Raw genomic sequence first — 114,750 nt, 5'->3', positions numbered from 1 at the left:
CCCACGAAGTGACCCACGTAACTTTTGCGGGCCGCTCCGGACCTCCTGGCACAGCCGGTAACTTTATGGTAAGTGCCTCCTCGGCTACGCTCTGCCTCGGGCGTCCTCTTCCCAGGCTGGATGTCACCAGCGCGCCCGCTGCAGCTCGCTTCTTCGTCTGCATCTCCATTTTACTTAGTGCCAGCTGCTGAGTTGGCGTCTCCTGTACAGGCACCGGGGAAGGTGGAGGCGGGCCTTCCTTTCCCGCTCTTGTATACACTCCACCCCTAGCCTCACTCACCAGGTCGACCCAGCATAGGCGACGCCTCTTTTTTTCTGTAACGCCGCCCACGTCTCTAGTCTTCAGCAGCATCTTGGGGCCAGTACCTCCCCTCTTTGGGCGGCGCACTCTGCACTTCTTTTTCTTCGCCGGCCAGCTCAGGGTTTTTCGTTTGGCGCCAATTTTCCGCGCGCTCACTGTGTTCGTGAAGACGGCGGCCATCTTAGCGCCGTCTTGAGACTGGTCCAACGCCTTAGGCACCACTTGATCTTCACATTCTTGGATCGGGACCCTCCGCAGATAGTCCAGATCCTGCCGACTACGCCACTTGTAACGGGGTGCCGGGGGTGCCTCGGGAGTCGCTGTGATGGCCGCTTCATGTATCAGGCTAACCCCCGGCCCAGCCGTCACTATTGGGACAGGGGAATGTTTTGTGGGGCAGAGTGTGGATGGCAGGAGCACGCTGACAGACTCAGGAAAACTCCGCAGGCAGGCATCAGCTGAACCAAAAGGCATTTTATTACACATAATCTTCAAAGAAACAGTCTCGGTACACAAATCTTGCAGGCTCACACTCCGGCTACATGCAGACTTGACCCACAAACTTCTGCTTCGCCGGCTAGGTCTCTTCGGGTCCCACCTTTACACTGCTGGTTCCCGATCAGGACACTTTCCTTTTCCTCTCTCTGGCTATTTGCCACAGTCGCTCCCACACTCTGCCCCCATTGCTCCTTCTCCCCCGTCCCAGCAGAAAACTAAACTCCTTTCTTCCGATTTTTCTACAGCAACCTCCCACCCTCCCCCTAGACTGTTCGGCTCCTCCTCTCTCCTGTACTGTTCCTATGGGGACAGCCGTCCCACCCTGACATCTAGGGGGGGAAACCCGTTAATACTGTAAAACACAATTAACATTAACATCTTTAGCTACCCCAGCGTGGGGTATCTTCAGGGGGAAAACTGCGCCTCCGTGCAAGGGGTCCGTCCACCCCTTACAAGAGCAGATCAGGGGGCTCTGGATTTCAGTCTGGGGAAGTAGTGTGTGCAAGCCAGGCTGGTTACTGCTGTGGCTACTGGACCAAAGCTCTCCTGGAGTGGAGAGACAGACAGGAGTCTGCAGAGTGTCTCTGGGTTCTTGGAAGGAGCCACAGCAAGTGTTGTTCGCTGGCAGGGGCCAGTGTGTACAGGCACCACACTTCCAATAGAGACTGTATTGGACTGGAAGCCCACGGTATGTGATTGTGCTATGTTTTTGCCTTAAAGGGAACCTGTCATCAGAAATTTAGCTATCCACCTAAAAGTTTCCCCCTCTGCAGCTCCTGGGCTGCATTCTAGGAAGGTTCCTGTAGTTTTTCTTGCCCCTTTTAGCCCAAAATAAACACTTTATAAAGTAGTACCTGCTCGTATGTAAATTTTCTCATTTTTCCATGTGGGCGGTCTGTCTGGTGTCTGTGCCTGTCCTCCTACCGATTTACGCCCCCCCCCAGAACGCAGAATTTCAAACCTCAAGACGCCGGCCCTGGGCGCCTGAGGTCCTGCGCATGCGCTCTGCTACCGTAGCGGGACAGTGCACAGCGTGCACGTGTGACCGCTGGTGACGGTATGCGCAGGCACGATGTTATGGGCGGCGCTGTGAGTGTCCTCAGCAAGTGCCGCCCATAACCTCGTGACCGCACTTTCCTCTCTTCCTCCATCGTTCTGCGCCAGCGCTCGCTGGCGCGGTGACCCGACGTCACCTCCTCCCATCTATTTCCTGCTGCAGGGCAAGATGGGAGGAGGTGACGTCGGGTCACCGCGCCAGTGAGCGCTGGCGCAGAACGATGGAGGAAGAGAGGAAAGTGCGGTCACGAGGTTATGGGCGGCACTTGCTGAGGACACTCACAGCGCCGCCCATAACATCGTGCCTGCGCATACCGTCACCAGCGGTCACACGTGCACGCTGTGCACTGTCCCGCTACGGTAGCAGAGCGCATGCGCAGGACCTCAGGCGCCCAGGGCCGGCGTCTTGAGGTTTGAAATTCTGCGTTCTGGGGGGGGCGTAAATCGGTAGGAGGACAGGCACATACACCAGACAGACCGCCCACATGGAAAAATGAGAAAATTTACATACGAGCAGGTACTACTTTATAAAGTGTTTATTTTGGGCTAAAAGGGGCAAGAAAAACTACAGGAACCTTCCTAGAATGCAGCCCAGGAGCTGCAGAGGGGGAAACTTTTAGGTGGATAGCTAAATTTCTGATGACAGGTTCCCTTTAAGCCAGGAGAGGCCTGTTTATGTTTAATGTTTGCCGTTTTATATATATATATATATATATATATATATATAATATATGGTAGTCCAAACGTAGGTGGACAGTATGTGTAATACTAGGGTTATCAAACATGGTGTAAAGTGAAACTGACTCAGTTGCCCATAGCAACCAATCAGATTCCACTTTTCATTCTTCACAGACTCTTTGGAAAATGAAAGATGGAATCTGATTGGTTGCTAAGGGCAACTGAGTCAGTTTCACTTTACACCATGTTCTTATTTTCTGTCCACCTACTTTTGGACACCCTGTGTATGTGTGTGTGTGTGTGTGTGTGTGTGTGTGTGTGTGTGTGTGTGTGTGTGTGTATATATATATATATATATATATATATATATATATATATATATATATATATATATATATATATATATATATATATATACATATATATAATATATATAATCTCAATAGGTAGCATGTCAATTCTCTCATGTCTTTGTCCAAAAGCGAAAACAAAAAAGCACCTAGACAAACGAGAGAGATCAAAGCTGGCATATTTCCTAGAAAAACACAAAAAATGTAGTTACTCCTCCCAGCTGGGAGTCACGTGATTGTGGAGCCTTTTCTGTACACAGATCCTCCATACTGTCTGAGCTAACGGGGAGGAAATCTCAGGGTAAGTCTTCAGATCACAAGATCTTCAGACTGATACATTGTGCGATGCTTTACTGTCAGGACAGGAGAGAGTTAATGCTGCTGTGATTAGATCACTAAACTGATACATTGTACCGATTGCTCAGCTGTATATGGTCTGAACAACCAGAAGGTTATCATCCACTGACAGCAGAGACCTAGGAAATAGGGAGAAACTAAATCCTACAGATCGGCTCCGTAATCACCGGCCACTTTATAGTAATGTAATTCATGCTTTGGCTAATATGGACCTTTTTTTTTTTTCTCACTTTATTGATTGCGACAGCCGATCAGTCACTAGATTTCACAATACAAATTGCAGCGTTGATAAACATTTTGCTACTATGGGCAGTTTTAGGCTATGTGCCCACGCTGCGGATTTTGCGCGGATTTTTCGCGGATTTCCCGAAAATCTGCAGCAGCGGCACTTCCAAGCCATTTCAATGGCATTTTGGAAATGCTGTGTCCATGCTGCGGATTTTTCCGCTGCGGATTTGCCGCGGATTTTGATCCGGAAAAATCTGCAGCATGTCAATTGTTTGGTGCAGATTTGGTGCGGATTTTTGGTTTTGAATGGGGGAAAAAAAAAAAAAAAAAATCCGCATCAAAATCCGCGGGTGCGGATTTGCCGCGAAAGTCGCGGATTTTCAGGCAGAAAAATCCACAGGTACATTCTACCGTGGACACATAGCCTTAGTGCTAGACTTTTTTTTTTTTTGTTTATTCTTTTGCTTTTTTTGCATTTGAAATGCGTAGGTTTTTCTTCTCTATGATATTTTATGCATTATAAATAGTGATGATCGAGCGTGCTTGTCTACAACTCTCCTCTGCGTCACCGGGTGTCAAGTTGAGTCGGCGGCTCTAATAAAAGTCGTTGTCACTACCCAATGCGTGTGAAAAGCTGTACTTTAAAGCTGTACTGACCGGAGTTGCATTTGGGGAACGTGGACTACAACGGAGGACCTTGATGAGAACATTTTTGATACATTTGTGAAAGAGGGATAGTGCAAGGGAGGCTTTATTCAAATAAACTATTTTTTTCTGTGTGTGGGTTTTTTATTGGATTACAGGGTTATTAATGCGGGTGTCTGATAAATCCCTCTACATTACTAACCCCTTGGCTTGATGCCAGCTGACATTACACAGCTGACATCAACCCCCAAAATATTACCCCGACTGCCACCGCACCAAGAGAATCGTGAAAAGCTGAGGCAAAGTGCGAGAATTGGAACATCTAATGTGATGTACCAATTCTGGGACAGCTGCGGGCTGCTATTTTTAGGCTGAAGGGGATGGACTTTCCCAGCCTGATGATATCAGCCCCCAGCTGTCTGCTTTACCTTGGCTGGTTAAAAATAGGGAGAATCCCACAATGTTTCTTTTAAATTATTTATTTATTTTTGTTCCCAGCAGCGACTTGGGAGTCAGAGATGTGTCCAGACGTCTTCCCCATGCTGTTCCCAGTTCATTTGAGCGCTGTTACCATCTATTTCAGTGATTTTCCTGTCTCCCCAGCCCTTCTGTTAGGCTATGTGCGCACGTTGCGTAAATACATGCAGTTACGCTGCGCTTTGTAGCGCAGCGTAATTGCATGCGTCCTGCGTCCCCTGCACAGTCTATGGAGATTGTGCAGGGGCCGTGCGCACGTGGCGTTTTAGAGTGCAGCGCTTCGGCTACTGCCGAAGCGCTGCGTAAAAAGAAGTGACATGTCACTTCTTCCGTGCGCTTTGCCTGCAGCTCCTGCTCTATCTATGGCAGGAGCTGCAGGCAGAGCGAATGGAATCGGCTTCACTACGGACATTTCTGCAGCGATTTAAAGCGCACATGTGCTCTTCAGATCGCTGCAGAAATATCTGCAGGGCTAGTACGCAACGTGCGCACATAGCCTTAGGGTCTTCTGGAAAAATGCTTGAGTTCTCCATTGACTTCCATTATACCCGTTATTGGAGTCGAGCCCGTCCAAGCGTCAGACCTGCTTGACTCAAGCACTGAGCCGTCAGGCATGGTAGTGGTCACTCATCAGTGTCATCACTAATTATAAAGTTTTAAAATCCCAATAAATGTTCTATGTTTTTATCTTCATAGAGCTGGAATATTTTGCACTTATCGGGACACCTGGTAAGGTGGAATCCTTGCATCGAGGAAACAACATTACTTTACTGGAGGTGAGCTGCTTGTCTCCTTTTCCTTCTTTCGTAGTGTCTAGGCCTAAGACACACGACGAGTAAAATCAGACAAGTCGAATGCGATAAAAAAAATCGCATTCCACTCGGACCAATGTTACTCTATGGGGTCATTACGATCTTCAATTTTTTTCTAAGTCAGAATCGGACCAAGAATACAATCCAGTGTCAGCGAGAGACGTATCACTTGCACCCATACAAGTCTATGGGTGCGAGTGAAACATTTGACTGCATTCGGATGACTTCCAAGTGCAGTACTATATATGCACAGGCTGACAATGGAGGAGGTGGAGAGATCACTCCGTCCCTCTCCTCCACAGCTGTGATCCGATTGAAAGATAGGATCACAGTTGCATGACAGTCGGCTCACGCTCGTGGTGGCCAATGGGGGTGATGTGATGGAATTCCTCTAATTAACCACTTACATGCCACGGAAACTACGTGGTTAAACCTGCATGGTGGTTTAAACCCTAAGGGCTCATTCCCACCTTTAGTGATTTTTCTTGTCCACAAAAAATGATCAAACTTTCATCCGTCTTTTATTTTGTTATCATATTTTCATCAGAGTTTGTTCAGTGTCAGTTTTTATCATCAGAGTTTCATCAGTTTTTGTTGGCAAGAAAAAATAAACCAATCGAGATTCCTCCAGCTTCTCCTATCAAACAGTCATGAAAAAAAGAGAGGACACGAGTGGCATCTGAGTGATGTGTGAGGATTTTTTTTCCAGAGACCCATAGACTTGGATGAAAATTATACGTCTTTGTGATTTTGTTTGGACCACTTGACCTGCAAAAATACACGGACCTGCTAACAGCTCCATAGACTATCATAGGCAGAAATTTTATATATGAAAAACACAGAACTTGTATGAGATAAAATGATATCTGAATGTGCCCTAATAGGCAAGATGTTCCCTTATTCTTTGCTGTCATGTTAGCAGTATGGTTTAAAAAGAGCACTTTGCTCCATGTTTTCTGGTTCTGCAGCCTTGTAATTCACTTTTGAAGGAAAATGTCCAGACTGTCATGATCCAGGACCGGTATTCTCCGCTCCAGAGTTTCACAGACCCGGCCTGGGCATGTCACTGGTTAACTCCCATCAGCCTCATTCTGGTTTCAGGAGACACTATATATGGTCTCTGAACCTGCATTGCAGTGCTGGTTCTAGTTTTGCTCTGCAGCCTGTGACTGGCTCTGGTGAGATTTCCTGTTTGATCTGACTCCTTGTTACCATGCCCTGACCGGTACCCTCCCCAGTTCGTCTCTGTTGTTTGTGTTTCCCTCTGCATACCTGATCTCTTGGCTTACGACTCAGTTCTGTTTTCTGGGTTGATTTTTTTTCCTCCCTTTGATGTGACTTGACTCTCCTGGCTAGACCCTGTTTGACTACTCTATTGCCTCCTGGTGGTTCGCCTGTTAACTGCCTGCTGAAGTTACTCTGCTGTACTTCAGCTGCCTTTCTGTTACAGTGTTACTTTGACTCTCCTTCACTACTCTGCTGCCACCTAGTGGGGAATACACTGTACTACGTCTAACTTGCCCTTTGTACAGCGTGACAGACTATCCAGTGTCAACTATAAGCCATGACCTTCGATATGTCTCAGGACTCTTCTTTTTCAATCACACCACATCCCACCACCACTGCATTATAGTAAGAACTCTCAGACATCCTAAAAATAATACATTTTAATATTAAGAATATTTCTACACAGTTTCATTGTCTTTTTTATTTAACTTTCCACAGACAGGTGTAAACAAAAGTTAGTTCTTAGCAATGCTTTTCTATTTAAGTCTGTGGCACATACTAGAGTTGGGGACCATGCTGATTGGGTACAACTTTTCACGGTGAGATGGCTTTTTGTCACGGATGGTGTGGGTCCTGTGGCGTACCGCTGTGGAAGGTCACAGCGTTTGGCTATACAAAATTCTCCTTGACATTCTATTCTTCCTTCTGTGGTGTAAATGGAATCCTATATATCTTCTCTGTTTGGTGTTAATTTGCTTCTTTTTAGGACCCTGCAGATATTTTCACTTCAAAGCTGTTTATCCTGATCACTACCCCAGATGTCCTTAAATACCTGTATTTCCCCTTGGTGTTTGCTGGTGATAGAGTTATATTTCTTAACAGTCTTGAGTGCAAGCACTCGGCTTGTATTCATCTGGAGAAACGTTGTATGTTTCGGTACCTCTCCCTGAGTCATCTTGGAGATAAGCTGTTTGCTTACTTTCCCGTTTGTGTTCCCTGTGTGTTCTTTAGAATTCAGTGGGGTTGACTTGGTACTCCTCCTAGCCGTTCCTTACCTAAGGCTCAATTCCGGGTCAGCGAGTTCCAGGTATCCTGCATAGGTGCACAACCTATCTAGGGTGGTCAGGGGAGCCAGGGGCCAGCAGTAGGTTTGATCAGGGGTCACCATCTCCCCCTTCCCTAGACACAGGGTTTCCCACTTCCCTCCCCTCCCTTTTTCCCGTTCGCTTGGTATTTCCTCATACCTAGAGTGATGACCATGGTAGCACGGTATTAACCCCTTTATTCTTCCATCAACGATTCTTCCCGTACCTAGAGTGACACTTTTACGCTGTTTTTATCAAAATAATGTCATCTACAAATCCTATGTTATTTATATTTCCTATTTCTATTTACTTACTGCAGGGTACTTGCTTGTTGATTTTATTCTGGGTTTTGACACTTTTAATCTTTGTCTCTTTGATACATTAGTATAAAACATGTTATTTTGTACTTTTATTGTTTTGTTGTTGTTGTTGTTCTTTGATAACATTACCATTTTAATTAATAAAACATAAGAGACTTTACATACAAACAACAAGAAATACATTTTTATGTGATAAAAAAAAAAAACAATGTAATTCATGTGTTAATTTTTTAATAGACATGTCTACAGTGGTACCAGATGCGGGCGGTGTCGTGGTGATCTCTCAATTGAGACCACGAATTGGTCAAGGAAATGAGCCTGAAGAAGAGATCTGCGCTGCTCCGGCCAGAATGCCCAAAGAAGTTGTTACATTTTACAAAGGAGAACCTGAAGTTCTGGGGGTAAGTCCACATCATAAAGATGTTACAGATGAACGGGTCATGGGGTTTCTACCTTACCCAAAGGAGAATTTGTCTTTTATAAGACACCTAAATAAATAATAGAGGACATTGGATACGTCACAGGATTCTTTCCAAAAATAGCAAAATCCTCAAGATGGCAAAGGGAGACCAAAAATCAAAGAAAATGAAAAGAGAGAGTATTATTATTATTATTATTATTATTATCATTTATTTATAGAGCACCATTGATTCCATGGTGCTGTACATGAGAAGGGGGTTACATACAGAACACATATACAAGTTACAGTAGACAGACTAGTACAGAGGGAAGAGGACCCTGCCCTTGCGGGCTTACATTCTATAGGATTTTGGGGAGGAGACAGCAGGTGGGGTGTAGATCGGGCGGCAGCACCGCACGGCTGTCGGGTGGCAGCACCGCGCGGCGGTCGGGCGGCAGCTCCGCACGGCGGTCGGGCGGCAGCTCCGCACGGCGGTCGGGCGGCAGCTCCACACGGCGGTCGGGCGGCAGCTCCGCACGGTGGTGAAGCAGTGAGGTCATTGTAGATTATAGGCATTTCTAGTATGTGGACAGTCAAGAAAAACTATATTTTTCAACAAAGAATATGTCACATAATTATTTGTAGGATGACAATTAGGTAAGCATATACCGAAAGAATCCACAAGATGGAGAAAAATGAAGACTGAAAAAAATTAAATAAAGAGTAGTAGTAGCTGTATGAGATGATGAAATATGTCCCTACAATTCAAAAGTGCCAAATGACCTCAGTAACATTAGAAGAGCAGGTAAGTATGACAGAAAAGGTTCATATACATAAAGACCGGCAATGGATACACAATAATATTGTCATGGGTGTGTCTCGTGTGAGAGTCATTTGGTTTCTGGCCATAGAAGGTCACAGTGTTTGGCTGCGCAGAATACTCTCTGACTTTCCATTGTTCCTGCTGTCAGTATTCATTGGTATAGGTAGCTTACCTGCTGGATTCATCTCTCTCCTTTTGGACCCAGCAGGAGCTCTCCTTCCACCCAGCTGCTGATCATTAGTATTCCCTTGGTGTTTCAATGCACATGAATATGTATGAAGGGTAAAAAAAAAATCTGGCGGGACAAGAGGCACCCCAATGCGCGTTTCATGTAATGCTTCTTCCTAGGGGAATAGAAGCATGGAATCAAAGGTGCAAATAGGGTCTTATCCGGTAAACTAGTGTGGGGTAAATGCTGGAAAGCCACTCACCTTGTCAGCTTGTGCCAGTCACAACCCCTTGGTAAACATAGAAGTAACGCGGAAGGCAGCGGTCCCGCGGTGATGAGATGAATGTGAATATAGAAGAAAACGGATATAAATACCACGCCAAAACCACAGGAATGTGAAGAGTAAAAGTAAATCCCTTTTATTTCCACAGGTCTAAGCGTTTCAGGAACATATCCGTCCCCTTCTTCAGCACAATGTACAGGAAATATTATTATATTTCCTGTACATTGTCCTGAAGAAGGGGATGGATATGTCCCTGAAACGTTATTCCTAGGGGAAGTATAGTTACATAGTAAGGTTGAAAAACAGACATTTATCCATAAAGTTTAACCTTAAAGTTTAACCAAGGGTTTGGGAGAAGATGTTGAATGAAGGGCAAGGGTATAAGTACAATAAAAATAAACCAATCTGCTCAAAAAGAGCAAATTTTTTTTTCTGATCCCGAGTGTCAATAAGACTTGATCAACCTGTTCAACAGAGATTTTATACATTTACATAAATATTTATGTTTTATTATTCTGACAAACCATCTAGCCATTTTTGCAAACATTGACGATTACCACTGTAACCAACTCCTGAAGTCGGCTGTTCCACTAGTTCTTCTGAAATATAAAAAAAAAATTCTCCATATGGAGGAAATGTCATCTTTACATGAAATAATAATTGTCCATACTTCTTATATGGGTGATTTTTGTATTTTGTTATGTTCTCCTTTTATTTGTCTCTTCTCAAGACTAAATAAATGTAATTATTTTAAGCTTTCCTCATAACTATAGGTTTCCTCATAAGTATACACACTGTTTGCTACATTGACTTTTGTAAATTGAGCACAGATCTCCCTATCCACAGTCCTTCCATTCATATACTAACCTCTAACCTCTCTCTAAACTATCTACTTCTTTATTTTCTATCTTGTCCTCCCACCATCATCCCTAATTTAAATATTCCACTTCCCCTGTTAATTATTTCCCGCAGACTCCTAAACATTCTGGTGCAATCTTTCAGAAAAATACAGATTGTACCATAGACAGTATTCTCAGGAATATTGCCTGTGCCACGTTCAACTCTCAGCTTTAATTTGGAGACATTAACTTCCTAATTGGAGAAAGGATTTAGGAATTACAGCTCGTTAATCTGTAGCTGCCTCTTTTCCAAGGAACCAAAACTAATTGAACAATTATCCCACAAGGTCTTTAATAGGCTATATGGCCTGTTGGCTGGTTAATCTATCATCAATTAAGCAGGTAAAAGGTCTGGAGCTGATTCCAGGTTTGGCATTTGCTTTCGGAAGCTGTTGCTGTAAACTCACAACATGCAGTCAAAGGAGCTCTCAATCATAAAGATAGAAAAAACGTTAGGATGAGCCAAATCAGCAGTTCCGTACATTCTTTAAAAAAAAAAAAAAGAGCTGACTGATGAGCTTGGGAACTCAAAAAGGCCTGGACGTCCAAGGAAGACAACAATGGTGGATGATATCAAAATTCTTTCCTTGGTGAAGAAAAACCCCTTCCCAACATCCAAGCAAGTGAAGAACACTCTCCAGGACATTGGTGTTTCAGTTCAAGTCCACCATAAAGAGAAAACTTCATGAGAGCAAATCTAGAGGGGTCACCACAAGGTGCAAACCAGTAATCAACCTTAAAAAAAGAAAGGTCAGATTAGACTTTGCCAAAAATCAAAGAAGCTGCTCAGTTATGGAAAAGTATTGTATGGACAAATGAAACTAACATAAACCTGTACCAGAATGATGGAAAGAAGGAAGTCTGGAGAAGGCTTGGAACGATTCCTGATCCAGAGCACAGCACATCCTCTGTAACACATGACGGAGGCGGTGCGATGGCTGGACATGCAGGGCGTCCAATGGTCCTGGTGGCACTAGAGTTTATTGATGAAGCTATGAATCCAACACTTTATTTTCAACTTAATTTTTCTCCAAAACATCTTCACTTAAAAAATAAGCAACTTTATTTACAGTACAGACCAAAAGTTTGGACACACCTTCTCAAAGAGTTTTCTTTTTTTCATGACTCTAAAAATTGTAGATTCACATTGAAGACATCAAAACTATGAATGAAAACATGTGGAATGAAATACTTAAAAAAGTGTGAAACACCTGAAAATATGTCTTATATTCTAGGTTCTTCAAAGTAGCCACCTTTTGCTTTGATTACTGCTTTGCAAACTCTTGGCATTCTCTTGATGAGCTTCAAGAGGTAGTCACCGGAAATGGTCTTCCAACAGTCTTGAAGGAGTTCCCAGAGATGCTTAGCACTTGTTGGCCCTTTTGCCTTCACGCTGCGGTCCAGCTCACCCCAAACCATGTCGATTGGGTTCAGGTCTGGTGACTGTGGAGGCCAGGTCATCTGGCATAGCATCCCATCACTCTCCTTCTTAGTCAAATAGCCCTTACACAGCCTGGAGGTATGTTTGGGGTCATTGTCCTGTTGAAAAATAAATGATGGTCCAACAAAACGCAAACCGGATGGAATAGCATGCCGCTGCAAGATGCTGCGGTAGCCATGCTGGTTCTGTATGCCTTCAATTTTGAATAATTCCCCAACAGTGTCACCAGCAAAGCACCCCCACACCATCACACCTCCTCCTCCATGCTTCACGGTGGGAACCAGCCATGTAGAGTCCATCCGTTCACCTTTTCTACAAAGACATGGTGGTTGGATCCAAAGATCTCAAATTTGGACTCCTCAGACAAACCACAGATTTCCACTGGTCTAATGTCCATTCCTTGCGTTCTTTAGTCCAAACAAGCCTCTTCTGCTTGTTGCCTGTCCTTAGCAGTGGTTTCCTAGCAGCTATTTTACCATGAAGGCCTGCTGCACAAAGTCTCCTCTTAATAGTTGTTCTAGAGATGAGAAGGTGTGTCCAAACTTTTGGTCTGTACTGTAAATTAGTTTGAAAAATATTCTATCATTTTTTTTACTAAGTTTCTATACACCGTGTGCAGAATTATTAGGCAAGTTGTTATTTAGAGGGGTGTTTTTTTATTATTGATCAACAACTATGTTCTCAATCAACCCAAAAGACTCATAAATATCAAAGCTAAATATTTTTGGAAGTTTGAGTGGTTTTTTTTTTAGTTTTGGCTATCTTAGGAGGATATCTGTTTGTGCAGGTAATTATTACTGTACAGAATTATTAGGCAACTTAATAAAAACCAAATATATTCCCATCTCACTTGTTTATTTTCACCAGGTAACCCAATATAACTGCAGAAAATTTAGAAATAAACATTTCTGACATGCAAAAACAAAAAAATTAGTGACCAATATAGCCACCTTTCTTTATGATGACACTCAGCAGCCGACCATCCATAGATTCTGTCAGTTGCTTGATCTGTTTACGATCAACATTGCGTGCAGCAGCCACCACAGCCTCCAGACACTGTTCCGAGAGGTGTACTGTTTTCCCTCCCTGTAGATCTTACATTTTATGAGGAACCACAGGTTCTCTATGGGGTTTAGATCAGGTGAACAAGGGTGCCATGTCATTATTTTTTCATCTTTTAGACCTTTACTGGCCAGCCACGCTGTGGAGTAGTTGGCTGCATGTGATAGAGCATTGTCCTGCATGACAATCATGGTTTTCTTGAACGATACCGACTTCTTCCTGTACCACTGCTTGAAGAAGTTGTCTTCCAGAAACTGGCAGTAAGTCTGGGAGTTGAGCTTTACTCCATCCTCAACTCGAAAAGGTCTCACAAGTTCATCTTTGATACCAGCCCATACCAGTACCCCACCTCGACCTTGCTGGCGTCTGAGTCAGAGTGGAGCTCTCTGCCCTTTACTGATCCAGCCTCTGGCCCATCCATCTGGCCCTTCAAGAGTCACTCTCATTTCATCAGTCCATAAAACCTTTGAAAAATCAGTCTGAAGATATTTCTTGATCCAGTCTTGACGTTTAATCTTGTGTTTCTTGTTCAAAGGTGGTGGTTTTTCAGCCTTCCTTACCTTGGCCATGTCCCTGAGTATGGCACACCTTGTGCTTTTTGATACTCCAGTAACGTTGCAGCTCTGAAATATGGCCAAACTGGTAGCAAATGGCATCTTGGCAACTTCACGCTTGCTTTTCCTCAATTCATGGGCAGTTATTTTGTGCCTTTTTTGCCCAACACGCTTCTTGCGACCCTGTTGGCTATTTGCCATGAAACGCTCGATTGTTCGGTGATAACGCTTCAAAGGTTTGGCAATTTCAAGACTGCTGCATCCCTCTGCAAGACATCTCACAATTTTGGATTGTTCAGAGCCTGTCAATTCTCTCTTCTGACCCATTTTGCCAAAGGAACGGAAGTTGCCTAATAATTAAGCACCCCTTATATAGGGTGTTGATGTCATTACACCGCACCCCTCCTCATTACAGAGATGCACATCACCTGATTTACTTCATTGGTAGTTGGCTCTCAGCCTATACAGCTTGGAGTAGGACAACATGTATAAAAAGTATCATGTGATCAAAATACTCATTTGCCTGATAATTCTGCACACAGTGTAAGTCTCCATGATGCCAGAAGAGAAACAATTATTCCATAATCTGATCCTAGTCATATTCCCTTCTGGCTTCTTTTTCCTACGCTATGTTGTTGTAGGTATATAATAATATTTTTTAGCATCAGTTATGTTCTGCTATAGTTATACTTCTAATGTGTACAATGTTTTTCTCTTACCTTGCAGACAACACAGATTTTTACAGGAATTGTCCTTATATCCTTTGACATTATGGTGATGACCTCTGGTTATCTTGGGATGATAGCCTATAGTGGTGTCCCCATATGGGCTGGAATATTGGTAAGATATATACACTTATACCAGCAGTATGCTATTTATTACTTTGGTTCTTGCTATTTTTTTTAGCTTAGACACAAGAGCTGTGATCAGTGACTATGGCATAAATCCGGTGTCTGCCAAGAGTCCGCGGTGGTCTGAGCTCCTGTCTCAGCATTGGCTCTGGTTGCTTTTCTCTCCCTCCGCAGTGAAGCTCTGGAAGTTTTGTATTAACCTCTTGCTGACCAAGCAATTTTTAATTTTTTTGCATTTTGGTCCACCCCTTGTAGTGTCGGCATCCCTGAAGGGATGCAGACTTACTCACTGCCCCAACCTGGTCATATCCTTCCCCGCACTCCCTTGGCCATGTAAGCTTGCTGCTGCTTCCTTCCCCTCCTGGGGCCTGTGGACGCAGCCCAGGTCTCCCAGGAGAGTGCTTGGGGCAAACGCGCACACCGGCCCTCCTCTTAAAGGGCCGTCACGCTATTTGAAGGAAATGCCTCTCAGCCTGAGTGACTGAGCTGTGGGCAGAGTTTCACCATACATCACAGCCCAGCATCGCTTGTGCTTGTGGCGCTCTGTGGTTAAGAAGAGAGCGTGCAAAATGATGGGCTGTGACGTGGATGAAACTCCGCCCACAGCCCAGTCACTCAGGGAGACTGGGTCATGCCTTGGTGATGCCAAGTAAACTTCCAATTCCGGAAGTTGACGTGACATCACCAGACATCAGGTGTCACTGCAGCCCGGGTCACATGGTAGGGGATGAGTGGACAGCGATAGCGCCACTCACACACAGAATGGTCAACAGAAGGCATTTAGAAAATGCCTTCTGTCACAGTTTTACACCGATGTGACCACTATGCTTTGTAGTGGACCATCTCTTTAAATGCCATAGTTAGAGATTGACAGAAGCATTTAAAGAGTTAACAGCAATGAGCGTAGCTCTGCTAGCAACTGTTGGAGGGAAATGATGGCTGTGTAAACATAATCATCATCAACCAGGAATGATTCAGGCTAAGCTCCTGAGTCTTCATCAAAGATGTGGACCCGAAATCGGACATATTGCTTGGTATATCCAATGTCGGGAACGGGAAATTGGTTTAACCAATCCAGCCACAAGCTCATTAAGAAGTCAGTTTTCACTTATGTGATGCCTTCTTTGCAATATACCATTGGTGTTGTCACTGCAGTTGGGGAGGCAACTCAAGGCTGTTTGCCTGCTATATTGGTACGCCTATTAAAGAGGACCGACCACCGGGATTTTTATATATAAATTAAAGCCAGTGCTATACTGGTGCTATCATGCTGATTCTATACATACCTGTAGTTCTGAGATCGGATGTATACTTTCTGAAATACAGGCAAGTAAAGTTTGTGAAATGCACTTAGTTGATTGATAGCAGCTACAGAATATCCAATAGATAGGGTTGGGAATAAATAGCAAAACCAGACCTGTCTGCCTCCCTCCCTCCTCCCCTTGTAATAACAGAGACAGAGGGACAACCTATTAGATATTCGGTAGCTGCTATCAATCAAATAACAGTGCATTTCACAAACTTTACTTGCCTGTATTTCAGAAAGTATACATCCGATCTCACAACTAAAGGTATGTATAGAATCAGCATGATAGTGCCAGTATAGCACTGGCTTTAGTTTATATATGAAAATCCCGATGGTTGATCCTCTTTAAACCTAGCTTGTGGCTATATTGCAGTGTACTGTAATAAAGTTATAACACAGTGTGTTGTACAAATTTTCCATTTTCCAGGTTCAAATACCACATGGAGACTAATAAAATATTTTTAAAATAGTTACAAATTCATAGGTGCTGATCTGTAGTACCCGGTTGATGGAGCTGTGCTGTTTGGCTCTGCAATGGTTTACATCTGGCCTGATCTGAGAACAGCTGATCAGTGGGGGTGCACGCTGTCAGCCCATCACACATCTGATATTGGTGACTTATTCTGGGAATACTTTATACATTTCATCTCAGTCAAACCACCACATTATAAAAAAGCAACATTAAAGGGAACCAATCATCAGGATTTTCCTATATAAGCTAAAGCTAGTGTTATACTGGAACTATCAGGCTGATTCTATACATACCTTTAGTGGGCAGCTCGGATGTTTAGGTTTTGAAATTCACACCCAGGTCCTGCTAGGTTAATTGTATCATACTTATTCTAATTCTAACAGGGGGAGGGGATAACTATGAATACCTCCACAGATATTATCTGATCCTCAGCTGCTGTCACTCAACAAGGAGCTAATTTTATAAACTTTACTTTATTGTATTTCAAAACCTAAAAATCCGAGCTGACCACTACAGGTATATATAGAATAAGCCTGATAGTGCCAGTATAGCACTGGCTTTAGGTTATATACGAAACTCATGGTGATTGGTTCCCTTTAAATATTCAATACCAAAAAATCCCATGGAGAGTAGTGTTATGTGATAGTCAATGTTAAGAGCGCATGTTGGGGGAGACCTCTAGGGGGTCTCTCAGGGTCTCGAAGGAGGATTCCAGATTAGAACTGCGCAGATGTATATGGATCAGGAAAAATGACCAAACAGAGACGTATCTCTATCCGGGAGAAGCTCAATGCTATTCTAACCCGTATATTGTAAAACAATCACAGTTATGCATTTCATTCACTACATTCGGATTGCTGTTGACCAATTATCTAACTTGATTTCACTTACTACCTTATTTGGCTAGAGTTTCTTACAAGACTATACTGTCCTTGAAATTGTCTCTCCAGGAAATGAGACAAACTCTAGCGCCACCTATTGGAAGTAGCGATCCTAAAATTCAAAATTGGCCTTTTAACAAGCCTTTTCATATGAGCTAGGATATATGCCAGATCAGATTCCCAATTTGCAGACACAGTGTTTCGGGGTGATTGCCCCTCGTCAGTGCAAAGTATGGGTATCTGAGCTGGCTTATGAAAAGCTATGTGGGGACCACGGGGGAAGACTATTCTCCTTATGGAGACCTGACAAACCAGTCTGACTTTCAGTGGTAAGGGGACTTATAGCTGTAATGCCCCTCTGGGAATTATTCAAATTGTCTCTGCAGGAAAGGAGACAAACTCGATACTGTCCTTGATAAGGCACCTGGAGATAAGCAAAAGTCTATGCTCAGGACATCAGCAGCTTGTTACTGACACTCAAGGGACCAGTTTGAGGTGGTCTCCTGAATGCCTGCATTGTTCAGCTTAACATAATTAGTTTCAATAATACATTCCAGAAGGTGCATCCTAGTATACATGATAGCATTTAAGCAATGGTTATACAAAGACAGATTATCTTATTATTTTGGACAATTGATTCATAGCCTGCACCTTTACACGCACATATGACTTTGTGCTAAATGTCTCATTAGTACTTCTATCTTATTCATTTTAGAACTATTTCTCTTTTCTAACAAAAGATTTTGGAAAACTTGATTGAGGGTGAAGCCGGATTAAGGGGTACTTTGCACGCTGCGACATCGCTAGCCGATGCTAGCGATGCCGAGCGCGATAGTACCCGCCCCCCGTTGCACATGCGATATCTTATGATAGCTGCCATAGCGAAAATTATCGCTACGGCAGCTTCACACGCACTTACCTGCCCTGCGACGTCGCTCTGGCCGACGACCCGCCTCCTTCCTAAGAGGGCGGGTCGTATGGCGTCACAGCGACATGACACGGCAGGTGGCCAATAGAAGCGGAGGGGAGGAGATGAGCGGGACGTAAACATCCCGCCCACCTCCTTCCTTCCGCATAGCCGGTGGAGGCAGGTAAGGAGATGTTCCTCGCTCCTGCGGCTTCACACACAGCGATATGTGCTGCCACAGGAACGAGGAACAATATCGTATCTCCTATTGGTGCGACATTATGAAAATGTCCGACACTACACAGATCACCGATTTATGACGCTTTTGCGATCGTTTATCGGCGCATCTAGACTTTACACGATGCGATGTCGTTACCGGCGCCGGATGTGCGTCACTTTCGATTTGACCCCGACAATATCGCAGTATGTCACAATGTGCAAAGTACCCCTAAGTATCCACATATCACATATAGAATTCTATTCTATTTACTTACGTTACATTTATATTACTTTCATTTTTCTAGTTTATTATTTCTGGATCTCTCTCCGTGAACGCTTCAGTAAAACCAACGGTTGGAAAGGTAAGTAAGACCCCGTAACTCCCATATCCCCGATCCCCTCCCGTCACACTTATTTCTTTTGCTTTGAAAACAGTAACTGTATTTTGGTCCTGCCAATAAAGCCAATTTGAATTTGACCATGAACTGTAAATAAACGCTTTTTTGGGGGACAAACAAAACTGCTAATTTTTCTAGAGTTAAACAATAGTATGGAAATTATGTCAAAGAGAGAATTAAGACAAAAAGTATGTATTACATCATTCAGTCCCTGGTACCATCCAGCTATGCCCAATCACACCACTTACAGCTTATTCTGTACTAGGAAAAAGTAGATCTGACTTAAAGGGAACCTGTCACCAGGATTCAGCACTATAAAGTAAATACATGGCTATAATGGTGCTGTGATGCTGATTAAATGGATACCTGCGGTGAAGGAATCCAATCTGTGGTTGTTGAATTATCGTCCTCTAAAGTTTTCATGATGCTGTCATCCATGCGTCGCTTGTGCATCGGGGTAGGACTTGGAGGTTGGATCTTCTTCTACTCTGCCTGCCTCTTCTGTTTTTTCTGCAGGTCACTGATTATTTATTATTTACTGTATAGTGCTGAATCTTACTGGGAACCTGTCTCCAGATTTGGCCCTGTAAGCTGCGGCCACCACCAGTGGGCTCTTATATACAGCATTCGAACATGCTGTACATAAGAGCCCAGGCTGTTGTGTAAAACGTAAAAATTACTTTATAATACTCACCTAACAGACGGTGCAGTACCAATTGGTCGGAAGGGTGTCTCCAAGTCTTGTGCCTCCTCCATCGGCCATATTTGTCCTTCTTATGAAGCCTGGGTGTATGACGCGTCCTACGTCATGCACACTCGCCGGCATTGAGGTTCTATGCAGGCGCACTTTGATCTACCCTGAGCAAGGTAGATCAAAGTACTGTAGTGAACCTGTGCAGCACCTCAATTGTGGCTAGTGTGGATGACGTAGGACGCGTCATGCTGCCAGGCTTCAGAAGAAGGAAGCCAAAGATGGCCGAAATGGGAAGTGCCGGACCCGGAGAACAGAGACACCTATCCGACCAGTCTGAATCGCACCGTCCCTTAGGTGAGTATTATAAAGTGAATTTTACGTTCTGCACAGCGACCTGGGCTGTTATACACAGCATGTTAGCATACTGTATATAAGAACCCACTGGTGGTGGCCGCAGCTTATAGGACCCAAATCTGGTGACAAGTTCCTGTTAAACAAAAATAATTGTATTTACTGTATAAGTTCATATTCTTTTATTGAGAATTTTTAGTTTTAATTATGAGGGTGTTGGGTGGGGAGATAAGAAAGGGGGGAAGATTGTGGAAGGAAAGGGAGAGAAAACTATGGTAAAATAATAAGGATAGGTCATCAATGTAAAAGTAGGGGACAACTCCTTTAACTGAGAGCCCATCATGACAGTATATTAGAGACTTAGTAGCTCTTATCTGATTCCTAACTCCGACCACATCAAAGTTACAAAAGTCTAAGCGGTAACTTCTCTCCTTTTGGACATGTCTGATATGCCAGTGTAAGGAGACTTATAGGCCATGTAATGCTCCTCCTCTGGGACATTAAAATATGTAAATTGCGTATTCAGAGGAAGGGGACTAGAATACCTATTCGAAATAGCAATCCTAAAACTCAATATGGACCCTATAACCAGCCTTACCATATGACTAGGATAAAAACCAAACCAGAATCTCAATTTGAAGACACAATGTTTCGGGGTCTTGCCCCTCCTCAGTGCAAAGTATGGGTTCTGATTTGGCTGTATTAGAGGCTTATGACGTCATTGAGAAGTGCAGAAGACCAGTGTTAGATACCTCAGAGAGCAGCGGTAGGTGACTATATAAACACACACTATATTACATGTGTAATACCCACGGGGAACTAAGGGGGATAAGTCCGCACCTTGTACTCGTCGCCAGGCCTGTGATGCAGGTCTCTGCCGTGTCATGGGTGGCCTGGTCCGGTTCTGTGGCCCCCGAGGTGTAAAATAAATGGGGAATGGAAGGTAAATGAAGGGGGTGGGTTGTGGGTTTGGAGGAGGTAGTGGGAGAAGTAGAAGGGATTGTCTTCTGTGACGCCACCTGTGGATTGCGGCCAGGAGTGGGCTGCCGCTGCGTGTCTCTATCCACTGGGGCTGGTGGTGTTTGCAGCCAGAATCGTGTGGCTCCCACAAGCGGAGCGGGCCCCAGGGAGATGGCAAGCTGGTGTTCGCCATAGGCGCTGGGGCGTGGGAGGGCGGCTCGAAGCTCCAAGTCTCCAGGCCCCATGAAGAAAAGAGAGCCCCCCAGTTCTGGGCACTCAGAGAGTATCCACAAGCAAAGTGTCCTGCCCAAAGTGTCCTGCGCAGCGCTGACAGATTGGCTGCCTGGCAGCATCATACCGGTCAGGGACTGGAGGCAGAGGGCTTCTTGCTCGGCGACGCCAGGGGAGGTCACCAGCATTTGAGGTGAGCTTGATGATGGCGGGTTGCTGGATTCTTGGTTTAACTTGTACCGCTTTGGTCAGGATCGCCATGCCTTTGATGAGCTCCAGGAGGTGGAGTCGCAACTCGTCGATGGTATCTTTGCTCACCGCTTGCTCCTTGGCTCGAAGCCTCAAAGTTTACCAGTTACGTCTGGTGGTGGGACTCTGCTTCGTACCTTTTCTAGGTACCGCCCACGCTTTTCGTGCTCTCTTCTTGGCTCCACCCACAACGCGCTGGCTTTTTTCCTGCTCTCTGCAGCCATTGGCGCCCGTTGTTTTTGGTCAGCGCCAATCACAAAGTCTTTGGAAAACTCAATTTTGCTCAGCTCAATCTGTTAAAGCGCACAGTACCAGTTTGTTGCGGACACGGGATCCTGTTCATGACACCAAAATGTAACACCCACGGGGCACTAAGGGGGATAAGTCCGCACCTTGTACTCGTCGCCAGGCCGGTGATGCAGGTCTCTACTGTGTCATGGGTGGTCTGGTCCGGTCCCGTGGCCCCGAGGTGTACAAGAAACAGGGAATTGAAGGTGAATGAAGGCAGTGGGTTTGGAGGAGGTAGTGGGAGAAGTAGAAGGGATTGTCTTCTGTAACGCCACCTGTGGATTGCGGCCAAGAGTGAGCTGCTGCTGCTGGGGCTGGTGGTGTTCGCAGCCGGGTTGTTGTGGCTCCCCACAGGCGAAGCAGGCCCCAGGGAGATGGCCGGGGCGCGGTGCCGGTAAATGAAGGAGTCAAGACAGGGATTCTGGTTCAGGTCTTTTACTCACTGGTTGGAGTTTTTGTCCGAAAATGTCGGTTTCGCTGCTGGTAAGTCTCTGGTTATCCAGTGCAAGTTCAAGGCAATTATCGGTGTCCGTGTAAAGTGTCCTTTTGTAGAACGCTCTCCACTGGTGCAGAAAGGAACCCGGGCTGAGCTCGAGGCTCCAAGCCTCCAGGCCCCACAAAGGAAAGAGAAAGTTGAAGTAGGTGTTGATAGAACCGGTGTCCTGACTCAACTGCGTATATGACTGACTTGCTCCTATTTCTACCCCAAGTGGCACCGACCCCCCCAGTGGTTGTCCTGGTGACCGGAAAGTCCCACTCTTCATGATGACTAACCCCCCTGCCTACCCCAGTCCAACCCCTAGTGGGAAGGCACCTGTTTGTGAAATAAGAACACCGGCAATTAACCCTGCACTTACTCCAGATAGGCACTGCACCTTAAAAACAATTGCAGTACCCTGTGGCGACCAGAGCCCCAGGGGTGTCACACGTGCACATACACACACACTGAATCAATGCAAAAGTTAATGTGAGTGTTTCAGTTTTTTACAGTCCCATTTTTTACAGGGATATTCCCGTCAACAATAGATGGGAATATCCTTTTAAGTAATGAATGTTATTTTGTCTTTTAGGTAAAGGCAAGCTTGTTTATGAACATTGTCACTACTCTATCAGCAGGTTGTGGAATGATAATTGGTCTAATTGAGTTTTTCGTGGTACCACTTTTAATCGAATATGAACTGAACTTGACATATTGTGCATATTATAAAAGCGATAAACAATGTTTAGGAGAATTTTCTGGTTTGGTAAGAATCATTTTTATGTTATTCTGTTAATATGCTGCTTATTACAACCTCTCTCTATAGGTACAATGATTAACCCTACATATAGGGAAGGTATGAGTTTAGAAAACTTGGTTGCTATAAGTATCATGTAATGAGTTTCTTATGGAATTAAAGACATATTTTTCCTAATTCAACAAGTTTTCTATCCTGTTTAGAATTTCAAAAAACCTATTAAATGTTTAATTTTGGTTTCTCTTGATATTTAGCGCTATATAATGCCATCTTTCCAGCTCTAGTTTAGATAATTCACTCCAGATGTATATTCTTGCTAAGTTCATTATTAGTCTCCAGTCTCGTGGCACCAAACCACTTGATAAAGTCCTCTGTAGATGTATGGCAGTTCCAGTAGGGCCCATACTAGGATCTCAAAGGGGGCTGAAAGAGAGAACCACATGACTAAGATGCCTGCCAGGCCCTAGTTTTGGTTATGAGGGGTGGTAAAATGGGTGTTTAGGGAAATAAAATGGCATTCTGAAGGCTTAGGGGGGTTTGGGTCTGTTCAAATGTAATTGAGGGATCAGCTGAGGGTCCTCCTTAGAAGTCTTACCTGATTAGTAGCGGGGGCAGGGTATATAGAGTACGCAGGGAAGGGCTAGAGCAGTCCATTGGTAGATCAACGTGTGGATCATCACCGTGACTATGGAGGCCCTTATGTAACAGTGCAAGTCCCTGGCATCAGAAAAAAAGACCAGCCTGGCTGCAGGAGTAGTTGATGGTATTGAGCAGCGAGGATAGCAAGGCGGCTGCCGAACCAGTGCCTCCAAAATGCACCAGAAGGCGCGACCCCCAGAGAGGGGTACTATTAGATAGGTACTCTTCGAGTGCAGTGGTGCAGTCACTGAAGGGCATACCTCTCAACTTTTAAAGACAGGAAGAAGGACATGTGTTTCAGCACTCTGACAGTTATTTTGCCCCTATTGAAGATCCTTAATGTTCTTACTCACTATGATACCCCTTCCAACATAGAGAATTATACCCCCGAAAGCCTCAGTACAGTTTGATGACCCAACAGCGCCCCCAACACAGAATGATGTCTCCACATTCCTCCACTCAAAAAACATGATGCCCAAACACAGTGTAATGGTCACAATAGTCCTTCATACAGTATGATGGCTCCCACATCCTCTGTATAGTATGATAGTCACCACAGCCCTCCACACAATATGGTCACCACAGCTCCCCATACAGTATGATGGCCCCCACAATCCCTGTATGGTACGATAATCACCACAGCCCTCCACACAGTATGGTCACCACAGCTCCCCATACAGTATGGCCCCCACAATCCCTGTATGGTACGATAATCACCACAGCCCTCCACACAATATGGTCACCACAGCTCCCCATACAGTATGATGGCCCCGACAATCCCTGTATGGTACGATAATCACCACAGCCCTCCACACAGTATGGTCACCACAGCTCCCCATACAGTATGATGGCCCCCACAATCCCTGTATGGTACGATAATCACCACAGCCCTCCACACAATATGGTCACCACAGCTCCCCATACAGTATGATGGCCCCCACAATCCCTGTATGGTACGATAATCACCACAGCCCTCCACACAGTATGGTCACCACAGCTCCCCATACAGTATGATGGCCCCCACAATCCCTGTATGGTACGATAATCACCATAGCCCTCCACACAGTATGATCAACACAGCTCCCCATACAGTATGATGGCCCTCACAACCCCTGTATAATATGATAGTCACCACAGTCATTCACACATTATAGTCACCACAGCTCCCCATACAGTATGATGGCCCCCACAACCCCTGTATAGTATGATAGTCACCACAGCCCTCCACACAGTATGATCACCACAGCTCCCCATGCAGTATGATGCTTCCCATAAACTCACAAACAGAATGATATCCCCACAGAGTATGCCCCCCCCCCAAAAAACATACAGTATGATCCTCCTCCGAAATTCCAGGCTCAATAATATAATGGAATGAAGAAAGCTTACACTCACCTAATCCTGGTTTCTTATACACTGTAGGTAGCCGCTGCCTTCTCTTTTAGCTTGTATAACAGCAGGCTGGCGCAGGCGCACAATGCAGTGATGTCATTGCGCCACCCAACGTCCCCTACGTAGCACCAGCCTCCAACAAGCAGCAGGCTGGAAGTAATTGGCAGTCTACTGGAAAAAGAAGTGGAGCAAAGAGCCCACATCTTATTGCTCCTCCACAGGTGTTAACAGTATTGGGTCTGATGTTTGTTTTTTGCTTCTGGTTTCTTCTAAAATTGAAAAACAAACTTTTTTTTTTATTTTTTTAGGTTGTCTATTATGGTATTATATCACTAAATGTACTCCTTTTCGTGCTGATGTTTTGCATTTCCATATCTACAAGTGTGTTTGCCTGCAGAACTGTCTGCCGATCGTCTTTTGAAGAAATAGTAAGTTGTTAATGCTACAGTCTATTTTAGCTTTGGGCAAAAAGATTGGCAAGACCGTAGTCCAACGTCCACACTGGCAATCTGTGGCAGCTGGAACAGGACAGTGTGAACTTCCTTGGCTAGGTCTTGTGAATATTTTTTGCTAAACTCAGGTCTAGTTCAGTCACCAAAAGCACTTGGCGCAACTTCCAACAATGTTATGTGCAAAGTTAGGTCTCGTGCTTACGAGTGACCACCACCTTACACGTCCCTCACATGAGTGACAACCTCTCTGATACTATGGATCAGGAGGGGGGGGTAAAGATTTGTCTCCACTATGGCAGGACCACAAGCTGTGAGCAAACAGGAGGAAAGAGAGCCATCTGGGAGTTTAAAATTCTCATCCTGTTTTGACACACAGACTAGTCATAATTTGACCCCTTGTCTTGGTTCATGCATCCTCTCCCGGGGTTTTAGGTCTCATGGGAGGGGCTTGTTCCATCCTGCCTCATTCTAGGAGGCTGTGCTGCCATATCTTGGTGCTGCTATCTCCAGGATGCCGCCAGTAATAGTTCCTGCTCTGCAGCGTGCACAACTGGTTCCCATGTGTCTGACTCTGGTCCGTGCCGTCTCCCAGCTACCTCTTCCTGACCTGTGTTCTCTCTGTACCAATGGTTCTTCCCGTCCTGCTGATCCAGTTCTGTCCTGTGTCTCCTTAGTCCTGACTGTATGATCCCCGGTCCCGTCCGGTCTCTCCACCTCCTCTTTACATACTTTGATCTCCCAGCAACTGACCTTGGTTTCTTTCCCCACCTTCGGCTTTGTTTTGCCCTTCTGCCTCTGATGTTACTTCCTGGCCTCCGACACCCTTGCTTCCACCTGTTAACGGCTTGCTTTCTCCCCGGTACTGATGAGATATCCTGGCATTAGACTGGCTAGCTGACGAACTTGCTTCGGTTTTCCCCACAAGCAGAACATGAAATCGCTTAGGGCCGTTTCACACATCCGGCATTTCGCCGGATCCGGCACGCATGCAGTACAGTAGATTCATATATAGTGGAAGCACGACACCATGTGGACAAATGTGGTTGTGCATGAAGCACACAACCGCATGGTGTCGCGCTTCCACTGTAAATGAATCTACTGCACTACATGCGTGCTGGATCCGGCAAAATGCCGGATGTGTGAAACGGCCCTTATGCACTCCAAATGTTAAAAAAACAAGACCATAATATATGGCCATTAACAAAAGCTAATATACTGGATATTGTTTCTAATTGTTAACACAATTTTTTACAATGTAAACTCAACATTTAAAGGGTAGCCTAACTTTTTAAAATGTATCAGTCCTTCCAAAGTTATCAATCTTTGTAATATACTCCATCACCTTATCTTGCTTCAATTGCTCTGAAACTCCATGCTGAAAAGGCTGTTTTATCTGCCTTGTTCATGCACTGAGAACAGCTGTTTTGAACTGCAGGTTTTGCAAATCTCTGTATATCTGTGTGACCATCTCTTTTCCCCTTCCCCATGCGCAGATTCTCGGGGAGAATCTTTGAATATACTGTAGTCCAAGCATAAGAGGGGGAACAGGGAAGAAGCTCACAGTAGTGTTCAGATATTTACTCGTCCTACAGTCCAAACCAACTACTCTCAGTGCATGAACAAGACAGTTCAAGCAGCCCTTTCAGTGTGGAGCAGGGTAGGGGCATTTAATTGTTCTGTGGGACCACATGAGAGACCGTGACCGGCGTGGAGAGCCGAAAGAATAGGCTGAAATTAATTCTGCTCAAAATTAATATTCACATGTGAATTCTAATTATTATTTTATATTAATATTGGCTCACTTAATATTGAGCAGAATTAAGTATACTGACATCCCCTTTTATACAGTATGAGCCCACACAATGCCCCCTCTATATATAGCATGAGCAGTCACATAGCTCTCCCTACAGGATGAGCCCTCACATAGCCCCCTATCTATTGTATGAGCCCAAACACAGAACACGTATATACAGTATCAGCCCACATACGCCTACGCCCCCCTACATACAGTATGAGCCTCGATACAGCACCTAACATACAGTATAAGCCCCCACATAGCCTCAAATCTACAGTATGAACCCCTACATAACCTCCTTATATACATTATGAGCCCCACATAGCCTCCTATATACACTATGAGCTACACATAGCCTCCTATATACAGCATGAGCCCCCATATAGCCTCCTATATACATTATGAGCCCCCTCATAGCCTCCTATATACATTATGAGCCCCACATAGCCTCCTATATACAGTATGAGCCCCATATAGCCATCAATATACAACATGAGCCCCCATAGTGTCTTATATAAAGTATGAGCCCCCACATAGCCTCCCATATACATTATGAGCCCCACTCAGCCTCCTATATACATTTTTGAGCCCTACATAGCCACCTCTATACAGTATGAGCCCCATATAGCCTCCTATATACATCATGAGCCCCATATAGCCCCTATAAGCAGTATGAGCTTCACATAGCCTCCTATATACAGTATGAGCCCCCACATAGCCTCCCATATACATTATGAGCCCCACATAGCCACCTATATACATCATGAGCCCCACATAGCCCAGATAAGCAGTATGAGCTTCACATAGCCTCCTATATACAGCATGAGCCCCCACATAGCCTCCCATATACATTATGAGCCCCAGTTAGCCTCCTATATACATTTGTGAGCCCCACATAGCCACCTATATACAGTATGAGCCCCATATATCCTCCTATATGCAGTATTAGCTTCACATAGCCTCCTATATACAGCATGAGCCCCCACATAGCCTCCCATATACATTATGAGGTCCACATAGCGTCCTCTATACAGCATGAGCCCCCACATAGCCTCCCATATACAGCATGAGCCCCCACATAGCCTCCCATATACATTATGAGCTCCACATAGCCTCCCATATACAGCATGAGCCCCCACATAGCCTCCCATATACAGCATGAGCCCCCACATAGCCTCCCATATACATTATGAGCTCCACATAGCCTCCCATATACATTTCTGAGCCCCTATATGGCTACCGATACCTAGACCTCTATATACAAATTTAAAAAAAAAAAAATCACCACATATTCATCTTGCTCTCATTTCCCCGCGGCCTCTGTTGCACTGACGCTCCGCACAGCACCCACAACGATGTGATATTATTGCATCTGCTGTGCCTCATGTTGGTTGATGGAATATGGAGACAGCAGCCCCTCCTCCCCCAATTTGTTCACCACTATCCTGTGGATGCAAATTGCGGTGATATTGGGTAGGTGGGCAGTGGAGGAGGTCACGGTGCAGCCCGCGGGCCACTGTTTTTAGCCCTTCAGCTATTTTGGTCCGTGGGACTGACAGGCACAGTCAGAGGCACGGATGTGGCCCGCATACCGCACTTTGCCCAGCCATGGTGTGGAGTTTGAGAGAAAAGGAAGCAAAATAAGGTTATGTCATACATTACTTTAAAATGTTTCAGAACTTTGAAAAGACTGATCAATAATTTTAAAAAAACATCTTTCATGTTTTGTTAAAGAATATTAAAGATGACTCTACTACAGAAATACAAAAATGTACGGTATTTTATTTCAGAATGTGGTCATCTATCAAACCACGACCTTAAATGTACTGGACGCCACCAGAGATGTCCCTCCTGACTCCTCCGCAGACGTCTCATCCGCCCTAAAGACACAGACATGAAGTCATTGGTCGTTGCGATCCACAAATGTCAAGAAGAAGAATGCAAGCCAAATTCACCGGCACCGTCCTTACAAACAACCTGTGACTTTATAAGATTTCTAGGAACTGTACAATGTATAACTTCCCAAAAGTGTAATTAACAAGTCACGGTACGGTTTATATTGAATCGAATCACCAATGACCGTATATACGACCAACAGGAATTGTGTTTTGTACAATATAAACATTATAAACATTGAGGTGTAAGAAATAATGAACTGTATAGAGTAGATCTCCTGGCTGATCCCTTTTTTGTCTTATTTTATGGACAGCAGTTGTCTGGTTATTATTCATTTTCCAAGCAACAATTCCCTATTCAGCATGTACAGCCAATCTGAAGGACTAGAACTGCAGTGTAAAGCATGGGGGAGAGATAAAGCTGGATACATTGCATTTAGGCTGATGTTTTTGTCCAAAAAATAAAAAAGCACCTAAACAAAAAGGACTAATTTGCTAAGTTCACTAGGAAAAAAAGCACATTTCCTGGAAACACAAAAAAACGTAGATACTCCTCCCTGCAAGGAGTCACGTGACTGTTCGGCCTTCTCTGTGCATAGATACTCTATACTCTCTGAACCATCAGGGAGGAAATCTCAGGGTAAGGGTCCTCGTGTAACAAAACCGGTACCATTCTCATCCAGAAAAGTGTTGTAAGAGTGTGACCTACAGTCGTGTACCCCCCTGAAGACACCCTGGGTTTCATGACTAATTTGTGACATCTGCTGGTTTGCAGAGTTAGGCCTTGTGCGCACGCTGCGTTTTTTTTTACCTCGTTTTGCCGCGGTTTTTTGGGTGCAGTTTGTTGCCCAAAGCTGCATGTCTTTCCTTATCCCAGCAAAGTCTATGAGAATTCAGAAATGCTGTGCGCACGTTGCTTCATTTTTACTCGCAGTTTTTGGTGCAAATATTGAAGCAGCATGTCAGCTCTTTGTGTGTTTTTGTTGTGTTTTTAAAGCCCGTCCAGCCATTGAATACACTAAAAAAAAAAAATACAAGGCACAAAAACACACTAAAAAACCCCCACCAAAAACGCACCAAAACATACGCAAAAAAACATTAAAAACTGTTACGAGGGGGACCCGGGGAAGCGTGCCAAGATGGGAAATGGACTGCTTCCGCCGGTCAAGGTCCACTGTGCGGTGTAAGGGACCGCCGCTATGGTGGGTGAAGAGTGAGCGGGTTGCTGCTAGCGATCGTCTGGAATGTCACAGACGATCTATGTACACCGATCTGCCCTAACCCCTGAGGGTTGTATGGCACAGATCTCACGGCTCGGTGTACCTGTTGCACGGGGAAGCACAGAGGTGCCCACGCACGTGTGCCAGTGGAAGTCACGAGAATATGGCACGAGGGTAGCACAGAGGTGCCCACGCACGTGTGCTTTCAATAACCAGGTGAGTCCAATGGAGACTTGAGGAGCTCACCTGGGACAGGAACACGGCCTGTTGACGGGGGTACTGCCGGAGCAGCAAGGCAGGAACACGGCCTGCAAACGAGGTACTGCCGGAGCAGCAAGGGCCAAGCCCGCAAGAGACAGTAATGCCTGAGCAGTGGCGTGGCAGCACGCTGCCAGACATCCAAACATAGAAGGACGGTCGCGCGCCGCCATGATGGCAGGGGGAGCTTTTAAGGAGGTGCAGCTCCACCCGAGGGCGGGCGCGAGGCGGAGATGACGGACTTGACCCAATCAGGGTCCACGACGTCCCAGCCTGGCCAGTCAGGATTCACCACGTCACCAGCCTTGTCATCAAGCCGTGTGACGTCAGTGAGCGAATCAGGACCCACCACGCATTGCACATGCTCACCCTCCTGCCTCTGGGAAATAGAGGCGGGATCCTCGGTCTCACAATGTGCAGAGATAACGGGAATCTCACTGCTTCCCTGAGCAGTAAACCTCTGCACATTGCGCAGCCTCGCAGACCTTCGGGGCCGCTGAGCAGGAGAGTCTGCGGCAGGCCAGGAATGGGAGACCGCTTCACTCCTTGTAACAGGAGAACCACTAGGTGTCACCCTTCTGCTGCCTCTCTGAGAAGGTATCTCCTGCACACTGCGCAGTCTGGCAGACCTTCGGCGCTGCTGAGCAGGAGTGCTTGTGGCAGGCAAGGAATGGGAGACTGCCTCAGTCCTTGCCTCAGGAGAGCCACGAGATGTAACAAAAAACACTCCAAACAACACGCCAAAAAGACATCGAAACACACCAAAAACACACCAAAATGTACCAAAAAACACACCAAAACATACACAAAAAAACATTAAAAATACACCAAAAAGGCATCAAAACACACCAAAAAACACACCAAAAATACACTAAAAACATACCAAAAACGCCAAAAAGGCACCAAAACACACCAAGAAACACCAAAATGTCCCAAAACACCCCAACAAAACACTCAAAAAATGCACCAAAATGCACCAAAAAACACACCTAAAGCAACAACAAAAACACAAGAAACACACCAAAAACGCTCCAAAAATGCACCAAAAAAATGTGTTTTTTGCTACATTTTTCAGCAACAAAATGTGTTTTTCTGACACAAGCTGTGGTTTTTGGATGCAGAATAGCCTGAATAGACTAATTTATATTTTGATAGAACAGATGTTTAGAAATGCAGAGATACCAAATGTGTGTATTTTTTTTATATCTATATTTTTAATGGGGCAAAAGGAGGGTGTTTGAACTTTTGTTTTTTCTTTATATTTTTTCATATATTTAAAAACGTTTCTTTGTTCATTTTTTACTGTATGTGTTAGTCCCCTTAGAGGATTTATTTTCTGCACTTGTCTGTGCTATACATAGAAGTGCTGCAGCACTGCTATGTATAGCAAAAATCACAATCTACTATGAACGCCAGCCACAGGCTGGCTTTAACAGGAACATCATAATGACAAACACAAGGGTCATCAGCTGACCCCTGACTTTCATGGCAACCCATCGGCGCCCTGTGATCACTTCGCGAGTGCTTGATCAGCATGTAAGGAGGTGTTCCAGCTGTCATAGGCCCCCCTGAAGACATCATTGGTTTGAATGCAAATGTTATATAATGTTAATAATACTGGCCACAAGAGGTCATTGCCTCCCAGTTGATATGTTTAGATTTCCTTATGGGCTGCAGCATCCTATATATGGCTATGAGAGGGCTAACGTTAGGGATGGCCACTGTGGGGTGGGGGGGGAAAGCACAAGATGAAAGGAAGTTTCAGTGAAGGAAGGAGTTGTTCTAGTGAAGCTGGTGTAGTGTGAAGCATCTAGCAGAGAACAGCAAGATCCATAAAGGGTATTTGTTGGAGTGACAGTGGTCATATTGGCAAGCAAGGGCAAGCTAGAGGAGAACTGTGAGAAAGAAACCAAGAACAAAGAGTTCAGTGTTGGCCAACTTTCGGAGACCCGGTAAAGTGAGGGTGCTGCCCAGCTGAGAACATAAGGAAGAGTGGTGAGGATCTAACACCAGCCCTCATAAGGGATCACTGATGGTGGCTGTGGATGCAGGATACTCAGTGAAACACATTGATCCGTGGGTTCCTGTCTGTCCTCTTTATCTGGAAGTCCCATGGACCTTGTGAGGAGTGTAACAGGACCGGCCTGAAGATTTTCAGGTTATGAGTGTGACGCCCTGGACTAGCCAGGTAGTCACAGATAGGACCCCGCATTATACCAGTCCCTAACTAGGTAAAACCAGCCAACCACATTAAACCCTAGTCACCTCCCTCAGGGCTTGATGGACACACCAGGGGGGCAGAGCCAAGCGGTTGGCCACGCCCACCGAGGAGTTCAGAGAGCCTGAGGCGGGAAAAACGTCAGATTAGTTTTGGAGGTGAAGTAGAGAGGAGTTCAGGCCTGTAGGACAGGCCTGTGACAGACTGACAGGTGCCAGGGTTGGAGCCCGGGCACCTTTGGCTAGGAGGCATACGGAGGCCTCTGCCTGCAGGAGCCGGGAAGGCTGCTCGGTGGAACCGTGGTGGACCGGGACAGGGTAGTGGCCCGCCGGTACCGACCCGGGGAACCGACTCGGAAACCGGAGCACAAGAGGGGGTGCTCAGACCCTGAAACGAGGTCTAGAAACTACTGAGTTAATTAACTGATTGCAGTCTGGACTTTTGGTCCTTTCCCACCCAAAGTCCCTCATAGTAGACAACAGCCCAATGAGGGGAATAGCCACCGCCAAGGCTCAGAGATCCCACGGGCCAGCGTCTGCGGGCAAACGGGCTCTTCCGACATCCACAAGCCGGGGAGCGGACTCCTGATGCTGCAAGCGCAGGCAGCCCAACAGTTCAAACAGGTGCAGAGGAAATGCAGAGACCACCGACCGGGTAGGGGATCCCGACTGCAGCCGGCTGCGGGCACCGACCACCATCATTTTGGTTTACCAGAGACTCGAGTGTTTCATTCTAATAGTGAGTACACCAGTGCCCTCCGGCCGCCCATCTCCCTGCACCGCCAAAGCACCCCCAACGGGTCCCGGGGCCACCATCCCTGCCCACGGAGGGGTTAACAACTTGCTGCATACCATCTCCCCCGGATGCCCCGTAACTGCAGCGGTGGTGTCCACCTTCACCACATCCCGTGGGTGGCGTCACGAACTTAAAACACGACTCCGGCCATACACCTACGTCCCCAAACCACAATCCCCCTTTCAGTTGAAGTGACCGCGAGACCCCCGGGTCTGGAGACCCTCGAGCCACCCTCAGAAGGTCCGGACATAAGCATTAGCAATCACACATCCAGGACTCTCATTGTGGCATGCCGAGGTGCTGAAGTTTCCACATTCGCCCATCTATGGCTTCCGCCTTGGGCACCACTACAAGCATGTGGAATGACGCATCCCCCAGATGGTGCGTATTAAATGCCACAGTCAGAGATTGACACTGATATTTGACAGGTTAACAGCCACGGACAAAAATGCACTCAACCCACAATTGTTATAGGTGGATGTTGGCCGAAAAACTCAGCCATCATCTGCTTTGGAAAATGCAGTCTTGGAGTGCGAGACTTCATCAAAGTCAGGGACGTGACATATAATTAACATGTACATTATATGTCATGAAGGGGTTAAAGGAGTTGTCTGAAGTCCCTCTATGGATCACTCTTTGTGGCTGCAGACTTGTGAATCCTGACATTGTACATACTGTGCAATCCGAGGATTCTTCGGTGTCAGAGTCGGAAATGGCAGTCATGTGGCCGCAGATATGCAATATACAGATTCTGGCCAGAATCCGAGTAATGGGCCGCAGCCTCGCTCAATTCAAGTGTATTGTGCAAGGCCGGAAACAGTCAGATTCTAGCAGGAAGTCTGCATATCGTATATTTGTAGCCACATGACTGACGTTTCCAGCTCTGACACCACAGAATCTTTAAAAACGACAGTGTGTGTGTGTGTGATGTGCGGATTCACAAGTCTGTTGTTATATAGTGACAGAGTGATTGCACAGTTGTCGATAACCCCTTTAAGGCAAGTAGGAGACAGCCAGTGTCTTATATGCACCTGTGACGCCCTGGATTAGCCAGGTAGTCACAGACATAACACCATACACACCCCCTCCCCCGGATAGTTACACCAGTCAACCAAAAACCCTTGTTGCCTCCCTCCAGGGTCTGATGTCCACACCGGGTGGGGCGGAGCCAGGAGTTCACAGGCTTGGAGGCGGGAAAAGAGACAGATAGAGTTTGGAGGTGAAAGTGAGAGGAGTAAAAGTCTGTGTGTGTCTGGGTAGGAGCCTAGGCACCGTCAGCAAGGTCGGCAGACGGTGGTGGCCGTCTGCAGGAGTTAGCGGATCTCTGCGGAACCGTAGGACCGGCGTTGGCCCACCGGTACCGAACTGGGGAGCGGAGTGAAGTTAAGCACACCGGCAGGGCCATCGGACCCAGACTAGGCTTGGAGCCGCCGACAAAGGTCAAATCCGAAAGTGACCGGAACCCCCGGGGTTTCCTAACACCCAAGTCCTGATAGAAGGCAACAGTCCACACTGTGAGGATATACAGCCACCGCCACAGGCTAGAGATCCAAAGGCCAGCGCCTGCGGGCAAAAGGGCTCTACGGTACCAATACGCCGGGGAGCGGACTACCGTTGGGAAACCATCGGAGTCGACACAGTCTACACAGGTGCAGGGAAAGACAGCCACCATCAGCCGTCTGGGGAGAGCAAAGACTGCAGCCGGCTGTGGGACCTGTCCATCCGTCCGTTTTGGTTTACCAGACATTCTGTCATTGATTGTCTGAGTGAGTACGCCAGTGCCGTCTGGCACCGCGCCGCGCTGTCCCTGCAACCCTGCACCCCAGCCATCCAGCCTCCCCTGGTACACCACCGGGCCCCGGGATCACCAACCCCTACCCACGGAGGGGACAACATCCTAGCTGTTCCCTACCATCTCTCCCAGGATCCCCGTCACCAGCAGCGGTGGTGCCATCATCACCATGTCCCGTGGGTGGCGTCACGAACTATCTCCCCAAACAAACCATCCCTTTTCACTCACGGGTGAGGTGCGCTGCTCGAGTCCCCGGGTCCGGCCCACCATCTCTTCTCTCTTCTTTCCTGCCTGTCTCTTGTGTCCCCTGCCTGTCTCTTCTGTCTCTCTTCTTTTCTGCCTATCTCTTCTCTCCTACCTGTCTTCCTCTTTTGTCTCCTCCCTGTATCTTGCCTCCTACCTCAGTCTGTCTTGTCACTTCTTCCATCTTTTCTCTCTCCCAGCCTTTTCTTTCTTGTCTCCATCTCCCTGGCTGTTTTTTGGCCTCGCCCCCTCCATTTAGCCCCGCCCCTCCCATGTGGCTCCACAGTCTCCTGTGAAACTATGGAGGGGAGTAGAGATAAGAAGACCCATGGAAGTTTGATTCGGGGGGTGCAGTCGGACTTTTGATAAAGTTTGGGACCCGGACTTGACTTGAACCCCCATTGAATGTAGATACGAAATAAGGCACTCCTGAAGGAATGCTGGTGCTCAGATAAGATCCCACTTCATGTCAAAATAAAGAAAAGAATCTAGCACTCAGAAATACGTTGCAAATTAGGAATTTTTAATGATTTCTCAAGATGTACAATTATGCTCACAACTCTCCAAGCAACGCAGATCGCTGCTTCCTCGGCGCTTACCTCCATCTACTCACCCTGACAAGGCACTGCACAGAGTGTATGATTGACAAAGGTCTTTAAACCGAAATGTCACACTATTCTACCCCTTGTTAAGCCATAATTAAAAATGCCTAACTTGCTACATATTTCTGAGTGGCGGATTCTTTTCTATATTTTGAACTACAATGGAAGTCACTGATTGGGCAGTTCAGGTTTCCGCCCACATACAGCCAGTCATAAACAGATCACTTCCAGGAGCGGGTGGGTGAGGTTTTTCTTTTTTTTGGAGGGGGGAATTTGGTGCACACTACATCTAATCACGCTGTTGTTTCAAACACTTCATGTGGCTCGCACTGGGCTACGCACCAAGTGTACCCGAGCACAGCTATGCTCACATGAGTGGTTTGCATACATAAAGCACCCGATCTCTGTTTTTTAGGAAAAGTGTGTGTTTGATACAAACACTGAACCTCGGGTTCGCTCATCTCTAGATGGGAACCCTCCTGCTGCCGGAGGATTGTGCCACCCCATGAGAAACAGTAGAGGATCGGGGCACCTCTTCCTGCCGGTTCCGTGAACCAGCAGTGATTTTAACAACCGTTCAGGAGAACCAGTAAGAATCCCACCCTTGGACACACCTCAACCCGTGTGGCCCTCACAAGGAAAAATGGAGACCCTCACAACAGTCTGCTCTTTGAGCATAACCAGAAATATCAGAAATGTGCTGCCATATTTAATTGTTGATTTTATACCTCTGTATTGTGCAGAAGATGTATCACTTTAGTGCCATATCTCCTACCAGATGTATATGTGTTTTACTAGTTTGTTTAGTAAAGAAAAGTTTAATTTTCTTACTCCAGTCTCTCTCATTCATCATTATTTTTTCGGGTCCTGGCCTGCCATGTGTGCAGTTGCATCCACATGAGGGAAAGACACAACCAGCCAGGTTATGGGGTGGTTCACTACTCAGTATAATGGCCACTCATCGATATAAACCTCATAAAGAAGGCTTTATACAAATAGCTTGTTTAGTCAGTTCAGCCTCTGAGTGGCGCTATTGCGGTCCGCTCATCCCCATCACGTGCCCCTCGGGTTCCATGACCTCTGAGATCTGGTGATGTCACGTCAACTTCCAGTTGACCCGACATCACCGTGGCCGGCAACAGTCTTCCTGGGTGACTGGGCTGTGGGCAGAGTTTCAACTCACCCGCACTCTCATTTGCTGCAGAGCGCCGCAAGCAGGAGCGATGCTGCACTGTGGCGAGCGTTGACACTCTGCCCACAGTCCAGTCACTCAGCAAGACTAAGGCCGACCACGGTGATGTTGGGTCAACTGGAAGTTGACTTGAGATCACCGAATTGCAGAGGTCACAGAGCCCAGAAGGTCACGTGATAGGGATGAGCAGATGGCAATAGTGCCGCTCACAGGCACAATTAACTAAACAAGGTATTTGAGAAAAGCCTTCTTTGTGAGGTTTACATCGATATTTGGCCACTATGCTTAGTAAATCACCTGTTTAAGGGGTTAAAAGGGCAAAAAATGGCTTCCTCTTTAAGCCTATCGGCATCCCAAGTAATGGTCCCATTTTATGGTGACTTGTTAAGGCCCCATTACACGCAACGATATCGCTAACAAGATGTTGCTGGGGTCACGAAATTTGTGACGCACATCTGGCCTCGTTAGCGACGTCGTTGCGTGTGACACATACGAGCGGCCGCTAACAATCCAAAATACTCACCACATCGTTAATTGTTGACACGTCGTTCATTTTCAAAATATCGTTGCTCATTCTGGACGCAGGTTGTTTGCCGTTCCTGAGGCAGCACACATCGCTACGTGTGAAACCCTGGGAACGATGAAAAACAGCGTACCTGTGTCCTCCGGCAATGAGGTGGGCATGTCTGCCCTTTGGCTGCTCTCCGCCCCTCCGCTTCTATTGGACACCTGCTATGTGATGTCGCTGTGACACCGCACGAACCTCCCCCTTAAAAAAGAGGTTGTTCGGCGGCCACAGTGATGTCGCTAGGTAGGTAAGTATGTGTGACGCGTACCTCCGATATTGTTCGCCACGGGCAGCGATTTGCCCGTGACGCACAAACGACGGGGGCGGGTGCGATCGCTAGCGACATCGCTAGTGATGTCGCAGCGTGTAAAGAGCCCTTTAGGCTCTGCCATAGGTTGTTTCAGTGTTAAACGGATAGATCTCATACACAGTACAGAAGTAATGTAATGCATGAGTCGGGCAATCAAAGTAAACATAACATATATGTCCCATAGTGGAACAAAGTACAAATGTAAAAAAAAAAACAAAAAAAAAAAACACACAGTAAAGTATGTAAAACAAAAAACCCCAAAACATTAAAATAGGTAAAAAAAACAAAAAACAGTAGCATATGTAAAATAAAACAAACACAAAAAAACCATAAAACAATTTTTACCATTAAAAACGCAGATTTCGTATACATACAGAAAATAGCAAAAAAAAATAACCCAAAACAAGTATCGGACTATACAGAATAACACAAACTACAAAACTGTCACAATATTTATCTCGTATGTTGAACGTTATAGAATAAACCAACCACCATACTAACAAAAATAAATAAATAAAATAAAATAAATAAAGTGCAATCAAAAAGTCGTATGTAAAGAAAATTGTAATCACTGAAAACGTCAACTTGTCGCACACAAAAATAATCCCTCGTTTAGCTGTGTTGGGGAAGAAATAGAAAAGTTATAGCTGTCGGAATTTCTTTCTAAAAACAACAAGATATAAAAAAACAACGACAAAAAGAAACAAAAATCCGGTATACATAGGCAGCAGTGCAAAACATTGCTGTCAAACCAAAGGGATACTAAACAAAAGGGCCACATTTGCTCACTAGAGGAAAAAAAAAGCTGACACATTTCCCAGGAACACACAAAAAATGTAGTTACTCCTCCCAGCTGGGAGTCACGTGGTTGTGGAGCCTTTTCTGTACCCAGATCCTCCATACTTTCTGACCTAACGGGGAGGAAATCTCAGGGTAAGTCTTCAGATCACACAAATCAGTTACTGAGGATCTTCAGACTGATACATTGTGCCATAGTTTACTGTCAGGATAGGAGAGAGTTAATGCTACTGTGATCAGATCACTAAGCTGATACATTGTACCGACCGCTCAGCTGTATATAGTCAGTACAAAAAGAAGGCTACTATCATCCACTAACTGCAGAGATCTAGGAAATAGGGAGAAACTAAATCCTACAGATCACAGGCCACTTTATATAACTTTATTCATATTTTGGCTAATCTGGACCTTGTTTTTCCCACTTTATTGATTGCTAAAGCAGATTAGTCACTAGATTTCACAATACATATTGCAGAGATGATAAACGTTTTCCTACTATGGGCAGTTTTAGTTCTCGTCTTCTCAGTGATAGACTTTTTTTTTATTTTTTTGCTTTTTTGCATTTGAACTGTGTAGGTTTTTCTTCTCTGATATTTCTGCATTATATAAATAGTGATGATCGAGCGTGCATGCCTACAACTCAGTTACTAAGGATCTTCAGACTGATACATTGTGCCATAGTTTACTGTCAGGACAGGAGAGAGTTAATGCTGCTGTGATCAGATCAGTAAACTGATACATTGTACCGACCGCTCAGCTGTATATGGTCTGTACAACAAGAAGGTTATCATCCACTGACAGCAGAGATCTAGGAAATAGGGAGAAACTTTAAATCTCCTCCTGTGTCTCGTTATTGGAAATGCAATTAGTGACTTTTGTATCTGCGACAAATTCATTAAACGAGTTGCGCCTTTTTTCAAGTTGCCTTTTGTGCTTTGATTTTCTGACTTATTTCATTGCAGCGTTTAGAAAAATTCATATTTAAAGGGAACCTGTCACCTGAAATTTCCCTTTTAAAGACCCGCAACACACATCCGTTTAATTTGTACGTGTGCGGTACGTATTTGCACATACCGGAGACACGTACACACGCAGACCCATGTTATTCAATGGTAGATGGCACACACACGTAAAATCACACGGAACGTGTGTCTGTGTGGTAAGTACGTGTGTGCGCTTTTCTACCCGGACGACGTGTCCGTTTTTGGCCGGCAGCACGCAGGCACAGAACCACTAAAGTCTATGGGTCCGTGCCTGCACGAACCGCACACGGAGTATGTCCGTGTTCAGCACGTTTCGTGCGTGTGCGTTTTTACACTAGCGATCTTATTTTTTTTTTAATTAAATTCAGTATTCTTACCTTTTTTTCTGCTCTTCTCAGTCATACTTACATTGGCCCTCGGTTTTTTTCTTCCCCCGGCTTATACCGCTCCCCAATCACCAGCGCTGTGAGGAACAGCTGTGCAGAGAATACGCGGCAACAATTACTTTGAATATGCCGGCCGCTCATTAATCAATCTCGTATTCCCTGCTTTCCCCACCCACAGACGCCTGTGATTGGTTGCAGTCAGACACGCCCCCCACGCTGAGTGACAGCTGTCTCACTGCACCCAATCACAGCAGCCGGTGGGCGTGTCTATACTGTGCAGTAAAATAATTAAAAAAAACGGCGTGCGGTCCCCCCCAATTTTAATACCAGCCAGATAAAGCCATACGGCTGAAGGCTGGTATTCTCAGGATGGGGAGCCCCAAGTTATGGGGAGCCCCCCAGCCTAACAATATCAGTCAGCAGCCGCCCAGAATTGCCGCATACATTATATGCGACAGTTCTGGGACTGTACCCGGCTCTTCCCGATTTGCCCTGGTGCGTTGGCAAATCGGGGTAATAAGGAGTTAAAAGCCCATAGCTGCCAATAAGTCCTAGATTAATCATGTCAGGCGTCTCCCCGAGATACCTTCCATGATTAATCTGTAATTTACAGTAAATAAACACACACACCCGAACAATCCTTTATTAGAAAAAAAACACTAACAAATTGCCTTGTTCACCAATTTTATAAGCCCGAAAAAGCCCTACATGTCCGGCGTAATCCAGGTTGTTCCAGCGTCGCTTCCAGCTCTGCTGCATGAAGGTGACTGGAGCTGCAGAAAACACCACCGCTCCTGTCAGCTCCACGCAGCTAATGAAGGCAATAGCGCGATCGCATCTAATGTATGCGGCAATTCTGGGCGGTTGCTGACTGATATTGTTAGGCTGGGGGGCTCCCCATAACGTGGGGCTCCCCATTCTGAGAATACCAGCCTTCAGCCGTATGGCTTTATCTGGCTGGTATTAAAATGGGGGGGACCGCACGCCGTTTTTTTAAATTATTTATTTATTTATTTTCCTGCACAGTATAGACACGCCCACCGGCTGCTGTGATTGGGTGCAGTGAGACAGCTGTCACTCAGCGTGGGGGGCGTGTCTGACTGCAACCAATCATAGGCGCCGGTGGGTGGGGAAAGCAGGGAATACGAGATTGATTAATGAGCGGCCGGCATATTCAAAGTAATTGTTACGCGTATTCTCTGCACAGCTGTTCCTCGCCGCGCTGGTGATCGGGGAGCGGTAAGTATGAGAGAGGGCTGCTCACTTCAGTCACTCGGGGGATTAGCAGTCACTGGTGAATCCTTCATAGGTGACCGCTAATCAGTACGCGGCACACAGACAGAGCCGCAGCATGACAATGAAGTCGGGTGAAGTTCACCCGAGTTCATTCTCATCGCGCAACTCTGTCTGCTGTCAGCCGACATGTATCAACGACATTGTGCAACACACAAACGGACATTCCACATACACATACACGGGCATTTTACACACATACACGGGCATTTTACACGTACACACGGCTCGCATACGCCATCACACGAATGCCATACGTACCGCAGAAACGCCCCAAAAAACGGAACACGGACCCGAAAAACGGATTGTGTCATACGGACGTTTTTTTTGCGGAAGTGTGTTTTTGGCCAAACTAAAAGTATCCCCTTCTGCAGCTCCTGGGCTGCATTCTATGAAGGTGCACCTTGTGCCCTGACTCCCCTTCCAGACCCCAAAAATAACTTTATAAAACCTGGCCCTTAGGTATGCTAATTACCTTGGTTGGCCAGATGGGCAGGCTCATTTTCTGCTCCTTACCCCCCTCCTGCCGCTGATCGCTGTCCTCCATCCTTGAATGACGTGATGACGCCCTCCGCCATCCTCCTCGTCGCATTTTCAAATCTCACACCTGTGCAGTTAGGTTGGCTCGCGCAGCCGCAGTTCGCTCTACCATATCGTGCACAGAGCAACCCTACCTCACACCGGTGAGCTAAATGCAGAGGCGCAAGATTATGAGCGGGTACGAGCATGGCGCTGGTGAGGTCAGCGCTGTGCATGACCTCACCAGCGCCATGCTCGTACCCGCCAATAATCTCGCGCCTGCGCATTTAGCTCACCAGCGCGAGAGAGGGAAGCTGTTTTCTGCTCTGCCCGCGATATGGCAGAGCGAACTGCGCCTGCGCGAGCCAACCTAACTGCACAGGCGCGAGATTTGAAAATGCGACGAGGTGGATGACGGAGGGCGTTATCCCGTCAATCAAGGAAGAAGGACGGCGATCAGCAGCAGGAGGGGGGAAAGAAGCAGAAAATGAGCCCACCCATCTAGCCAACACAGGTAATTAGCATACCTAACGACCAAGTTTTATAAACTTATTTTTGGGGTCTGGAAGGGGAGTCAGGGCCAAGGTGCACCTTCATAGAATTCAGCACAGGAGCTGCAGAACGGGATTCTTTTAATTTAATAGGTAGAAATCTGATGACAGGTTCCCTTTAAAAGAAAAAAAGTTTTGGTACCATGTTAGTTGAAAAAGGATTGATTGATCTCAGTGAGAGAAACAAAATTATAATCTTGTAGTTCTGATACCTTTAGTTAGCCATTAAAAGGTATCGGAATTACAAGAATATCATTTTGTTTCTCTCACTGAGATCAATCAGTCATAGAAATTGATTTTCTAAATGGGCTATAGTAAGCAGTGGGGTGCCGCAGGGGTCTGTGCTAGGACCGATTCTTTTTAATCTCTTTATTAATGACCTTGTGGATGGGATTGATAGTAAAGTGTCAGTTTTTGCTGATGACACCAAACTATGTAGGATATTAAAAACTGACCTTGATAGTACAATATTACAAAAAGATCTGGATAAGATGTCAGAATGGGCAGATACTTGGCAAATAAGATTTATTATTGATAAATCTGGAGTAATGCACCTAGGACGGAGTAATCCTATAACTACGTATACATTAAATGGAAGTAAACTCGGGATTACAGAACAGGAGAAGGACTTGGGTATTCTCATTACAAATAAGCTGAGCAGCAGCATCAATGTCAAGCAGCAGCTGCTAAAGCAAACAAGATTTTAGGGTGTATAAAAAGAGAGATTAGATCCCGCGATCCCAATGCATTGTTACCCTTCTATTAGGCCCTGTGCGCACTGGAAAATTGAATTTTCTCAAGAAAATTCCGCAGGGTCTGAAAGATTACCGCACCCGCGGTAAAAAATGCGGCAAACCGCACACGAAAACCGCATGCGGTTTGCTGCGGTTTTACCGCGGTATTGTTCGCGGTATTGCCGTGGTTTTGCCGCGTGCGGGTTGGTACATGTGCTTTACTGCATTCACTACAATAAAGCACATTGGAAAAAAAAAAAAAGTAATTTCATGCTGAGATAGATAGAAGAATAGATAGATGGAAGAATAGATAGATAGACAGAGAGACAGAGAGTCCCTGTGAGCACACGCTGCATTTCTCACGGTCAGTAGTGAGTTCACATTACCGGCCGTGGGAAATGCCCTGTGGTTACCTCTGCTGTCTCGCTGCGAGGCTGCATTCAGCAGTGTCAGTGTCACTCGCTTCTGGATGCAAGCATCGCAGGACATGGATTATGCCGGAGCTGTGTGGATTACGCCGGAGCGGTGTGTTTCGGGGGGTTAATAAACGGGTGAACGAGGAGGCTTATTTGTGTTTTATTTAAAATAAAGGATTTTTCGGTGTCTGTGTTTTTTCACTTTACTTACGGGTTGATCATGTCAGCTGTCTCATAGACGCTGCCATGATCAAGCCTGGAGTTAATGGCGGTGATCCGCCACCATTAACTCCTTACATTACCCTGACTGCCACTGCTACACGGCTGCTGGAAGAGCTGGAGACACTCCGGTAGTGCCGCATAATGGATGCGACAGTCCCGGGGCAGCTGCGGCTGATATTCTTGGCTGCGGGAGGTGGGAGGGAGGCGGGGGACATTAACCCTGCCCCTCTCCCTCCCCAGCCTGAGAATACTGGGCCGCTGTTGTGTGCTTACCTCGGCTGGACGGTAAATATACAGCGGAGCCCATGTTTTTTTGTTTTTTTTTTCTATATTTCCGTTTGCTTTCTATGTGTATTCTATATGTCTGTGTCTGTGTTCTATGTCTGTGATGTCTGTGTCTGTGTGTGTGAGATCTGTGTGTATTCTATGTCTGTGTCTGTGATCTGTGTCTTTACTCTCTGCACGGCTTCCTCTTCCTGTCATAATGACATCACTTCCCTGCAAAACCGCAAGCAAGCGATGTACATTACCGCAGGTAAACCGCGAAATACCGCAGGGAATAACGCAGGAAAACGCAGTGAACTGCACAGAATTTGCTGCCTGCGTTATTCCCTGCGGGATTTCACGATTACATTGGAGTCAATGGAGTGAAATCCCGCAGCGACGTGCGGAAAAGAATTGACAATTGACATGCAATTGTTTTTGCTGCAGGAATCCCGCAGCAAAACATGCAGCTGTCAAATTCCGCATAGTGCGCACAGGATTTTTTTTCAATAGGTTTTGCTGGTGATTCACTGCAGAGATGTTATGAACATTTTCTGCAGCGAAACATGCAGCAAATCCGCGGCAAAATCCGCGGCAAAATCCGGTAAGTGCGCACATAGCCTTAATCACTTATAAGGCCACATCTAGAATATGGGATCCAGTTTTGGGCTCCACATTTTAAAAAAGACATTCAGAAATTAGTCAGTTCAAAGGCGGCAAAGTTACTTTAAGAAATACAGACATGATTTGGCCCCTAAGTATAGCGGACAGATACAATTTAGCTACTTAAAGGGGTATTCCCATCTCCAAGATCCTATCCCAATATGTAACAGGTGGTTCAGATTTGGGTGAAAAGGGTTAATAGACCGCGCTGTCTTAGAAACGAGGAACCATGTAGAGGGAATGATTTTATTTGTCTACACTTTTTAAAGCCTTATGGCTTCTTCCTCAGGACAAATCATATATGAATGACTTCCTGTGTTTGCAACATGTCCTTCTATGATGTATGGGTCACGCTTGGGAAGTACCAAGCAAACGGCTAAGGGGAAGGGAAACCCTGAATCTAGGGAAGGGATAGATGGTGACCCCTGACCAAACCACCAAACCTACTGCTAACCCCTGGTTTATGTCACCACCCTAGATAGGGTCTGCACCTATGCCTCAAGCCGAATACCTGACCCTGAAATAGGCTCTAGGTAGGGAGCGGATGGGATGAGTGCTTAGTCAATGCCAGTAAGCTCTAAAGAAGACACAGGGAAATACACACAGGAGAAAGTAAAGAAACAACTTATCTCCAGATGACTCAGCAGGAGGAACTGCAACAACAACTAAGTTTTTCCAGATGAATACAAGCCAACTGCTTGCACTGACGACTTGTTAAGAGTATTAGACCTATCACCAGCACAGAGTAAAGAGGAGTGAGGGGATTTAAAGACAGAAAGGGAAGTGCTGATGATTAACAGCTGAAAAGGTGAGGAAATCCACAAGGTCCTAAAGAGAGAGGGAAAATCTATGTAGCCAAATGCTGTGATCTTCTAGAGCCGGAAACTACAGGACTGTCTCTCATGCGTGCCTCACCCGTAACAGTATGTTATGTATAAAGATTTATTTTTATTGGAAATTGGAAGCTGGATCTACCATTCCTCTTCCTCAGTAAGCAAAATGTTCCCTGATGCTTTGCCGCAGTGAAGCTCCATTTCTGGTCCTGCAACCTTATAGTTCATTTTTGGCATAAGAGGCATGGAATATATAGTGTCATCCATTGGCCAGGTCCTCTTCTATCTCAGTCACAGGAACATCCCCTAATTGTACTCCATGCTTCCTTTTAAATTCCTTTATAAGACTGGCATCCCCTTTCTCTGGACTTCCTCCTCCATCTATTGCTCAATGCTTTGCTTCCGGAAAATTATCCAGTTCATGGAGCAGCTGCACCTGCTGAATTTTCCTAATAATTATTCAGTGAGCCTAGTAGAAAGGTTTGGTATAATGTGTATAATGTATCCACCAATGATCTAAAGCTGAGAATTTTTACTATAAGGGCTCATGAAGACGTCCATGAAACTTGATCCGAGCACGTCCCGTAATGCATAGACTATGGATCTCCCTACCCAAACTCAACAGGCACATGTAAGCCTAAAAGGCTGTCAAGCTCTGGTCAGGAGCCTCCTGACAATCTGTACATAGCAGTCCATCGGCTCGGATCAAGTTTCATGAACGTCTGCATGAGCCCTTATAGTATGAATTCTCAGGCACTCTGATAATAATAATCTGTATTTCTATAGCGCCAACATATTCCGCAGCGCTTTACAATTCAGGAGGATCGTATACAAGCAAGTAACAGTTATGGACAATACAATATTTAGAGGAAAAAAAAGACAACCCTGCTCGTGAGAGCTTACAATCTACAATGAGATGGGGGGGGGGGGGCAAGGTACAAGTGCTTATTTCCAATGACAATCCAGCCAGCTCACGGAAATGGGGGATAGATAATGGCTTCCTGGACCAGTTGCCCAGAAGCTTGAGATGCATTTGGGTGCCATGGAGTTTGACTTGGAGTTATGTTGTGAGAAGTTGTAGAGGGACTATGTGAGTTTAGTTTGGCTAGGGAGTGTGATAAGCCGCCCTAAAAAGATGCGTATTTAGGGTGCGCCTGAAGCTGAGTAAGTTGTGATTTGTCTAAACTTCTTCGGGTAGAGCGTTCCAGAGGATTGGTGCAGCTCGGGAGAAGTCTTGGATTCGGGAGTGGGAGGTTCGAATTAGTGTGGATGTTAGGGGTACTTTGCACGCTGCAACATCGCTAGCCGATGCTGGCGATGCCGAGTGCGATAGTACCCGCCCCCGTCGCAGATGCGATATCTTGTGATAGCTGCCGTAGTGAACATTATCGCTACGGCAGCTTCACACGCACTCACCTGCCCTGCGACGTCGCTCTGGCCGGCGACCCGCCTCCTTCCTAAGGGGGCGGGTCGTGCGGCGTCACAGCGACGTCACACGGCAGGCGGCCAATAGAAGCGGAGGGGCGGAGATGAGCGGGACATAAAATCTCGCCCACCTCCTTTCTTCCTCATAGCCAGTGGAGGCAGGTAAGGAGATGTTCCTCGCTCCTGCGGCTTCACACACAATGATGTGTGCTGCCGCAGGAACAAGGAACAACATCGTATCTCCTATTGGTGCGACATTATGAAAATGTCCGACGCTACACAGATCACCGATTTACGACGCTATTGCGATCGTTTATCGGCTCATCTAGGCTTTACACGTTGCGACGTCGTTACCGGTGCCGGATGTGCGTCACTTTCGATTTGACCCCGACGATATCGCAGTAGCGATGTCGCAACGTGCAAAGTACCCCTTAGTCACTCCAAAAATAATACATATTAATAATAAGAAATTTATTACATATGTTATTTTGTATCTTTCTATGTTTTGTTGAAGTTGATAATCTTCCTGCTTATTAGAAAAGCTCAAGAAAACTTTCTAAACAAATTTATAAATAACATTTTTTATGTGATTATTATTATTATTGTTACTATTATTATTAGTAGTAGTATTATTAGTAATAACACATTGCAATCCAACTGTCCTTTACTGTTGTCTTTTTTAGAGTCATGTCCACAGGGGTATCAGATGCAGGAGGGGTTGTGGTTATTTCTCAGGTGAGACCACAAAATTATGAAGAAAATGGACCTGAAGAAGGAGAGACCTGCAATGCTCCAGCCGGCATGCCGAAAACAGTTCTTGCATTTTACCGCGGAGAACCCGAAGTTCTTGGGGTAAGTCCACGCCATCTAGTTGTTAGTAGAGATGAACGGGTCATGGGGTTTCTAGTTTACCCACAGGAGAATTTGAGAATTTATCCATTTAAAGTTCATGTGTGTAGTTATAATGTAAGGTTTGAAAAAAAAATAAGACATTTATTCATCAAGTCACCGATGGATGGGAGAGGATATTGAATGAAGGGAAGAGGTATAAGTACAAACATCTGATCAAAAAGAGAAAATCTTACCTCCGGATTCTGAGTGTCAAACCGACATTCAGAACTGAAGTTTTAAATCTGTACACTATTGACTGATCCTACTGTGACCAACTGTACTGACTAAGGCCGGCGTTACACGGGACGATATATCGTGCGATCGCATGAGCGATCGCACCCGCCCCCGTCGTCTGTGCGTCACGGGCAATTCATTGCCCGTTGCGCACAAAGTCGTTTACCCCGTCACACGTACTTACCTCCCGAACGACCTCGCTGTGGGCGGCGAACATCCTCTTCCTGAAGTGGGAGGGACGTTCGGCGTCACAGCGATGTCACACAGCGGCCGCCCAATAGAAGCGGAGGGGCGGAGCTGAGCGGGACATAACATCACGCCCACCTCCTTCCTTCCTCATTGCCGGAGGACGCAGGTAAGCTGTGTTCATCGTTCCCGGGGTGTCACACGGAGCGATGTGTGCTGCCTCGGGAACGATGAACAACCGGCGTTCAGAAGGAGGAACGACATTATGGAAATGAATGACGTGTGAACGAGTAACGATAAGGTGAGTATTTTTGCTCCTTCACCGTCGTTCGTAGCTGTCACACGCTATGATATCTCTAACGATGCTGGATGTGCGTCACGGAATCCGTGACCCCCCGACGACCTATCGCCTGATATATCATAGCGTGTGACGCCGCCCTAATAGTTCTCATGATAAAGAAGGCTTATGCCCTTCTGAAAATAAAACTTTTGTCTCCAGACAAGAGTGCCTGCTTTGTCTATTGAGGGGGTTTTACATTAAACATCTGTTGACCATATTTTTTATAAGGGCCATTTTATCACAGGTGGGTCACAAGTGACAGTCATGTGGTATCACAAACTGCTCTCTGACCTTCTAGCATTCCTGCCTGATGTATTTGGTATCCTATGAATCTTTTCTGCTTTGTTTTAATCATTTTCCCTTTAGGACCTTGCAAAGTTCCTCACCCCTTCAGCTGCTTTTCATCAGCACTTCCTTGGTGTCTATATATACTCATTTTCCCATACTCAGTGCTGATGATAAGTCCTCTACCCTTAACAAGTCTTCAGAGCAAGTAGTTGAATCATATTCTTCTGGTGTAACCTGGTTGGTATTTGTAGCTCCTCTTCCTGAGGCATCTGGAGATAAGTTGTGGTTTCCTTTCCTTGTTTGTTATTCCTTTGTGTCCTTTAGTGCTTAGTTGGGTTGATGAGGAGCTCATCCCATCTGCTCCCGACCTAGGACCCAGATACAGGGTCAGATATAGGGTCAGGTATCCTTCTTGGCGCATAGGTTCTGCATCTATCTAGGGCTATGGTGGAACCCTAAGCCCAGAGGTAGGCTTGGTCAGGGGTCACCATCTCTCCTTTTCCTAGACACAGGGTTTCTTTTCCCTTTCACCATATGCTGGGAACTTCCCTCTACCTAGCGTGACACATTTATGTACCTGTACAAATTACAACTTCTGTGTCACGCCAGTGATTCGCACTAGTGGCAATCACCACTCTACTTACTCAGGTCACCGCTCTGCTCTTCCCAGCCTCAGTTTGTCTCTCCTAAGTTGTCTCCTGTAGCCTTACCACACTTCTTCATCCTCCTGTTGCTGGTGAGTTTCCACCTGGCTATAGGGAGGCATAGCCTGACTCTACAGGAATTTAACGCCACTGTGACCGGCAGAGTTTAGGTTTCCGAGCCAATCCCCAAGCAGCAGGGAGTTGTTTCTTCTCCTCAGGGGAGCAGCTGGAATAAAAAGCAACAACTGGCCAATTTTGACCTGGAGACTGATGTTCTTTAAACCATAAAGTTTGATAATCTTCTGTGACAAGTTATCAAGATGTCATATGATTTGTTAATTTCAGCTTGGCTATATATGTACATTGAGGTGTAATATATGTATATATTTTTTTTTTTTGTACTATCACTTGACTGTTGTCACACTTGGTACAGGGAGGTACAAAGCGAAAAGGAAGGGAAACCTTGTGCCTAGAGAAGGGGGAGATGGTGACCTCTGACCAAACCTACCGCTGGTTCCTTGCTTCCATCACCACCCTAGATATGTTCTGCACCTATGCGCCGAGCCGGATACCGGACCCTGGCTGACCCTGAAGTAGGCCCTAGGTACGGAGTGGATGGGATGAGCGCTTAGTCAACCCAACTAAGCACTAAGGAAGACACAGGGATAACAATCGGGGAAAGTAAACAAATAACTTATCTCCAGATGACTCAGGGAGAGGAACTGCAACAACAAGAAAAATTCTCCAGATGTATATAAGCCGACTGCTTGCACTGAAGACTTGCTAAGAGTATTAGACCTATCAACAGCACAGAGTAAGAGGAAATGAGTTTATATAAAGACACAAAGGGAAGTGCTGATGAAAAACAGCTGAGAGGCTGAGGAACTCTGCAGGGTCCTATAGGGAAAGGGATGAAAACTAAGCAGTAGATACACAGGATACCAAATACACCAAGCAGGAATAATAGAAGGTCAGGGAGCAGTTTGCGCAGCCAAACGCTGTGACCTTCTATAGCCGAACACCACAAGGCTGTCTGTCACCCGTGACAACTGTCTCCTACAGTTATACTATTAATGTGTGAAATGTATCTCTCTTATTTTCCAGACAACACAGATATTTACAGGAATCATCTTTATATCCTTTGACATTGTTATGACAATAGCCTTTGCAAATACTATTAATTATGTTGGATTTCTAATCTATACTGGAGTCCCCATATGGACTGGAATATTGGTAAGATATACGCAGTTAAAGCAAATGTCCAGTTACAATGCTGACCTGATATGTATTTCATTTGTTTCTTGCTGCTTTTTAGCTTAGACACAAGAGCTGTGATCAGTGACTATGGCATAAATCCGGTGTCTGCGGAGAGTCCGCGGTGGTCGCAGACACAGCTCCTGTCTCAGTGTTGGCTCTGGTTGCTTTTCTCTCCTTCCTCAATGAAGTCCCACAAGTGTTTACATCTGGTCACAGCTGAAAGCAGTTGATCATTGGGGGTGCAGGTGGTTGACCCCCATTGATCTGATTGTGAAGACCTATCCTATGGAGGGTCATTAGTATCATAGTAGGGAAACACTGTTCACTAAAATAAATAAATAATGAAAATCTGCAATAGTAGAAAAGATGAAGGTCGACAGTGGCGTTGTTGCCTTCTTCTTATTGTCTCAGTACATCATCCATCTCATCGGTGTTACACCTATTTCTCGCTTCTGACAATGGATTTAGGAAACCATGACCAAGTGTGACTCAGGATGACAGATGCATAAATCACATATTATTTTATTGATAAGCTCGTTTGTGGCACCCAGGGGGCAGGGTTCAGGTCTGGTATCGTACCTGTTACTCGTCACCGGGTCGGTGCGGAGGTCTGGGATGTCACGGGTGGCCTGCCCAGCTTCGTGCCTCGAGGTGTCCATAATAAAGGGGAATAGGAGGTGGATGGGTGGTTGATTGTCATGACACCACATGCGGTATGCGGCTAGGTGTTGGCCGCCACTGCTTTCGCTGTCCTCCGGGGCTGATGGTAGTAGCAGCCGAGATGTTTCTGCTCCCCACAGGTGGAGCGGGCCCCTGGGAGGATGATGAAGGGAGTAGTAATGGCGGGCACCGAGGTGTGGCGGCGGCGCTGGCAATAACAGGCTCACACAGTCTTTGCGGTTCCAGGTGTCTTTACTCACAGTTATGCTGCTCGCCTGGGAAATACCGGTCACCCGCTGTCATGGGCCCCGTCGAACCCGCATCCTTTGGAGGTCAGTCCGGTGCAGTGGTCGGTGGGCCCTTCCTCTATGCGTCGTGTAAGTTGGATCCCTGTGGCTTAAAGCTACTTGGGGACCCCAATCCATATTGAGATAAAACTCCTGTCTCGTTTGCAGGTGCCGTGGCTCCGCAGTGGGGCCTGACTCAGGCCTTAGCCCCCGGATCCTAAATGACACTGTGCTTTGGGCACTGTGTTGGCCAGTGAAACGTGCAATCTCCCTGTCCCAGCATATTTTGGAATACCAACTTGAATTATGATCTTCTATAGGGTTCTGCACCCTGTGCTGCACTGGTCCCGAGGGAACAATTAAGCTCTCCCCTTGGCGACAGGTAAAACTCCTGTGTTCCACTAGAGCCACCGGTGAGACCGTCTACTCCCTTCCTCTCCTGCTGGAGAACCCTCTAACTGTTGTGTTGGCTCCTGACCCCCCCCCTGGTGGCGGCTCCTCTCCCGGGTCCCTGTCACTAGTGGGTGGCGGCACCCCATGTTTGGTGACTGCCTTAAACCTGACCTTAGCCCGGTCCCCAGTGTGGAGGGCAACCTGGTTGTGTGTGTGATTTGTAAGTGGTGGAACTGGTACCGACGTCCTCCAGATCCAGGTTGAGTACCAAACCTTAAGAAAGGTGCAGTATCCTGTAGCGACTGAGGCCTCAGGGGCGCCACACATTTACTTTATCTCTAAAATAAAAAATATATTTTTGTTATGTTCATTTTTATAGCTTCTTATTTCCGGATCTCTATCGGTAGCAGCTTCAGTGAAACCAACAGTTGGAAAGGTAACAACAAAGTTTGGCAAAAGTTTTTTGGTAGACTTCTCCATTATCTCTTAGCCACAGTATATGGTAGCTACGTGCCATCGCTATATGGTGTGCACTCAGAAGCATAGCCTTCTCTGTGCTCACATAATTGTCTCCCCACAGTAACATATGACACACAAACTTGACAGCTAGTGGCGTAGCTAAAGTTCAATGAGCCTGGGTGCAGAATTTGGACCTGGGCACTCTCCCCATCCCTGCACGTTGGTCAGATGTATGGGCCCCTGTAGCTTTTTAAATCCTTAAAGACATACGAGTTGTCCCCCATCCTCTTATACGTCAGCCATCCTGGTATATATGTCCCCCATCATGGATTAATGTCCCCCATCCTGGGCCCCTTCTGGTATATATGTTCCCCAGCCTTGGCATATATACTGTATATATACCTCCTGGTATATATATTCTCTATCCTGGGCCCATTCTGGTATATATTTCTCCATTCTTGGCCCATTCTAGTATATATGTCCCCCATTCTGGGCGTATCCTGGTATATATGTACCCCATCCTGGGCCTCTTCCTGCTATATATTTCCCCATCCTGGTATCTATGTTTCCTATTCTGGGCTCATCCTGATATATATTTTCACCATCCTGGTCCCATCCTGGTGTATATGTTCCCATCATGGTATATATGTCCAACATGCAAGGCCCATCTTAGTAAATATTTCCCACATCCAGAGCCCATCCTGGTGTATTTTCCCCCCTTCCTGGTATATATGTCCCCATCCTGATATAAATGTCCTCCATCCTGGTCCCATTCTGGTATATATGTCCCTATCATGATATATATGTCCTCCCAACCTGGGCCCTTCTTGGTATATATGTCCCCCATCCTAGGCCCATCCTGATATATATGTCCCCCATCCTAGGCCCATCCTGATATATATGTTCCCCATCCTGGCCCCATTCTTGTATATATGTCCATCATTCTGGGCCCATTGTGGTATATATGTCCTCATCATGCTATATGTGTCCCCCATCCTAGGCCCATCCTGGTATATATGTCCAACATCTAGAGCACATCCTGGTGTATTTGTCCCCCTTCCTGGTATATATGTCCCCATCGTGATATATATGTCCTCCCAACCTGGGCCCTTCTTGGTATATATGTTCCCCCTACCCTGGGCCCATCCTGGTAAATATGTCCACCATCCTGGTATATATGTCCCCCATCTTAGGCCCATCCTAGTATATATGTCCCCCATCCTAGGTCCATCCTGGTATATATGTCACGCATCATATGCCCATTCTTGTATATATGTCCCTCACCCTGGGCCTATCCTGGTATATATGTCCCCATCATGATATATATGTCCCCATCGTAGTGAATTTGTTCCCCACCCTAGACCCATCTTGGTATATGTGTGCCCCATCCTGGGCTCATGCTGGTATATATGTCCCCTATTCTTGGCCCAGCCCGGTATATATGTCCATTATCCTGGGCCACATCCTGGTATATATGTCCCCCATAGAGTTATGTATATATGTCCTCCGTCTTGGTAGTTATGTCCCCCTTCCTGAGCCCCTTCATTGAATATATATCCCCTGTTCTGCTGCTGTTTTCGAACGCATTTAAAAAAAAAAAAACATTTAAAAAAAAACATTCTTCTCACTTTCCTCCACTCCCTCAACAAGCAGCATATTCTTCTGTAGCCGGCACAGAGGCCAGCAGCTGACATCGGCATGCATATTATGGAGGCGCATGACGTCACTGCTATAAAATGTCAATACCTGGTACACTGACTTCAACTTTCTGTGCAGGGACCTGACGGGTCTCTGTGCCACAATACACTTCAGCTGAATGTGACTCTTCGGTACAGCCCTTTAAGTAATGATGTCACTTTGTGTTTTAGGTAAAATCAAGCTTGGTGATGAATATTTTAAGTTGTCTGGCTGCATTTTGTGGAATGATAATGAGTGCAATTGAGCTTTCCTTATTATCAAATTTTACCCCATACATCATGCCGACGTCATTTTGTGCATATTATAAAAGTGACAGCCAATGCTTAGGATCTTTTACTCCTATGGTAAGAATCATATTTGTGTTATTCTTTTATTAAAATTGTGTTTATAACAACCTATCTCTGTGTAATTTTTGTGAACATTACTAATTATAGGGGAAAGTATGACATTAGAAAGGCGTGGCTGATATAAGCTTCATGTAATTAGTTTCTGAGCATCTTATCATAAGTATCTTGAAGGGATCTCTCATAATGGAACATATGCACTGCAAATCGTGTTTTATATTTTTGTGCATTTAGTTCATTCTTTGCGCTTGTAAAGGTGAAATTAGCAAAACACATTGTGTACACCTACCTAGGGTATGAAAATCTCATGAGTGTGCATGTAAAGACTCCTGGAGATGAATCCACACAGTGAGTCTATTACATGCTACAGTGCTTAAGTTTATAATTAATGCACTTATGAATATAGATGTAGTAAGCATTGACTTGCAAAATGGCACAATACTTTCTTAGCATAGTCCTGAACCACGTTACCTGACAAACTATGAAGTGCTACATGTGTACAGGATCACAATCAATAATAGTACATACATGAATACATCATTAGGATACCAAACGTACAAAAATAAATCACCATAATCATCATCAGTACAGGAGTACATCATTAAAAGGCAAGTAGAAAGGATGTTCCAGCATCTCTAGGAGATAAAATAACAAGTGCTTTATGGAAAGTTTAAAATCTTCTTACCATCAAATAAAACGACACATACAGGCATATGGACAGAGGAGCTCTTTCCTACGCGTTTCACCCTGTGTAGGGCTTAATCATGGAATGTGTAAAAAGGGTCTCTGGACAAATATTTTAATGCAATACACGTCAAGAAACATGGTTCAATTAGTTGAAAACACACCCTTCACATTTAACATGGACAGCATTAGATTAGCGCAAGTGTAAAGAACATAGAGACCAATGCGCAAGAAATATATAGATAAAGACAGATCAAAAGACAATTACATGTAAAACAGTTAAAAGTTACATCATTAAAAGCGCCTACAGTACATGAACACAGCACCACAACCACCATCAATACATGAATACATTACCAGAAGTACAAGTGCATCTCAATAAATTAGAATATCCTCAAAAAGTTAATTTAGTTCAGTAATTCAATACAAAAAGAATAACGCATATATTATATAGTCATTAAACAAAGAGGGATCTATTCCTATATATTATATAGAGTCATTACACACAGAGGCATCTATTTCACATGTTTATTTCTGTTAATGTTGATGATTATGGCTTACAGCCAATGAAAGCCCAATAGTCATTATCTCAGAAAATTAGAATATTATATAAGAACAACTGGAAAAATAATTTTAAAGTCAGAAATGTTGGCATCTACTGAAAAGTCTGTACAGTAAATGCCTCAATACTTGGTCGTCTCCTTTTGCATGAATTACTGTGGCAATGTGGCATGGAGGCGATCAGCCTGTGGCACTGCTGAAGTGTTATGGAAGCCCAGGTTGATTTGATAGCCACCTTCAGCTCGTCTGCATTGTTGGGTCTGGTGTCTCTCATCTTCGTTTTGACAATACCCTATGGATTCTGGGGTTTAGGTCAGGCAAGTATGCTGGCCAATCAAGCACAGTGATACTGTGGTTAGTAAACCAGATATTGGTACTTTTGGCAGTGTGGACAGGTGCCAAGTCCTGCTGGAAAATCATATTTCCATCTCCAAACAGCTTGTCGGCAGAGGGAAGCATGGTGTGCTGTAAAATTTCCTGGTAGACGGCTGCACTGACTTTGGTCTTGATAACACAGTTGGCCTACACCAGCAGATGACATGGCTCCCTAAACCATCACTGATTGTGGAGACTTCACACTAGACCTCAGCAGCTTGGATTGTGGCCTCTCCACTCTTCCTCCAGACTCTGGGACCGCGATTTCCAAAGAAATGCAAAATCTACTTTAATCTGAAAACATCACCTTGGACACTGAGCAACAGTCCAGTTCTGTTTTTTCTTGGCCCAGGTAAGACGCGTCTCACATTGTCTATTGGTCATGAGTGGCTTGACACAAGGAATGTGACACTTGTAGCCTATGTCCTGGACACGTCTGTGTGTGGTGGCTCTTGAAGCACTGACTCCAGCAGCAGCAGTCTGCTCCTTGTGAGTCTCCCACAAATTTTTGAATGGCCTTTTCTAAACAATCTTATCAAGGCTGCGGTTATCCCGGTTGCTTGTGCACCTTTTTCCACCACACTTTTTGCTTCCTCTCAACTTTCCATTAATATGCTGAGATACAGCACTCTTTGAACAGCCAGCTTCTTTAGCAATTACTTTTTGTGGCTTACCCTCCTTGTGGAGTGTGCTAATGACTGCCTTCTGGACATCTGTCAAGTCAGCAGTCTTCCCCATGATTGTGTAGCCTACTGAACCAGACTAAAGGCCGCTTTACACGCTACGATATATCTGACGATCTTGTTAGCGATGTGACACGCCCAGATCATAGTTACGATTTGCCGAGATCGCACATAGGTCGTTTATTAGCGGTCACACATAACGATCGCACAAGCGACGCAAAATCGTTCAGCGATATATTGTTTGACCAAGGTGGTCATGTGGATATTGATCGTCGTTGGCAGGGTGTCAAACGTACCAATATGTCTGCTGCGATCCAAACGACGAACAATATTTTGAAAATGAACGATGTGTTAGCGATCAGCGATTTTCAACCTATTTGCAATCGTTCGGAGTCGCATGTAGGTGTAACACGGAATGACGTCGCTAACGATGCCGGCTGTGCGTCACGGAAACCGTGACCCTGCCAACGTATCGTCATACAAATCTAAGCGTGTAACGCCGGCTTTAGGGACCATTTTAACCAATTTGTTAGCCGTTTCAGGTGTTTTGTGGTAATTATTCTAATTTTCTAAGATGACTTTTGGGTTTTCATTGGCTGAAAACCAGAATCCTTAACATTAACAGAAATAAACACTTGAAATAGATCCCTCTCTTTGTAATGAGTCTATATACTACATGCATTCCCTTTTTTGTATTGACATACTGAAATAAATGAACGTTTTGAGGATATTCTAATTTATTGAGATGCACTTGTACTATCAGTATATGGATACATCACCAGGAGCATCATTAATTTGTGGTTACATCACCAGAACCACCACAACTACAATATTACATCACCAAAATTACAAACAGTACATGAAGACATAACCAGAAACATACTGAGTCTTTTCTGCACATTGCCCCTTCTCTATACTTTGCCACATACTGTGCCCTCAAAATGTGCTTTGCTTATCCTGCCAAGTCTCTATAATGGCTGCACCCTTTCCTCACACTTTTTTTCCCCTTCTGTATAATGTCTGCCCACAATGCACCCTTTCTATACTGTCTCTTCACACTGTGCACTCCACACACACACTCCCCGGTCTGTATTCTGTACACCCTTCTCACACTTTTCCCATAATACTGTCCCTGCACAATATCCCTAAACACTTCTCTCACCACATAGCATATACAGATATGCACTAAGGATAATAGTAGGAGCGGGCCCCTGAAACATTACATCTACAGGAGTTTTTCAGAAATCCCGTATCCATGAAATACTCATCCACTACCTCGTTTATCCTTCTGTCCCTGAAAATCCCTCTACCAGTGATGTATCTAGAGTTTGATGGGCCCCTGTGCAAAGTTTGGATCTGTCCCCCCCAACCATACACCAGCACTTGGGGTACGGGATAATGACACTGATACTCGGGATGCAGGATAATGAAGCTGACACTTGGAGAATGGGATAGTGTCATTGACACTTGGCTATTTCCCTCAGCACTAATGTTTCCCATGATCTGAAATCCTATGTTCTGATATCCATTTTGTCCTCCACATGCACCTTCTTCATGCTCTGCTATACATCTTTCTCTCAGCGTGCAGCTTTCCCATGCTCTGATATACATCTTTCCCTCAGCACTCAGCTTTCCCATGTTATGAGAGCATGGGAAAGCTGGGTGCTGAGGGAAAGATGTATATCAGAACATGGGAAAGCTGAGTGCTGAGAGAAAGAACCTCATTCCCTCAGCACAAAACTTCCCCATCCCACGTTTATATTTTTGTCCCCCCTCATATATATAGCTCGCCAACTACTATAATGACCCCCACATAGCCTTCAATATAGTAGAATGGGTCCCACATAACACTTCATATATTAGAATGCACCCCCATAGTCCTCCATGTAGTATAATGCACCGAATAGTCCTCAAATTATTATAATGCACCTCCCATTGTCCTCCATGTATTATAATTCACCCCATAGCCCTCCATATGTTATAATGTATGCCATAGTCCTCCATATATTATAATGTAGCCACATAATCCTCCATATTATATTATACAGCCCTCCATACCATTTATTGTAGCCCCATTGTCCTCCATGTTTTATAATGCAACCCCATAGTACTCCATATTATATTATGCAGCCCATATTCCAGCCCATATTCCATTTAATGCAGCTCATAGTCCTCCATGTATTATAATACACCCCCATAGTCCAAGTATGAGGTGTGTTTCATATTGTATTATGCGGCCCCTATACTGTTGCACCCCCATAGACCTCTGGTCATTGTGCACTGCACTGAGTAAAAAAAAAAACCACACAAGTCCTCACCTCTCCTCATTTCCCTGCTGCTCCGGTCAGTGTCCCGCGCTCCGCAGTATCAGCTTAGCAGTGTTCAGTAGTGATGTCACTGCGCTCTGCTACACTGAGAGGTCGAACGCAGGCACAGGGGGAGAATGATGAAGGATGGAGCGGAGCGGAGCGCACCGCTCCATCCTTCATCATTACTTTGTGCGGGCCCCCCTGACTCATGGGCCCTGTAGCGGCCCATAGCCTGCCACTGAACAGCACACCTTCTCTGTCACAGAGAGCAGCCGGCTGCTTCTCTGCAGGGCGGGCGCCGGGCCGCTAACCCTGCCGAACCCGGTCACAGTCGTGATCTCTGCGACCGCTGTCATTACGCCCCTGCTACTGCACATGATTTGGTGTTTTAAAACAGGGAACCTAAGGGTGGCTTTACATGCTACGAGATCGCTACAGCGATCTCATTGGGGTCACGGATTTTGTGACGCACATCCGGCCGCTGTAGCGATCTCGTTGTGTGTGACTCCTAGGAGCGATTTTGCAAAAACGTCCAAAATCGCTCCTAGTTGACATGTGGGTCCTCTCCCAATTATCGCTGCTGTCACTTGGGCGAAGTTGATCCTCGTCCGTGCGGCAGCACACATCGCTACGTGTGACGCCGCAGGAACGAGGAACCTCTCCTTACCTGCAACACACCAGCAATGAGGAAGGAAGAAGGTGGGCGGGATGTTCGTCCCGCTCATCTCCGCCCCTCCGCTTTGATTGGGCGGCCGCTTAGTGATGTCGCTGTGACGCCGAGCGAACCGCCCCCTTAGAAAGGAGGCGGTTCACCGGTCACAGCAACGTCGCCGAGCAGGTAAGTACGTGCGACGCTGCCGTAACGATAATGTCCGCCATGGCAGCGATCTTCACATATCGGCATAACGATAGGGGTGGGTGCTATCACGCTCGCCATCGCTAGCATCGGATAGCGATGTCGCAGCGTGTAAAGCCCGCTTAAGTCCTCTTCTACATGCGCCTCATCAGCCAGATTTTGGCAGCATACGTGCCTACAGTCTACATTGTCCAGTAGGAGTCCCATGGCGGGTGGATTCACTTTTATTGTCAGTACTTGATGTTTGCAGCTGATTCTGCAAAATGAGATTTATAACTATTCATTTTTTTTTTTTTTTGTCTTTCAGGCTATTTATTATGCTTTTTTATCATTTAATTTAATCCTTTTTGTGGTGATGTTTTGCATTTCCACATCTACAAGTGTGTTTGGCTGCAGAACTGTCTGCCGATCGTCTTTTCAAGAAATAGTAAGTTGTCGATTTTCTATAGCTTATTTACAGTTGAGGAAAGAAGATTGGCATGACCGTGGCCCGGCGTCCACATTGATACTTTGTGTTACCTGGACCAGGACAATGTGTATTTCCTTGGCCGCTTCTTGTGAATATTTTTGCAAAAATTCACCAAAACAGCTTGGCGTAACTTCCACCTATTTTAAGTGGCTACAAAAGTTAGGTCTCACGTACATATAAAGCCGTGTGCACAACCTTAATACAATGGCACAGAGAGACCCTGATGAAGGGCAACCACCCCGAAACATGTGTCTACAAACAGAGTGTTGAGTTTGGTTTTTAATTGTAAAACAAGGTTTGTTAAAGGGTAAATATTGACTTTAAGGATTCATCCAATAGATGGTGTAAAGGTGGCTTTACACACTGCAACATCGCAAATGACATCGCTGTAACGTCACCGGTTTTGTGACGTTATAGCGACCTCCCCAGCGACATTGCAGTGTGTGAAACACATCAGCGACCTGGCCCTGGCTGTGAAGTTGCTGATCGCTACAAATCATTCAGGACCATTCTTTGATCCTTTGTTTCCCGCTGTGCAGCAAAGTCTCAGTGTGTAAAGGGGACTTAAAACACACATCCGTGAAAACCACCGTGAAAACTGTCGGCAGACAGCAGACAGAGTAGCGCGATGAGAATGAACTCGGGTGAACTTCACCCGACTTCATTGTCATGCTGCGGCTCTGTCTGTGTGCCGTGTACTGATTAGCGGTCACCTGTGAAGGATTCACCGGTGACCGCTAATCCCCCGAGTGACTGAAGTGTCCCCCCTCTCTCATACTCACCGATCCCCGATCACCAGCGCTGCACGGCGTTCACACTGTTCCGGCGGCTTTTTCTAATTTGAAAAAGCCGGCCGCTCATTAAACAATCTCGTATTCCCTGCTTTCCCCGCCCACCGGCGCCTATGATTGGTTGCAGTGAGACACGCCCCCACGCTGAGTGACAGGTGTCTCACTGCACCCAATCACAGCAGCCGGTGGGCGTGTCACTATGGAGTATAGAAATAAATAATTAAAAAAAACGGCGTGCGGTTCCCCCCAAATTTAATACCAGCCAGATAAAGCCATACGGCTGAAGGCTGGTATTCTCAGGATGGGGAGCTCCACGTTATGGGGAGCCCCCCAGCCTAACAATATCAGTCAGCAGCCGCCCAGAATGGCCGCATACATTAGATGCGACAGTTCTGGGACTGTACCCGGCTCTTCCTGATTTGCCCTGATGCGTTGGCAAATCGGGGTAATAAGGAGTTATTGGCAGCCCATAGCTGCCAATAAGTCCTAGATTAATCATGTCAGGCGTCTCCCCGAGATACCTTCCATGATTAATCTGTAAATTACAGTAAATAAACATACACAACTGAAAAATCCTTTATTAGAAATAAAAAACACAAACACATTCCCTGGTTCACCACTTTAATCAGCCCCAAAAAGCCCTCCATGTCCGGCGGAATCCAGGATGGTCCAGCGTCGCTTCCAGCTCTGCTGCATGAAGGTGACCGGAGCTGCAGAAGACACCACCGCTCCTGTCACCTCCACGCAGCTAATGAAGAGAGCCGCGTGATCGGCTGAGCTGTCACTGAGGTTACCCGCGGCCACCGCTGCATCCACCGCTGGATCCAGGTAACCTCAGTGACCGCTCAGCCGATCATGCGGCTCTCTTCATTTGCTGCGTGGAGGTGACAGGAGCGGCGGTTTCTTCTGCTGCTTCGGTCACCTTCATGCAGCAGAGCTGGAAGCGACGCTGGACCATCCTGGATTCCGCCGGACATGGAGGGCTTTTTGACCGCTAATCAGTACACGGCACACAGACAGAGCCGTGGCATGACAATGAAGTCGGGTGAAGTTCACCCGAGTTCATTCTCATCGCGCAACTCTGTCTGCTGTCTGACAGTTTTCACGGTGGTTTTCACGGATGTATGTTTTAGGTCTGACAACGTCCCCAATGACTAGCTAGGGCGTTCTGCAGGTCCGGATCGCTGTTGCGTCGTTGGCCAGGTCTGCCTGTTTGACAGCTCACCAGAGACTTTGTAGCGATCCCGGCCAGGTTGGGATCGCTGGTGGGATCGCTAGAAAGTCTCAGTGTGTAAAGGGGCCTTTAGAGTTCAAATCCACTTCTATGAAGAGGGTTTTAGCAAATCTTTTCATTGACACTATAGTTTGGGTGAAAGGGCGTGGCCCTGCAATATTAGGGTCACAAGCTGCAAACAAAAAGGGGGAAGCTCTGCAGTCTTGAGAGCCCAATCACAATTTTACACCCTTGTGCACTACAAGCACTAAAAACTGAGAAAATATATATCGTCAACAAAAGCTAACATTTTGGATGTTGTATCTACAGAAGTTAATGCAAGAAATTGTTTTTGTTTTCTTTCAGAATGTGGTCATCTATCAAACCACGTCCTCAAATCATGCATCTGATCCCACCAGAGATGTTATCTCCTGACTCCACAGAAGACTTCTCATCTGCCCCAAAGACACAGACATGAAGTCACCAGTCGTGACGCACCAATGGCAAGAAGAATACAAGACAAATCAATCACATTCCCCTTATGCACAACCTGTGACTTTACAACATTTCTAGTCCCTATGCACTGCCCAAATTTTTCATTAATAAGCAATGTATGGTAATATTATGTCCAACTGCAGTATATACTATCACTAACGTATTACATTTTGTACAATACAAGTAATAAACAAAGGGGTAAAAGAAATAAAGTACATAGACGCAGACGTCCAGGATCACATCTTTTTTTTTTTTTTTTTGAAGCTTGTTTCCTTTATTTTATGTGTAGTAGTTGTCTTATTTATTCATTTTTTTTCATGCACTGGCTTTTTATTCAGCCTTTGAAACCAATTTGAAGAACTTGAACTGCAGTGTAAAGCATGTGGGAGAGATAAAGCTGTGGCTTGCACTTTACATAAGTTGTTGAATAGTCAGATCGAACAAGCAGAGCTACAGAGTAATTCACAGAGCGACTAATTGTTTCTTAGATAAGGCTGGGTACCTAGGATTACGTCTTTACTGTGCTATATGTGTTATTTATTCACAAGGAGGTACAGAACGTTTGATGGTTGTAAACAGACTAAAGGCCGCTTCAGACGCAACAACATCACTAACGAGATGTCGTTGGGGTCACGGAATTCGTGACACACATCCGGCCTCGTTAGCGACGTCGTTACGTGTGAAACGCACGAACGACCGTTAACGTTCAAAATTACTTACCTAATCGTTGATCGTTGATGCGTCGTTCTATTCCCAATTATCGTTGCTGTTGCAGGACGCAGGTTGTTTGTCATTCCTGCGGCAGCACACATCACTACGTGTGACACCGCAGGAACGAGGAACATCACCGTACCTACGGCCGCCGGCAATGCGGAAGGAAGGAGGTGGGCGGGCGGGATGTTCCGCCTGCTCATCTCCACCCCTCAGCTTCTATTGGGTGGCCGCTTAGTGACATCTGTGCCATCCCAGGAGCGCTGGTCCTGTTCTGGGACGCCACAATGCAGGGAAACTTCTGGTCACAGGTAGGTTAACTTCAATGGGGAATTTGTGACGCCATTTTCGGTATTTGCGGTCAGGGGTGACCGCCACTGCACTTTAGGGGGATGCCTGGGGGTGATGTTAATTGCAGTCAGTTGTTGTGGCCTCCCGAGAGTGAGGCTGGCCCCAGGGCCCAGTGTAAGTGTGTAGTACCACAGGTCGCAGAAGAACTCACACACAAACAGCAATGTCTTTCAGGGTTTTTACTCACTTTTTCAGATGTCACACTGGGTCAACCCGGGTGATGCTGCGATATTCAAAGAGAGGAACCAGGCTCCTTCAGGCTGACCTTGGGGTGGCTGCTGACTCGCCTTCCTAGCCCTCTGGTTTCTGTGGTGACCCAGACTTGAAGTCCTACGTGGTCACCCAGGGAAGTTGCTTCCGCCTGTTCTCCCCTTTTCGGCCCGTTTGCTTGCAGCCTGGACTAGGTAACTCCGGCTGCTTGGTTTTGTCACTATGGGCCCTCTCTTTGCTGCTTGGTTCCGGACTCTGTGTAGTTTTGGTGAAGGGGATGAAGTGCAGGTTTAGCAGGCCTAGTAAATGGGTTCCTGCTCTGGGAACCTGCTGTCCCATATGGGCCTAGTCCACCAGGCAGTCCCCTTACTCAGCTACCTGTCAGCACTCCGGCCCCAGGTGGTTTTCAGGCGGCACTGCAAGGTAGCCGTTCTCCCCCGCCAGCAACCACTACACCGGCGGTGTCCGACTAGTGACAGCCCGCAGGTTCTCTCTCTGCAACTGCTCTCTCTCCCTGAGCTTCACTAACTGACTGGCTCACTACTTCCTCCCTTCTGTGCCTGCCTCCGCAACCTAGCAACCAGCCTCTCTACCACGCCCCTTGAGTGGAGATGGAGGAAACGCCCCATCCTGGGTCTCCCAGGGGTCCCTTCAAAGGTCAATGTGGGAGAACTGGTTACTATGTGTCTGTGTGTCCACACCCTGGTCAGCTTTTGGGATTACCTGTTTTGTACTCACTCAGCCTGAGTGCAGTACTCAGTAGTGCCTGACCAGGTCAGGGGCGCCACACATCGCTGTAGCGCCGCACGAACTGCCCCCCTTAGAAAGGAGGCATTTCGCCAGAAACAGCAATGTCGCTAGGCAGGTAAGTGACTGTTCTTAGCGATGTTGTACGCCACGGGCAGCGATTAGCCCGTGACGCACAACCAACGGAGGCGGGTGCTTTCACCAGCAACATCGCTAGCGATGTCGCTGTGTGTAAAGTGCCCTTAAGCAGCACAATAAACTTGATGGTTGCAAACAGACTAACTGCCAGGATTTGCATCTTGCTTCCACACCCCTGCCAGTGCACACAAGACACAACTTGGAGACCCATCTTGGAGTCATGATATTTAAAAACATTTCAGGCAGACAGCAGGACAGTGGTATCAATTGTCCCCATTCCCCATTGTGTCTGTGCACAGCAGCCAGGTATGGTCCATACAACACACAGGATGTGGCCTGGCATTTCCATTTTTAGAAGTGAGCACACAGCGACCGTGCTTTCTGCAGCAGCGCATCCAGGCCAGAATAGTGGCCTAGAAATTTCTGTATAACCAGGTTGAGTACGTGAGGTATGCAAGGCACATGTGTGATGTCGCCCAAGCGTAGTGACGCCTCCAGGTTTACACCATTATCGCAACAGACTTCACTGGCTCTAGTTTCAGTGGAGACAGCCATTGATGAAACTCGACTTGGACAGCAGTCCAAAACTCTACAGCTGTGTGACTGCGTTCTGCAATGCTTTTCAATTTCAGCACTGCCTGATTGTGTTGACTTCCACAAAGGATGTAGCCTGGCATTTCCATTTTGAAAATCAAGAGGTGGACATCCTCCCAACATTTGAATAAGAGAAACAGGGACACATTTTGACCACACCCCTAGCCACATTCCAAGCCACACTTATTTGGAAGTACAGAGCATTCAACAGATGTCTAGGACTGTTCATTTATTCACAGCCAGAACTTTCTCATTTTTATATAAGCTTCACTATGTGACATATTCTTTTTCTGTGCATCTAAGGCCATGTTCCCATAATAGGGTTAGAACAACCAACATACACGGGAGTAGAACCCGTGCCATAGTGTGTACATGGAAAAAGCCATATACAGATATAATATCAAATGAAAAAAGGAAAAGACTGTACAAAGGCTTGGAAAATTTGTATAATTTTATTAGAGTCAAAGTTTACAAAAGATAAAAAAGTTTAAAAAGGAGAATGATATGAGAGAGCCAGCAGGTGGCGTACTCACACCACAACCCAAAGACCAAGTCTATAGAAATAATAAAATGTGCTGAGGCACCATGCTGAAAGCACTAACAGAAGCTGCCTAAAAGCTATATCATAAGTGACTGCCAAACGGCATGTCCCAAGAGTCAATAATAATGCAAAAGCAGTCAGGCAGTTTCAGGGTATAAAGCAGCAGGTGCACATAGAAAAAGAATCAAAGTAACAGCACACAACGAGTGGAGATGTCATATACCTGGGTTGTGGGGTGAGAATCCAAGAGAACCCGACCTAGGTTTCGATCTTAATGCCTTCTTCCGGGGGTGGCCTCATGTTCAAAAAGGGCGCCCTTTTATATCAGAATACACCAATGGGAAGGCAGGAGAGATAAGCCAATCAGGTCGACCGTTACTTAGTATGTAACAAACCCATCACCCGATTGGTCTCCAAAAAGGCGTGCCTGTGCAACCAGGATGTGCATATAAAATGACGTATAATATCACTCATGGCAACCGCCAAACAAGTTACAATCTGCCTCCAACTACAAGCAATATGAGCAGAAGGGAGAGTGACACGGGCGGCAACAAATCAAAAGTACACATCCTATACTGTGTTGCCATGGACGCGAAAAAACAGGAAGAGTGTCACAAAGAAAGGAGCCAATCAGATCAGTGGGCGTAAACCAGGCCGTCGTGATTGACACCCCAAGCCATTCACCATTGGTGCATTTGAGTGGATGTAAATAATACAGTGGCGCTGCCTAATCATCGCCCAGAAATAAGGGGGAAGACAAGCGCAGCATCTCATATAGAACCATATGAGATCCAGCCCGAAGATGATGTATAACACCAAGCAACGTCCCGCGGCCGAGTGGCGCATGCGCAGATGCCCCGAGAGTCGGAGCCCCATGAGCGCGTCCAGCCGTCGCCAAAGCAACAACCACTCCCCCAAAAGGAGGAAAGCGGGCGTCACGAGGGCGAAGGCATGTGTGACGCGCCCGAGGGAGACCGAGTCAAGCAGACAACTGCACAGGCGCGCAGGCAAGCGGGTAGCTGCAGGGGGAATCATGATAGACCAACAGGACAATAGAATTAATGTGGGAAAAAACCATATACATATATAATATGCACAAATAGATCAATGCAGCAATTAATTAGTTATATAGCAAGTAGTACATAAACACAATAGGCATATTATATACATACAGATCCAAAGTGGATATCAATACATGAATCAAGATGATGTCCTGTGGAATAAAGATGTTTCTGTATAGTCCATCATGAATCCGTTATTGCATGGGATGGATCCAATTCAATGATGAAAGCCACCATAAAAAAGAGATCCACAGGTAGATATAGAAGGAGCGCATACTGAAATTTGAAAAAACAAAAGAGAATTAAAAACAAGAGAAAGTTAAAAACAAATTAAAAAAGGCCAACATAGCAGTACAAAGAGGACTAGACTAAAGATATAGAGTCAAGCAATTAATATACAGCATGAGATTACAGAAATGGAGCGAAGCTCATACATTCATTTAATCCTAAAGGCTGAAGGGTTTTGAGAGTCCAGATCCATTTGGTTTCTCGTTGTGCAAGCAAACGGCTGACATTGCCCCCTCGAATGTTCATTACTACTTGGTCAATCCCACGTACCTTCAAAAGGTGAGGATTGCACTGATGGAATAGCCTAAAGTGTTTAGGCAGAGTCTTCAAACCATCACTGCATTCCTCCTCCCTCGCGGCCAAAATGTCGCGTACGTGTTCTCTAACACGGACCTTAAGGGCCCGTGTGGTAAGGCCAACATAAATACGGGGGCAAGGACAAGTCGCATAATACACTACTGCTTTGGATAAGCAGTTGATCTTTTTCTTTATCAAAAATACTTTGCCGTCTGAAGAAGAAAACTCACTAGCCACCTCAATATTTGGGCACGCAACACATGACCCACATGGTGAACAACCATTACGACTAGTACGTAGACCAAGAGAGGGGAAGAGGAGAGCGGGTTTGTCACGTTTGTCATAGTGACTTGCAGTCAAAAGATCTTTAAAATTTCTTGCGCGTCTCGCTACAACTGCTGGTTTCTGTGGGAGGTAGTGACACAGAATGGGATCAATGGTCAAGATAGACCAATATTTCGACAGAACCTCCATCATCCTGCCCCAATGTGAGTGGTACTGAGTAATCAGTCTTACCGTATTGTCGGACGTTCTTTTCTCCTTTCCTCCAAACAGGAGGTCTACTCGTGAGGCTTTTTTTGCCCTATTATATGCTCTTTTAATAGAACGATCCAAAAGGGGACGCGGTCCATCGACGGCACCGAATCTGACAGGAGAAGGTCCCTCTCCCACAGCCCCAGGAACAAATTAGCATAAGAGGGCGCAAATGCCGCCCCCATCGCTGTGCCCTGGAGCTGTAGGTACAGGGACCCCCCCAAAAAAGAAAAAATTATGAGTCAGGGCGAATTCCAAAAGGTCCATGACAAATCCTTGAATGACAACCAGATAAATTTACATCTCATTCCAGTCGGGCAGTTCTTGCGTATTCGTCGCATCTGCTCATCGGAATTGGACTTCGATTTGAGGGCTCTCGAATTGAAGAAAAGATTCCAGGATAGAGGCTATAGTAATCGTTCTATTAAAAGAGCATATAATAGGGCAAAAAAAGCCTCACGAGTAGACCTCCTGTTTGGAGGAAAGGAGAAAAGAACGTCCGACAATACGGTAAGACTGATTACTCAGTACCACTCACATTGGGGCAGGATGATGGAGGTTCTGTCGAAATATTGGTCTATCTTGACCATTGATCCCATTCTGTGTCACTACCTCCCACAGAAACCAGCAGTTGTAGCGAGACGCGCAAGAAATTTTAAAGATCTTTTGACTGCAAGTCACTATGACAAACGTGACAAACCCGCTCTCCTCTTCCCCTCTCTTGGTCTACGTACTAGTCGTAATGGTTGTTCACCATGTGGGTCATGTGTTGCGTGCCCAAATATTGAGGTGGCTAGTGAGTTTTCTTCTTCAGACGGCAAAGTATTTTTGATAAAGAAAAAGATCAACTGCTTATCCAAAGCAGTAGTGTATTATGCGACTTGTCCTTGCCCCCGTATTTATGTTGGCCTTACCACACGGGCCCTTAAGGTCCGTGTTAGAGAACACGTACGCGACATTTTGGCCGCGAGGGAGGAGGAATGCAGTGATGGTTTGAAGACTCTGCCTAAACACTTTAGGCTATTCCATCAGTGCAATCCTCACCTTTTGAAGGTACGTGGGATTGACCAAGTAGTAATGAACATTCGAGGGGGCAATGTCAGCCGTTTGCTTGCACAACGAGAAACCAAATGGATCTGGACTCTCAAAACCCTTCAGCCTTTAGGATTAAATGAATGTATGAGCTTCGCTCCATTTCTGTAATCTCATGCTGTATATTAATTGCTTGACTCTATATCTTTAGTCTAGTCCTCTTTGTACTGCTATGTTGGCCTTTTTTAATTTGTTTTTAACTTTCTCTTGTTTTTAATTCTCTTTTGTTTTTTCAAATTTCAGTATGCGCTCCTTCTATATCTACCTGTGGATCTCTTTTTTATGGTGGCTTTCATCATTGAATTGGATCCATCCCATGCAATAACGGATTCATGATGGACTATACAGAAACATCTTTATTCCACAGGACATCATCTTGATTCATGTATTGATATCCACTTTGGATCTGGATGTATATAATATGCCTATTGTGTTTATGTACTACTTGCTATATAACTAATTAATTGCTGCATTGATCTATTTGTGCATATTATATATGTATATGGTTTTTTCCCACATTAATTCTATTGTCCTGTTGGTCTATCATGATTCCCCCTGCAGCTACCCGCTTGCCTGCGCGCCTGTGCAGTTGTCTGCTTGACTCGGTCTCCCTCGGGCGCGTCACACATGCCTTCGCCCTCGTGACGCCCGCTTCCCTCCTTTTGGGGGAGTGGTTGTTGCTTTGGCGACGGCTGGACGCGCTCATGGGGCTCCGACTCTCGGGGCATCTGCGCATGCGCCACTCGGCCGCGGGACGTTGCTTGGTGTTATACATCATCTTCGGGCTGGATCTCATATGGTTCTATATGAGATGCTGCGCTTGTCTTCCCCCTTATTTCTGGGCGATGATTAGGCAGCGCCACTGTATTATTTACATCCACTCAAATGCACCAATGGTGAATGGCTTGGGGTGTCAATCACGACGGCCTGGTTTACGCCCACTGATCTGATTGGCTCCTTTCTTTGTGACACTCTTCCTGTTTTTTCGCGTCCATGGCAACACAGTATAGGATGTGTACTTTTGATTGGTTGCCGCCCGTGTCACTCTCCCTTCTGCTCATATTGCTTGTAGTTGGAGGCAGATTGTAACTTGTTTGGCGGTTGCCATGAGTGATATTATACGTCATTTTATATGCACATCCTGGTTGCACAGGCACGCCTTTTTGGAGACCAATCGGGTGATGGGTTTGTTACATACTAAGTAACGGTCGACCTGATTGGCTTATCTCTCCTGCCTTCCCATTGGTGTATTCTGATATAAAAGGGCGCCCTTTTTGAACATGAGGCCACCCCCGGAAGAAGGCATTAAGATCGAAACCTAGGTCGGGTTCTCTTGGATTCTCACCCCACAACCCAGGTATATGACATCTCCACTCGTTGTGTGCTGTTACTTTGATTCTTTTTCTATGTGCACCTGCTGCTTTATACCCTGAAACTGCCTGACTGCTTTTGCATTATTATTGACTCTTGGGACATGCCGTTTGGCAGTCACTTATGATATAGCTTTTAGGCAGCTTCTGTTAGTGCTTTCAGCATGGTGCCTCAGCACATTTTATTATTTCTATAGACTTGGTCTTTGGGTTGTGGTGTGAGTACGCCACCTGCTGGCTCTCTCATATCATTCTCCTTTTTAAACTTTTTTATCTTTTGTAAACTTTGACTCTAATAAAATTATACAAATTTTCCAAGCCTTTGTACAGTCTTTTCCTTTTTTCATTTCATGTTCCCATAATGCAGAAATCCAGTGGGGGGGGGGGGTGAAAAAAAAATGTATTTATTTTTTATAATTTTGTAACTTTTTCTCCCAATTCGTTATAGTAGTTTCATAGGAACAAAAGAATCTGACTTCTTCCTTCACCTGCATAGAGATACAGTATATATCTATCTATATCTCTATGTAGCTGAATAATCTGTTTCTGGCTTCTCTGCTTGCAATAGAGGTCAAGATAGCCAAATCCACCTATGCCTCTCAATACAGGGAATGTGGTTCAATGGTAGAGCTGCTGCCTATGGATCAAGTACTCACAAGCTCATAAGTTCCAGCCTGCTAATTATGGATATAGAGCTCATGAGTTCTAACCCTGTCCCGGGAAACCAGAGCAGGTGAGAATTTAATGTATGCACTGAACTGAGTTAATTTATTCACTGCACTGAGAGGAGGAGCCAGGACAAGAGCAGTGAACAGCTGGACTGCAGGGAGGGAGCCCTCAAACTGGGACAGGTGGGAGGTATGGGTGGATGAATGACTGGATTAGACCTCTTGTGCCCACACCCCAGTACACACAAGACAACTTGGAGACCCATTGTGGAGTCTTGATATTTAAGAACATTTCAGGCAGACAGCAGGACAGTGGCATCAATTGCCCCCACCTATTCCATTTCCCCACAGTGTCTTTGTACAGCAGTGAGGTATGGTCCATGCAACACACAGGATGTGGCCTAGAATTCCATTTTAAAAATCAAGAGGTGGACAAGTGACAAGATTAGGCCTTTTGCGCCTATACCCCTGCCAGTACAGACAATATACAACTTAAGAGTTCCATCTTTGAGTCTTTATATATAAAAACTTTATTTAGGCAGACAGCAAGACAATGGCGCCAATTGCCCCCATTTCCATTTCTCCACAGTGTCTTTGCACAGAAGTCCGGTATGGTCCATGCAACACACAGGATGTGGCCTGGCATTTCCATTTCTAAGGAAGCACACAGTGACCGTGCCTTCTGCAGCAGCACTTCCAGGCCGGAATAGTGGCCTAGAAATTTATGTACAACCAGGTTGAGGATGTGGAGCCATGCAAAGCACACATGTGTGATGTCGCTCAGGAGTAGTGCCGCTACCAGGTTTGCACTATTATTGCACATGGCATTATCAGGCTCCTGGAGACAGCCAATGATCAAACTTGGCCTGGATAGCGGTCCACAACTCTGCAGTTGTGTGATTACATTCACATAAGCATATTCATTTCAGCACTGCATGATTGCGCTGACTTTCACACAAGATGTGGCCTGGCATTTCCATTTTAAAAATCAAGAGCACAATTGACAAGCATAGGCCTCTTGCCCCCAGAACCCTGGCACTACACCATAGCCTAGTCTGCACAGTCTGGGACTGGGGTGGCAAAGTCATGGGACATCCACAACTTGTTCATCTTTATGAAAATCAAGCTGTCTGCACTTTCAGAGGACAGCCAGATGCGCTTATCCTTCAATACATTGTCAGCAACGTTGAAGACACGTTCTAAGAGAACGCTGGCTGCCGGGCAGGCCAAAACTTCCAAGGCGTGACTGGCGAGCTCAGACTACCATTTCATTTTTGAAGACCAAAATGCAAAAGGATCCAATCTCCACCTTATGGCATCCATATTGAGCTCTAGATACTCCTGCACCATCCTCTCTACTCTTCTACTCTGTTCTACTGGTGCAGGTGATGGTCTAAAACATGAAAACATGTGTGCCAAACCTCACAGAAATTGCTTTTTACACTAGAACTCCTGCTACTAATGTTTCTGCGTTGATGATGCAACATTCCGGTGGTTGGAATTCTAGAACTGCGATGCACGCTGTGTGCCTCTCTGCTGTCTTGTGGAAAAGTACAGGTAAGATGGTCTACAAGGTTGTTTTGATACTCCAGCATCCACGCGTCCCTTTTTGAGGGTAGGGGAAGCATCTTGCTAAATTTACTCTTGTACTGTGGATCTAATAGAGTGGCAACCCAGTAGTCAGCAATATTTCTAATGCTAACAATATGAGCATCATGTTGCAGATAGTGCAGCAAGAAGGTGCACATGTGTCGGACGCTTCCATGAGGTCCAAGTCCATGTTGTGTTGGTGGCGGGGTAACGCTCAAGCTTGCCTCCTCTTTCGCCACCCAACAACCACGGACAAAAAAAAAGACTGCATCAATATCTTCTAAATCTCAATTGGGCTTTTCAAAAACCTACACAAGATCAGCAGGTGACCACAAGAGGCTAATGAACATGGCGGGGGTTGGAGTGCAGAGCCAGTCAGACAGGGAATCACTCCACATTAAATATAAAGAAAAAAGAATGAAACCAGGGATTCCCAGCCGGTCTCCCATGCCGGTACTTGACTGACTTCAAACTGCACTCCAACCCCCACCATGTTCATTAGCCTCTTGTGGTCACCTGCTGATCTTGTGTACGTTTTTAAGAAGCCCAAAAAGATGCAGTGTAGAGTAGGACCCAGCAAAGGAGGGTGCCATGAAGTGGCGCTGTACTAGTATTATAATGGCCATTCTAATATTCTAAATACCTCTAATTTCTACATTAGGTAGTGTACTGTTGTGCTATTGCAGAGTGCGACTGTTTATTTTTCTATTTTTATACATATATATATGTATAATGTATATATATATACATCATGAACAGATACACACCTATTCACATTGGGAGGTGCTGCCAGTTCAGTTTGACGTCACGCAAGTACCGGCATGGGAGACCGGCTGGGAATCCCTGGTTTCATTTTTTATATATATATATATATATATATATATATATATACAGTACAGAACAAAACAAAAGTTTGGACACACCTTCTCATTTAAAGAGCTTTCTTTATTTTCATGACTCTGAAAATTGTAGATTCACATTGAAGGCATCAAAACTATGAATTAACACATGTGGAATGAAATACTTAAAAAAGTGTGAAACAACTGAAAATATGTCTTATATTCTAGGTTCTTCAAAGTATCCACCTTTTGCTTTGATTACTGCTTTGCACACTCTTGGCACACTCTTGATGAGCTTCAAGAGGTAGTCACCGGAAATGGTCTTCACTTCACAGGTGGGCCCTGTCAGATTTAAGAAGTGGGATTTCTTACCTTATAAATGGAGTTGGGACCATCAGTTGTGTTGTGCAGAAGTCTGGTGGATACACAGCTGATAGTCCTACTGAATAGACTGTTAGAATTTGTATTATGGCAAGAAAAAAGCAGCTAAGTAAAGAAAAACGAGTGACCATCATTACTTTAAGAAATGAAGGTCAGTCAGTCACACTTTTTTAAGTATTTCATTCCGCATGTGTTAGTTCATAGTTTTGATGCCTTCAATGTGAATCTACAATTTTCAGAGTCATGAAAATAAAGAAAACCGTTTGAATGAGATGTGTCCAAAATTTTGGTCTGTGCTGTATATATATATATATATATATTATACAGTATATATATATATATATATATATATATATATATATAAGCAAACAAAAAACATAAATCTGTTATACATAGGCAGCAGTGCAAAACAATGTTGTCTAAAAACAAGAGAAATACTAAACAAAAGGAATACATTTGCTATGTTCACTAGGAAAAAAAAGCTGATCAGAGCTGGCGCATTTCCCAGGAACACATAAACGTAGTTACTCCTCCCTGTAGGGAGTCACGTGATTGTGGAGCCTTTTCTGTACACAGATCCTCCATACTTTCTGAACTAACGGGGAGGAAATCTCAGGGTAAGTCTTCAGATCACAAGATCTTCAGACTGATACATTGTGCGATGCTTTACTGTCAGGACAGGAGAGAGTTAATGATGCTGTAATCAGATCACTAAGCTGATACATTGTACCGATTGCTCAGCTGTATATGGTCTGTACAACAAGAAGGTTATCATCCACGGACAGCAGAGATCTAGGAATTCGTCATGGCATTTCCTTCAGTATCTCGCTATCGGAAACGCAATTAGTGACGTTCTGATCTGCCACAAATTCATCAAACCATTTGCGCCTTTTTTCATGTTGCCTTTTGGGCTTCAGGTTTTTGATTTTTTTATTTGTATAGCTTTTCCAGATGTTTTAGAAAAATTCATGAAATGCAAATTTTGGACTTTTTTTTTTTAATCAATATTTGGCATAACTCTACCCCAGTCCTCCCTCACCTGGAGTGATTTTGTTATACACCAGTTATTCTGTCATTTTTGTTTTGTTTGTTTTTTGCGATATTTTGCAACAGTTTTTATTTATTTTTTCCATTAAACAGACACAAAACCAGTTAAAAAGAGAGAAAAAGACAATTTTGAACTCTGCTCATTTTTTATGACATTGATATTGAAGACATCGGCGAAAATCACTACTACTACTACTACTACTGCTGTCTGTCTGAATGAAATTTGAATGTCGAGACTACAAGATAGGTCTCAAAATTGTGTCTTGTGGGTAGTGCCAGTCTTCTTGGAGCAAGAGGCCTACACCGGTCACCGTAGCATGTCATCATTGTTAAAATTGAAGTGCCGGGCCACAGCCTGTGTGTTGAATGGATCGTACCTCCCTGCTCTTTTAAGGCCCTACGGGGAGGGGGACAATTGATGCTACTGTACTGCTGTCTGCCTGAAAGGATTTTGAATGTCGAGACTACAAGATAGGTCTGAAAGTTGTGTCTTGTGAGTAGTGTCAATCTTCTGGGAGCAAGAGGCCTACACCGGTCACTCTGGGATGTCTTCATTTTTAAAATTGAAATGCCGGGCCACAGTCTGTGTGTTGCATTAACCGTACCTCCCTGCTCTTTTAAGGCCCTATGGGGAGTGGGCAATTAATGCTACTGTACAGCTGTCTGCCTGAAAGGATTTTGAATGTCGAGACTACTAGATAGGTCTCAAAGTTGTCTCTTGTCTGTACTGGCGGGGGTATGGGAGCACCAACCCTACATCTTTCTCTCATCCACCTCTATATTTCTTATCTCAATAGTCTAGGAAGCTAATGGCTATGCCAAAACAGTGGTGCTGCACTGGAAAAAGTATTTTTGCTGTTTTGGAAGCTTTTCGACACCCCTAACTTTGTTTTCTCTGCCTTATGTTTGTCCTCTCAAAGGGGTTCGAAAAGGTTTGAACTTAATTTCGATAAAGGTTCGACGAACGTAACACTTGTTCAGTTGGGCTCGGCCAACCGACCCTTGAGAGGTTTGCTCATCTCTAGCCACAATCACTAGTGGCAGGGGGATAAATCCTACAGTAAGGCGGGTTTTGCACGTTGCGACATCGCAAGCCGATGCTGCGATGTCGCACGCGATAGTCCCCGCCCCCGTCGCAGGTACGATATCTTGTGATAGCTGGCGTAGCGAACATTATCACTACGCCAGCTTCACATGCACTCACCTGCCCTGCGACCGTCGCTCTGGCCGGCGACCCGCCTCCTTCCTAAGGGGGCGGGTCGTGCGGCGTCATAGCGACGTCACACGGCAGGCGGCCAATAGCGGCGGAGGGGAGGAGATGAGCAGGATGTAAACATCCCGCCCACCTCCTCCTTCCGCATAGCCGGCGGCGGCAGGTAAGCTGATGTTCCTCGCTCTTGCGGCTTCATACACAGCGATGTGTGCAGCCACAGGAGCGAGGAACTACATCGTACCTGTCGCTGCAGCATAATTATGAAAAAGTCGGAGCCTGCAACGATGATACGATAACGACGCTTTTGCGCTCGTTAATCGTATCATCTAGCATTTACACACTACGATCTCGAAAGTGACGCCGGAAGTGCGTCACTTTCGATTTGACCCCACCGACATCGCATGTGCGATGTTGCAACGTGCAAAGCCGCCCTAAGGCTAAGTTGAATATTTGATGCATTTCTTTCTGTTGCATATGTAGCGCTCCACGGGGCAGGTGTTTTAACCTACTCGTTGCCACGTCGGGGATGCAGATCCTTTGCGATGTCATGGAGTGAATTGGCCCGGTTCCGTTACCCCAAGGCGTACAGGAGGGAGAGGGAAGGAGGTGGACGGAAGGCAGGACGGAGGATGGGGGTGGTAATGACAGTTAGGAAAGTCTTTTATGATCGTGATGCCACCTCTGGTACGCGGCCAGGGATGGGCCGCCGCTGCGGGTGCGCTGCTCTCTGGGGGGCTGATGATGAGGGTCGCAGCTGGGATGGTGTTGCTCCCCACAGGCAGAGCAGGATTACCCCGGGGAGGATGATGGAGGTCAGACAGGGGTAGTGGCAGTCCTTGTTGGCGCCACAGCGCTGGTTGTGAACAGTGCCGGTGAAGGAGAGGCAGAGACAGGGGCTGCGGTTCTAGGTCTTTTACTCACAAATAGTTCAGGCGCTGCCCCAGAGCACTGGTCTCTGCTACGATGGGCTCCAGCCGATCCCGGATCTGTGAAAGGTCAAGTCGGTGTGCGTGTCAGCCCTGTGAGCCCTTCCTCCTTTGATGCACTAAGTATCGGACCCCGTGTAGTGAAGCACTTGGGGATTCCGGTGTCAGAAAAGTGTCCCGTTCTGTATGCTGATAGCGCGGTTCCGTTGTAAGGCTCAACTCCCGATCCAATGTGCTATTTGGCTGCAGACTCAGTGGGACGGGTCCGGTGACTGTTCTAGCCATTCCCCGCAACCCTTGCAGAGTTGGTAGATAACGTGAAGTATATCTGCCCTAGGATTCTGTATCCTGACAGCGCGGTCCTGTGGAAGCAGCCACCTGCTTCTCCCTAGCGACCATGTTGAACGCCCTGGCCCACAGAGCTGCTCACAGCACGTCCTCTCTGCTCTGTCTGAAGCTGTTCTCCTTTGTAGTTGTGTTGTGTTGTTTCAAGCTGTTGCCCCTGCCAACGGCTAGTTCACTACACTCACTAGGTCAACCTGCTCTTCCCACTGTGTGCTCCTGAGTCCTGACTCCTTACACACAGAGGGATCTATTTCAAGTGTTTATTTCTGTTAATGTTGATGATTATGGCTTACAGCCAATAAAAACCAAAAGTAATTAACGCAGAAAATTAGAATAATTAGCACAAAAACCTGCAAAAGCTTCCTAAGTGTTTAAAATGGTCCCTTAGTCTGGTTTAGTAGACTACACTATCATGAGGAAGACTGCTGACATGACAGATGTCCAGGAGACAGTCATTGACACTCTCCACAAGGAGGGTAAGCCGCAAAAGGTCATTGCTAAAGAAGCTGGCTGTTCCACAGAGTGCTGTATCCCAAGCATATTAATGGAAAGTTGAGTGGAAGGAAAACGTGTGGTAGAAAAAAGTGCACAAGCAACCGGGATAACCGCAGCACTGATAGGATTGTTAAGAAAAGGCCATTCCAAATTTGGGGGAGATTCAAAAGGAGCGGACGCTGCTGGAGTCAGTGCTTCAAGAGCCACCACACACAGACGTATCCAGGACATAGGCTACAAGTTCCTTGTGTCAAGCCACTCATGACCAATAGACAACGCCAGAAGCGTCTTACCTGGGCCAAGGAGAAAAAGAACTGGACTGTTGCTCAGTGGTTTAAGGTGTTTGTTTTCAGATGAATGTAAATTTGCATTTCATTTGGAAATCGCGGTCCCAGAGTCTGGAGGAAGAGTGGAGAGGACACAATCCAAGCTGCTGAGGTCTAGTGTGAAGTTTCCACAATCAGTGATTGATTGGGGAGCCATGTCATCTGCTGGTGTAGCTTCACTGTGTTTTATCAAGACCAAAGTCAGCGCAGCGTCTACCAGGAAATTTTACAGCACTTCATGCTTCCCTCTGCCGACAAGCTTTTTGGAGATGGAAATTTCATTTTCCAGCAGGACTTGGCCCCTGTCCACACTGTCAAAAGTACCAATACCTGGTTTACTAACCACATTATCACTGTGCGAATTGGCCAGCAAACTCTCCTGACCTAAACCCCATAGAGAATCTATGAGAGACACCAGGAGCCAACAATGCAGACGAGCTGAAAGCTGCTATGAAAGCAACCTGGGCTTCCATAACACCTCAGCAGTGCCACAGGCTGATCACCTCCATGACACGCCGCATTGATGCAGTAATTCATGCAAAAGGAAAGGAGCCCCGACCAAGTATTGAGGCATTTACTTTTCAGTAGATGCCAATATTTCTGAGTGTAAAATCATTTTTTCAGTTGATCTTATATAATATTCTAATTTTCTGAGATAATAACTTTTGGGTTTTCATTGGCTGTAAGCAATAATCATCAACATTAACAGAAATAAACACGTGAAATTGATCCCTCTGTGTGTAATGACTCTATATAATATATAGGAATAGATCCCTCTGTGTGTGTAATGACTATATAATCTATAGGAATAGAGCCCTCTGTGTGTAATGACTATATAATATATAGGAATAGATCCCTCTGTGTGTAATGGCTTTTTATAATATATAGAAATATATCCCTCTGTCTGTAATGACTATATAATATATAGGAATAGACCCCTCTGTGTGTAATGACTCTATCTAATATATAGGAATAGATCCCTCTGTGTGTGTAATGACTCTATATAATATATAGGAATAGATCCCTCTGTGTGTAATGACTCTATCTAATATATAGGAATAGATCCCTCTGTGTGTGTAATGACTCTATCTAATATATAGGAATAGATCCCTCTGTGTGTGTAATGACTCTATATAATATATAGGAATAGATCCCTCTGTGTGTGTAATGACTCTATATAATATATAGGAATAGATCCCTCTGTGTGTGTAATGACTATATAATCTATAGGAATAGAGCCCTCTGTGTGTAATGACTATATAATATATAGGAATAGATCCCTCTGTGTGTAATGGCTTTTTATAATATATAGAAATATATCCCTCTGTGTGTAATGACTATATAATATATAGGAATAGACCCCTCTGTGTGTAATGACTCTATCTAATATATAGGAATAGATCCCTCTGTGTGTAATGACTCTATATAATATATAGGAATAGAGCCCTCTGTGTGTAATGGCTTTTTATAATATATAGGAATAGATCCCTCTGTGTGTAATAACTCTATATAATATATAGGAATAGATCCCTCTGTGTGTAATGACTCTATATAATATATAGGAATAGATCCCTCTGTGTGTAATGACTCTATATAATATATAGGAATAGATCCCACTGTGTGTAATGACTCTATATAATATATAGGAATAGAGCCCTCTGTGTGTAATGGCTTTTTATAATATATAGGAATAGATCCCTCTGTGTGTAATAACTCTATATAATATATAGGAATAGATCCTTCTGTGTGTAATGACTCTATATAATATATAGGAATAGATCCCTCTGTGTGTAATGACTCTATATAATATATAGGAATAGATCCCTCTGTGTGTAATGACTCTATATAATATATAGGAATAGATCCCTCTGTGTGTAATGACTCTATATAATATATAGGAATAGATCCCTCTGTGTGTAATGACTCTATATAATATGTGTTTCCCTGTTTGCATTGAATTACTGAAAAAACTTAACTTTTTGAGGATTTTCTAATTTATTTAGATGCACTTACGGTATATGTTTTGTTGAAGTTGATAATCTTGCTGCTTATTAAAAAAGCTCAAGAAAACTTTCTACAAAAAAGTTTAATAACATTTTTTTATGTGGTTATTATGAATACATTGCAATTCACCTGTCCTTTACTGTTGTCTTTTTTAGAGTCATGTCCACAGGGGTATCAGATGCAGGAGGGGTTGTGGTTATCTCTCAGCTGAGACCACAAAATTATGAAGAAAATGGACCTGAAGAAGGAGAGACCTGCAATGCTCCAGCCGGCATGCCGAAAACAGTTCTTGCATTTTACCGCGGAGAACCCGAAGTTCTTGGGGTAAGTCCACGCCATCTAGTTGTTAGTAGATATGAACGGGTCATGGGGTTTCTAGTTTACCCATAGAATTTGTCCTTTATAGTGTAGTGCTTAGTGGGGTTGACAAAGAGCTCATCCCATCTGCTCCCTACCTAGGGCCCAGCTCTAGGGCAAGGTATCCTACTCGGCGCATAGGTGCAGAACCTATCTAGGGTGGTGAGGGAAGCCAGAGCTCAGCGCTAGGCTTGGTCAGGGGTCACCATCTCCCTCTTTCCTAGGCACAGGGTTTCCCTTCCCTTTCGCCATGTGCTGGATACTTCCCTGTACCTAGCGTGTTACATTTATGTACTTGTACATATTACAACTTCTGTGTCTTGCCAGTGACTAGCACTAGTGGCAAGTGCCACTCTACACACTGAGGTCACCGCTCTGCTCTTCCCAGCCTCGGTTTGTCTCTCTGAGTTGCCTCCTATAGCCTTACCACACTGCTTCATCCTCCTGCTGCTGCGGAGTTTCCACCTGGCTGTAGAAAGGCATGGCGTGACTCTGCAGGAACTTAACCCCACTGTGTCCAGCAAAGTTTAGGTTCCCTGGCCAATCTCCAAGCAGCATGGAGTTGTTTCTTCTGCTTCCTGATCTGGCTTGCTTTCTCATGTATCCTGATGTATCTGCTCCTCACCTTGGCTACGAATACTGAACCTGTCCTGATCTTGGAGTGTCTGATTAAATCTCTGCCTGTGCGCTCTGTACCTAATACACCTGCCTTTACCTGTTGGTCAGGTGCTGCAGTCCCGAGGACTGCCCTGCGAGTGCTACCTGGCGACTACCATCAACCCAGCCTATCCTTACCATGAGAGGATGTAGTGAAAACCCGATAGTCACTTAGTTACACCCCCTCGGATGAACCCAGCCCATGGTGAAGTATTATAGTTAGATCAAGCCATGGATCCCGCTCACAAGTCAAGTCTCAGGGGCCCCAAGTTTAGCATACATATCCTATATGAGGAGGTCTGCTATCAGCATGAATATCAGAAACAGGTGATGCAGGCCATCAAGGTGGTGTAAACCCTACTGCAGGGTCTATCTGCTGGAATGTCTGCCCTGTATCCCGCCTCTACCATGTCTAAGCAACTTTCCCCACGATCCTTTAGCCCTTGCGGGTTCCTTCCGCCGGCTGGCAACATATTGTTATGGACTTTATTATGGACCTGTTTCTCTCCAAGGGTTATGACACCATCTGGGTAATGGTGGACCAATTCTTTAAGATGGGCCCCTTCATTCCCTTGAACAGTCTTCCCTCGGCACCCAAGATAGCCACACAATTAATGCAGCATGTTTTTCACCTCCAAGGTCTATGACTGTAGAGTCCTGTTTACTTCAAGATTCTGGAGAGCATTGCGCAAGTATTTAAATATACAGTTAGATTTTTTATCTCTGCATACTACCTGTTGAAAAGGTTAATCAGATATTCAAGAATTATCTTAAACATTTTATGTCTTCTTGTCAGGATGACTGGGTACAATTACTCTCCTGGGTGGAGTTTTCCTATAACAACCAAGTTGGGGAGTCTTACGAAGCATCTCCATTCTTCCTGGTATACTCCCAGCATCTCCAAATGCCCTCTTCTACCGTATGTCTATTTCCTCCAGAATGCCAGCAGTTGATTTATCGTGGGGTGACTTCCTCCAAATCTGGTGGCAGACACAGGCTTCCCTCCTTAAGGCCATGTCTTGCATGAAGGATCATGTGAATAAGAGGAGAGGCTCGCCATCTCAGTATCACCCTGGAGATAAAGTCTGGCTGTCATCTCGAAATATTCGCCTGAAGGTGCCCTTGTATAAGTTCTCTCCCTGATACCTGGGTCCCTATAAAATCCTCAGGCAAATCAATCCAGTTAACTATAAGCTTCAGCTGCCACCCAAGCTTTGGATCCTGAATTCCTTTCATGCCTCGCTCATGAGGCCAGTAGTCCTAAATCACTTTTCCAAGCCCCATACTCCAGTCACTGCATCCATTCCTGAGGGTAATTTGGGTGTGTTCTAGGTGAAGGATATCTTGAACTCTATGAAGGTCCAGGGGCAGACCTTCTATTTTATCGATTGGCAGGGTTTTGGTCCCGAACAAAGGTCTTGGGAGCCTGCTTGGAACATCTATGCCCCTACCATTCACAAAAGGTTCCTCTAATGGTTTGGTTAAAAAGGAGCGACTATAAGAGGGTACAGTCATGCAAATGACTCGCACTGGTGGTAAGTGCAGCCCTGAGATGAGCGAACCTTTGGATGTTTGGTTGGGAGGGCACAGTCGAACCTTAGATAAGGTTTGGTTTATGACCCTGACTTGAACTGGACCTCAGTGGAAGTCTGTAATTGGGCAGTTCATGTCTCCACCCACATGCAGCCAGCCATAAACAAAATACTTCCGGGGGATGGTGGCCTGGGTTTTTCAAAAAGATTTTTGTGTGTGCACACTACATCTGATCATGTAGATTTTATCCCCAGTGTGTGCCTTTCAAACATTGCAAACAGCTCGCACAGGGCTGAGTATCAATCATACCCAAGCACAGCATTGCTCGCTTCATTGGTGTCACGCTCCCCGGGTCCTCCGCTCCGCTCCCCGGGTCCTCTGCTCCGCTCCCCGGCTCACCTGCCACGCTCCCCGCTCTCCAGCCTCCAGTGCCCGTGCTTCCCAAGCCTCCTGGTCCCCGCTCCCGGCGCCCGTCGGCTTCCCAGTCCCTGGTCGGCTCTGCTGCGTCCTCCTCTCAGCTTCCTGCCCTGGCTTCTGGCACCCGGGCCGCGCGCATGCGCATTAGGGCGCGCTGCGCGGTCACTGACCCTTTCTTAAAGGGCCAGTGTCCACTGACAGGAAATGATGCATACAGGTACAGGGTATAAAGGGGGTTAATGTCCAAGGGAGCGGGGTCTGTTCTTCGTGTTTTCCCAAGCTAGGAGTCAGGTCTCCTTGTGTTCTGTGAGATACTTACCTCTCTGTCTTCTAGAGCCGATCCTGCATTGCCATCCGGTCCTGCTGTATCTCGAACCCCGAACGCTGCCCATCTGCCATCCTGACAGTCCGTACCATCTCGGTTCCCTGCGGTGACCCGTCATCTCGCTCCAACGGTTCCGGACCCCGCCAGACATCATCACGGCTTCCGAACCTGAGCTCCGTCACCCGGACCACCATCAGTGACCTCGTGGTCCCAGGGACTTCTCCATTGTGTTCCAGTGCACGGACTGTCCTGCTACCTAAAGTGCTCCGGCTACCGGACTCCTTTCCCTCATCGGGGAGTTCGGCCCAGTGGATCCACCTCCCGGGTCTGCCCGTCCATCTGGCCCTAACAGTAAGAACAGGCCATGGATCCCGCCGAAGCACTAGCGGCCTTGCAAGAGGAACTCCAACGCCAGCGTGAAGTCCAGACCCGCATGCTGAACTTTATGACCTCCGTGGACGCCCGCTTGAACACGCTACAAGCCTCGGTTACATCTTCAGCGCCCCGGGTCTCCACTAGTCAATCCACGGCCCCCGCTCCTGTGGCAGCCTCCTCGGATGCTTCCAGACTGCGTTTGGCCTCACCACCCCGGTACGCCGGAGATCCCAAGACCTGCAGGGGGTTTATAAACCAATGCTCCCTCCATTTCACGCAGCTGCCACATTTGTTTTGCCTCCGACCAAGCCAAGGTCGCCTTCATCATGTCTCACCTAGAGGGCGAGGCACTGGCGTGGATGAACCCTTTGTGGGAGAAGGAGGACCCTATGACCAGGAACCTCCAGGAATTCCTGCAGGCCTTTCGCAGCACCTTTGACGAACCCGGACGCGCCTCCGCGTCTGCTTCATCTCTTCTCCGGTTACGTCAGGGGACTCTGACGGTGGGTCAATACGCCATCCGTTTCCGCACCTTGGCTTCAGAACTCGGGTGGAATAACGAGGCCCTAACCGCCGCCTTCTGGGAAGGACTCTCGGGTCGAATCAAAGATGAGCTGGCTGGACGTGACGTACCGTCCACCCTGGACGCCCTGATTACCCTAGCGACTCGAGTGGACATACGCTTTCAGGAGCGGTCCAAAGAGGTGTCCCGTGAGAGACGTCCGGTAAGGCATTCCTCTCCTCCACAGAAGCCCGCCGTACTCCAGTCAACGGCCTCTGGTGTCTCCATCCATGAGCCCATGCAGATCGACCGTGTGCGACAGTCAGAACAACGCCGAGCAGAGCGGCTCGCCAAGGGTCTCTGCTTCTACTGCGGAGAGGGCACACACCTGCTACGCTCCTGTCCAGAGAGGCCGGGAAACTCCAAAGCCTAGGGTTGGTAGGAGAGGCCACCCTAGGTGCTGGGACTCTCTCAGACCCAGTTACATGGACTGTGCAAGTGACAACGGGAGAGACGCGGTTTACGGCTGAGGCGTACCTCGATTCTGGGGCAGCAGGCAATTTCATCCAGCAGGCCACGGTGGACAAATACCAGGTGCCTGTTACTCCACTCGCCAAACCTCTTGTGATTGCCTCTGTGGATGGGAGACCCCTCTCTGACACCATCTCCTGGATCACCAAGCCGCTTGAACTGCGTATCGGTGCTCTGCACACCGAGAACATTGCTCTCTACGTCCTCCCACATATGTCACATCAAATCCTGCTGGGCCTTCCTTGGTTGCGGACACACGAGCCTTCAGTCAGCTGGGGCACTGGCGATATCACTCGATGGGGGTCTTCTTGCCATGAGAACTGTCTGAAGACCATACAACCTATCCGGCGACCTCCGGTTCCCGAGTCCCTACCGGGACTGCCCTCAGCCTATTGGTCCTTCGTGGACGTCTTTGATAAGAAGGAGTCCGAAGTACTTCCGCCACATCGTCCTTACGATTGTGCCATTGATCTGCTCCCGGGAACTACACCACCTCGAGGACGGATATATCCACTGTCTCCAGCCGAAACAAGGGCCATGTCTACGTGCATCACAGAGAGCCTGGCTAAGGGATTCATTCGGAGATCCTCCTCTCCTGCTGGAGCAGGCTTCTTCTTCATAAAGAAGAAAGAGGGCGACCTACGCCCATGTATAGACTACCGGGGATTGAACCTAATCACCGTAAAAAACAAGTACCCCCTGCCGCTCATCCCCGAATTGTTTGATCGGCTCAGAGGAGCTCGTGTGTTCACCAAGTTGGACCTTCGGGGTGCCTACAACCTGGTCCGTATCCGCTCAGGGGATGAATGGAAGACCGCGTTCAACACTCGCGATGGGCACTATGAATACTGCGTGATGCCCTTCGGCCTGTGTAACGCACCAGCAGTCTTCCAAGAATTAGTGAACGATGTGTTCCGGGACCTTCTCTACGTTTGTGTGGTGGTATATCTGGATGACATCCTTGTCTTCTCTCCGGACCTCCAGACCCACCGAGAGAACGTGCAACTGGTGCTACAAAGACTGAGAGAGAATCGTCTGTACGCCAAGTACGAGAAGTGCGTCTTCGAACAGTCTTCTCTCCCCTTCCTGGGTTACCTCATCACCGATACCGGACTGCAGATGGATCCAAAGAAGGTCTCTACCGTTCTAAACTGGCCTCCTCCTTCTGGACTGAAGGCAATCCAACGCTTTCTGGGATTCGCCAACTATTACCGCCAGTTTATTCCTCACTTCTCGGCTCTGACTGCTCCTCTTTCCGCCTTGACCAAGAAGGGGGCTAATCCAAAGGACTGGTCATCTGCGGCCGACGCCGCGTTTGGCTCTCTAAAGCGAGCCTTTGCCTCCTCTCCTGTACTCCATCGTCCAGAGTTAAACCGCCAGTTCACCTTGGAGGTGGATGCATCCTCCTCGGGAGCCAGAGCAGTGCTCATGCAGAAGTCCTCCTCCGGAAAGATGGTGACTTGCGGTTTTTTCTCCAAGAGCTTCTCAGCGCCTGAACGCAACTACACCATCGGTGACCGAGAGCTGTTGGCAGTCAAACTGGCTCTGGAGGAATGGCGCTATCTTCTGGAAGGAGCAGTGTACCCCGTCATTATTTACACGGACCACAAAAACCTGGAATACCTGCGGACGGCTCAGCGACTGAACCCACGGCAAGCCAGGTGGTCCTTGTTCTTTGCCCGGTTCGACTTTCAGCTCCATTTCCGACCCGCGAACAAGAATGTACGCGCTGATGCCTTGTCTAGGTCTTTCATGCCCATGGAGCAGGAGGAAGAGACATCCCAACCCATCATCTGCCCTAGTAAGATCATTCCGGTGGCTCCTGTCACTCTGGCCCAGATACCGCCTGGGAAGACCTATGTCTCTGAGACTGACAGGCAAAGAGTGTTACACTGGGGCCATGCCTCGAAAACAGCCGGTCATGCAGGTCAGAAGAGAACATGGAGTGCGATTGCACGTCATTACTGGTGGCCATCTCTTCGCACGGACGTCGCCTCTTTTGTCTCTGCCTGCTCCTCCTGTGCCAGGAACAAGACTCCCAAACACCTGCCATATGGCCGTCTTCTGCCTCTGCCCATACCCTCAGTTCCCTGGCAACACATAGCGATGGACTTTATTACGGACTTGCCATTGTCCTCCGGACACACAGTCATATGGGTCGTGGTGGATCGGTTCTCTAAAATGGCCCATTTCGTTCCTATGGCTGGACTACCCTCTGCCCAGGAACTCGCGGACGCCTATATACATCACATCTTCCGCTTGCATGGCTTTCCATCACACATAGTGTCCGACAGAGGAACTCAGTTCACCTCCCGCTTCTGGAGGGCTCTCTGTAAACATCTGGGAGTGACTCTGGACTTTTCTTCGGCCTACCATCCTCAGTCGAACGGCCAAGTGGAACGGGTCAATCAGATATTGACCTCTTTCTTACGTCACTACGTCAACGCCCATCATGACGATTGGTCCACGCTTCTTCCTTGGCCTGAATTCTCCCATAATCACCACGTCAGTGAGTCCTCCTCCAGTTCTCCCTTCCATGTCGTCTACGGACTTCAGCCGTCTGTCCCATTGCCTGTATCCTCTTCCTCGGACATCCCTGCTGCTGATGCAGTACTCCGTGACTTTACAACCATTTGGGACTCAGTTAAGGCCTCCCTTGCACGTGCATCCCTGCGGATGAAGAGACACGCGGACAAGAGACGTCTGGATCCTCCGTGTTTCTCTCCGGGAGATCTCGTCTGGCTTGCTTCCAAATACATCCGACTGAAGATACCATCCTACAAGCTGGGACCTCGCTACATCGGACCGTTTAAAATCCTCGGCAAGATCAATGAGGTCTCCTACAAACTACAGCTCCCGGCCACGATGAGGATACCCAACTCCTTTCACGTGTCTCTGCTCAAGCCGGTTGTCCTTGGTCCCTTCTCCGCTGCCGCCAGTCCGGCTCCTCCTCCTATTGCTGAGGACGAAATCTATGCGGTAAGGGATATCGTGGCCATGAAGACCGTACGAGGTCGACAGTTTTTCCTGGTGGACTGGGAAGGGTATGGTCCTGAGGATAGGTCCTGGGAGCCCAGGGAGAACGTGGGCACTCCTCTGATCCGTGCCTTCCTGTCCCGGTTGCGGGGAGGGGGGCGTGGGGGGGGGGGGTACTGTCACGCTCCCCGGGTCCTCCGCTCCGCTCCCCGGGTCCTCTGCTCCGCTCCCCGGCTCACCTGCCACGCTCCCCGCTCTCCAGCCTCCAGTGCCCGCGCTTCCCAAGCCTCCTGGTCCCCGCTCCCGGCGCCCGTCGGCTTCCCAGTCCCTGGTCGGCTCTGCTGCGTCCTCCTCTCAGCTTCCTGCCCTGGCTTCTGGCACCCGGGCCGCGCGCATGCGCATTAGGGCGCGCGCGCGGTCACTGACCCTTTCTTAAAGGGCCAGTGTCCACTGACAGGAAATGATGCATACAGGTACAGGGTATAAAGGGGGTTAATGTCCAAGGGAGCGGGGCCTGTTCTTCGTGTTTTCCCAAGCTAGGAGTCAGGTCTCCTTGTGTTCTGTGAGATACTTACCTCTCTGTCTTCTAGAGCCGATCCTGCATCGCCATCCGGTCCTGCTGTATCTCGAACCCCAAACGCTGCCCATCTGCCATCCTGACAGTCCGTACCATCTCGGTTCCCTGCGGTGACCCGTCATCTCGCTCCAACGGTTCCGGACCCCGCCAGACATCATCACGGCTTCCGAACCTGAGCTCCGTCACCCGGACCACCATCAGTGACCTCGTGGTCCCAGGGACTTCTCCATTGTGTTCCAGTGCACGGACTGTCCTGCTACCTAAAGTGCTCCGGCTACCGGACTCCTTTCCCTCATCGGGGAGTTCGGCCCAGTGGATCCACCTCCCGGGTCTGCCCGTCCATCTGGCCCTAACAATTGGTTTGCACTCGTAAATTAAATCACTTGAACTTCAAATCTGAACGTTTTTTTGTAGTCAGTTTTTGAATCTGAACTGAGAACCTCGAACATCAGTTTCGCACATCTCTGCTGCCCTACTCACTGCACTCACTACTCTTCCTAGCTTTGGTTTGTCTCTCTAATCTGCCTCCTGTAGACTTTCCAGCTCTACTGTATGCTCCTGCTGCTGGTGAGTTTCCACCTGGCTATAGGGAGGCGGGGCCTGACTCTGCAGGAATTTTAAACCCTGTGTCTGGCAGAAGGAGCAGGGACTTCATTAGGCAACTCTACCCACAACTCCTTCTCTGATCTAGGTTCTTGTTCAGTTTTCTGTCAAGTTTCCCACAAGGTGCTTCTAGTGTTGTTTCTTCTGTTTCCTGACCTGGCTTGCCTTCTTGTGTATCCCAACCTCAGCTACAAATACTGAACCTGTCAGCCAGAAGATCAGCAGCGATAAAACCTTTCTATTACAAAATCTTCATTAAAACAGCAGCGATGGTGCTAGCAGCATGAATGAGAGAGAGGGAGTCACGGCTGCAATGGAAAGGACATTGATTCCTTATTTTTATTTAATTTCATTTTATTTTATTTACCTTTTATTTCAATAACATTCACCATATTAATTTTATTTTTTCACTGTGGGACATGTGCGCAGGCACCGCATCTCTGGCATCACATGGCGGCGTTGCTGTGCTTCCGCTTGTATTCCCAAAGCCGGAAGGTGGAAGAGACACCGATCAGAGGTGATGTCATCTGGACAGGTGCCAATATCAGGTCATTACTAGTGGTCACATGACTGCGACACACTTCGTTCATTGGCCCAATACAGATATAAAAAGGAGCTTTTCCATCCCCTTTGGCACACCCCTGAAGAAGAAAGGCCGAAACTGGATCCTCCCATATACCTGTAGCGTGATTTCGCCTTTTATGAAGTTTGAAGAGTTTTAATTTAGATGAGTGCGTCCTCAATCTTTTGTGATGGAATTTGTCTATTACTGTAGAATACTCAGGGGAGCAGCTAGAATAATATAAAAGCAAGAACTGGACACTTTTGACCTGGTGACCAATGTTCTTTAAGATATCGTAATACCATCAACTTAGATAAACTTCTGTGACAAGTTACCAAAATGTCGTATTTGTCTGTTTCAGCTTAACTACATCTGTACATGGAGTATATTTTTTGTACTGTCACTTGAACTGTCACTTGAAACCCTGTGTCTAGGGAAGGGCGAGATGGTGACCCCTGACCAAGCCTACTGCTGGCCCCTGGCTTGCCTCACCACCCTAAATAGGTTCTGCACCTTTGCGCCGAGCCGGATACCTGATGCTGGCTGACCCTGAAGTAGGCCCTAGGTAGGAAGCGGACGGGATGAATGCTTAGTCAACCCCACTAAGCTCTATAGACACAGGGTTAACAAACGGAGAAAGTAAACAAATATATTATCTCCAAATGACTCAGGGAGAGGAACTGCAACAGCAAAAAAGTTTCTCCAGATGTATACCAGCCAACTGCTTTCACTGAAGACTTGTTAAGGGTATTAAGCGGGCTTTACACGCTGCGATATTGTTATTGAATTATCGTCGGGGTCACGGTGTTTGTGACACACATCCGGCGTCATTAACGAGATCACAGTGTGTGACAATTATGAGTGACCTTAAACAATCGCAAAAGCGGTCAAAATCGTTTGCCGCGGAGAGGTCGTCCTGGAACAAAAAATCGTTTTCTGCTTGTTAGAGATGTTGTTCCTCGTTCCTGCGGCACCACACATCGCTATGTGTGACACCGCAGGAGCGACGAACATCTCCTTACCTGCCTCCACCGGCAATGCGGAAGGAGGTGGGCGGGATGTTACGTCCCGCTCATCTCCGCCCCTCCGCTTCTATTGGACAGCTGCCGTGTGGCATCGCTGTGACACTGCACGAACCACCCCCTTAGAAAGGAGGCGGTTCGCCGGCCAGAGCGACGTAGCAAAGCAGGTAAGTCTGTGTGACGGCGGTAAGCGAGGTTGTGCGCCACGGGCAGCGATTTGCCCGTGTCGCACAACCTACGGGGGCGGGTACGATCGCTTGCGATCTCACTAGCGAGATTGCAGATTGTAAAGCCCGTTTTAGACACTTCACCAGCACAGAGTAAGGGGGAATGAGGGTATATAAAGACACCAAGGGAAGTGCTGATGAAAATTAGTTGAAAGGCTGAGGAACTCTACAGGGTCCTAAAGGGAAAGGGATGAAAACCAAGTAGAGGAGATACATAAGATACCAAATACACCAAGCAGGAATAATAGAAAGTCACGGAGCAGTTTGTGCAGCCAAATGCTGTGACTGTTTTCAGCTGGACATCACAAGACTGTCTGTCACCTGTGACACACCTGTGACAACTCTCTCCTATGGTTATACTATTAATGTGTGAAATGTATCCCTCTTATTTTCCAGACAACACAGATATTTACAGGAATCCTCTTTATATCCTTTGACATTATTATGATAATAGCCTTTGCAGATACTTTTAATTATGTTGGATTTCTAATCAATACTGGAGTCCCCATATGGACTGGAATATTGGTAAGATATACGCAGTTAAAGCAAATGTCCAGTTACAATACTGACCTGAGATTTATTTCCTTTGGTTCTTGCTGCTTTTTAGCTTAAACAGAAGAGCTGTGATCAGTGACTATGGCATAAATCCGGTGTCTGCGGAGAGTCTGCGGTGGTCGCAGACACAGCTTCTGTCTCAGTGTTGGCTCTGGTTGCTTTTCTCCCCTTTCCTAATGAAGCTTTGCCTCAAATGATCAGGCTCGTTGAAATCCCTCAAGATGACTAATAAAAATATGTAAAAAACAAATAATATTTGATGGAGTTGTGCTGATCAGCCCCACAACGGTTTACATCTGGTCCCAGCTGAAAAGAGCTGATTATTTTGGATGCAGGTGATGGATCCCCATCGATCTGATAGCGAAGACCTATCCTATGGAGGGTCATTAGTATCATAGTAGGGAAATGTGACACCCTTGACTAGTCAGGTCATCCCAGGTAGTCCCATGCACACAGACCCCCTCCCTAAAAAGGTGACAGCAGCCAAACTTCAAAACCTTGTCACCACCCTCCAGTTTTGATGTCCACACCAGGGGGGCGGAGCCAGGTGGTTGGCCCCACCCACCCAGGAGTTCACAGACCTGGAGGCGGGAAAAAGCAGTAGTTCAGAGTAGATGATTAGTCTTGACAGTGGAGGAGAGAAGTCAAGTCCAAGGGCAGACCTGTGACCAGGCCTCCCATAGTCTACCAGATGTCTGGGTTGGAGCCCAATTACCTCTGGCAAGGAGGCAGACGGTGGTGGCCGCCTGCAGGAGCTGGGATTACAGTCGGTGGAACCGTAGGGACCGGGGTCGGGCGGTGGCCAGCCGGTACCGAGCCGGGGAACCGTTTGTAAACCGGAGCACCAGAAGGGGTACTCAGACCCAGTACGAAGCCCAGAATCTACTGGGCCGAGTCAAATCAACTGATTGAGGACTGGACTTTAGGACCTTTCCCACATAAGACCCGACTGAAGACAACAGCCCAACCATTAGGGTAAAGCCACCGCCAAGACATAGAGACCCAAGGGGCCAGCGTCTGCGGGCAAACAGGGCTCTCCCGACACCCAGCAAGCCGACTACCGTTGCTTAGGCATAGGAGTCATACCATTTACATTAAGGAGGTGCAGGAGAAAGGCGGAAACCACCAACCTGTTAAGGGAGAAGCTGCAGCCGGCTGCGGGTCCCGTTCATCATCCCGTTTGATTTACCAGAGACTACAGTGTGTTGTGTCATAGTGAGTACACCAGTGCCTTCGGCCCGCGCACCGCGCCGCACCGCACCAGCACGCACCCGCTCCTTCGCCTCAGCACCTCCCTCGGGCCCCCGGGACCATCACTCCCCTACCCACGGAGGGGTCAACACCAAGCTGCGCAACACCGTCCCCGGGAGGCCTAGTCAACGGCAGCGGTGGTGTCCATCCATTCACCACAACCCATGGGTGGCGTCACGAACTTACACTCCTTACAAACAACCATGGCCCCGTCCCCTTGCAGAGCGACGTGACCCCCAGGTCTGTGAAGAGCTCGAGCCACCCACCGTACGAGCACGGATCCGTGCGGCTTGGCAGCCGGCCGAGCCCGCGGGGCGGTACAGAAACACCCCAGCAGCCTTTATATACACCCCAGCATATACACCCCAGCAGCCTTTTACTCTAACACAGGTTCTGTGACAGTCTGTGTCACGTTGCTAAGGCCGCAGCCGGGTATCTAAGAGGCCCACACCACTGCCTCAGCAACACCCTATATCCAATCCGGAGGCAGCTGAGCAGAGAGGTGGGTGAGACATGCCGAGGAGGAAATAGGAAGCAGCCACATCTCCCAGCCTGCAGGGCCAGCGAGGGGAGGGAGAAAGTACTACAGAGTATGAAAAGAGAAGAAAGTGCAAGGTGAATATAATCAGGGGTTTTTTTCACTGTATATATTATAATGTTGATGTACTTCTTCCGTCCGATGATTTATATAAATACAGTTAGATATTCATGTAATAGTTTATATATTTTGATGATCTGTTTAATAATTTTGTTCAGTTGTATTAAGTTCTATGAACAATAACATTTAATAATAATGTATATATTTTACCCTGTATATTCATTGCATTATTCTTAAATCTTCATAAATAATCTACATACATATTCTAGAATACCCGATGCGCTAGAATCAGGCCACCATCTAGTGATTAATAGTTGGCATAATATACATGTTTCAGTATGTACACAAAAAGGAAGCATCTCATCATTTTTTATACACTGTGTGCAGAATTATTAGGCAAATGAGTATTTTGCTCACATGATACTTGTTATACATGTTGTCCTACTCCAAACTGTATAGGCTGAGAGCCAACTACCAATTAAGTAAATCAGGTGATGTGCATCTCTGTAATGAGGAGGGGTGCGGTGTAATGACATCAACACCCTATATAAGTTGTGCTTAATTATTAGGTAACTTCCTTTCCTTTGGCAAAATGGGTCAGAAGAGAGATTTGATGGGCACTGAAAAGTCCAAAATTGTGAGATGTCTTGCAGAGGGATGCAGCAGTCTTGAAATTGCCTAACGTTTGAATCGTGATCACCGAACAATCAAGCGTTTCATGGCAAATAGCCAACAGGGTCGCAAGAAGCGTGTTGGGCAAAAAAGGCGCAAAATAACTGCCCATGTATTGAGGAAAATCAAGCGTGAAGTTGCCAAGATGCTATTTGCCACCAGTTTGGCCATATTTCAGAGCTGCAACGTTACTGGAGTATCAAAAAGCACAAGGTGCGCCATACTCAGGGACATGGCCAAGGTGAGGAAGGCTGAAAAACGACCAACTTTGAACAAGAAACATAAGATAAAACATCAAGACTGGGCCAAGAAATATCTTAAGACTGATTTTTCAAAGGTTTTATGGACTGATGAAATGAGAGTGACTCTTGATGGGCCAGATGGATGGGCCAGAGGCTGGATCAGTAAAGGGCAGAGAGCTCCAGTCCGACTCAGACACCTGCAAGGTGAAGGTGGGGTACTGGTATGGGCTGGTATCATCAAAGATGAACTTGTGGGACCTTTTCGGGTTGAGGATGGAGGGAAGCTCAACTCCCAAACCTACTGCCAGTTTCTGGAAGACTACTTCTTCAAGCAGTGGTACAGGAAGAAGTCAGTATAGTTAAAAAAAAACATGATTTTCATGCAGAACAATGCTCTATCACATGCATCCAACTACTCCACAGCGTGGCTGGCCAGTAAAGGTCTAAAAGATGAAAAAATAATGACATGGCCCCCTTGTTCACCTGATCTGAACCCCATAGAGAACCTGTGGTCCCTCATAAAATGAAAGATCTACAGGGAGGGAAAACAGTTCACCTCTCGGACCAGTGTCTGGAGGCTGTGGTGGCTGCTGCACGCAATGTTGATCGTAAGCATATCAAGCAACTGACAGAATCTATGGATGGTCGGCTGCTGAGTGTCATCAGAAAGAAAGGTGGCTATATTGGTCACTAATTTTTTTGGGTTCTGTTTTTGAATGTCAGAAATGTTTATTTCTAAATTTTTAAAAGTGAGATGGGAATATATTTGTTTTTTATTAAGTTGCCTAATAATTCTGCACACAGTAATAGTTGCCTACAAAAACAGATATCCTCCTAAGATAGCCAAATCTAAAAAAAAACCCACTCCAACTTCCAAAAATATTAAGCTTTGATATTTATGAGTCTTTTGGGTTGATTGAGAACATAGTTGTTGATCAATAATAAAAAAAAATCCTCTAAAATACAACTTGCCTAATAATTCTGCACACAGTGTATAAACTACCCAATATATTATTATATAGAAACATAGGTAAATTTGTGAATGTAATATTTGCATGTAGTTGATCAGTGGACCCCTAGAGTCAATGTTACTGGTGCGCCCCTGCCGCTCCAGTCTGATACCGAATCCATCTCATCAGTGTTAGAGGTACTTTACACGTTGCGACATTGCTACCGAAATATCGTCGGGGTCACGGTTGTTGTGACGTACATCCGGCGCCGGTAGCGACATTGCAATGTGTAAATCCTAGGAGCGACAGTGAATGAGCACAAAACAGTCAAAAATCGCTGATCTGTGTCACGTCGCTCATTTTCATAATGTGGCTCCAGCTGCAGGTACGATGTGGTTTGTTGCTCATGCAGCTCCACACATCGATGTGTATGAAGCCGCAGGAACGACAAACATCTCCTTATCTGCCTCCACCGTCAATGCGGAAGGAAGATGGTGGGCGGGATGTTACGTCCCGCTCATCTCCGCCCCTCCGCTTCTATTGGCCGTCCGCTTTGTGACGCCGCGGTGATGCCGCAGTGACGCCAAACGCACCTCCCCCTTGAAGGAGGGATTGTTCGGTAGTCACCGCGACGTCGCCGACCAGGTATGTGCGTGTGACGCTGCCATAGCGATACTGTTCACTACGGCAGCAATCACAAGATATCGCATGTTTGACGGGGGCGGGTACTATCGTGCTCGACATCGCTAGCCGATGCTAGCGATGTTGCAACGTGTAAAGTACCCCTTACACCTATTTCTACCTTCTGACATGGATTTAGGAAAACACGTGCAACTCAGGATGACGGATGCACAAATAACAGATCATTTTATTGATAGCTCATTTACTCTAAAATAAAACATATGTTAATGTTATGTTCATTTTTATAGCTGCTTATTTCCGGATCTCTATCAGTAGCAGCTTCAGTGAAACCAACGGTTGGAAAGGTAAGAACAAAGTTTGGCAAATGTTTTTTAGTAGACTTCTCCATAATCTCTTAGCCACAGTATATGGTGGCTACGTGCTATCGCCATATGGTGGGGGCTCAGAAGCGGAGTCTTCTCCGTGCTCATATAACCATCCCCCTACAGTAACATATGACAGCCAGTGGCGTAACTAGAGTCCAATGGGCCCTGGTGCAGGATTTGGAAGTGGGCACCCCTCTATGTAAGTTGGTCAGATGTATGGGCCCTTGTGGATTTCGAAATCCTTTAAAGACACCACTCCCCTTCATTGTATAGTAATATCCCCTATCCTGGGCCCCTTCCAGGTATAATGTCTCCCATCCTGGTATACATGTCAACCATCCTAGATTAATGTCCCCCATCTTGGGCCAATTGCAGGTATATATGTCCCCCATCCTAGGCCTCTTTCAGATATAATGTGCCCCATCCTGGACCCATACTGGCATACAGTATATGTTTGCTATCCTGGGCCAATCCTGGTATATATGTCCCCCATCCTGGTTTATATATCCCCCATCCTTGGCCCATCCTGATATATATGTTCCCCATCCTGGTATATATGGCTCCTATCCTGGTATGTATGTACCCTGTTCTGCTGCTATTTTCTAACCCATTAAAAAAAATACAAAAAAAACATTCTTCTCACCTTCCTCTACTCCCAAGACAAGCAGCACATCTTCTTCTCTAGCTGGCACAGAGGCCAGTAGCTGACATCTGCCTGCATGTTATGGAGGCGCATGACGTCACTGCTATACGATGACATCAACTGCTTTCCTGTGAGTGCCCGGCGGCGTGCATCTTTCGGTGCAGGGACTTGATGGGTCTCTATGCGGCAATACACTGCAGCTGAATGTGCGTCCTTGGATGCTCATCCTTCAAGCTGTACATCCAAGCCCTCTCCACCTCCTGATGACTACAACTCAAAAATATCTCCCAGATTCATGCATTCCTTAACCAAGAATCAGCAAAAACATTAATGCATGCCCTCATCATCTCCCGCCTCGACTACTGCAACCTTCTGCTCTGTGGCCTCCCTTCTAACACTCACGCACCCTTAGAATCTATCCTAATCTCTGCGGCCCAATTAATCCACCTCTCCTCCCGCTATTCCCCGGCCTCACCACTCTGCTAATCCCTTCACTGACTTCCCATTGACCAAAGACTCCAGTTCAAAACATTAACCATGACCTACAAAGCCATCCACAACCTGTCTTCTCCGTATATCTGTGACCTGGTCTCACGGTACTTACCTGCACGCAACTTCAGATCCTCACAAGATCTCCTTCTCTGCTCCCCTCTTATCTCCTCTTCCTACAATCGCATACAAGATTTCTCCTGTGCCTCCCCCATACTCTGTACCCCAGCATATTAGACTCTCACCTACCATGGAAAGCTTCAAAAGGAACCTGAAGACCCACCTCTTCCAACAAGCTTACAACCTGCCGTAACCCTCAAACCAGTACACCACTGCACAATCAGCTCTGTCCTCACGTACTGTATCCTCACCTACTGTATCCTCACCCATCCCCAGTAGACTGTGAGCCCTCGCAGGCAGGGTCCTCTCTCCTCCTGTAGACTGTGAGCCCTCGCAGGCAGGGTCCTCTCTCCTCCTGTAGACCGTGAGCCCTCGCAGGCAGGGTCCTCTCTCCTCCTGTAGACTGTGAGCCCTCGCAGGCAGGGTCCTCTCTCCTCCTGTAGACTGTGAGCCCTCGCAGGCAGGGTCCTCTCTCCTCCTGTAGACTGTGAGCCCTCGCAGGCAGGGTCCTCTCTCCTCCTGTAGACTGTGAGCCCTCGCAGGCAGGGTCCTCTCTCCTCCTGTAGACCGTGAGCCCTCGCAGGCAGGGTCCTCTCTCCTCCTGTAGACTGTGAGCCCTCGTGGGCAGGGACCTCTCTCCTCCTGTAGACTGTGAGCCCTCGCGGGTAGGGTCCTCTCTCCTCCTGTAGACCGTGAGCCCTCACAGGCAGGGTCCTCTCTCCTCCTGTAGACTGTGAGCCCTCGTGGGCAGGCTCCTCTCTCCTCCTGTACCAGTCTGTTCTTGTAATATTCATGATTGTTGTACTTGTTTTTTATGTATAACCCTTTTCACTTGTAAAGTGCCATAGAATAAATGGCGCTATAATAAATAATAATAATTTAATTTTTGAGAAAATGTGACAGTAGTTTTCGAACAGGAGGCACCCTGCACTGAGCTGGTCATTCTCATGGGTATTTCATTCCTCCCATTGCAATCAATAGGCACTGCCATGGGAGGAATTAAATGCCCATAAGAATGGAAATTCCTTGTCTATAGGACTATTGAAGCCGAGTACAACCCTCAGCTTTCTCCATCAGTCCCGTTGACAATAGATGGATCCTCTCTCAGAGAACAATAAGCTATAATTTGCTCAGCTGGGAATAACCCTTTAAAAGCACAGCCCTTTAAGTAATGATGTTACTTTGTGTTTTAGGTCAAGTCAAGCTTGGTGATGAATATTATAAGTTGTCTGGCTGCATTTTGCGGAATGATAATGGCTATAATTGAGGCTTCTTTGTTATCAAATTTTACCCCATATATCCTACACGGGTCATTTTGTGCATATTATAAAAGTGACAGCCAATGCTTAGGATCTTTTACTCCTACGGTAAGAATCAGTTTTGTGTTATTTTATTAAAATTGTGCTTGTAGCAACCTATCTCTGTGTAATTGTTGTGAACATTACTACTTAAAAGGAACCTGTCACCAGATTTTTCCCTATTAAACCAAAAATATCACCTTCTGCAGCTCCTAGGCTGAAGGTGCACCTTGTTCTTGGCCCCCTTTTCAGACTTCCAAAACAACTTTATAAAATATTACCTTTTTGTAATATTTTGTAATCTCGAGCCTGCGCAAATACATCACCGATCAGCGAGAGGGATAATTTCTGCTCAGGCCCGTGATAGTGTCCTCTGCTAACTGCGCCTGCGCGAGACTTCGGCATCAGCGTGGAGGATGACGGGGCCGTCGTCATCCATGCAAATCAAAACTGGGGGACGCAAACAGCGGCAGGAGGGGGGACAGCTGGAGGTTCCCACGGTCCTTCACCTGTGATCGCAGGTAACCTGACCTCAGGTGGAGGTCACTGAGTTCAAAGACCTGCATCTCCTAGCAGAAAAATCGCAGTTTTTTTGGCCAAGAGTTGCAAATTTGGTGCTGAAATTTTTACACCATATTCCTGCATCCAATCAACACCTCTTTTTACTAGGAGGTGTAGATTGGGTGCCGGAATATGGTGTAAAATGTAATAAATCACCAAATTTACATCCTTTGGTCCAAAAATTAAAAAGAAACAAAAAAAGTTTAGAAACTGTTTTTGTGCCCCAGCCCTGTGCTTATCTACTGACTGTGACCGGCCCGTGGGCCGCCCCTTGCCCAAGTCTGGTCTAGATTCATCTCCAGGTGTCTTTAGTTGGACACTCATGAGATTTTCATACCCTAGGTAGGTGTACACAATGTGTTTAGCGAATTTCGCCTTTAAAAGGGCAAAGAATGAACTAAATGCACAAAAATATAAAACACGATTTGCATTGCATATGTTCCATTATGAAAGCTCTCAAGATATTTGTGACCCGTCTTAGCTCAGAGTTGGAGGCGTGGCCTGATCTATGCCTCAGCCCGATCTCACAGCCCGGAGCTATGTATCCCGCAGTGCAGTGATAAGCGACTGCCACACCTCTGCACTCTGCAGGCCACGTCTCCTCTTGCTGCCAGTCACGCCTCCTCTGGATGCTGGCCCCACTCTCTGGATTCCTTCCATGGCATCTATGCTGCTGGCCATGCCCCTCTCAATGCTGGACACACACTCCTTCGATGCCTTCCTTGTCACCTCTTGCTGCTCTCTCTATGCTGGCCATGCCCCCTTTGCCTGCCCCTTCTACCCAGGATCCTCACATGTGACCGGCTTAGCTCCACAGCGGCCACTTCAAAAACGTCTATTCTGCAACTGAAGTAACTGAACCAGTAACAGCAGGGAGAGTGCAGAGTGCCTGCAGGAGGGGAGAGCAGAGTGAGTGCAGGAGGGAGAGTGCAGTGTGCCTGCAGCAGGGAGAGTGCAGTGTGCCTGCAGGAGGGGAGAGCAGAGTGAGTGCAGGAGGGAGAGTGCAGTGTGCCTGCAGCAGGGAGAGTGCAGTGTGCCTGCAGGAGAGGAGAGCAGGGGAGAGTCCAGCACTTGTGTCTTCTCAGGTCCCCCCTGTGCCTGCAATAGAAGAAGCAGACACACAGGGTACTCAGAGAAGGCAACCAGAGGAGCACTCAGCCTCTGCTGCTGCAGTGCTGTCAGTGTGCTGCCAGTCTGTGCCCTCAGCGTCATGCAGTGCTGCCAGCTTGTGCACTCAGTGTCCTGCCGTGCTGCCAGCCTGTGCCCTCAGCATCCTGCAGTGCTGCCAGCCTGTGCCCTCAGCATCCTGCAGTGCTGCCAGCCTGTGCCCTCAGCATGCTGCAGTGCTGCCAGCCTGTGCCCTCAGCATCCTCCTGTGCTGCCAGCCTGTGCCCTCAGCATCCTGCAGTGCTGACAGCCTGTGCCCTCAGCATCTTGCCGTGCTACCAGCCTGTGCACTCAGCGTTCTGCAGTGCTGCCAGCCTGTGCACTCAGCGTCCCCAGGGCCAGTATGTATGCCCCACAGGCTACCACTGTCAGTATGTATGCTCCACAGGCCACCAGGGCCAGTGTGTATGCTCCACCCTAGTAATTTCTATGCCATTTACTGACCTCAGTAATGTGTATGCCCCCCACTGACCCCAGTCATGTCTATGCCACTTACTGACCTCAGTAATGTGTATGCCCCCCACTGACCCCAGTCATGTCTATGCCACTTACTGACCTCAGTAATGTGTATGCCCCCCACTAACTCCAGTAATGTCTATGCCACTTACTGACCTCCGTAATGTGTATGCCCCCCACTGACTCCAGTAATGTCTATGCCACTTAGGCTACTTTCACACATCCGGTTTTTGCCGTCAGGTACAATCCGGTTTGTGCCTGATGCAACGGATCCGTCGCAGATTGTGGTAAAACTGATGCAACGGATCCAGTAAAAAAAAATGATCCATTGTAGCAGTTTGTACCAAGAATCCAGCTGTGGCCACGGGTAACCTGAGTGATGTCACCGCTCACAGCGCGACTCACCTCAGTTGCTCTGTGGAGCTCACAGTGAGCGGCGGTGTTCTACGGCCGCTCCTGTCAGCTTCCGATGTAGCAGAGTTGAAAACGTCGTGGGACCTCGTGTGGATTACGCCAGACCTGCAGGGTGTTTGGGGATTAATAAAGCGGTGAAAGAGGGTGTTTTTTGTCTTTTATTTCAAATAAAGGATTTTTCGGTATTGTGTTTATTTACTTTCACTACAGTTTAGTGATGGGGGGGTGTCTCATGAACACCTGCCATCACTAAGCTAGGACTTAGTGGCAGCTATGGGCTGCCATTAACTCCTTATTACCCAGATTGCCACCACACCAGGGCAATTTAGGATGAGCCGGGTACAGTCCCGAGACTGTTGCATCTAATGGATGTGGCTTTTCCGGGCGGCTGCTGGCTGATATTTTTATCCATAACGTGGAGCTCCCCATCCTGAGAATACCAACCCTCAGCTATGTGGCTTTACCTTGGCTGGCATCAAAATTGGGGGAGACCGCATGCTGTTTTTTTAAATTATTTATTTTAGTGCAAGATTTAAACCCGCCCACCGGTGGCTGTGATTGGTTGCAGTGAGACAGCTGTCACTCAGCGCGGGGTCTCGTCTAAATGCAACCAATCATAGGCGCCAGTGGGTAGGGGAAGCAGTGAATACGAGATGGAATAATGAGCGGCCGGCATTTTCAAAGCAGGAGAAGCTGCGGGAGCTTTGTGACAGCTGTGCAGCGCCATGCCACGCCGGTGATCAGTGAGTATGAGAGAGGGGGTGAGAGGGAGAGTCCGACCGACAGAGAGAGAGAGAGACTGACATCGACAGAGAGAGGAACCGACCGACAGAGAGAGAGTCCGACATCAACAGAGAGAGACCGAAAGAGAGCAAGAGAGAGAGATATTGTCTAAACAGAAAGGAATTTACACATCTGAGCATGCTCAGTTAAAAAAACTGCATCCGTCGATGGAATGCGATTTTTGACGCATTACAACAGATCCGGCGCCCATAGGCTTTCATTTTACAACACGCTGGTGACAAAAAATGTTCCATTGTGCGCCCTTTCCGGCAGCCGGACACAGAAAGTTTGCCGGATCCAGCGCACGCCCAATGAAACGCAAGGACATCAGGCACAATCCGGTGCTAATACAATTTAAAAACGCATCCAGCGCCGGATCCTTTTTATTCGGTATTCGTTGGATTGTGCCTGACGGCAAAAACCGGATGTGTGAAAGCAGCCTTACTGACCTCAGTAATGTGTATGCCCCCCAGTGACCCCAGTAATGTCTATGCCACTTACCGACCTAAGTAATGTTTATGCCCCCCATTGAGCGCAGTAATGTCTATGCCCCTTACTGACCTCCATATTTTCATTGAATTTTTGTATTGTTTAACTTACTGTTTGTTTATGAAGGGATAGTATATATACTATATACAGTATTGGGTAGAGCTGAGTTAATTATATGAGTCCGGCCCTCTAAAACCATCCCAATTTCTCATGTGGCCCCATGGGAAAATTAATTCCCACCCCTGATCTAGACAGTAAAGGGTGCTTTACACGCTAGCGATCTCGTTAGCGATGTGACACGCCAGATCGCATCTGCGATCTGGCGTGTCACATTGCTAACGAGATTGCTAGCGATGTCGCAGCGTGTAAAGCACCCTTGAGTCTATTACATGCTATAGTGCTTAAGTATATAATTAATGCACTTATAAATACAGATGTAGTAATCCTTAACTTGTAATATTGCACAATACTTTCTTAACGGGAACATGTCACCAGGTTTTTCCCTTATGAGCTGCAGCCAGTTAGCCCTTATATACAACATTCTAGAATACTGTATATAAGAGCCCAGGCTGCTCTGTATAACGTAAAAAACACTCTTATAATTCTCACCTAGGGGACGATCTGGTCCGATGGCTGTCACTGCTCTCCTGTCCTGCACCTGCGATAGCCATCCTCCTTCTTCTGAGCCACATATGGATGACATGTTCTACGTCATCCACACAGGCCGGCATTGCGGTTCTGTGCAGACACACTTTGATCTGCCCTGCTGAGGGCAGATCAAACTACAGTAATGTGCAGGTGTGAGGAAAGGTTACATGAAAGGTCACAGGAAAGGTCAAAGACCACCCGTGTATGCACACCACAATACTTTCATCTGCCCTCAGCAGGGTATATCAAAGTGCGTCTGTGCAGGAACGCAATGCCGGCCTGTGTGGATGACATAGGACATGTCATGCACACGGGCCTTAGAAGAAGGAGGACAGCAATCGCGATAGAGAAGAGGTGCTGGACCGGAAAGCAGCGACACCCATCAAACCGGACCACCCCCTAGGTGAGTATTATAAAGGTGTTTTTTACATTCTACAGAGCAGCCTGGGCTCTTATATACAGCATTCTAGAATACTGTATATAAGAGCTCAATGGTGGTGTTCTCAGCTTATAAGGGAAAAACCTGGTGACAGGTTTCCTTTAACAGTAGTCATGAAAGACGTTACCTGGTAAGCTATGGATTGCTACATGTGTACAGGATCACAATAAAAAAAAGTACATCAATACATCACCAGAATCACCAAAAGTACAAAAATAAATCACCATAACCATCAACAGTACAGGAATACATCACTAAAAGCACCAACAGTACATGAATACAGCACCACAACCACTATCGATACATGAATACATCACCAGAAGTACTATCAGTAAATGGATACATCACCAGGAGCACCATTAATCCATTATTACATCACCAGAACCACAAACAGTACATGAAGACATAACCAGAAACATACTGGGTCTTTTCTGAACATTGCTCCTTCTCTATACAGTGCCACATACTGCGCCCTCACACTGTGCCTCGCTTATCGTCTCTATCATGTCTGTACTCTTTCCCTACACTTTTCCTCTTCTGCACAATGTCCTCCCACAATTCACTCTTTCTATACTGTCTCTTCACACTGTGCACTCCACACACATACACTGCCAAGTCTGTATTCTGTACAACCTTCTCACATTTTCCCCACGATACTGTTCCCTCACAATATCCCCAAACATTTCTCTCACCACATACCATATACAGAGGTACACTAAAGATAAAAGTAGGAGCGGGCCCCCTAAATATTATATCTAGAGGAGTTTCTCAGAAATGCTATATCCATGAAATACTCATCCACTACCTCTTTTAGGTAGCGCTCACATCAGCAGTATTTTGCCGCAAAACCGGATCCGTGACAAATGTATTTTAGTTCCATTCATTTCATGGACTTGCGGCACGATGCGGTCACATGTGGTTCTGTATGATGCACGCAACCGCATGTGACTGCATCTTGCCGCGAGTCCGTTGGAAGTGAATGGAACTAAAACGCATTTGTGACGGATCCGGTTTTGCGGCAAAATAAATTTAGCGCTGCCTAAGACTTCTGTCCTTGAAAATTCCTCTACTACACATGATTTGGTGTTTTAGAGCAGGGACCCTGAATCCTTTTCTACAGGCGCCTCATCAGTCAGGTGTGTGCAGCATACGTGCCTACCGTCTACATTGCCCAGTAGGATTCCCTTGGCGGTGTTGATGTTCACAGCTGATTCCGCAAAATGAGATTTATAACCAAGACTATTCTTTTTTTTTGTCTTTCAGGCTATTTATTATGGTTTTTTATCATTTAATTTAATCTTTTTTGTGCTGATGTTTTGCATTTCCATATCTACAAGTGTGTTTGGCTGCAGAACTATCTGCCGATCGTCTTTTCAAGAAATAGTAAGTTGTCAATTTTATAGTCTATTTTACAGTTGAATATAGAAAGATTTGCATGACCGTGGCCCGGCATCCACATTGATACTTTGTGTTAGCTGGATGAGGACAATGTGTATTTCCTAGGCCGCTTCTTGTGAATATTTTTGCAAAAGTTAACCAAAACAGCTTGGTGTAACTTCCAACTATTTTAAGTGGCTGCAAAAGTTAGGTCTCACATACATATTAAGTTTTGTGCACAACCTTAATACAATGGCACAGAGAGTCCCTGATGAGGGGCAACCACCCCGAAACAGAGTTTGAAACCAAAAAAATGAGCCAGAGCATGAGTTGGTATATATGCAACTTATAAGGCGCAAGTTCACATGTTTTTCATCTTAGGTGTTCTATGTCTTGTGGCCAGGGTGAACATGCGGCTTAAAAGTTGCATGTACACTAACTAATCAACTTTTCTGGTTTCTTAGTAGTCTCTTTTACTCAGCACAACTACGTTGTGGCCCCCTTTTCAGTGAGCTGGACATTTAATCTATAGTGCTTCGCATGGCTGTGTGTCCAGTCAGGACCCAGTCACTCTCTGCCCTTATTCAGATTGAGGTCTGTTTTGACACATGGTAAGTAGAGTTGAGCGAATACCCAACTATTCGTACCCGCTATACTCATAACGAGTACTGTCTAATACTCGCGCATTCATTCCAAATAGTGTAATGCAAGTCACAGGGGGAAAAACTCACAAAGTAACGAGTAACCCGAATTCCACACAATTTGCTACTCGCAGGATTAGTACGGCATTCGGGTTACTCGTTATTGCAAGTTTTTCCCCATTGACTTGCATTGCACACGCTATTCGGAATGAATACGCAAGTAGAAGACAGTACTCGTTATGAGTATAGCAAGTACAAATAGTTAGGTCAACTCTAATGGTGAGGTTTTAATACTAGAGAGTGTAGGCACTGTCCCGATTGGGTACACTTTGTCGCGGTGGGATGGCTTTACCCTTTTTTGATCAAAATAGTGTTTACTAAGTACCATATGTTTGTTTATATGCATTGTGCTTCTATTTAGTTACAGCAGGCAAGAAGGAGAACAGTCGAGTGTATATGCAAATAGAAATTTATTTATTATCAAAAGAGACAAACGCAAGACAGCAATATAAGGGAGTTAAAAACTACCACTGAATCAAGGGGGGCAAACACTGTGATGAAAATGTACAGTATAGTTGTTATCAATAGCCGTGGGAGAGGTGAACATATATGGCTATTCTGTTAAACCAGGGGTGGGGAACCTTTTTACTGCCGGGGGCCATTTGGAATTTCCTACTAACCTTTGGGGGCCGCACAACATTATCAACTTGAAAAATTTGGTCAAACGATTAATTAACTCACCCCTACTGTGGAGGCTGGAGCTGCTTCTGTTTGGTGTGACTGTGTGTTCGGTGATATTGATCATCTTGTTTCTCACAGCTGCTTTTCCAGGTTTGTCTCGGTCTGGAGATGCTGGGGGCATATGGATCACAGGAGGGGCTGGGGCATATACATCACAGGAGGGGCTGGGGTGCATAAATTACAGGAGACACTGGGAGTACACATCACAGAAGGGGCTGGGGCATATGCATCACAGGAGGGGGCTGGGGCATATACATCAGTAGGGGGGCATGCACAGCCTTGGCTGTGGCACAGACAGCACTAGGTGGCTGCACGGACTGCACTAGGTGGCTGCACGGACTGCACTAGGTGGCTGCACGGACTGCACTAGGTGGCTGCACGGACTGCACTAGGTGGCTGCACGGACTGCACTAGGTGGCTGCACGGACTGCACTAGGTGGCTGCACGGACTGCACTAGGTGGCTGCACGGACTGCACTAGGTGGCAGCACGGACTACACTAGGTGGCAGCACGGACTACACTAGGTGGCAGCACGGACTACACTAGGTGGCAGCACGGACTACACTAGGTGGCAGCACGGACTACACTAGGTGGCAGCACGGACTACACTAGGTGGCAGCACGGACTGCACTAGGTGGCAGCACGGACTGCACTAGGTGGCAGCACGGACTGCACTAGGTGGCAGCACGGACTGCACTAGGTGGCAGCACGGACTGCACTAGGTGGCAGCACGGACAGCACTAGGTGGCAGCACGGACAGCACTAGGTGGCAGCACGGACAGCACTAGGTGGCAGCACGGACAGCACTAGGTGGCAGCACAGACAGCACTAGGTGGCAGCACAGACAGCACTAGGTGGCAGCACAGACAGCACTATGTGGCAGCACAGACAGCACTAGGTGGCATCACTAGGGAGACACAGAGAAGTCTGGGGGAGCATAGACATCAACAGGAGGGCACAGACTGGGAGGCATAGAAAGCAGTGGGAGGGTACAGACAGCAGTAGCAAGTTCAGACCACTGGGGGGGTACATAGTACTGAGGGGTGGCACACAGCACTGGGGAGCACGGACAGCATAAGGGGCCACAGACAGCACTAGGTGGCTGCACGGACTGCACTAGGTGGCTGCACGGACTGCACTAGGTGGCTGCACGGACTGCACTAGGTGGCTGCACGGACTGCACTAGGTGGCTGCACGGACTGCACTAGGTGGCTGCACGGACTGCACTAGGTGGCTGCACGGACTGCACTAGGTGGCTGCACGGACTGCACTAGGTGGCAGCACGGACTGCACTAGGTGGCAGCACGGACTGCACTAGGTGGCAGCACGGACTGCACTAGGTGGCAGCACGGACTGCACTAGGTGGCAGCACTAGGGAGACACAGAGACGTCTGGGGGAGCATAGACAACAACAGGAGGGCACAGACTGGGGGGCATAGAAAGCAGTGGGAGGGTACAGACAGCAGTAGCAAGTTCAGACCACTGGGGGGTACATAGTACTGAGGGGTGGCACACAGCACTGGGGAGCACGGACAGCATAAGGGGGCTCAGACAGCACTGACCGTGGCATGGACAGCACTGGTGGCAGCATGGACAGCATTAGGTGGTGCGGACAGCACTGGGGGGGCATAGACATCACCCAAGGGGTACAGACATTACTAGGGGAGCACACACAGTACTAAGGGGTACACACTGTACTAGGGGTGTACTCAACATTAGGGGGTACACACTGCAGTAGGGGGTACACACTGCATTAGGGGGTACACACAGCATTAGGGGGTACACAGCATTAGGTGGGTACACACAGCATTAGGGGGGTAGACACAGCATTAGGGGGGTACACACAGCATTAGGGGGGTACACAGCACTGGGGGACACACAGCATTAGGGGTACACAGCACGAGGGGGTACACGGCACTGGGGGGTACACACACAGCACGAGGGAGTACACTTAGCGGGGGGGGGGGGTGTAGCGATGGGTTGCGTACTCACAGTGAGGGGGAGGAGGAGTCACGCAGACAGCAGGTCCGGGAGGCTGGTAAATCTGCTGCAGCTCTTCTGTGACATATCGCAGCGTGCTGCTTACCCCGCCCACCAGAGCAGAGAGCACACTAGCACAGGCCGGGGTTAAGCCTAGAATGTATGGGCTGCAGTCAGGTCCTGGAAGTCAGGATCTGGATAGAGCCAGTACATTCTAGCATCTACCCTCAAGGCATCAGGCAGTAAGATTTAAAGGGCCGGCAGCCGGGAAAAGCGCGGCTACTGCCAGAGCACAGCGGTCCCTGGGAATGTGCCTGGGGGCCGCATAAAAAGTCGTGAAGGGCCGTATACGGCCCGCGGGCCGGAGGTTCCCCACCCCTGTGTTAAACCATCAAAAATAGATGTGATATAATGATAATATCTATTGTTCACACTCTCTACTAGTCGTGGGAGAGGCATGCGGTTTAAAATAATGGGGGAAACAATTAGCCGTGGGAGGAGAGGTGCTGGATGTTTTACAATCCTCTAGTCGTAGAATGAGGGAAGGTAAAGGTATACTGAAAGATAGTCAAACACACTGGGGTAGGTGGAATATATACTCTATTCAACTGACAATTGCAGTATATATACTGGTAAAGCCCAACCCCACCCAGGTATGTAAAAAACCATATCGGCAGTTTCCAACCAAAGGCCAATAGTTGCCAATAGTTCTCTGGCATACAAATTATCACAAAGTCTAAAGTGCAAGTGCATATCAATAGAAAATGTCCAATGTCAAAGAAAAAAAAAAAAAAAGTCACAGTAAAAAACCACATGCCAACAAGAAACCAGCCATGGAAGTCAAAGGTATAGAATCACATGATGCACATACCCAAAGAGGAGGACGGGATCCCGTGAATAGCGTATTGATATATTCCACCTACCCCAGTGTGTTTGACTATCTTTCAGTATACCTTCACCTTCCCTCATTCTACGACTAGAGGATTGTAAAACATTCAGCACCTCTCCTCCCAAGGCTAATTGTTTCCTCCATTGTTTTAAACCGCATGCCTCTCCCACGACTAGTAGAGAGTGTGAACAATAGATATTATCATTATATCACATCTATTTTTGATGGTTTAACAGAATAGCCATATATGTTCACCTCTCCCACAGCTATTGATAACAACTATACTGTACATTTTCATCACAGTGTTTGCCCCCCTTGATTCAGTGGTAGTTTTTAACTCCCTTTATATTGCTGTCTTGCGTTTGTCTCTTTTGATAATAAATAAATTTCTATTTGCATATACACTCGACTGTTCTCCTTCTTGTATGCTATTACGAGTGGTGCATATACCCCGCCAGCGCAAGTGTACTGGCGGAGTATTTACCTTATGGCTCAGTCCTTGAGAAATTGTCTCATATTAGTTACAGCAGGGTATATGTTCATATTATTTTCATCTTGTGTTTTCTTAAAGGGAACCTGTCATCAGAAATTTCGCCCAAAAGCTAAAAGATTCCCCCTCTGCAGCTCCTGGGCTGCATTCTAGGAAGGTCCCTGTTATTATTGTGCCCCATGTGAGACCAAAATAAAGCCTTTATAAAGTTCTACCTTTTTGTATGCAGCTTCTGTAAATCTGACACGGGGGCGGGCTCTCTGCTGTCCGTTATTCTGCCCCCTGGTCCTGTACGCCGCCCCCATCGCTCCTTTCCATATCTGATGCACCGCCCACTGCTCCAGCCATCCCTGCGCATGCCCAGTGCCAGTCTCACAGGACTGAGCAGTGTGACCGCTGGTGACATGTGCGCAGGCAAGTGATTATGGGCGGGACTGTGACTGTTATCAGCAAGTACCCGCCCATAATCTCGTGAGCGCGCAAACCTCTCCAGCGGTCACACTGAGCTCAGTGTAGATGCTAGACTGTATGGGCTGCTTCCAGGGATGACGTCCCTTTGTCATGTGATAGTATTTTGAACACGCCCCTATCACATGACAAAGGGACGTCATCCCTGGAAGCAGCCCATACAGTCTAGCATCTACACTGAGCTCAGTGTGACCACTGGAGAGGTTTGCGCGCTCACGAGATTATGGGCGGGTACTTGCTGATAACAGTCACAGTCCCGCCCATAATCACTTGCCTGCGCACACGTCACCAGCGGTCACACTGCTCAGTCCCGTGAGACTGGCACTGGGCATGCGCGGGGATGGCTGGAGCAGTGGGCGGTGCATCAGATATGGAAAGGAGCGATGGGGGCGGCGTACAGGACCAGGAGGCAGAATAACGGACGGCAGAGAGCCCGCCCCCGTGTCAGATTTACAGAAGCTGCATACAAAAAGGTAGAACTTTATAAAGGCTTTATTTTGGTCTCACATGGGGCACAATAATAACAGGGACCTTCCTAGAATGCAGCCCAGGAGCTGCAGAGGGAAAATCTTTTAGCTTTTGGGCGAAATTTCTGATGACAGGTTCCCTTTAAATAGAGTGTTGAGTTTGGTTTTTAATCATAAAACAAGGCTTGTTAAAGGGTAAATATTGACTTTAAAGGGAACCTTCCCCAGGATTTTACCCTATAAGCTGCAGCCAGCACCAGTGAGCTCTTATATACAGCATTCAAGAATACTGTATATAAGAGCCCAGGCCGCGCTGTATAATGTAAAAAATAGCTTTTATTGTACTCACCTGCGGGGCGGTCGGGTCCAATGTGCGTCGCTGGCCTCAGACCAGCGCCTCGTCTCCTCCATCCTCCTTCCTTGCTCCATGTGATGATGATGCGTCCTACATCATCTACACAGAGACCTCTAGTGTGCTCCTGCACATGCACACATTGATCTGCTATGCTGAGGGCAGGCATGGCGCAGGCGAGACAAAAGGTCAAAGAACGCCCGTGCATGGGCACTACAATACTTTGATCTGTCCTCAGCAGGGCAGAAAGAAGTGCGCATGTGCAGGAGAATAATGGAGGCATCTGTGTGGATGACGTAGGACATCATCACCATAATCCACATGGAGCTGGGAAGGAGGATGCGACTGCACAGGATAGAGAAGGCGCCGAATATGAGACAAGTGACACCTACTGGACTCAACCACCCCCTAAGTGAGTATCATAAAGGTGTTTTTACGTTATACAGAGCGACCTGGGCTCTTATACACAGCATTCTAGAATACTGTATATAACAGCTCACTGGTGGCAGTCGCAGCTTATAGGGGCCAAATCTGGTGACAGGTTCCCTTTAAGAATTGCTACATCCAATAGATGGTGTTAGGCTATGTGCGCACGTTGCGTTCTCTGCAGTGCAGAAAAGAATGCACCCTCTGGCAGACTGGACACTGCGTTTGTAAAAAAAATGCATCCACAACGCATGCATTTTGGATGCTTTTTCAATGCATTTTGCATGCGTTTTGGATGCATTTTTGACAGTGCGTTCCCCCGGCAATTCAGCTCTGCTACATGCCGGCTGACAGCACACATAGACAGAGTCGCGCGATGACAATGAACTCGGGTGAACTTCACCCGACTTTATTGTCATATCGCAGCTCTGTCTGTGTGTGGCGTCCTGATTAGCGGTCACCCGTGAAGGACTCACCGGTGACCGCTAATCCCCTGAGTCACTGAAGGTAACTCAGGTTACCCGCGGCCAGCTGGAGTCCTCCACCCGAGACTGTAACTCACCTGTGACTTCATCGCTGATCGCGCGGTTCACTTCAGGTGCTGCGTGGAGCTGACATAGTGGTCTGGTCTGTGACTGCTCTTGTCAGCTTCATATAGCAGTGCTGAGAGCGTCACGAGACCTCTGTGGATTACGTCGGACCTGGAGGGGTATTTGAGGATTTTAATAAAGTGGTGAAAGAGGGTGTTTTTTTTGTCTTTCCAAATAAAGGATTTTTTCGGGTGTTTGTGTTCATTTACTTTCACTTACAGGTTAATCATGGGGGGGGGGTCTCATAGACACCTGTCATGATCAACCTAGGACTTAGTGGCAGCTATGGGCTGCTGCCATTATCTCCTTATTACCCTGATTGCCACCGCACCAGGGCAATTCGGGATGAGTTGGGTAAAGTCCCGGGACTCTGGCATCTAAAGGATGCGGCAAGAGTAAGGGGCACTTTGCACACTACGACATCGCAAGCCGATGCTGCAATGCCGTGCGCGATAGTCCCCGACCCTGTCGCAGCTGCGATATCATGGTTATAGCTGCCGTAGCGAACATTATCGCTACGGCAGCTTCACATGCACTCACCTGCCCTGCGACGTCGCTCTGGCCGGCGAACCGCCTCCTTATTAAGGGGGCAGGTCGTGCGGCGTCATAGTGACGTCACACAGCAGGCGGCCAATAGAAGCAGAGGGGCGGAGATGAGCAGGACGTAAACATCCCGCCCACCTCCTTCCTTCCGCATAGCCGGCGTAAGCCGCAGGACGCACGTAGGAGATGTTCCTCGCTCCTGCGGCTTCACACACAGCGATGTGTGCTGCCACAGGAACGAGTAACAACTTCGTAACATCGGTATTTCCCAATTCATTCCCAGATGTGCGTCACTTAGAGTTCAAATCCACTTCTTCTATGAAGAGGTTTCTAGCAAATTTTTTCATTGAAACTATAGAAGATGAAAGGAGGTCTCCCTGCAATATTAGGCTCCGCAGTCTGAGAGCTCAGTTACAATTTTACACCCTTGTGCACTCCAAGCACTAAAAAATGAGAAAATATATATCGTCAACAAACGCTAACATTATGGATGTTGTATCTACCATTAATACAAGGAGTTTTCTGCTCGCATTAAAGCTTGTTCTACTTCAGCTATTCAAAAAAATGTTTTGTTTTGTTTTTTTTTAATTTCAGAATGTGGTCATCTATCAAACCACATCCTCAAATCACGCATCTGATCCCACGAGACATGTATCTCCTGACTCCATAGAAGACTTCTCATCTGCCCCAAAGACACAGACATGAAGTCACCAGTCGTGACGCACCAATGGCAAGAAGATTACAAGCCAAATTCAATGACATTATCCTCCTGCACTACCTGTGACTTTATAACATTGCCTGTGCACTGCCGAAATATTTCATTAATAAGCAATGTATGGTAATATTATGTCCAATTGCAGTATATACTATCACTAACATGTATTATGTTTTGTACAATACAAGTAATAAACAAAGAGGTAAAAGAAATAATAAAGTACATAGACGTAGATGTTCAAGATCACATCTTTTTTTGAAGCTTGTTTCCTTTATTTTATGTGCGGTAGTTGTCTGATTTATTTGTTTTTCATGCACTGACTTTTTATTCAGCATTTGAAACCAATTTGAAGAACTTGAACTGCAGTGTAAAGCATGTGGGAGAGATAAAGCTGTGGCTTGCACCTTACATGAGTTGTTGAATAGTCAGATTGAACAAGCAGAGCTACAGAGTAATTCACAGAGCGACTAATTGTTTCTTAGACGAGGCTGGGTACCTAGGATTATATCTTTACTGTGCTATAGGTGTTATTTATTCACAAGGAGGTACAGAACGCTTGATGGTTGCAAACAGAC

At 46.6% G+C, this 114,750-nt stretch overlaps 2 protein-coding genes and 1 pseudogene across 3 annotated transcripts; all 3 read left to right on the top strand.

Annotated features, from left to right (window-relative positions):
• Nucleotides 1-3,102: 3,102 nt before the first annotated feature.
• LOC142255703 (membrane-spanning 4-domains subfamily A member 4A-like) lies at nt 3,103-29,364 on the top strand. 2 transcript variants are annotated; one of them, XM_075327154.1, is made up of 8 exons: nt 3,103-3,184; nt 5,287-5,366; nt 8,272-8,435; nt 14,392-14,505; nt 18,607-18,663; nt 22,543-22,716; nt 25,047-25,166; nt 28,776-29,364. In XM_075327154.1, the coding sequence occupies exons 3-8, from the start codon at nt 8,274-8,276 to the stop codon at nt 28,881-28,883; spliced, it is 735 nt and encodes a 244-aa protein (XP_075183269.1). In that variant the 5' UTR covers nt 3,103-3,184; nt 5,287-5,366; nt 8,272-8,273; the 3' UTR covers nt 28,884-29,364. The 2 variants fall into 2 exon arrangements, with proteins under 2 accessions (XP_075183269.1, XP_075183270.1); XM_075327155.1 differs by lacking the exon at nt 5,287-5,366 and having other exon boundaries at nt 3,133-3,184.
• Nucleotides 29,365-38,949: 9,585 nt separating this feature from the next.
• LOC142256130 (membrane-spanning 4-domains subfamily A member 4A-like) lies at nt 38,950-63,501 on the top strand (annotated as a pseudogene).
• An 11,721-nt stretch (nt 63,502-75,222) lies between these two features.
• On the top strand, nt 75,223-114,407 carry LOC142256252 (membrane-spanning 4-domains subfamily A member 4A-like). The gene is made up of 7 exons (XM_075327828.1): nt 75,223-75,311; nt 81,206-81,374; nt 92,111-92,239; nt 96,912-96,968; nt 99,435-99,608; nt 105,760-105,879; nt 114,055-114,407. The coding sequence occupies exons 2-7, from the start codon at nt 81,210-81,212 to the stop codon at nt 114,163-114,165; spliced, it is 756 nt and encodes a 251-aa protein (XP_075183943.1). The 5' UTR covers nt 75,223-75,311; nt 81,206-81,209; the 3' UTR covers nt 114,166-114,407.
• The last annotated feature ends 343 nt before the right edge of the window (nt 114,408-114,750 follow it).

This window comes from Anomaloglossus baeobatrachus, chromosome 11, assembly GCF_048569485.1.
Source record: "Anomaloglossus baeobatrachus isolate aAnoBae1 chromosome 11, aAnoBae1.hap1, whole genome shotgun sequence".
In the NCBI taxonomy this organism is placed as follows: Eukaryota; Metazoa; Chordata; class Amphibia; order Anura; family Aromobatidae; genus Anomaloglossus; species Anomaloglossus baeobatrachus.
This window is presented reverse-complemented; position numbering and strand designations above follow the sequence as displayed.

Bases quoted from the DNA above. Each gene is read 5' to 3' on its own strand.
- LOC142255703 (XM_075327154.1), top strand. From the start codon at position 8,274: ATGTCTACAGTGGTACCAGATGCGGGCGGTGTCGTGGTGATCTCTCAA. The intron at 8,436-14,391 runs GTAAGTCCACAT...CTTACCTTGCAG, and splicing joins GAGAACCTGAAGTTCTGGGG to ACAACACAGATTTTTACAGG. The intron at 18,664-22,542 runs GTAAGTAAGACC...TTTGTCTTTTAG, and splicing joins TAAAACCAACGGTTGGAAAG to GTAAAGGCAAGCTTGTTTAT.
- LOC142256252 (XM_075327828.1), top strand. From the start codon at position 81,210: ATGTCCACAGGGGTATCAGATGCAGGAGGGGTTGTGGTTATCTCTCAG. The intron at 92,240-96,911 runs GTAAGATATACG...TCATTTTTATAG, and splicing joins CCATATGGACTGGAATATTG to CTGCTTATTTCCGGATCTCT. The intron at 96,969-99,434 runs GTAAGAACAAAG...TTTGTGTTTTAG, and splicing joins TGAAACCAACGGTTGGAAAG to GTCAAGTCAAGCTTGGTGAT.